We start from the raw sequence: 144179 nt of genomic DNA on the forward strand, positions 1-144179 counted from the left end.
TCCTCCCCTGGGGGCCAGTCCCTTCACTGACCATCCTTTCTGTGAAGAAATATGTTCTGATGTTGCACTTTTTAGCCTTGTTCTGGAGCTTGCTCACCACTTAAAAACAAGGCCATCCCTAGGTGCGCTAATGAAATGTACAGCCTTTAATATATATAAATATATATATACACATCCCCACTCTTATCACACCTGGTATGTCTCTCACCTGTTATCCTTTGATCTCAAGGTCCCACCCTTTCAACCTTTGTTTGCATCTGTCTTTTCATTCAAGGAAGTGTTTCTGAGCTGCAGCTTCTCTGCCTCTGGCAGCTGATTTGTTTGTTGGGAGCAGAATGAGAATCAGCTGAAGGCGGCAGCAGCATCAAGCATTGTGATTTGTAAGCCAGCATCCTGTTTCTTCAGTATGCAATGAACAAATCATGGTGTGATCTCATCTTGGGTATTGTGTTTAGTTCTGCTCACCACCTCTCAAGAAAGATATAGCAGAATTAGACAAGGTACAGAGAAGGGCAACCAAGCTGATAAAGGGGATAGAATAATTTCCCTATGAAGAAAGGCTAAAGAGGTTAGGACTCTTCAGCTTGGCTGAGGGGAGATATGATCGAGGTCTATAAAACAATGAGTGTAATGAGTAAACAGTTGTTTACTCTTTTGAAAAGTACAAAGACCAAGGGACACACAATGAAGTTAATGGGCAATACATTTTAAATTAAGAGAAAATATTATTTTACTCAATGCATAATTAAGATCTGGAATTCATTGCCAGAGGAGTGGTGATTCGGTGAAAGCTATTTCTATAGCTGTGTTTAAAAAATAGACTTGGACAAATTCCTGGAGGAAAGGTTCATTACCAATTAAGGGAGAGTTGCAGAAATCCACTGCTTATTCTTGGAAAAGGCAGCTTGGAATCTATCTACCCCTTGGGATACTGCCAGGCAGGTACTTGTAACCTGGCTTGGCCACTGTTGGAAACAGGATACTGGGCTTGATGGGCCCTTCGTCAGACCCAGTAGGGCATGTTCTTATGTTCTAACTGGCCACTGGCTAGGCAGCTTTAATGCCTTATGGAATAAGAGAGTACAAGGCTCAAGTACCTTATTTTCCCTTCCTATTGTACTACAACAAACTCTACATGATCTCTCATGTACCTTCATTTCCTTGCTACTAAGGATCGTATGTGCTTATCCCACACTTACTTGAACTCTGCTGCCGTTTTGATTCCACCACTTACATTGGGAGTCTATTCCATGCATCACCATCCATTTTGTGTTCCTCAACCTACCTTTCCACCTCATACCAAGACCCCCTTAGTCTAAAATGTCCTTCCCACTGAAAAGTATTTCCTTCCTGTGCATTTCTTAAGAACATAACTCATGTAGGAGGATACTACCACTCTATTGTACAACATAATTTGTCTGATTCAGTATTAGCAACTGTGATGATTTCTGCAGCTGAATCCTAATTAGTCATTACTTAAGAAAAAGCTGTATCCTCTGCAGACTGCTCCATGTTTACAAACAATTAGTGATACTTAATATTTTATTGCTGTATCATATTTTTAAATTATTCAAGCAGGTCCTTTTCAATCTCATATGCCACAAATTACTGATCTGAGAAACTTTCAGGCATATCATTCAAATCTAAGAGTACGTCTTTCTCTGCTAATCCATTAAGTTATCAAACCTCCAGAAATGCTAGTTTTCTATTTTTTGAAAGCTCCTCCCACTTAGTCACTATGAATTTGATAAAATGGGGGGAGGCTTTAATTTGGAGTTAGATAAGGGGTAAAATGTTAAGATTATAATACAGTTCAGTTATTTCAACAAGTCAATTCTAATTATGTGTATTTTGTTCCTAAGCCAAAAGGGATGAGTCTCTGTTCAGAACGAAGCAGTTGCCAATGATGCTTGGCTCAGTTAGTCATGTCTAGCAGCCTGTCACTGCTGGCTACCACTCTAGACCAGCTTTATCCCTCCCTTCTTATATTAATATAATTGCAGATTAGTCAGGAACGTCAGTACATAAGGGAAATCCATTTACAGACACCATATAGGAGTAGTCCAGGATATTTGCAAGCTCATCCATCTAATGATCTAGAAAGGGAAGTTGAGCATAGCCTACTCCAGAATAATTAGAAGGTATTTAGCCACAGAACCTCTTAGTTCTTCAAGCATGTTAATTCTCAGGAGAAGCAAGCTAGTCGTTCATTCCCCTCTCTCAGATAGGAGGATCCTTATAATGTAATTCAAGATTGTACACTTTTATACAGCAAATGGCAGCAAGGTGCCCTTCTCCCCTCAACAGGAAGCAAGCATATGCAGCTCTGATCTGGCCACTCTTCCCCTAGACTAGGAAGACACTTTTGAAAACAACCCCCTAGCTGCTGGAACGGATTTCTTTTAGCAATGGTAAAGGCACGACAAAGCAATGAGACCAAAAGAGGAAGCAGAAGAGCCAAGAATCAGGCAAGCTGTTACTTTGAGGAATCCAGGTAGTAGCACTGCTTTAAGGAGGTCCCATCCAGCAAAAAATGTATCTCCTAAAGATTATTTTTTTCTTTAGATTATACAATAGGCATTTGTTAAATGTTCTGAACCCTGTGCAGCCAGCTTTACAAGTAAACAAACTTTTAGATAACCCTGTGCAGCCAGCTTTACAAGTAAACAAACTTTTAGATAACCCTGTGAATTATATTTCTTTCAAATAAAAAGTGCATTTCTGAAAATTTAGCAGGTTAGCTCAATTCTAGAACATCTACACATGTTACAAATTTCAAGATCTGTACTTCAGAAGAAGAAATAATTTATAACGAAGTACCCACATTATGTTCTTAAAATCTGCTAGGATATCACCTGATGAAGTTACAGCTTTACTCAGAACATGATGTGTCATCCAAACATCAGCATTAAGATTGTACACAATGCTTTACATATATTGTATTCTCTTCAGTTTAAGTCAGATATTGGAAAAAACTGAAAATACTTGAAGATATACAATGAAAGTGATATATCGATTGTGGTGGGGCCATGGTCTCTGCCCCCTCTTCACAGAGGATAGTGTGCCACACAAAATATTTTTGTTAACACAAGTGTGCCTTGAGCTTCAAAAGATTGGCAAACACTGTTTGATGAAGTTGGAAATTGACAACAGCTTCTGGTTGAACGGAATTTTTTTTTTTATTCCACATGTTCCTCCTGCTCCTTTATACCTCCATCTCAATTGGAATGAGGACTGGGATCTGGCACCATGAGCCCCTGTCCCCCCATCTAGTCTGGTCATTGCAGTGATGGTTCTGGGTCAGGAGCCATGGACCAGGGCTGCTTCCAAAACTCTGCAATCATGGGCTCGGAATTCAGCCGTCAGATATCACCCGAAAGCAATGACCTGGACTGCCTCCAACCCTGGGGGCTATAAATGCTACCTCCACAGCATCCCGGGAAACAGAAGACCCAAGCCAGGGATCGAACCAGGGACCTTCTGCATGGCAGGGTACTGCACTTCTTTACAAGTCACTGGCTGGTTGCTGAGATTTGTTTTTAACACAACAAAACAGACTATGACATTTGTGCTCATCTTAGATTTCCATGCTCAAATGGTGGAAAAATAAAACAAAGCTGGCAAACATTCTGAACTCTCGTATACAACCATTATACAAGATAAGAAATACTTTGTATTGTGGACACTACCTGAAATCCATGCCATGCAGCGCTAGTTTTGTTTTGGTTTTTTTTTTTTTGGTCTGATCATTTTCTTTTGCTCTTTTGGGTTTCCAGTTCAGTTTTGAACCAGCCTCTACTGGGTTACAGTGCCATAAGCCTGGGCTTTTCCTGCTTCATTTCCCAGTTAACCCATTCCCTCTGCAGGTCAGTTATGGTGGTGATGGTCCCTGGCCAGTGGCCACAAACCATGGCTCCTCCCGCTGAAACCCTATATGCGTGCACACCGAGTCTAGACTAGGTACCGCTATGCAACGGGGCACTCTTCCTCTGATGGCTGTGAAAGGTATCTCTGCAGCATGCTGGGAATAATACCCGGGGATCCCCTGCCCAGCAGCACTGGCCCCTATGCTACAACTATGCATGGTTGTTCCTACTCAGACATGCTGTCATGGAGAGTCGCAGTAGTCTGAAAGGACTGTGGAGCTGACTAGTCTCCAGCAGTCACAAGGAAAGCATTAGCAGCTTCTGAACTAAGAAAGGGTAGAAGCAGCAGGAATTTTCTTCACAGGAAGGACTTTCAGCTCTCATATACTGCTACAGGATGCAAAGAAACAGCTAGAGAATTTTTCTGTATATTTTTCTTTTTTTAAGTTTAGAATGCGCTTTCTTTCTAGGTCAGTCCTACTAAAGTAGGGGGCTGCTCTCTTTCTACCCTTAAATAATAAGAAAAACACTTGTAATGAAATTAAGAAGTGCAACTAGGCAGCTCGAACCACTAACATGCAATCAAAAACGCCCCACTATACATTTATAAATAGACCTTAATTCTTAGATAAAGTATGAAGCATGGGTAACAGCAAGCCAGACGTGCGAGACTGAAAAACCACCTCCGGTCTGCTCACTCATGTACCCAGAGGTTAACTGTTGGTGATTTCACCATTTTTTCTCTTGCAAATAAAAATTTAAAGTCTCTAAAATATATATATATAAATATACAGTTCTTTGTAGCCAAAAATAGTGCTATAACCTGACATCAGCTGGTGTTTTGTTAATACACTGTTTCAGGGGTCAAATATGTACAAAAGCATCTCCAAAGCTAAGTATTTTTGTATCCCTGAAGCAGTTAGTATATTAATGAAATGCTAGGTGACACTGGGTTATAGCACTGTTTTTGGCTACAGAGAACTCTCTATTTTCTTTTTTAAGACTAAAGTTTTATTTGCATAAAAAAACGGTGAATAGACCAGTGGTTGGTTAACCACTGGTCTATTCACCGTTTTTTTTATGGTTTAGGGGGTTTTCAGTCTCACATGTCTGGCTTGCTGATACCCATTCTTCATACTTTATCTAAGACCTAAGGTGTATTTATACATTTTGACTGCATAAATTATCTAAAACATTTTTTCCCCCAGTTCTGTTGCTTTGAAGTTGAAATACTACAGTGCCTGTCGAGAAAGGGAAAAACCCCACAAAGGCTATGAAATCATTTTCACATGAATCACACATTCAGCTGACACAAGCATCAGAGCCAGAGTGTTTCATTACAAATTTACAAAAGTTCAAGTTCAATAGTTTGTTTATATTTATTGTTGAAAAATCGAAAGCCTATGATATAAAAAAAACTCTCAATGCACGCATTGTAGGATCCCATCACTTCTGTAAAATCAAGAAGTCCCTCAGCTTAAATGATCATTTCACGGATCTGAAAGGGGAAAAATGCAGCAGCCCTGTTAATAGTGTATTTCATTAGTACAGAAAACCAGACTAAGCATCCTGGCTTGCTGTAGTGAACCCAAAGTTATCCAACAGGTGGTCTTCTCCCCACGATCAATGCCATGCCGTTGTCACTCTTCCCAAACATCACCATACTTGTTTGTTTTCACTGGAAAAAAGAAAGAGCAGTCTCAGGGAAACATCAATATTATGTTTTGCCTTTTGTAAGGAAAATTCCTTCTTTACAGGAAGGCTTTAACCATAACTTTGGCAAAATATGGCTCAGATGACAAATTGAGAACTTCTGCGGGCTACCCCACCCTCCTCCCTATTACTACTATAGGAAATGCAGTTTCTGATACAGAAAATTTGTTGGTGGTAGGTCCTGGGCAAGTTATGCACTGGTAATCAGTAAACAGAGTACTCCCATACTATAAAAAGATTTCGATTTCTTTTTCATGAAGTAGTCTTAACAACAACATATGCTTAATGTGCTCCCCAATATTTCAAAATTAAAAATTTCACATAGCTAATGGTTCTAAATGCTCTCAACTGAGTAAAACTTAATGCAAAGTCATTTTTTTAAAATTCTTTAAGAAGCTCTGCTACAGTTCCCCTGAACTGTTGGGGCAAACTATCTAAAAGAACAATGCAACAAATAACCTCACCTTGGATAGGATCCAACTGGCTCATACAGTATATGTGATGTAGTCTGTGGCATAAAAGCTAGTACAAACCAATTGGATCCTGTGTAACTCTTTGCTAACATGGCTGCCTCTAGGGTACAAGGGAAGTACTTAAAGTAAAAAAAATAAATACATAAAAAAGATGGCTTACCAGCAATATTTTAATTATTACATGTTCGAAGGACAATGTAAATGTAATCACAACTAGAAAGCTACCTAGAAGACAATATATTCTATACCCAAACCAATTTGGTTTCAGAAAAGATCGCTCTACAGAAATCCTTCTCATTTCACTAACTGACCTTATACTTTAAGGGTTTGATAATGAGGAATCATACATCCTGATACTATTTATTTATTTATTTATTTAGCATTTTTATATACCGAAATTCATGTAGCAGAGTTACAAATCAATTCGGTTTACATATTAACATTAACTTGCATGTAAGAATGCTGTTACATATAACAAGGAGAATATAACTTGGAACCAATAAACTGGGAGGCTGTTATTACCATATAAATGAACAATAAAAACGTGTGGTATTTTGTGAAACCGGCAAGACAAATGTCCTTGAAACATCTAAACAAGCACAGATAGTGATCGGAAACTAGACAATCTGCAAGAGATCAGCTGCTAATGCTAATTGGAGAGACGGTGTTGGAGTATTCTGAGGAAGACATAATAACTAAGGAAGGCAAAGAGTGGTGGTAGATTATTGGCCTAGATTGAAAGCTTGCTCGAACAGCCAAGTTTTGAGTCTCTTTTTGAAGGTGATTGGGCATAGTTCCTGTCGGAGTGCAGCGGGTAACGAGTTCCATTGTTGTGGGCCTGCTTTGGACAGAGTTCGTTTATTTAAAGTGGATTTAATGGCTGGGGCAATGAGGGTATTCCTGTAAGCTGTTCTCACTGGTCTATTGGGAATAAGAATTCTAAGAGGGATGTTGAGTTCCAGTGGGATGAGCTTGTGGATATGTTTGTGAATGATGGTGAGTATTTTGTAAGAGATTCTGAACTTGATCGGGAGCCAGTGTAGATTTTTTAAAATGGGGGTAATATGGTCTCTTTTGTTGGTTTTTGTAAGTATCCTGGCTGTGGCGTTTTGGAGGATCTGTAGTGGTTTTAAAGTGTTAGCTGGGAGTCCGAGTAGCAGGGAGTTGCAGTAGTCTATTTTCGAGAAGATGATAGACTGTAGGACTGCACGATAGTCTTGGAAGTGTAGAAGCGGTCTGAGCCTTTTTAGGACTTGCAATTTGAAGAAACCTTCCTTTGTGGTATTATTAATAAATTTCTTGAGGTTGAGTTGATTGTCTATTATGACTCCAAGGTTTCTGACTTGAGAGGAGAAGGGTGTTTGTCTTGTAGTGGTGGTGTTAGTTATTGTCTGGTTGCCGTCTTGGGTGATAAGGAGTATTTCTGTTTTATTGGAATTGAGGATCAAATTGAGGCTCGTGAGTAGGTTGTTGATGGATTGTAAGCAGCTGTTCCAGAATTCTAGTGATTTTTGCAAGGATTCGGTCACCGGAATAAATATTTGTACATCATCTGCGTAGATGTAATGGGTTAGGTTTAGTTTGTAAAAGAGCTGACAGAGTGGTAGAAGATAAATGTTGAAGAGGGTTGGGGATAATGAGGATCCTTGCGGTACTCCCATGGACGCGTGGACGGGGTGTGATTCATTATTGTTGACTTTGACCTTGTAGGATCTGTTGAATAGAAATGACTTGAACCAGTTCAGAGCCGTGCCTTTGATTCCAATGTCAGATAGCCTATCCAGTAGTGTTAGGTGGTTGACGGTATCAAATGCAGCAGAAAGATCAAGGAGAATGAGTAGACCGGTTTGTTTTTTTTCAAGATTTAGTAGGATAGTGTCTGTTAAGGAGATTAGGAGAGATTCTGTACTACGAGCTTTTCGGAAGCCGAACTGATAGGCGGATAAAATATTGTTGTCTTCGAGGTACTCTGAAAGTAGTTTGTTAACTATTTTTTCTAAAATTTTGGAAATGAAGGGGAGATTAGCGATCGGACGATAGCTGGCAGGGTCATCTGGGGATAAGTTTGGCTTTTTTAGAAGTGGTTTCAGAATAGCGAGTTTCAGTGGATTGGGGACTAGTCCTTGCATTAGGGAGCAGTTTATGATGTTTGAGATAGGTCTGGCGATTAGTAGATTTGTAGGTATAGCATCTGAGGGGTGAGATGCCGGTTTGATTTTCTTAAGGATTGATTCGATCTCAAGTGAAGAAGTCAGTTCGAAGGATTCAAGACTAGTGTTCAGTTGAATATGTGTTGAATAGGATGACGGAGGAAGGGTGGCGTTGTTGGTGTTTAATGGTTTGATCAGATCGGTGATTTTTTTCTTGAAAAATGTGGCTAGTTCTGAGGCTTTGCTGGCAGCTTGATCATCCGGGATGGAAATGGGTGGAGATGAGACGATATTGAAAAGTGCTTTAGGGCCGAATATGAAATGGTGAATTTTTTGGGAGAAAAAGTCTCTTTTTGTTTGTAGAATGGATATTCTGTAACGTTGCATGAGTGATTTGAAAGCCCCCAGGGTTGGAAGCTGAAGGGTTTTTTCGCCATAAGCGTTCCAGCCATCTTAGTTCTTGTTTAAGGGTTTTAAGTTGTGGGGTGTACCAAGGTTTCCTGTTGTTCGATTTTGTATGGTTACTTTTGGAGGTTAGAGGGCACATGAGGTCTGCTAATTTCTTGGTTATTTTAGTCCAGGATGTTGTGGCAGAGGTAGCATCCGTGAAGTCTAGGTGTTCTAGAGCAGAAGAAAGATGCGGGCTAAGGGTTTCAGGATTGCATAATTTCCTGAATTGGTAAGTGGTTTTTTGTGATGGTTGGGAGTGCTTTAGAGTTGTGGATACCAGCATGTGGTCTGACCAGGGTACTGGGGAGCAAGTCGTAGATGATACAGGGGTAAAGCTTTCATTTATGAAAATTAAGTCCAGTATGTGGCCTGCTTTGTGAGTTGGGCCTTTAATAATTTGTTTGAAACCCATGTGATTAAGAGTGGTTAAGAAGGATTCACAACTGGAGGTTTGTGGAGTTTTATCCACATGGAGGTTGAAATCTCCCATTATTATAGCGGGTGCATCCGAGTTGATATGTTTGGCTAATAATTCAATGAGCGGTGATGGGTCCGATTCCAAGTTTCCTGGCGGGGCATAAATGAGGCCAATTTGGAGTAATTTAGATTTGAATATAGCTAGTTCAAGGGTGGTGGATGAGTTCAAGATCTTTAAAGAAAGCCCAAGTTGTTTTTTGGCTGCTAGTAGGAGACCGCCGCCTCTTTTTTTTGGTCTTGGAATGGAAAAGAAGTCGTATTCGTGTGAGAGGAGTTGGTTTATTAGTGCTGTGTCTTCGGGTTTCATCCATGTTTCGGTGATTGCAAAAATGTCTGGTTTTGAGTCTGTTAGGTAGTCATCAAGGAGATGTGTTTTTTTTGAGAGAGATTGCGCATTGATAAGAGTAAGGGATAAAAGTGTGAGGCCCAACAGTTGGTTTAATGGCGATGTCATGATAGGAATAATTCTTTTTTGGATGAGATTTGGTGTGGTAGGGTTTTTTATGAAGTGTCTCTTTTGGTTATAAATGATTGGAACAGTGAATGTGTACATGGTAACTAATTTGTTTGTATGAGAGTTTGTACTGATTGCTGGTGTGGTTTGAGTAGTGATATATACTAATTGACTTAACAGCAGCCTTCAACACTGTAGACCACATCCTTCTATGCCACCAGCTGAGAGAAATTGGAATACACAGAACTGTTATCAAATGGTTCTCATCCTTCCTAACAAACATCCTTCCAAGTAAAACTGGACAATCACATATCCAACACCTTCCCAATCGATAGAGGGATCCACCAGGGATCAGCACTATCGGCTACCCTATTTAACATTTGCATGTTACCACTATGCGCATTACTAGTGGAACCAGGAATCAAATCCTTCCTTTACGCAGATGACATACAATTCTACATCCCATTCAACAAATCATTTGAAAAAACTACCATGACAATGTCAACATACATGAAGGCAATACAACAAAGACTAACTCAGCTAAAAGTAACAATAAACACAAAAAAACTGAAATTGTATGGCTGAGGAGAAATTCCACAATAATCAAACCGCCAATCCTAGATCTAAGAAACTTTAACATTACTCCCTCAGATCAGGTACTAGACCCTAGGAATACAGATTGATGACAATTTGTCAATGAAAAAGCATATAAGCAAACTAATTAAAACAGGATACTCCAAGCTTTGAATATTACATCGACTGAAACCTTTACTAACAATACAGGACTTCTGCACTGTTCTACAAACACTAATATTTTCCAAATAGATTACTGCAACTCTCTATTACTAGGCCTACCCTCTGGACTAATAAAACCTTTAAACTACTACAAAATGCTTCAGCCAGACTGCTACTAGGCACAAGGAAATTTGACCACATCAGCCCCTTGCAGATAACACTGCACTGGCTTCCTGTACAATCCAGAATTCATTATAAAAGTATTAACTCTAATTTTTAATACCATCAGCATTAACCCATCCTATTAGGAGTGACTCTTCAACCCTACACACCGCAGAGAGCCCTATAATCGCAAGGCAAAAGACTTCTAAAACTGCCTACAAAACGGAGCACACACTTAATGCAAATAAGAGATTGAATGTTTCCATAGCGAGCCCCAAGCTATGGAACTCTCTCCCAGAGTCACTATGTCTGACAATAGAAAGAGTTTCAAACGAGAACTGAAAACAATATTAGTAAATTAGTAAAAAGAATCGAACGACATTAAGTGTAAAAGTCTACAGCATGAGCATGGCACATAGGATAATGAAATAAAATAGCACAGTAATTAACACATACTTGATAATGTGTTGACCTAGAATTATTATTTATAATTGTAATAAACTAGATAATGCATGAAATTAGATAATGTATGATTATGACCGACTGTGTATTAACTGTTTGTATTAAACCCAGAACATGAATGCTGGTCTAAAATGGGAACGTAGACCCAGAAACGGAACGATAACTTTGTAAACCGTTGTGATCTCATCTTGGAACGACCTAAATAAATAAATAAAATATTGGAGCTAGTTTTTACAAGTCTATTTAGCCGCATTAAGGGGCCAATGCAATAAGAGTTGTGTTAAAACGGGCGCTCGTATCGAGTGCCTGTTTTTCTAATGCATGCACAGCCGCATTCCCTGGGTGCCCGATGCAATATTAAAAAGAAATGCAGCATCAAAAAGGATGTGCAAGGGAAAAATTGTGCATCTCTTAGTGTTCAAATGCATCGAGTACCCAGAATTGCAACGGGCGCGTGTCTGTTTCATCCCGCTTCAGGCTGATTTTGCCGCTTGCTATTGTGCGTTCGTACGATTTTCTGCATCGGGGGTAATAGCTAATAGACTCGTCTACATGGAATTTACATGTTATAAGCGCTATTAGCTACACAGTTGTTTTGAATGCGCACATCTCCTTATTGCATCGGGTGATAGTCTAGTACGTTCAAAATGTGCATCCAACCACGCGTAAACCTGTGTGCACTTTATTGCTTCAACCCCTAAGTGAACTTAACACAGATAAAACCTGTTGACAATTCAAAAGCATATATTGTGGCAATTTTCAAAGGCTTTTGAAAATGTTTACAATATATGCTATTGAATTGTTAATAGGTTTTATCCACGTTAAGTTCACTTAATACGGGTAAATAGGCTTTTGAAAATTGCTATAATAGTATATTACATTTACATTGTCCTTTGAAAATTACCTCCTAAATGTCCAACCTGTGGCTGAACTTGGGCAGGGGAGTTTCCTGGAGTTGTTTGCTGTGAAGGATTTGAAAGAGGGACCATGTCTGGCCCTTTCAGGGATCTGAAATATTGGCCAAAGAGGGAGACAAGAGGCAGGGTTCCCAGGAGTGTAGCAGATAGTGTTAGTAAACATATTTCCAGATTTCTCCAAAGTTGGCAACCCTGCCACACCGCCAGCAACCTTGCCTGCTGCCCCCTGCCATTTCGAATATCTGTCTGCCGAAGGAAGTAGGGGGCAAAGAGGGTGTGTGTGTGTGTGTGTGTGTGTGTGTGTGAGATGCACGCTCACTCTCACCCCTCCGCCAATGCATTCTTGCTCCCTTCTCTACTTCCTTCCCCCAACTTCTCACTCCCTTATGTTGCAACATGCCAGATTTGTGGTATCAGCAAATACCCCTTCTGGAGGCCCTAGACCTGGGAGAGACAGGGTTATAATAATGAGGATTTCTGCACTCTGTGCTTCCAAAGCTTGCATCCTTAGAGGGCAATGTTCATGCCCCCTCCCCTCTGAAGAGATGGCAGCATGGCCGGGAGCTTCTGGAACTACCCTGACAGCCCTGGAAAACCCACGGCTCAGTACCACCAGTCTCTTCCTCACTCCACAGCATCCAAAACCTCCCCATGGCTGTGCTGAAGCCTCGCTCTCTGTCTTCAGCCTCAAATGGTTCCACTTGTGCAAGCAGCAATAACATCGGCAGTGCGTAATGCAGCCAGTCAATGGCATGCCCCAACCACACCGCTCTGATGTCCTGTCTCACGGGCATTTCCGACTTCACGTATCTGAGCTGTCGGCAGCCATGAATGCGCTCCTGCCACCGTCAATACAGGCCAGATCAAGCTCCTCCTGCCAGTGCAGTCAGAGGCCAGATGTAATTCAGCCCAGGCTCGCAGCTGGCCCTTGGGTCCATAGGTTGAGGACCCTGACCTAACTTCTACTGGACCAGGGATTTTAGAAGCAAATCTTCAGTGGAATGAAGATGATGTATAGGTCTGTAACAAGTTAATCAATCATACAAGTAAGATGGGGTTACCGAATTCAAAATTTAAAACACCAGAGAGAAAAAATCTTAAAGAAATCAATGGATCCTGTCTATTTATTATTTATCTATGTTTATTTAGCTCACACCTTTTTCATTGGTAGTTCAAGGTGAGTTACATTCCCATACTGTAGGCAATTTGCTGTCCCCAGAGGGCTTACAATGTAAGTGTGGACCTGAGGCAATGGCGAGTGAAGTGTCTTACCCAATGTCACAAGCACCATCAGCGGGATTTGAAGCCTGGCTTCCCTGGTTCTCAGCCACTGCTCTAACCACTAGGATGCTCATTCACTCTGATCAGCTTCAAGATTCCCTTGCAGTCGAATCTTCTAGGATTCCACAACTTCTTATTAGTGGGCACAATATATATTCTGTATAAAAAAAAGCTCTCAGAAAAAATGGCCCCCACAGCCCAGAAAGTATGTATATGTAGGCGGTTACTGTTTTCTCAAAACTGAGCACAAATCTGTCATTGTCAGCCTTTTCACAACATGTTTTTCTAGAAAACTGGTATTTTTCTTGTATGAAATTTCAAAGGATGTGCAATTGTTTGCAGAGAAATTACGGTTAACTACTGTGGAATTTTCATCGTGGACACAATAGAAAGGAAGGAAGAGACCCTCCAAGCCAGTGTAAACTATTTTTGTTTTCACACTGGAAAATAAACACTTTTCAGAAGAAAAAAAAAAAAAAGAAACAAAAGTTAAGAAACACATCATCCTGTCCTTAAGACCCAGAAACGTAGCACGCTAGCGAGAGGTTCTGTAGAAAGGAAAGTGATTTTCTGCTAATATATTGCTCTCTTCAGGAGCTGTGGATAGCACGCTGGCTTTGAAGGAAGCGCATCAGGGTTGGTTGCTGTAATTCAAGGACGGCTTAATGTTGAAGTACGTTGAAAGGGCTCTAAGTTACTACCAGGAATATTGAGAGGAAAAAAAAAAAAGGCAAATTTCTCAAGTTTCGCATTTTTTGTCCCGCGATGTTTTCTGCGGTCTTCTTCCTTTTTAAAATGTGTTTGGCAGGCGTATTTGGTCAGGCCAGAGCCTGCCTGTCCTCTTGAACAGAGAGCTGGTAGTTGAGGAGACCCTACCTATAACAAACAGTGAGCAGGAAGAAGGAAGCTTCTCTGCAGGGGGAAGGTCGTGACTACAAACCGCTGGAAATAAGGGCGGGCGGTAAAGCACCAAGGGCCCTATGCAGCAGTCAAGGGGAAAAGTCTGTGACAGATTTGCATATATTTTTACATTATTTCAGATACATAAAGAAAATGGTTATTGTAAGTCAATTCTGAAACCTTCTCCTTAAAAATAAGTGATCTGCTAATTTTGGGTGCCCCTGAATCATTTCTGCTCCCAGTTCTTCTCTCTTGATTAGGCCCTTCGTCCCTTCTCCTCTCCCTCTCCCCACCTTCTAGTCCAGAACTATTTCCTTCCTGCCCAACACTTTTCTATTGATAACAGAGGCCCTCTCTGAATACTTCTCCTGCCTCCTATCTGCTGATTTTGAGAAACGAATCTGCATTGCACACAGGAGCAGCAGCAGTTGGGTGGGTGAGAGCAGTAGGGTGTACACCTGAGGCAGAGAAGGCAGTGGGAGCATCAAGCTGGGAAGGTGGGTTGGGACAGAGAAAATGTTGGCTGAGTGGGAAGCAGTGACAGGGTAGGGGGAATGGTCTGTAGGCAGCGTAGTCGTGGCTTCCAGGTTTCTGTGACAAGAGGCTAATTCTGCAATAGTTATATTGGCATCACAAAAAAACAAATGCCCCGGAAAAACACGAGCACCTCATCCAACATCCCCCTGCAGGCTTCCAATTTGTTATACACAATATATATTTTGAAGGTTTCTGTTACCTTTAATACTTATGATGGAATACTGTTTAAAAACAACGTAGCACCTTTAGTGTCTTTCCATGCACCCAATATATGCACCCGTATTTTTTTTGTGTAATTACAATTAGGCAGATTTTGCTTATGTACCAAGGATATTCTCTTTACAGATCCAAGGAAATGGACCCCCTGGGTGGTTGACACTTAGCTGTGAGTGTACCAGGAGTCCTTTTAAATTAAACTGGACAATGTAAAAGTCTAAAAAAATTTTAAAAAAAGCTTTGAAATTCATATAGCAGGAGGAGGACGATCGTGGTGGGATTAGTGGCAATGCATGATTTTTGCTATACTATTTTTGATTTTAGCCTCAATCTGAGAACAGCATTCCAGCTACTTAAAAAAAAAAAAAAGAAAAAGTCTCTCTCCCAGTCCATCCATCTATAAATCCGTTCTCCTACTGATTATTTATTTATCAACATTTGATACTCTGCCTTTTCCCCAAGTTGGACTCAAAGCAGATTACAATAAATTTAAATGAAGAGAGGCATTAGAACAGCTTTCAGTCAAATCAGAATTTGCAATTAATGCTGCACTGGGATCCAGAGTAGGAAAACCCATTTGTGAACAGTTTTAAGATGCAGTTGTGTCCCTGTTGTGTGTAAGAGTCCCTTCTTGGGAAGTCAGGAAACTGGGCCGAAGATGTGGGTCTTAGGAGAAAGCCTGGTTCAAAAGCCAAGCCTTAGTTTTCTTCATGAACATGAGATAACATGGTTCCAGGTGGAAGGTTAGTGGTACTTTGTTCTTAAATTTTGGCAAGTAATAGCTGAAAGCACGAAGCTTCATACAGGATAATCTGACAGCAGAGAGCTGGAAAGAGCCATATCGGCAGACTGGAATTCCCTTAAGGGCCTGTAAGGACATAGAAGTTGAGAGCGGTATTCAGGGGCCTGTTTATTTAAACATTTGAAGACAAAGCAGACATTTTTAAATTGTATCCTGCTTTGTACTGGGAGTCAGTGAAATTAATGAAGAATAGGCTTGATATGATCAGTAGCTTTTGCACCTACCAAAATTCCCATGGCTTTACTTTGTAGGAGTTGGAGGCACTTCGAACTGTATCATGAGATGCCATTATATAGGGAATTGCAGTAATCAATTTGGCTAGTGATTAACGCATGATTACAGTAGCAAGATTGTGTTCATCAAGGAAATCACAGTTGGGGGATCTGACACAGATACATGAAGGAAGACCTTTCAACTTTTGAGATGTGGGGTTCCATCAAAAGGTTTTGGTCAAGTTGAACCCCTAGGCGGCTTTGAACTGACTCTTTAGGATGTAAGGTGTAACCTGCTAGTGAAGGAAGTGATTACAGGAGGTGACCTTGGCAGCTAAGCCAGAGGAGTTCCAATTTAGATACGTTTAGTATGAGTTAATGTTTGCTAAGACATTGGGCTACTGATATGAGACAGTTATCAAGACTGGTAATGGATGAAATTTGGTCAGATCCCATTTTGTTGGATGACATCTGCAAATAGATGGCACTTGATAATGAAGGACTAGATGAATCTGAGTATTGAGAGAGGACTGAGCACGGAGGTTCTCCACAGGTGAGCTCTCTATGGCAGGATGGTTTGTTGGCCCATGTAACCAATTGTATTCTGTTGGCAAAGAATAATTCAAATCACTTTAGGACAGTACCATTGATGCCGATGCCCTTTGGATTCGCAAACAATGCCTATCTCATGCATATTCATTGTGGATATCCTGAAAACCTGGCCTGTTTGTGGAACTTGAGGACTGGAGTTCACCATCACTGTTTAAGAACACCACCTTCATGGAATCTGGTTCAGGTAGGGCTGGATTTGAGAGGAGCTACAAGTCTCAGTCACTGTAAAGAATTCAACATTACATTGCTGGATTAGAAGTTCTGGTGGGACTGTGGTGGTAGTTGTTGTGGGTATGTTGATAAGATTGTAGTACAGGCTAGGTTCCTGGTGGGAGGTTTGGATGTAGGAGCACTGAGAATTTGATGAGAATGGGATGGTGGCCCAGACAAGTTTACAGTCTGAACAGGAAATGGTGACCACAGATATTGAGTTGGGGGTCAATCTTGGTGGTGGCAAATTAGAAAATTAAGTTGACAGTGTGCCCATGTCAGTGCGTAGGGACCTTGATTAGTTGGATGAAGCCAAAGTCATCTATGTTGTACTGGAAGCTGAAATCTCCTAAAACTAGGAGGATGTGGGTAGTGGTAGCAATGTAACTTAATAATTTAGATAGTTTAAGGAAGGAGTCAGAGTGGCGATCAGTTAAGTGGTATTTATATTACCCAAGGAAACTTCATATGAATTTGCAGACTACATGCTGCTCAGCCATTTCAGATCAGAGCATAATTTAAGTAAATGTGAGAAATACTCTCTACTTTAGATATTTACAGATTCATTCATCAAAATGTGTTATGGTGTTAAAGCACCATGGCACGAATGCAAATTTTTTTTGGAGGGGCGGGATCAGGGAGGGGTTTGGGTGGTATTTAGTTAAATGAGGGGCAATATCGCACTGTGCTATAGCATAACACATGCTATCACATGGTTTTAACAGCGGAAATAACTACACCTTTTTTCCTGGCATTAGGCTGTGTGATATGCCCGAAATGGCCATAACGCAATTCGTGATAAATTTTTTGAATTGCATTTTGGCCATTTCTGGGCTTGGGAGGGGAAAGAAGAGAGAGGAGGAGAAAGCACCTTTGGTCAGGGCCTCACTGTGGGCGCACCTATTTATATCTCAATAGAAGGGCCATCTAATAGGTCGAGGTGAGGTGTTGATGATGATTTAGGGGCCAGTTTTGCATGTAGAGTGAGACGTACGAACAGCACAGTACACCTTGGTGAAGATTTGACATCACTTGGAGTGAGAAAAGTCTCACAAAGATGAAATTTTGTACTATGTTACCTCACCCTACTAGGGTACATCTCACTCTACATGCAAAACTGGCACCTAAACCCTAAACCACCACCAACACCTCACCTTGAGCTATTAGATGCCCCTCCTATAGAGATATAAATACTTTACAACTATGAGGGCCTTGTAGATAGTGTGTGTCTCTCTCTCTCTGTCCCCTCAGCGCAAGATGCGAAAATTGGCATTATTGCAGGGTGCGCTAAGTTTACCACACCATGTGATACTACTGATGTGAAGCGGTAAGTTACCGCGTGGTGTGGTAATTTAAAAACTTCCATAAACACGCCCCTTTTTGTTATCGTGGGCATTATCAATACGTAAACACTTTTTGATGAATCTAGGGGTTAGATGGTTTAAAGTGCTACTCATAACCCACAAACTACTCAGTACTAGTTCCTCTTCATAGATACATTTTTTGCTACGAGTTTATCAACCAATACGAAAATATAGATCCCAGCAAAGAGGGATCCTTAAGATATCTTCAATCAGGGGCGGATTGTAGGAAAATATCAGCCCAGGGGATGTTTTTTAACCAGGTCCATGTGATTCAATGACTCTCAAAAGCACACCAAGCTGACCCTAGAGAGGTACATTATGTGGCCTGGAACACATCCGCCTGCGCTGTCAGACTTGAGCCAACACCAGGGCTGCTCGCCCCTTCTCCAATTTCACACTTACCTTCCCCCAATCCTCAAATTGCTGCTTTAATCCCCCACCCCACACCCCAGCTGTTTTTGTTTTTTTTTTTTGCAGGTAACCTTAACTTACCTACAGGCTACAACTGGTACATCCAGCTGCTGGGTTCCTAGGTACTTTGTTGTCCTGGTGAGATTGGGAGAGCTGCAATGTGATGGTCCCAGCCGGTCCCTCTCTCTTTCAGTTTTTTTTTTAAACTTTACTGGATTCACTGAGGCCAACCCCCCCCCTCAGTTTCTTGTCCCAGGGCAGTGCTGTTTTCAGTCACAGTGCTGCCTGCCAGTGCTTGCACAATCTTACTTTCCCTTCTTCCATCTCTGAGGCTACAGACAGTTTCAACCGGATGGAAACAGAGCTCTGTTACTGCAGGTCTGGCAATAGACTGCTTTTTTTTCTTCCTAAGAAGGACCCTGGGGCTGACAGCTCATCCAGTCAGTAAAAAATAAAATTAAAAAAAAAAGGAGGTGGGAGAGACAGGAAGGCGGGCTGGGGCCAGGACACTGCAGCTCCGACTGGAGCATCAAAGAGAGGCAGGCCAAAGGCAGGCAGTGCTCTGACTGGAAAACAGAGAAGCATTTAATTTTTTTGTCAAATATATGCAGCAGACAGGGGTCATCAAGGTGCTGGCTTACCTGCAACAAGTACCAGCCTGCCTTTGCCTTTGCTCCTTCCGAAACTGAAGCCCAGCGCACAAAGACAAGGAGCTAAGTGCTAGGGCAGCTGAGCCACAAAGAAAGCAGAGGAGTCTGAGAGGAAATGACACATGACAAACCTAACCAGCCCACCGGGGCATGCCCGATCCCCCGAAAGGCCAATCCGCCCCGGTCTTCAATGAAAGCAGCATGACTATCTGTAGCAAGAGACTACTTTCTCCATGGCTGCGCCCTCTATTGGGAACACAATACCCAAAGCCTTAAGACTGATGGAATGTACAAAAACTTTCAAAACGCTCCTGAAATCTTTCTTGTTGAGACTAGCCTTTTTGCCTGACCAGTGTGCTAAAACATCCTTGAGACTGCAGCATATTTGATCATGATTCTGGCGATGGTCAACCTTGCTTCAAATTGTAAATTGTAATAATTATATAATTTGGTCCTAAGTTTGACTTTTTGTAATAATTATGTATGTCATTATGTATATCGATTAGAGCCTAGGCATAAGCGATTAAGACATTTTAATAAATATAAATATATAATGGGCCCGATATTCATAACACATTCAGCGCTCGATGGCTGGATAAGTAGGACTTACCGGGCTATCTCTTTGCCGGTGAATGGGCAAATTGGGGTGGTGCTACATAACTGGATAAGTTATCTGGTTAACAGGTGATATTTAGTCTTAGCCAGATAACTTATTTGGCTAAGTTAGACCTGCCAATGAGCAGGATTAACTTAACCAGATATAACTTATCTGGCTAAGTAGCGGCTTATATGCAGATATTCAGTGGTAAAGCTGAGACGCTGAATATCCCTTGTAACTTGGCCAGATAAGTTATATCCAGCTAAATTACATATCCAGACAGATTTGCATATCGGGCCTTTTATTTATTTTTTTTATTTTTTTTAAGAATTATGGATGTATAGTATATGAAAGGTGCATGAATGAACAGTAGCCAGGGTTGAAGCCTTGACAATTGGAGCAGCTGCTCACAATGTTCAAACCTGTGCTAATTCAAGCCCTTTGTGCATTGCAACTTAGCTAAACTAAAACATCCTGTCACATGTGCAGTTTTAGTGAATCAAGCAAATGTTTTATAATTTCCTTTCCAGCCCAGGAGCAATTTGTGACTATCGTCCAGGCTTCAGCCCTAAAACTTCAGGCATGAAAAGGCACCAGATATGAATCTTTATAGATTTTATGCATGCCGACAAACAGAATCAGAATTTATGACAGGATACATGATAATATAAATTCTCTTTGACAAACTGAGGGGGTTATTTATGAAAGGTTTTCTCCCATTTTGTATATATGGGAAAAATGCTTAGTAAATAGGGCCCGAAGTTCTTAAAAAAAAAAAAAAAAAAAAATCCACATTAAAAAAAACAAACAAAAAAACATAAAATCTGAATTTTAAGAAAAATTCTTTACACATTTCCAATATCCTTGGGTCATAAAGAATCTTTATTTTTTTTTAACTCTTTATATAAAAATCTAGAAAATATTTTTTTTTACAGTGACTATCAATCTGCATCACGTAGGTGACATATAATTGACAGAATCCATTGCCAGGTACAAGTTAAGGACTAGCTCTGTGCAATTCCAGTACCTTAATGTAATCCACTTTGAAGCGCTGATAAAGTGCGAAAAGCGGAATATAAATCTAAATAAATAAAATAAAATAATAAATAATAAGGTATAAAGAAACCTTCAGTCGGCATCCTCCTTGGATGCCGACTGAAGGTAGCAAGCTCAGTACACATCAGCGATAAACCTAGCACACAGATTCAGATCCCTGATCATCTGCTCTCCCCTATCACTTTTTTATACCTTAGTGGTATCCCCTGCTAAGAGAAAGGAACTTTAGAATTACCTTCTTTCCTGGGTGCCCATTCTTGAGATGGCCTCATTGAGGTTTCTGCCTTTTGGGTCACAGCAACCTCATATGACTCCCTGTTCCTGCTTCTTAGTTCTTCATACGTGACTGGTTTCCTTTTAGGGCTGTCTTCCAGTAACGGGGTAGGTTCTGTGAACACAAACACAGGAATACTAGAAGGAGCAGTTTTTCCACCTAGTCCGTCACTGCAGCCTTAGAGGCCAGGATATATTAGTATATCCACCCCCAGCAACCATCACTGCTTGTATGACTGGAGTCATCTTAAAGCAACAAAGCCTCCCAAAAATATTTTCTAAAAAGTTGTTAAAATGGCAATCCCCATCCCCAGAAAATTTTTTCCATATTTCATTCCTCTGAATTCTACTTTTGATTTGCAAATTTAGAATTTTCCCTTCCCTGATCTGCCTGCTAAGGTGTGGAGCTGCAATGCTTCTTTCTCAGATTCTGTCCTGTTTGTATACCTCTCCGCTCTGCCTTCCTGTTCAGTTCCTAGGGACTCATTCTATAGTGCAATTTTCTATTAATAAAGAGACCTGTGGGAGTGATAGGATGGGTTGGATCTTTAGCTAGGAGTTAGAGATTCATTAAATACCTTACATCAGTTTGATCACAATTGCATGATAGGAGGTAGTGCTGCATTAAAACAGGTTGTTCCAGTTACATGACTGGCACAGCAACACACTCTCATTAGACCCAGAATCTGCAGTAGAAGTTTCTGAAGAAAATGTCCCTATAATGCTGAAGGTCAGCAATACCTTATGGGTCAAAATGGAGGCAAATCACACAGATGTGGGGAGCAGGGCTTGTTACAAAACATCTCAAATTATAAAACTGTAAATTCTAACCCAATAAATCACAGTCATTTCAGCACTCCTGGCCGCTGCTTTTAAGGGTAAAGGAGGGCTCATTTATGTCTGATTTAAGTAATCTACGACCTACTTCTCTCACCTGTTTGTGATGCCTTGCTGAAATGTATATACTTAGGCAGAATTTGTCTAATTCCAAGGTTCTCAAATTTGTGGGAGCAGGAAACGTATCCTTGGGGTTCAAGAGGAGAGCCTGAGGTAGCTCAAGGCAAAAGTCAGGAGTTGCTATGATGCAGTGATTGTTGCTGTGGTAGTGACAAGAGCCAGAGATGACTCACATTGGTCTGGAGAGAAAGCAGCAACAGGAAGAGAGGGGGAGGTGCAGAGCCAAGAGAATGGTCTGTCCACATCTGAGAGGGGGGTGGGGGTCACAACTGGTGTCTCACTTTGGATGAAGTCACTGACATTATAAAGCTTGAAATAGGGTTGCCAACTGCCCAGTTTTGGACTGGACAGCCAGGTTTTCAGCTGTGCTGTACCATGTCCAGTCAGAAGTACTGAAAATCCAGTTTTTGCAAGAGGCTCCTTGGTTACAAGGATAGACAGAGCTGAGAGCTGTGCTGTGACCCCGCCCTCTTGCCTCCTTTCCTGTGTTGTGATGGAGAGAGGAAGTGGGACACAGCCTAGTGGCTCTGTAGTAATGCCCTCTGGGTCCCTCCTCTCTCCTTTACTGAGTGCTGGGCCAAGACCTGAGATAGAGGCTGCAGCGAGCCAGCCAAGGGATATAGTCGCAGAGAAGGAGAAAGACAGTCAGAGTCACAGGGTGGGGAAAAGGAAGAGACAGAGAGGACACAGAGAAAAGGGGAGGGAAAAGAAGATAGACACATGGGGATCAAGGGAGGAAAGAGACTCAGAGGAGGTATGAAAGGAAGGAAGGTCACAGGGAAGGGGAGAGGCACAATGGGAACATGAGGAAAGGCAAAAGATAATTGGGGAAGGGAAGAAAGACAGAAGAGGCACAAAGGAAACAAAGGGACATAGGAGGAAATGAGATAAAGAGGAAGGCACAGGGAGGGGGAGGGAGAGAGACTAGCATGGGGAGGGAGAGGACTAGAGACAGGAGGGCAGCACAAGGGGGAGGGCATATTGAGAGACAGGGGGCACAAGGGAGACGGATGAAAGGTTGGGAAAATTTTAAGTAAAGGGAGAGTGAACCACTTGTATCGGAGAGAGGTGGCTGTGTGTTTAGGATGTGCATGTGTGTAGGAGATAGGAGTCTTGTGTGTTTGGGTGTGTGTATGAGAGAGGAGGTCGTGTGTTTGGGGTGTGCGTGTGTGTGGGAGATAGGAGTCTGTGTGTTTGGGAGTGTGTGTCAGAGAGGAGGCTGTGTTTGGGGTGTGCATGTATGTAGGAGATAGGAGTCTGTGTGTTTGGGAGTGTGTGTCTATGAGAGAGGAGGCTGTGTTTGGGGTGTGCATGTATGTAGGAGATAGGAGGTTGTGTGTTTGGGAGTGTGTGTGTATGAGAGAGGAGGCTGTGTTTGGTGTGTGCATGTATGTAGGAGATAGGAGGTTGTGTGTTTGGGAGTGTGTGTGTATGAGAGAGGAGGCTGTGTTTGGGGTGTGCATGTATGTAGGAGATAGGAGTCTGTGTGTTTGGGAGTGTGTGTCTATGAGAGAGGAGGCTGTGTTTGGGGTGTGCATGTATGTAGGAGATAGGAGGTTGTGTGTTTGGGAGTGTGTGTGTATGAGAGGGAAGGCTGTGTTTGGGGTGTGCATGCGTGTAAGATAGGAGGCTGTGTGTTTACGAGGAAGTATGGAGGTGAGTGTGTATTAGAAAGGCTTTAGTTGTGATAGACAGCAAAACTATATGAGAGGGGCTGCAGTTGATATGTTTATGAGGATAGTTGAAATTACATTTTATAAAACAAAGTATATTGAGGGGGTGCTTGAAAGCCAAGTAATGAATGGATCGACAACTGACAGTAGTCTGTAACCTTCCCCCCTCCCACCTCCCCTCCCAAAGCATGAAGTTTAGCGGGGTGTCCAGTTATGGTCCATGGAATAGCTGACCACCCTAGCTTGAAAACCTCTGGTCTGGGTCATACTCAATGTATACATTACCACCTTTTATTAAAGACACTATAGGAATAAATAAATAAGTTCTATTTTTCAAGGTATAAGACACAAACTTGGCATGATCTCTTCCTGAAGGATACCTTGGGCAGCATGATCTGTAATGCCCGTGGGAGTGGATTCACTGAGAGAAGCGCTGAATGGAGCGGCACGGTCTCCGAAACTGTGGTCATCTGAATACATGGAAGCAGAAGGGACTTCAGTGACAGATGCACTTTGACGAGGTGCTGCAGTATTCACATTCTCCGCATCAGCAAACTCCGTTCTTGCAGGATAGCTTGAAAATCAATCAATGCATTCTGCCATTAAGGATGGAAAGGCTTCATCAATATAAACACTGGAACTAAGAATAAAAAGGTTGAATAAGACTGGCATAAACCAAGTAGAGGAGGATGACGCATGTATTGTCTTATGGAAGTAACGGACTACATCTAACACACCTTCGACTCTACCTGGTTACTTTCTCTATTCCCCTATAATCTGATTCTATGATTACTGATGCAAAAGATCTGCTGCCTCCACACTCCCATCCCTGTTACCCTCAAACCCATTTTTCCTAATATGGTTAGTCAGGTGCACAGGGATAATTTAGTTCTTAAATGGTTACAAAGATTTTGACAAATTTGTTCTACAAAAACCACCAGGCATCAACATGGAGTTTCAGCCATCTATGGATTATTTGAAAAATGCACCTCTATGAAGCGTTCAGAGACACCTCACCTACTCATTGCTAGTGACAAATTTCTGTGAGCTCAGATGATACTCATGGTTTCACTCCAGGCTTGTAAATTAATTTTGCCAAAAGGCTATCCACCCCAGTCAGGGCAAAACTTGAGTATGTCCAACTGCAGCAAAGACACACAATGCAAGTTCGAGTTATGTTTTGGGGGGATTTAAAATTTGGCCAGCTGCAAAGTCTAACAGGGACTCTGATCTGCCATCAGCACCAACTTCCCGCTGCTGCCATGAGTTTCAACAGCACAGCTGTTTCCACATTTTTTGTATGAGCACTTATTCGAAACCGCTGTGTTGCCAGAGTTACCAACAGAGTAGAAAGAAGTTACTCCTGCTAGTGGCTTGGGAGCCTCTGTTGGGCTCTACGGTTTGCAGAACTAGAATCCATGAAAAACAAACCCCAATCTTAATGATCACTGATACACTTCAGGAACTTGGATCTGCTTTTGCCACAGGTCATGCCATCATGGCAAAAAAAAAAAAAAAAGAGAAATGTTAATAAGAACTGTTACAGATCCCAATCCAACCACTCTAGCTCCTCCAACACCAACTAAAGATATACTGGGGAGATGGATTTACAGAGTTGGTCATATTTGAGTACAGGTTTCCAGAGCAGAGAGATGTTGGATTTACAACACGGTAGTTGCACCTGACACAGGTCAGATTGTGAATTTGGCAATGAAGATTTAATGCAGACAAGAGTAGAGCTGTGCATTAGGCTGGAGCACAGAAACACAAAGGAGCAGTACATAATGAGATTAGAGTACTGATTTGCAGACAACTGAGGAGAAATCTCAGAGTGATTGAAGTTGAGGATCTCAAGATCACCAAATCGTGTGACAAGAATGCCAGAAGAATACAGCTCCACAAAGTGTCACCACAGAGAGCATAAATGCACCACAGCAGACTGTAGTTTCCATGCTAAAACTATACAAAATAAAAGATAAAGTTGTGGTGGGAGTGGGATCAGCATCCAGGCTGTCATGTATTTCTAGCCAAGTTAAAAAAAAAAAGGATTATTTGTATGTAAGCAATTTCCCATTAAAACTGAAGTTTCTTACAGATGCAACTGAGATCGGTGAAACACAGAATTAGCTGAGTTTAACCACAGGACAATACGTTTACTTGCTCTTGGTCAGGTTCCAGCTCCGATCCTGGAAGTCAGGCAATTACTGGTTTTTACTTAGTTTCTGGAGCAACATATTGCGACACAACAGTACAGTAAAGAAAACAGTGGGTTAAACCTATCCTCAAAAGGAAATATAGACCTGTGGTCACTCAGTCACATTATCTATAATACAGAAGGATAGAAGTTACTACACCAGGAGAACTAACCCTATACATTGAAAAGCCCGTAGGAGCATATGCAGCAACCTGTGCCAATTCAACCCCTGTGGGTGTGTGCACATTGAAAAGAAAAAAAAATTCACCAGCAAGTTCTTAATTTGTGCAAGATTAATCTACAATACTTAAAACACCAGAGAGGAAAACCACTTCCTGTAAAAACAGGAAACTAATTTTTAAAACCTGATTACTTTTTCATGCTTGAAAAGGACACTGACCTAAAGGCTGTAAAACATTAGAGCGGGGTCAGCTTTCCCCCAGTACCACTGCGAGCAGCCAGTGCCTCCCTTGGACAATCAGTTCTAATGGGCTCAGAGCTTTTGGCCCAAGGCTGATAACATTCCACGCCCTTCCTCACTCATCGCATGAAAACCAGACTTGGAGAGATTCCACCAAGTACAATTACTTTCTATTTCATTACAACTGGTCTAATCCACGAGGAGAAACATGACAAGAGAACATGAAAACATTTACAGATCTATCACTAACTGGGCCACCTACTAAAGCCAAATAAAATAACTAGCATAAAGTTTTATTATAGAAAGGCTATAAATATTTTAAATACAACAAAATAACTTGATATTTAAGAGAAGAAATTAGAGCATTATCCATGTGAAAGTTCATCAGCTTGGCTACTGGACAGGTGTCTTAACATCCAAAGAAAACAATGGGTTTACACGGGTTCACTGGAACCAGCTTGACTCAAGGAAGAAGTCTAGTAAAATGCTTTGAATATAAAGCCTGAGTCTCCTCCTCTGTTTCCTGAGGAGCCTTCTCGTCTACCCACACACCCTTCCTCGATGGGGTTTCCCAAGAACCTATCCTTAGCCCATTACTTCTTTCTTCCTTCTTGCCTTTGGGTGACTACTTTCCCATTTTAATCTCAGTCACTATTTTTCTTAAACTGAGGGCACTCTTGTTTTACTGAATGCTGCTGCCTTGTCCTGAGCAAGTGATCTCTTCAGTGTCGGTAGAGGACTTTGTTATTTCCCCATCTCATTTCAAGGGTTGTTATTATTGTAATCTAGGATTACGGTCAGATAGACCTAGCTAACAGAAAAACCCACAGGTTAAGAGTGGAGTTTATGATTGTGACTCATGCATAGTAACATATTAATGATGGCAGAAAAAGACCAAAATGGTCCATCTAGTCTGCCCAGCAAGCTTCCCAAGGTAGTAACTGCGGCTCCGTGCAGGTTACCTCCAAGCATTTTAATTTATTCCATCCTCTAACCTTTAGGGATCCACAGTGTTTATCCCATGCCCCTTTGAAATCCTTCACAGTTTTAGTCTTCACCACTTCCTCCGGAAAGGCATTCCAGGCATCCACCATCCTCTCTGTGAAGAAATACTTCCTGACATTGGTTCTAAGTCTTCCTCCCTGGAGTTTCAAATCGTGACCTCTAATTCTACTGATTTCTTTCCAATGGAAAGAAATCAGTGGAATTAGAAATCAATGGAAAAGGTTTGTTGACGACCATGGATCATTAAAACCTTTCAAGTATCTGAAGGTCTGTATCAACCTTGCTCCTCCTCTCCTCCAGAGTATACATATTCAGGTTCTTCAACCTCTCCTCATAAGTCATTCGATGGAGACCACCCACCATTTTGGTTGCCCTTCTCTGGACCGGCTGCATCCTGTCTCTGTCTCCTTTGAGATACGGTCTCCAGAACTGAACACAGTACTCCACGTGAGGCCTCACCAAGGACCTGTACAAGGGGATTATCACTTCTCTTTTCTTACTAGATATTCTTCTCTTTTTGTAGCCCAGCATTCTTCGGTCTTTGGCTATCGCTAAGTTACACTACTTTGTTGACTTCAGGTCATTAGACAGTATCACCCCAAGGTGTCTCTCCTGCTCCGTGCACATCAGCCCTTCACCCCCCAACACATACAGTTCTTTCGGATTGCCATACCCCAGATGCACGACTCTGCACTTCTTGGCACTGAATCCCACCTGCCATATCTTCAATACATCCAGTTTACAAACATTACAGAGTGTGGGTACTAATGGGTATTATTAGCCAATGTCCATTTACAAACAAATTTAACATGTATACGTTGCATGCATGTTGAATTTCTGATAGTAACGCTAATGCACATCTAACAAAAAAGAAAAACATAAAATGCCCTCATTAGGTGTTAATGCTGGGTGCCCAGTGTTAATACCACCCATATAATCGGGCCGATGCAATACTGTGCCTTTCAGGCAGTTCTTGGCTTGACACGCATCCATAACCCCCAATGCAAAACGGGGGTCAGCAAGTTCAAAACGTGCATCCAATCGTATGCGTAGCTAACAGCGCTCATCACATGTAAATTCATGTCGATAAGGCTATTAGCTATTCCTCCCGGCATACACATTTTTACTCTCCAAAATTAACGCCTGCCCCAGAGGGCTTTCCTAACCTGCTGACAGCCACCTCTCCTGGGCACCTGCTGCCAAGGAGGCACTAGGAGCGAACAATTTCCTCTAGTGCCTTCTTTTTACCGTGGCAGCCCATTTGCATATTGCATCGGGCGCCCACAGAGCGCATTGGTGTGCATTAGGAGAGTAGGCGCTCAATCATGAGCACCCGTTTTCCACATAAGAACATAAGAACATAAGAAAATGCCATACTGGGTCAGACCAAGGGTCCATCAAGCCCAGCATCCCGTCTCCAACAGTGGCCAATCCAGGCCACAAGAACCTGGCAAGTACCCAAAAACTAAGTCTATTCCATGTAACCATTGCTAATGGCAGTGGCTATTCTCTAAGTGAACTTAATAGCAGGTAATGGACTTCTCCTCCAAGAACCTATCCAATCCTTTTTTAAACACAGCTATACTAACTGCACGAACCACATTCTCTGGCAACAAATTCCAGAGTTTAATTGTGCGTTGAGTAAAAAAGAACTTTCTCCGATTAGTTTTAAATGTGCCCCATGCTAACTTCATGGAGTGCCCCCTAGTCTTTCTACTATCCGAAAGAGTAAATAACCGATTCACATCTACCCGTTCTAGACCTCTCATGATTTTAAACACCTCTATCATATCCCCCCTCAGTCGTCTCTTCTCCAAGCTGAAAAGTCCTAACCTCTTTAGTCTTTCCTCATAGGGGAGTTGTTCCATTCCCTTTATCATTTTGGTAGCCCTTCTCTGTACCTTCTCCATCGCAATTATATCTTTTTTGAGATGCGGCGACCAGAATTGTACACAGTATTCAAGGTGCGGTCTCACCATGGAGCGATACAGAGGCATTATGACATTTTCCGTTTTATTCATCATTCCTTTTCTGATAATTCCTAACATTCTGTTTGCTTTTTTGACTGCCGCAGCACACTGCACCGACGATTTCAATGTGTTATCCACTATGACACCTAGATCTCTTTCTTGGGTTGTAGCACCTAATATGGAACCCAACATTGTGTAATTATAGCATGGGTTATTTTTCCCTATATGCATACCGATATGCATACCTATATGCATACCGATACTGCTTCGGCCTGAATCTTGGAAAATTAATTACACCTCCTGAAGTGTAGTCAATGTTCCATCATGAGGTAGACTGTGTTAAGAGATGGCAAAGTAGCTTATGGGCCTAAACCCTCTCATTCCCTGAAGTAGTCAAAGGCTTCTGGGCTCCAACCCCTGTCCCCCCTTGAAATAGACAAGATTCTCTGGGTCAGAGCCACCCACTGTCAAAATAATGAAGGATCTTCAAGCCTAAACCCTTCCATCCCTAACCAGATCCCACTCGTCTTAAAGATCTTTTAGAAATCTTCACTGCAACCTTTCACGCTGGGCTAGTTTATGCAGGGAAATTTGAGGTGTCCAATATGACAGTGCGAGGGAGTGTACAGAAAACCTCCCCAGAACATCTTAAAAGACCGGTCCCAGGTATCTGGCCTAGTTCTCCTTAAAAAACGGCCTGGCAAGGGATTCTGGTCCAAAGGAGTCTCCTTTCACTAGGGAATAAGAAAGACAGGGCCCAAAAGGGTTAGAGAGGCTCCAGGGTGAAGTCAGAAGCCGAGCATATGCCAAAATAGTTTATGTTTAATCACTGTATGGACTGCGGAGGTAAGCAGCCTTTTCTTGTAATTTTTCTGTGTGTAAATAAAGAATTGTGTGGAGAACTGGCAAGGGTCCAGCCTCTTTGTCCTCCAGCCTCTCTCAAAAGCTACCACAGGTAGCATAACTTTTTAATATGGCCATGTTAATGCTGCTACTTTGTGCATCTCATTAGCTGGGTACATTAGGACTTAAGTTCCATCTTAATACTCATATTACCTGATGGCTTTCTCAAGGGTTAGTATATAGACCTCTCGGTCCTTTTTTCACAACCCCAGAAACAAACAAAGATATGATGGGATAAAACAAGTGCCCACAGCAGTACCACATCTTTGAATACAGAATTATTCAGTAATCATAAAATGATGACAAAAAAATTCACAAAAAAATTTCCATAGTTTGAGATTTAGTGATGAACAGGTAGCCAAAAAGGGGATATAGCTCTTCAGCCTAAAACCATGAGCAATACAAATATTAGCTATATACATCCATAGCATTCCAAATCTTTTAAATATCTATAAAGTATACAGGAATCATATTCATATATATAGCTTTATTTATCCACAGACAGACATGCACACATTATATATCTATATACAGTAGATATAGATATGAGAGAAAGAAACAGAGAATGTACATCTTTTTCAAGAAATAAATCATCATGCTCTGATAGTTTTTCAATTATTTGAACAAATAAAAGTGACTTTATAGTTGGTTGCCAGAAAGCTTAGCCACTGTCTAATTACTCTGCTTCTCCTTCCTAATCTTATCCTGATCATTTTCTGAATGGTGACCTAAGAAGAATCCTTGGACACAACGAATGAAAGGCGTTCTCATGCCTTCTGAGATAAACTAGCAGGAGGGAGGCAACAAAGTCAAATATTACAGCCAGCCTCCCTCCCTCCCTCCCCTTGCCATAGTGAATCAGATACATGCTCCACTATGCAGATACTCTGCAGCTGCAGCCCATGGACTTCAGCAAGTTACTGAACCAAACCTTTGGAGACTTACTGAGATGGCAAAGATCTATGGCCTTGTCGAAGAACTTCTCCGAGAGGGGAATTCTCCAGCCTCTTGAATTTTTCCTGGCAGGTCTTCATGTAGGAAATTTTGCCTGCCATGTATCCACATATGCCAGCAACTTAATGTTTAAGAGGGAAAAATAAGTAAAATTAAAAAAAAAATATATATATTACATACATATATACCAATGTCTTGCAGCACAGAGAAACACTATTACCACTGGCAGGCAAGGTGTCAAAAGAACGGAAAGAAGTCTTCTCCTAAGCAGTGCTTATGAAGCTAGTCAGTAAAAGGCCCGACAGAAAGAGAAATATTGAGTTAGCAGTGGATGCAGCATTTACAGCCGACTAGATTCTGGGTGCACCTGTACTGGGTTAGGGATAGCACTGTAATCTATGACCCTGGGCAAGGCTAGTCAATATAACAACTGGACTAGATGGGAAAGAGGGCTATAAAATAAAAATCGACAACCATCCAAATAAGGGCAGATGAAGGCTCATGGTGACACAGCACCAACTCGGCCCCATTCCAGTTGAGCTGGAATGTCAAAGAAGCTGGAGGAAGCTGCAGGGCATGTTTTTCGCTTTGTTAGTACATCCTAGAGGCGAGAGGCTTTTCCTCTAATCTGTCATACTGCCAGCATTTAAACTAAAAATGTAACTTAAGTCTACAGCAGTGAAAGTAAATGGCTGGATATAAATGAGTAATAAATCTGAAACTGCTCCATGTAATGCAATGGGGTTTCCTGCAGGCACCTACGGACTCTTCCAAAGCCACCCGGAACTATATTGGCCTGAACTAGTATTTGTTTAATATTTCCACCATTTCTTCATCTCTCTCCACACACATTGCTCCCTGTCACTTTTCAATCTCAATATACCACTTCGGACCTTCCTTCTTTCTCTGATACATCTGAAAACTGTTTTATCACCTCGCCTTACCTCTGGCAATCCTTTCTTCTGCCTGACCATTTGCTTTCCTGATTTCTTTCTTCATGGCACTCAGTTTCACCAGATATTCTTCCCCATGTTCCTCTTTTTGGGATCCTTTGCACTTCTTGAATTCTGTTTTTTGCCTTTATTTTGTCAGCTACCTCCTTTGAGAACCAAATTGGTTTCTTATTCCTCTTACTTTTGTTTACTTTCCTAACATATAAATTGATTGCCTTTGTAATCGCTCCTTTTAATCTGGCCCACTGTTGTTCCACCTCCCCAATTTTTTTGGTCTTCCAGTTCTTCCTCCAGGTTCATCCCCATTTTAAGAAGTCTATGTTTTTGAAATTCAAAACTTGGGTCTTTGTGTGACTTCTTTGTATCTTACTTGCAATATCAAACCATTCCGTCTGATGATCACTGATGCTCAGGTGGGCACCCACCCAGACATTAGAAACATTATCCCGATTAATGAGCACCAGCTCCCCTTAACAGGCATCCGCTCTCTCTCTATTTCTTGTAGATTCTACAGAAGTGATTTTCCAATCTACGTCCAGCAGATTAAGATCTCAATGGCCACCACTTCTCCCTTCTTTCTTTCCTTTCACATGTTTTCGACTAGATCTGTCCAGTTCTTCCATTTGAGTCAGAGTCCTGTAGACTACATCAGTAAAAATGGATGCATCATTTGTTTTTTTTAGTACGGCCCATAATGCTTCTTCTCAACCCCATGTCCCTTGCAGTTCAGTTGCTTGGATATTTTTGAAATAAAGAGCTTCTACTCCCTCTTTTCTGTCTTCTCTGTTCTTCCTTGACAAGTTATAGCCTGGAATGGCCATATCCCAAACATGAGAATCTGTGAACCAAGTCTCCATAACAGCAATAATGTCCAAGTCTGCCTCCACCATTAACCAGAGCCTGCAGGTCTGGGATTTTATTGCCCAAACTACAAGCATTTGTGGTCATAGCTTTCTAAATATTCCCCCTTGATTTGCTGCACTTCCTAGTCACCTTTTCTGCTTTTTTGATCTAATTGATCTTATTTTCTCCTCCCACTTCCTGTATTGCTTGTGGATGACATACCATTTTCATTGGCCACCTCCTGCTACCCACATTCTCTAGTTTAAATGTCTGATAATATATGATCTGAATGTCTCATCTTGCATCCTCCTTCCTGCTACAGACAAATGTAGTATTCACTATTCACTAACCAACCTCGTTTCCTTTGTGTAAACCAATCTTCAACCTCCAAACAACAAGGAAACCCCTTGGTATGTGGTTTTTTTGTACAGTAGCTATTGATCGACCAACCACTCTGTGGCTGGCCTGTTTCAATAGTTCCCATATTTTGTTTTATTTCTCATAAATTTCAGTAACTTCCATATTTTGTTATATTACCCACTTAGCGATGCCTAAATCACTGTACTTATATATCCCGATATGCGCGGTCTGAACCAACATTCACTTGTGCAAATCCTTAATTAGGTAGTTATCTCGTCTCTTAAATGCAAATTGCTGCCGCTGTTGATGGGTTCAGAAGGCGCCGCTCACATGAAGAAGTTACATATGTAGAAAAAATACAACAGCAGACATTTCCCTGAGGCCCCTGAAGCAGGCAGAGTGCTGCCGAAACATGGCCATTGTCGGGCGGGCGGTTCTGAACCCATCAACAGCGGCAGCAATTTTCTTCTCTAGATTTTGAAGATCTTTCTGTACTTCATGGACACCGTTTCTAGCAAGGTCACTGGTCCCCAGATGGATGACAACATTGATATCAAAGTTCCTACTTTCTTCTACAATGGCTTTGACTATCTGCTTAGCAATTTCTACGAGCTGTGAAAAAAACAATTCCACTTAGTTTGTAGTTGTCCCACACAGGAAGACCTAAATGGCTAAGTTCTGCTGCAAAATTCTAGTCTCCAGGCAAATCAATTCTAGGAAGAGCCCCTCCCCCTAGAGCCCCTCTGATGATAAAACTTATGGGACTTTTTTTTCCAAGCCACAATACATACGCTTGCCCTTTTGTTCACAGTAAAAGTACCCCTCCTTTTAAAGGCATAAAATAATACAACAGAGACTTGGGATACACTTATCCCAGGTATTATAAATAAGTAAGCAGTTCCTCTTAGCTTGTGCTTGCCTCACACAGGAAGACCTGCAAACAATGGCTAAGTTCTCAGCCTCTGAGAAAAAGCCATTGGGAGAGTTCATGCTGCAGGAATCCCCCGATGCAGGAATGATTCCGAAACGCAGTCCGTGTTGGGACTTTTTGGGAAAATTGCACCATGAAGAAAACATGATTTTGTAATTGTACTATGAAGAAAGCAACGGAGTTACCAAGATTATTATAATTGCTCATACTAGTAAAGTATGGCATGATGTTAATAAATGTATGGGTATTTCATATACTGCTTTTTCCTGTATGACTACCAAAGGGCTACCAAAATGATAAGGGGAATGGAACAACTCTCCTATGAGGAAAGACTAAAGAGGTTAGGACTTTTCAGCTTGGAGAAGAGACGGCTGAGGGGGGATATGATAGAGGTGTTTAAAATCATGAGAGGTCTAGAACGGGTAGATGTGAATCGGTTTTTTACTCTTTCGGATAATAGAAAGACTAGGGGGCACTCCAGGAAGTTAGCATGGGGTACATTTAAAACTAATCGGAGAAAGTTCTTTTTTACTCAACGCACAATTAAATTCTGGAATTTGTGGTTAGTGCAGTTAGTATAGCTGTGTTTAAAAAAGGATTGGATAAGTTCTTGGAGGAGAAGTCCATTACCTGCTATTAATTAAGTTGACTTAGAAAATAGCCACTATTACTAGCAATGGTAATCATGGAATAGACTTAGTTTTTGGGTACTTGCCAGGTTCTAATGGCCTGGATTGGCCACTGTTGGAAACAGGATGCTGGGCTTGATGGACCCTTGGTCTGACCCAGTATGGCATGTTCTTATGTTCTTATGACTTCATTGGTCACTTTTTCCCCAGATATGCAGATATTTGGGACATTTATTTCAAGGGCAACAATTTAACACCTTCACAGATCTCTTGGAGTTCGAGATTCCAAACCACTCTAAAATTTTGATAGTTATGAAGGGACATAGGGAAAATGCAGGAGTAGCTGGAGTGGAAGAAGAGTGTGAGGGCTTACAAGAACTGTTGTGCTGTGACAGCGGGGGTGGCCCCATGATAACTAAATTGTATTTATGTATTGGGAATTTGATCCATCTGAAGGGGACCTCACCTGGCCTTATTTCAGTCTGGAACGAGGATTTACAAACTGATCTAGATTGGAAGGGCTGGAGGCAAATTTGGAGAGCATCCCAGGCGATTTCCTTCTGCACAAAGCCTAGAGAACTGCTGTTTAAGCTAATACACTGCATGTACCATGCTCCTCTGTCCTTTGCTAAAATCAGTGCTAGTCATTTGTGCTGGAGGGGCTGCAGTCTATGGGGTGACTATTTGCATATGTGGTGGGGGTTACGCTGCTATAAACAACTTTTGGGAACAAATCCTGGACCTCATTGGCCAAACATGCGGCCAGACTCCCCCTAGAGACCTTGGTATATGCATTCTTGGATTTGAGGGGGGGGGGGGAGAAGGGGGTCAACATGAGGGGTTAAAGAAAATTAGCATTTAATCCATGCAGCCCATCTTGCTATAGCACATATGTGGAAGCAGACACCCACTGTGGAGTGCTGAGAGATTAAAATGATTAATATTGCAACTCTGGAACAAATGACTTACTCCCTTAGGGAAAAAAGCAATGTTTACAATGCCATCTGGTTGTCCTACTGGAATTGGCGTAGATGAAGGGCTGAATGTTTATATGCCTCCTATTATAGCTGTCTGTGCTGTATTGACATTGTTTGATGTTAAGTTCTTTGTTCATTTGAACTGTAATCCTATGCCTTATTAAATAAAAAGCTTATTTAAAAAAAAAACAAAACAAAACCCACTGAACTGCGAAAATCTAAATTATGTTGTCAACTTACATGCAACTTTTGGAAGAGAGCCAAACCTAGCAGATGCGGTGAGAGTACCTGAAGATAAAAGGAGAGATGATCAAATTGATGTTACAAAGTCACAGCAAAGCATAAATAAAAAATGACACATATGACATTCTAATTTTCAATATAAAAGTTTAGTGTTCCTCTCTTTTTAAAATATAAGTTATGCCTCCTTACAATCAAAAGCTGACAGGTGCATGAAACAGTGGCAGGGAGCCATTCACTGGACATGGTTAACAGCTATCACAAAGGTAGGCAACTCTGGTCCTTGAGTGCTGCAGGTCGAGCAAGTTTTCAGGATATCCCAATGAATATGCGATATTATTATTACTTAACATTTCTAAGTGCTACTCGATATACGCAGTGCTGTTCAAACAACACACAAGAGACATTCCCTGCTCAATAGAGCTTACAAACTAATCAAGACAAACATACAGGTCAACAGACTATTATTAAAATTAGTTAATGAGGCTGAAGATGAACCAACAGGCTTAAGATTTAAAAGCAGCCTCAAAAAGGTGGACTTTTAGATAGGATTTAAACAGGGTGAGAGAGGGAGCATGCCGCACCAGCTCAGGAAGTCTATTCCATACACAGGGGGCAGCCAGGTGGAAAGCACAGAGTCGAGAATTGAAGGTAAATATCTTGAAAACCTGAATGCTAAGGGGCACTCGAGGACTGGAGTTGCATACACCTGTATCCAAGAAGGCTTGCAAGCCACAGGTGATCTGTTATCCAGGAGATTTTGAAGGGTTTGGCTCCAAAGACAAGACTGAAGAAAAGATTTAGCAATTTCCCTTGAAACATGAAAGGATTTGGGGGAAATGCTGAAAACATCAAGCCAGACATAAAGAGGGTGTGAGAGTAAGAAAAGAGGCGGATGAAGTCAGAGGAAGGATTTAAGTGGGGTGTTGATAATCTGCACTGCATGATGGGTGGCTCAGGGACCAGTTCTTAGCCAGAACAGAGTATGAGGATATGAACTTCATTACGATCTATTGTAGAAATGGCACAGCCATAGTTCAGCCCTATTTTTTTTTTTTTATGGAAGCTGGCCACTGGACAGAGTTTCCAGTACAATACGGAAAAAGGATTCCAAAAGAAATGTTTCCCCCTTAGGATACAGATTTAACTGAAGCCACTTTTCCAATTAGACTGGGTGAGAAATACTGTGATTATTTTAATTATATCTTGCTCAGTGCGATGTACAAATTACAAATACAAAGTCATTCAACATTATTAATAAAAATGTATTTCTCGCACATTAAAACTTTTACAATTTAAAACAGCATAACAAAACAATGATTAACAGCAGAATATATAGACTGCAGCAACATAACAAGTAATCTTAAAATATAGCCATAGAAATCATATCAGCAGCAAGAAAATGAAATCTAAAATCCAAATATATCAGCAGTATCAATAATATAAAACCCAAAGCCTAAAAACAATCCCCATAACAGGACAGCAAATAACACCCCAAAAATTAAATAAAACCATTAAAGATGCTACTATGTCAAATGCTTGGCGAAACAGATAGGACTTAACCTTTTTATGAAAAACTAAATCATCACTTTGTGAACAATTAGTTAAGGATAAAGAATTCCATAGACATGGAATGGCAACAGTAATGACTAGTTCACAGTCCTTGCAAGTGAACCTCTGTGTTTAGGAAAGCAGAGGAGGTCTCTTTGGGAAGATCCTAACTTTTGCCCTTAGACATAAGGAGCTAGATTTTCTGCCAAGTAAACTGGGGTCAAACTGTGCTTAATTAAAATAAAAAAATGTACATTTTGAATTTGCACTAAAAGGTGATTGTTAACCAATGCAACTCCATTAAATTTGAGAAAATATTTGTGTTAGTATTTTGTAATAACTGCAACTTCCAAGTCAACATCAAAAAAAGACCCACACAAATTACAATAATCAATCCCAGAAAGAACCAAGGAATGGGTAATGGATAACTGACAAATCATTTATATAGAAACATAGAAACATAGAAATGACGGCAGAAGAAGACCAAATGGCCCATCTAGTCTGCCCAGCAAGCTTCATACATATTTTCTCTCATACTTATCTGTTTCTCTTAGCTCTTGGTTCTATTTCCCTTCCATCCCCACCTTTAATGTAGAGAGCAGTGATGGAGCTGCATCCAAGTGAAATATCTAGCTTGATTAGTTTGGGGTAGTAGCCGCCGCAATAAGCAAGCTGCACCCATGCTTATTTGTTTTACCCAGACTATGTTATTAGCCCTTATTGGTTGTTTTTTCTTCTCCCCTGCCGTTGAAGCAGGGAGCTATGCTGGATATGCGTGACGTATAAGTCTTCTCCCATGCCGTTGAAGCAGAGAGCCATGCTGGATGTGCATCGAAAGTGAAGTATCAGGCCCATTTGGTTTGGGGTAGTAACCGCCGTAACAAGCCAGCTACTCCCGCTTTGTGAGTGCAAACCCTCTTTTCTTCTCCCCTGCCGTTGAAGCAGAGAGCTCTGCTGGATGTGTGAAGTATCAGTTTTTCTTCTCCCCTGCCGTTGAATCAGAGAACTATGCTGTATATGCATTGAAAGTGAAGTATCAGGCTTATTTGATTTGGGGTAGTAACCGCCGTAACAAGCCAGCTACTCCCCTCTTTGTGAGTGTGAATCCTTTTTTCCACATTTCCTCTTGCTGTTGAAGCTTAGAGCGATGTTGGAGTCAAGCCTGTGTATGTTTATTTAATAAGGGTATTGACTCCAGGCAGTAGCCATCATTCTGGCGAGTCACCCACTCTTCATTGGCAGCCTCTTGACTTTATGGATCCACAGTGTTTATCCCACGCCCCTTTGAAGTCCTTCACAGTTCTGGTCTTCACCACATCCTCCGGAAGGGCATTCCAGGCATCCACCACCCTCTCCGTGAAGAAATACTTCCTGACATTGGTTCTGAATCTTCCTCCCTGGAGCTTCAAATCGTGACCCCTGGTTCTGCTGATTTTTTTCCTTAGGAAAAGGTTTGTCGTTGTCTTTTGATCATTAACACCTTTCAAGTATCTGAAAGTCTGTATCATATCACCTCTGCTCCTCCTTTCCTCCAGGGTGTACATATTTAGATTCTTCAATCTCTCCTCGTACGTCATCCGATGAAGATCCTCCACCTTCCTGGTCGCCCTTCTCTGTACCGCCTCCATCTTGTCTTTGTCTTTTTGAAGGTACGGTCTCCAGAACTGAACACAGTACTCCAGGTGAGGCCTCACCAAGGACCTGTACAAGGGAATAATCACTTCCCTTTTCTTACTCGATATTCCTCTCTCTATGCAGCCCAGAGAATCAAGAGTGGTCCTCATTACTAAAGAAACATGAGTACATATTGAGAGGTAGGGCCAACATTGTGATGGTAGTGTGTTTCGATTTGATTGCCTCTTCCGATATAGTCAACCACAGTATGTTGATTGACCATTTGAAGGAGAGAGGGCTGGGTGGAGAAGTTCTACAGGCATTTTATTCCTTTCTCTAAGGACAGTCACATCTAGTGTATGGGAATTGGCTCTGTTCAACATGATCTTAAATTATGGAGCAATATGAGTTTTGCCTATACACAGGACCTCCGTTTTTGTCACATACTGTTTCAATCTATGCTCTCTAAGCCAGATAGAGATTGCCTCTAAGCCTGTATTCAAAGCAGCCAAATCTCCAGATATCTCCTTAGATGCAGTCAGATAGATCTGGACATAATTAGCAAAGAAGTAATACCTAAGGTCTTCCCCCTAAGAAATTCATGAAACAGTCATATAGATATTGAAAAAAATAGGGTGACAGAAGAGAGCCCTGTGGAACACCATAGACCAGATTCCAGGTTTCTGACAAAAATTGGTCCATAGAAATTTTGACTGTCCTTAGAGAAAGGAATAAAACGCCTGTAGGACTTCTCCACCCAGCCCTCTCTCCTTCAAATGGTCAATCTACATACTGTGGTTGACTATATCGGAAGAGGCAATCAAATCGAAACACACTACCATCATAATGTTGGCCCTATTAATTTCTTGAAATAGATCTTCAAGGAGGCAAAGTAACAAAGACTCTATACCGAAAGAATCCCTAAATCCTGACTGGAACTTATCCAACAAAGATCTACAGTCAAAAAAAAACAACCAACTGGGCATCCACAACCTTTTCAATTACTTTCCTTGCAAGGGCATAGTTAGAAATAGATCTTTAGCTGTCTTTGATAGCAACATCCAAAGAAAGCCTTTTTTTTTAAATTAGAAGAGGCCTTACCAATATTCACTTATATTTATCAGGGAAAAGCCCCTCACATAGAGATGCCCTAATCAAATGCTGAAGACTTCCCACCAGACCCTCCCTGGAAACCTGTAATAAAGGTGTTGGACACAAGTCAAAGACACAAGATGAAGGCCTCAGTTTCTTCAAAACATCAAGAAGTTGTTCTTCTAACATTCTGGGGAAAAAAATCCCACATTCCCAAGTTTCTGTGATGAAACCAGCAGAGCATGCAACCTCTCAACCTCTCTGAGCAGGGGGTGGCACAACATGCTCCTGTATCTGGTACTGGCAGTTACAATCCTCACTATAACATACCTTGGGGGAGGGGGGCGTTCATATCCCCACCTTGCCCTTCTAGCTTCTTTTGAGAAACAGAACTTATTTTCTCTCTTTATTTTCTGTAATTGGCATGTAAAATGAACTTTTATGAGTAGGTCAGTTAAATTGCATCATCTCAAGATTCTTCAAGCAAACGTTTTGGTGATTCAGTCAAAGAAAATTGACAAGTTAGAGAACAATTTTCAAAACTTCTTACGCACGTCAATCAGCCTTCCTCAATAAGGCTGAAGTGCATGCACTGCTCCCACAACGTGTAGATTTTTCGCAGTATTTAGGGAAGGCGCTCCTAGGGAGTACTTGGGCAGCATTGGAAATCAGCACGGGGAAGATTTCTACTTTCAACTCTATGCATGTTATTTTCCAATGAAAAAAAAGTACCTGCACAAAAAGCAGGTGAAAATGTCTGTAGGCAAGCTTCATAGAAAAAGTATGTACTTTCTCTTCGAAAAAATGGTACAAAGTCCACAGATAGCTTTCAAATCACCCCCTCAATATCTACGAACAAGAGTAGAATTTTGTGTGGATGCTTTGTCAGAGCACTTCCTGTTGCCCTACACACATGGCTGAGGTGTCTTGAAAAGCATAAAATGCATAGCTATGAGAAAAACTGTGTAAAGAAAGAAGGGAGTGCATAAAAACAAAAATAAAAGCCTGTTTGGTGGTTTTTACAGCGGCGGTTGGAAAAATGGTCGCTTGCACTCAGACTCTTCTGTTATACGATCAGCACTGCTCCAGAAATCCTCTTCTTGGTTCCCAAGATATGAGAGAGAGTGAATGTGCATCCAGGGGAGCCATCTCCCAGGCCACAAGAGGAGAGGGATCGTGATCATGCGAGTTGGATTCCCCTCCTTGAGGCGAAAGAGCACAAAAAGCCTGAACAGGTAGAATTTTACCAAAAAAAAAAAAAAAATCACTTCCATTATTTTTTGCGGGTTTCTGCTTGCCAATATACTAATATATAAACTTACTGTTCCTATGGGAATAGGATCATTGAGTACTTCCTGTTGCCCTAGAATCTTAGTTCATGTTTCTTCTGAAAGAGCAAATGCTATAGTTTTGTCAAAAAATATGTCTTCCTTATTTTAAAACCCCAACATAAAATAGCATTTGCTGTGGCTGAAACAGTTGCCGCTCTAAGTACAGGTGCTGCAAGACTAATGATAACATGCAGTCATCTAGCAGTGGCCCACAGATCACCCTTCCCATTGCCTAGACAGGAACAAGGCAAAGACTAGGGCGAGGATAGGGCTCAGGGAATCCAGTCACGGACTTGGCCAGAAGTGGCACATGCAGACATTCCAAACCCACTCAAGCAGCCTGCTATGTCAAAACCACTGTAGAGGCGTTAAAAACAAAAACACTATAAGAAGGGCCAAATATAACAAGCTGTACACATCCACCAGTTGTTGCAGGTATCACACTAAGTCCTCTCACTTGTCTTCAGACTGTATACCTTGTACAAAGGATTGAGTAGCAGCAAGAGTTAAACAGCTGCATGGAATTACAGTACCAAATTTGAGGTTTAACAGGGTATAACAGTGCAAAACGAACTTGTTTCTGAACAAGCATGGAACATATTGAGACAAATTATTTCTGTCTGGCTGAAACTCAATTTGAGAAGTCTTGAGAAACCAATACTCACCAATTCTTGTAGTGTATTTCTTTATTTTATGGTAAGACTGAAGCAGAAGCATTTAGTGGGAATAATTAAATTCTGGGCTTTAACAACTCATGGTTTCTTATGCCCAGACACCCTGTTGCCAAGATGATGTGCGCGCTCGATCCTCATCTTATCTTGTAGTTCAGGCAGGCCCAGCTCTGTCAGCAGACTTGCCTCCAACATACTTTTCAGCTCCTGGTCAGTGATTGCTTCTGCTAGACGTACAAACCTCAAATTATTGCATCATGATCTGTTTTTTTGTAGGTCAACTAATTTTTCTTTGTGGTCTGCAATCACTTTTTCCAAAGTGTGAAGTTGGATTGTCAGAGCCAGTCTATCTTGCTCCACACCTCCTACCCAACCTTCCATGACTTCCATTTGAGTATTAAAATCTCCAATCAAGTTTTTAATATCAGCAAGGAGAGTGTGTCTATTTTTTCATTTAGCGTTTGAGTCAACGCCACTACTACCGCTGAGGAAAGCTCCATTACTGCTGCCTCATCGAATACATGTGGCACTGCATTTTCTTTGGCAGTGGCCATCTTGTTTCGGAGAGCCAGGGTCTGTTTTTCTCTCTTTCCCAGCTGTGCAGGCATTCTGGTGAACAATTTCTATAGGACACCACTCACTTAGTGCTTAGATGTCAAATATCCAAGTTCCAGCCGCACTGAATCTATATACAAAAGTCCGTTTTATATGGAGGAGCACGTGTCTGCCCAAGCTCAACATATCTCGTGACTCTTGTTTTTATCCTTTGTTTTATTGCTTTGTTAGTTTTTTTTTTGTTTGTCTTCTTTTTGTCTCTAGCTCTCTCCTGTGTGGGAAGGGAGCAGATTCAGGCCGCACTGGTTCCCATTGTGCCCGGGAATTTTCCACCCCTGTGAATGCTCATGCTAGATATCCTAGAAACATACCTACTCAGCAATTTCAAGGACCACATTTAAAAATCACTGCCGCTGCAAATGTAATTTGAACCCCAAAACTATGGGGTCAGTAATCAAAAGTTCTTACCCATGTTTATCCATATAAAAACAGGGTTTGATTACTGACATCTGTGAATGTGGCTAAAAATATGTATACTGGTTGACAGTGCACATACCTTTAGTCATGCCAAAAGTGGATGGTGCTGAGGGGCAGGGTTGAAGCAGGGACAGGAAAGTACTTGGAGGGATTTCATTCTGAAATGCCCGTTGTAAACTTTCGAGTGCTTAATTTGCAACTGCTTCAATGCAGGTGCAAAGTAAAGCAATCCTCTGTACTGTGGTGTCCACAGGTCCACAGGTATTTTGCATCTGTAGTTGTATGAGCTCACTGAAGAGCTCAATTACTGCCCTGCCCGTACATGTGATTTAAATTCATCTTGTCAGATTATCTGTGCTTTCTATCCTTTTAACAATAAAAAAAAGAGTCACAGTTTTAATATGCATATTTCTTAATATTACACAAGGAACTGAAAGCTGGGCCAAGTGCCTCAAAATAACAGGACTGCCAAGCTCTGCTCTCACAGAGGCTACTGGAAGGATGTGAACAATGATAGCACCACCATTAGCACCCAAAGGATGATCACTACAACAGATGCTGTTTGACAGCTCAGAGCCATGCTAATCAGGAAGGTCTCAACTCTGCTTCATACATGTCAGATCAAGAACATTTAAATCTCCTAAATATTTTTAAGTTCTTTAAGAACCTGAAAGATCATAAAAAGCAACACCACCCTGGTTATGTTTCAGTGCCAATTGCACCACCTAGGAAACAAATAACCATTTCCCAATAACTGTGAGTCAATAACTAGTAGCCAATATATTTCTATAGTGAAGTCCATTCAGTAACGTCTTATTTGCAGTCTCACATTCTCCCCATATCAGAACTGCATGTTCTAGCACTAAAGATATAATCAATTTACAATTTATTCATAATCATGTAAAATGCTGAGTAGGACTGCAAGTCAGCACATCAGCCACACTTAGGGTTGTGTTAATCATCATCATTCATGCTTTTATTTTTCAAAAAAGTATAAAAGACAAGAAAGGCAAACCAATAAATAACGTACTTGAGTTCGTCTTCGTTTTCTAGAGATTTGCCCAAGGTGAAGATTTCTTAACATCTGAAATGTCCATTATTTTTACATAACTACTAGATATGTAAAATAAACAATGCATTGAAGATGACAAGATAATTGGGCTCATCCCAGTGGCTGTCTCGCGGAAGATCTGGATTCCCCCCTTGGGACCGCAGAGAGCCAGCGTTCACAGCCCCTGAACAGGGAGGGAATCTCCACCCCTGCTCAAGTGACACCTAGTAACCAGACTTAGGATCCATGTTAGCTGCGTAACAGAGGGAGCTGCAGTATGTGGGTCCTGGTCAAGGCCTTTCACTGTGATGGCTGGGCCAAGTTTGTCTGAGAGTATAAAAATAGGAGGAAAAACCCACACAGAAAGTTCATGCCACCGTAGCCTGGTAAAGGCCAGTTCCAATTCAGCTGGAAGCCCAAAAGGAGCAAGAGGAAAATTGCCGCGACGAACAAAAAAAAAAAAAAAGAAATGCCAATGGCATACTCAAGCATTGCAGGTCAAAATAGGATCAAAGCAACGATGGCAGTGACATTTTCGGAGAGGAGGAGCTTGGCATCCTAATGTTTTTTTATAATTTTACTAACACTATTCTTTTTAGCCTGTTGTTTCTTTCCCCCACCCCCTATTATTTCTGATATCATTTTGAAGGCGTTGGAGCCTTGATGAGCTACAGGCCATTATATTCAGTGGAAGAGAAGCACGGCATGATCAACAATTACTATTGCTTTAAATCTGCCTATTTCTTCGTGTTGGCGGCAATGCTTTAATAAGGGGACATACATACATATGTGGTGGAGTTGCCCCACAATTCAATATTTTTGGAAACAATGTCAGGGGCTGGCAGAAGAGATCTTGGGATATGGAGATCTGGCTGCTAGGCATGCCGTATCTGGGCCTTGGTTATGTGAGACAATGTTTTTTTTGCATTCCTGGTAACGGCAGCCCGGATGGTGGTGGTAACGGCAGCCCGGATGGTGGTGGCTGCTAGGTTGAAGGAGGAGGCGGTACCAGGCAGACGTTAACTGCTATAAGGCGAGATAATATGCCTAAGTATTACAAACTATGGTCAGTATTGTCTAAGTATCGCCGCCAGACTTGCATATAACTGGAATTAACACCAACCATGGATGTCCTGATAGGTGCGTAGTATAATAAACGAAATAATGGCTCCTAGCCTACTCTTCATTCCACAGAGACAGGCTTGTCAAACTAAAAAAAAAAAAAAGGATAATAGGACATATAAGGGAAGGGATGGGGGCGGGTACGAGGGGTACTATTACTATAAAAACAGGGTAGAGTATAACAGGCAGTAGAGGATACTGTAAAGGTTCAGGAAATCATGTTAGCGAGCAAATAAATGTTGGTAATGTATCCTATGTGTGGATTATTGATTACTGTTTTACAGCCCTTAATAAAAATGTTAATTTAAAAAAAAAAAAAAAAATGCCTATTTCTGCTACTGCATCACAGTGGTAAGCAAGTATTGACCACTCATTTTACTGACCCCAGTAGCGCGACTGCAACATACTCAGCGAGTGCAACCCTTTTATCAACCAAAGTAAAAATAGCTCTTCACTAAGAACAACTGAACGACATTTAAAAACGTACCTCTTGAAATCAGCAGCTGCGTGACAAGCATGCTCACCGCAGAAATGGGAACGGCTGGAAGAAAAAGAACCACTGATTAGACAGTGCTGCACAAGGACTGGTGGAAAAGGTAAAAAAAAAAAAAAAAAAAAGCAGTGGCAATTAAAAATAAATAAATAACCAGAAAGGGTACTAGGCTGGGGCCGGCAGTGGTCTCTACCTTTCATTTCAGCAATCCGCTGTGGTTCTGAAAGGTTCCAGGCTGGTGGCCTGGCACAAAGTCAGCATTGCAAAGAAGGGCCCATTAGGATAATAAAGGGACAACTGACATCAGAAAAATGATGCCATGGTCTTAGTACTCCACACAAATATTTAAACGGACACACAGGGAACTTGTAGAAAATGTTTTCACTGAAACAGCTATAAACAAAACAAAAGGGCATTCTTGAAGATTAAAGGGTAACCGATTTCACCGCCTTCACAGGAATGAATTTGTTGACCAGAGAAGTAAAGTCCTGGAACATGCTGCCAGTAGAAGAAGTTACGGCTAAACTCGGAGGTAAACTGGACAAGTTTTGGAAGAAATAACCTCCCACACACATACAACTTACACACACATACAATCCCCCACCCACACATTTCCTACTAAAAGAAAACACACAGCCACATACCAATCAAAAACACACACCTCACACTATCTATATGCACATATCCCTGCCACAAACCCCCTCCCACACACATTCCTACACTAAACCCATACATCCATCCCCAAACACACCCCTCCACCCATCCATGCGCACACAATCCCACCTGACTCCCTTCTCATATACCCACACCCCTGCTACAAATCTATGTTGGAAAACATTCCCAGAGCCAAGCCCATTCACGTTCTCTCTACTTGTTTCCTTTACACAGGAAAATGTGTGCGCATACACTGGACGCAATGCTAGAGATTACATTAGCACCTGTCTGACAGAACCGACGATTGGGGATACTGTTCAGAAGTTTCAAATTGGTGCCAATTCAAGCCCTTTTTATGTCTTTTTGATATGGAAAGTATGGGTCAAGCAAAGAATCCACAGCGGCAAAAAAGTGAGGTGAAAGCCAGAGATCAAGGAGGGTGTCTGGTACTGCGGTAGGCAGAGAAAAAGGGGTAGGCCTGGAGTCTCATCTACTGTCATACTCTAGGTTTTACTAAGAGTCAAAGACCCTCTCTCGGCCCAGCTTCCATGTTAACTAACCTGTGATGTTCCCATCCATTAAGAAAGGATAAGCCAAAAAAAGCAATGGTGACATATGAAGGGTACTTCAGATCTATGAAAGTTTAATTACAGTTTTGAAATAAACCTAACTCATCGTGTTTAATTAGTAACAGACATTAAAGACCATATGTACCGTACTAAGCACTTTCCTCATAGCCAAGAAGTGGGTACATAATTCAGCACTGGACTAAAAGAATGATCTTCTGAAGCAGCATATGCGACTGGAGACAGCTGCCAGCTCCTCCCTGCTACTTTCAGAAGGCTGCAACTGAATCTGTCCTCCTCTAAGCTGGGGTGGAGGCAGCAGCTCTGCTGACAGACGACTTATATGGATAAGCTGGGTCAATGGGGCCGATGTAATAAAACCCGTGCTAAGATTGCAGTTACAGTTTTGCATAAGTTTTATTTAACATGCATGCTAAAAACAGGGGTCCCCGGGGGATGCAGTAAACTAATGGGATGCAAATCAGACAGGGAGTTTAAAATATGCGCTAAATGAAAGGGCCTTGCATGCAAGAATTTACTCTTTGGCGTGAGCACTTAACAGCTAAGTAAACAACGTGTAAGCTCCTTGGGGTGGGCATCTATAGTTGAACAGCAAACCAAAGTTAGCTGCACAATGCTAGTGTACTGTTCACCTGTAGATGCCCGCCCCGAGAGCACTGGAAATTAAACCCCTGGGTCTAAGGTGGAGTAAACTCCCATTTCTGGTGGCCAAACTGATTCTATTGATGTGGGAGAAGCAGCTGGACACTAGCGTACTGGGCACAGCAATAGTATAATATGTAAACCAAAATGTGAGTTAGGTTTTACCTCTGCTCTGGCTCAGGAGTTACATTTCCAGCATTAAGAAAATGTGCCTCAAGCTGTTTGCCCTGTAATGCACCTCCCTGCCTTGCTGAGGAATACCTAATGCCTTCTTTTACATGAACCTGGGCTAATCTTAGCGCAGGTTTCTACACCTGTTTTAGCATGTATTTTTTATTTAGGCGTTCAAACCCCTATTACATACCAGAGTTAGCTTACTCCAGAAAAATGTGCAGCAAAGCAGGAATAGAAACCTGTGCCAACAGTGGCAGCCCAGATAACACCGGCCCCAATGGAAGAAGCCATCTCCATTTTGTTTTCCTCTCTCTCATCCCTTCCAGTTTACACAGGTATGTGGCAACCAGCTGAACTCCAGCAGCCAGGGGGTAGGTAGGTTCACTACCGGATGATTTGATCATGCGCTATATTTTTGTTATTTCCCTTCCCTCACTGCTGTCCATAAACAGGCCAGCGCCGTTAATGTTTGATAATGTATTTTAGTACTGTACCATGCTTTGAGTATTTTAACGGCAACGTGTGTAATAAATAAAATGGATTGAAGCAGAATGCCAAAGTTGCAACCTGTGGGAACAGAAAAACAAGATTCATCTCCTTTACAGCCTAATTATTGGTTCTGGAAAACTGAGGCACAAGGAGATAAAGGTGACTTAAACCAAGGCCGCAGAGAGCAGCAAGTGCAAAGCTGGACTCCGCCTGACTTATAGGTCAGCTCTTTACCCGCTCGATCCCTCCTCCTCCTCTGCCCATGCCTCGTGGGATAACATTCCTATGGCACACAATGCAGTACATTCATGCTCTGTTATCCCCATATTACTTACTACAGCTCTACTGCCGGCATACACATACACAACAGGCATTTAGGGTCATGGAACTGAACTTCTATAGATCTATTAAAGCAGATGTAAATCAATGCTCAGACACGAAAGTAAGCAAGCTCATTTGTAAATCCTCAAAGAATTTCAATAGCAGTTTAAAATGTTATCACAATCCTGACCATGAATTTTCTTCCCCACCACCGCTCCCCCCCCCCCCCCTCAGGGAATACTGTGCTATGTGTGCACCCCTGCTGAACTTCCCTTTATTGTTCTGAGACTCACCAAGTAAAAGCTTTTACCAAATGCCTTCAGTTCCAAAATCCAGCTCAGCTCAGAGAAACAAAAACACATATTACGCATCCAGCAAAAAAAAACACACACAAAACACTGGATCTAAAGGGTATGAGATTCCATGCTCAGCTTCTTCCCTACAAACTAACCTTGGTCTCCACCAGTGCTGTAAGTTGCTTGGGCGCTACACTTAACACAGCCAAGGATAGCAGCAAAATCCTTTAGGCAACTCAGTGACTTTCCTTTAAATAGGCAACCTTGGTTGGACTCCAAATCATGATTCTTTTTTATTTATAGTTCACACCTGTTCATTGGTGGTTCAAGGCAAATTACATTCAGGTACAGTAGGTATGTCCCTGCCCTAGCGAGCTTACAATCAAAGTTTGTACCGGAAGCAATGGAGGGTGATGCGATTTGCCCAAGGTCACAAGGAGTGGCAGCAGGATTTGAATCCTGGCTTCCCCAATTCTCAGCCCGTTGCTCTAACCACTAGGCTACTCCTCCATTGCATGATGAAGGCACTGGTCAAGCAGGTACCTTCACTACCTTGTGTGAGAAATCCTTGTACTTCTGAAAACAGAGCCTCATGTCAGAGTGAAAAGACCACCATCACGTTGTTTCTAGGTACAGCAGATTTATGTCATTTTTACAGCAAACCTGTGGCTGGAAATGGCATTGTCTGCACTCATTCTTCTTTTGATGTCCCATGGTTTTAACATAACAAAAGTGATTGTGAGATCACTTTCCTTCCCACAGAAACATCCAATGGTACTTCATTAACATACCAAAGGCAGTAATGTGTTCTTATAATTATGGTAGCCACAGAGTGATCTTCTTTGTTAGCCCTTGTTGGCTGCTGTGACCAGGAATTGGGCAGTACAGGCACAGTTTGACACCTCATAAAACACTGAATGTGTAGGACTGTAGTGTCAACAAAGGAGTTCCATGACTGATTAATGCCTGTTCACTGGCTTGTATATTCCTTCACAAGAGGCACAAGAAACACTGAGAAATTCTAGAGATATTTCTTCCAAAAGGTCTCTAGAATTTTTCTCTTTTCTTCCGGACTAGAAATTGTTCTATAAACTTCAAAACTGTCTGTTCAGCTTGTGAAGACTGGAACTTTGATCCAATATGAAGAATGGGATACTTCCACCAAAAGAACATTATGCTAATAACCCCAGCTTCTGTAAACAAACCACTTAGCCCCCGGGGGAAGAGTCCTAGCCATCACCATCACACAATGGTGACCCTTAGTGGCCAGACACAAGGTCCATGTGTACCAGGATCCAGAAGGATTAGGATACACATGATGATTGAAGGTGATAGGAAACCGGTTACCATGGTTGTCAATAGCAGCAATAGATTTACATGTTTTGTTTTGTTTTTTTTAAGTTATGGGGAACAGGGAAAAATATTAATATGGAATGTTTGGATCAGCTGACTGAAGAATAGAATGTGACCCTAAAAATGTTTATAATAGGACTGATCTGGCAAAAATAGTGGTAAAGGGTTAACGTAAAAAGTGTGACATGGTATTCAGATTTTTTTTTTTTAATATACGACATTTGATCTTAATCGAGATATCACACCGGTTTACATTCAGGTACTGTAGGTATTTCTCTATCCCCAGAGGACTTACAATCTAACAGGTCGATACAGTAACGTTGAGTTAAAGATTCCCCGTCTGTAACGTGCTGGGAGCGCACAATACAGACGAGTAAGGCCATCCAGCGATACAGTCTCCAGTTTCACGCGTCCTTAGCGCTTCCTAAACCCTTTCCTAAACCCTTTCCGCACCCAGCATGTAAATGAATGAAAAAGCTGTATAATGAAGGAATTAGCTATTCCCCTGCGATACTGTAACGGGCGCTGATATTATCTCCTCCGTAACCCGCTGTTCTGCCGCGGCCTTAACCTGCTAGTTTACCGCCTCCCCCTAGTAGGAGTTAGTGTAGTGTAGTGTAGTGTAAAAACATTGCTTACCCGCCCTGGTCCCGTCCGGTCTCCTGCAGCCCCGTCCGGTCCCCTCCTCCCAAAGCAAAAAAAAACCAAACGAAAAAGTAGCAAGGCTCGGGCCTGCTACGGTAAGTGTAAAAAGTGTAAAAAGTGTAAAAAACAAAAAACCTGTGTGTTATATAAAAAAATAAAACAATTTTAAATACCTGTCGGAGGGCCGTGGGTCCAGGCGGCCGGTGGGCAGCCATCAGCGGCATCCGGTAGTCCCTTCTCCCGATTTCGCATGGGCATTCATCCAGGCAGAGGGAGCCGACGGCGAACAACCTCCGGCTCCCCCTGCCTGGATGAGCGCCAAAATCGCACAGGCGGGTCGGCAGCGGGGGGGCCGCAGCGGCAGCGGGGGGGGGCGACAGCAGGATCCGGGAGCGGTGGGTAGGCAGCAGCGGGGTCCGGGGGGCAGCGGCAGCAGGATCCAGGGGCGGCAGTGGCAGCGAGATCCGGGGGGCGAGTAGCGGCAGCGTGTTCGATCGGGCAGGTAGGTGGGAAAAAAAGATGGCCGCCTGCACGGGGGAAAGCTGCAATTGGCCGCTGAAGACGTGACGTCACACCCCGTGACGCCAAACGTCGTGACGTCACGTCTTCAGCGGCCAATTGCACGCTTTTCCCGTGCAGGCGGCCATCTTTTTTTTGCCACCTACCTGCCTGCCCGATCGAACACGCTGCCGCTACTCGCTCCCCGGATCTCGCTGCCCCCCCGGACCCCGCTGCCGCTGCCCCCCCAGACCCCGCTGCTGCCTACCCGCCGCTCCCGGATCCTGCTGCCGCCCCCCCCGCCCGTGCGAAATCGGGAGAAGGGACTACCGGATGCCGCTGATGGCTGCCCACCGGCCGCCTGGACCCACGGCCCTCCGACAGGTATTTAAAATCTTTTTATTTTTTTATATAACACACAGGTTTTTTGTTTTTTACACTTTTTACACTTTTTTACACTTCCTGGTGCCTGTCATTTCAAATGTCATTTCAAATGACAGGTACCAGCGCACCCAGGTTACTGTATAGGCGCTGTTACAGCGCCTATACAGTAAAATGGGTTGCGCGGGCATAACCCTTCCCTATCGCTTCACAGCCGCCGCATGCATTTGCATGCGATTAGAAGAGAGAATCAGGCGTTAGGTCAGGAGAACTGTGCGTGCGGGGAGGAAGGGTGCGCCTGACACTGCCGCACTGTTTTTACCGCGGCCTTACTGTATCGAGCCGTAAGTTTTTATACCTGAGGCAATGGAGGGTAAAGCGACTTGCCCAAGGTCACAAGGAGCAACAGCAGGACTTGAACCCTGGTCTCCTGGTTCATAGTCCACTGCTCTAACCACTAGGCTATTCCTCCTCCTCAGATAATTGTTGTATTTTAAGGAGAAAGATGCGAAAATTTGAAAGGTGTTGCAAAAAACTCAATTTGAAAGTGGTAACTTTCTATATACGAATGCCTTGGATTATTAGAAAACAGAAGTGGTTAATGCCAAGAAATATTATTTTTCTGGTTTAACTCTTTGAATTAGTGTTGTAAATCATCTTTTGAGTTGTGCTAAATTAATCAACGAAGAGAGACTTAGTAGTAAAAGCAATGGCAAGATTTTTTCAAGGAAAAGTTGTCAGTACAACGTTTATTACCAAGTATACAAGATGATGTCACATTAGAAGTCGCAGATAATTCCTAGTAAATGGGATCAATTTTATTACATAAATGTGAGAAGTTTATTGATTACTTTATCTCGACTAAACAGTAAATTTTGTGTTACATCCTTGTCAGTTATGGATAATAAAGAGTTTGCCCAAGGTGTCTGTAGAACAATTAGCTCAGTTTATAAATCTTTCATAACTGAGGGATAGCTCTAAAATCTCTGAAACAAGCAATTATTAGGCTGGTTCAAAAAGATTCTTCTGTTTCTCCAACTGTTGTCCGGCCACTGGCCGATTTCAAATCTTTGCATGTTGATCAAAATAACTGAAAAATGGATATTAAAGCAGTTAGATTATCTAGAGATAATAATCTTCTAGATGATAAATCAGTATGATTTTAGAAAAATCATGGAACAGAAATATCTTTTTTAAATAAGATATATAGGGGCCTTCCTGTTCAGTTTAAACTCATTTTTACCCATAAACTCCTGGATTTCTCCAAAAATGACAATCAGTTTAAACCGATTTTCATCCTAATTTTAGGATGGTTAAAGAGCAGCTCCAGAGCTGCAGATGCAGCTGCTGGAAGCCAGTGCAGGTCAACACACCGCCAGTATTTCAAGTCCTGCTCCCCCATCAACGAAAGTGCTGGCTCTCCATTGTTGCTGAAGTGGTATTTTCAAGTCCAGCTTTCCCCTCCTCCCAGCCGCCAAAGTGCCTGCTGCTTGGTGCCACCAGTGCTGCGTTTGAAGTGGGCCATGTCCACCAGAAGCACTTCCCAGCAGGCTCCCTGGCCCCACACCAAAGCAGAAATGCAGTGCTGCAGAGCACGGGAGCCTCAGTAAGTGTGCTGAAGGAGAGAGAAGCCCGGAGCCATCTGTAATAAGGATGACTGCTGCGGCAATAGGCTGGGGAGAAGAGGGAGAGGTTTAGGTGTGTGGTGAGAGAAAGGGACATGCTAGGCAAGGGATGGGGCTTGGGACAGAAATGCCGCTGAGTGGGAGAATCTGTTTAATATTGTTTTAGTGCCCTGGTTCCTATCTACCAAAATAAACTCCAATAATTACACAGAAAAATAAGTCACATTTTTCCTGTTTTTTGTTATTGACATAAACCTGATAAATCTCTGGGAAAAATATAAAAAATAAAACCAGAAAATGAAGGCCCCTAAAGATATAATATAGAGAAGAAAAAAATCTGGTATTGTGGTGCAACTGGACATTGCTGCATTGGACAGTTAGTCATGCACATTTACTGGCACTTTTGAAAGCCATCAGTATAGATGGTATTGTATTGAAATGGTTTCATTCCTACTTAGTGGGGAGATTTCACAGGGTTAGGCAGAACTGAGATTGTTCTGCTTGGCATGCAAACAGTGCTGTGTACCCCAAGGCTCAGCTTTGTCTGTAGCTCTTTTTCATATGCAGCATTCAGCAAAGTTAATGTCAAACTTCAGGCTAACTTTTAGAATCCATGCAGATAATGATCAGTTTTACTTCCTTCCAATGTTAGTGGTCAGATTCCAACAGGTACAATGTTAGGTTGTTTTGAAAAAAAAAAAATTGGTTTGCTACTAATGATTTGATGCTTAATTTAAATAACACATGATTATGTTGATAAGCTGACTAGGAGCTCCTGAAATAACGCCACTTATTAAGATAGGAAATGTTACGTTAGAGTTAAAGGAAGAAGCATCTTACATCAACGTGATCTTGATGTAATATTATTTATTTTATTAAATATTTTTTATATAACGACTTTTCATGCAAGCATATCAAATCGGTTTACAGTAGTTAGCAATTAATCATTTAAAATTATTTGCATTTCCAAAGAAGAAATAAATAAATACATTATTTCATAATATAATTAACATAGCAAACTAAATAGTATGCTAAATAATCAGAATTTAAACACTTACAGGCCGATACAGTAAAGCGCTGCCGCAGTTACCCCGTTTCTAACCCGCTGTTTACTCACAATTTCGCCGCGTAAGTCTAACCTGCGATTCACTATCTGTTTTTACCGATCCTTACCGCTTCTTTAACCCGACGCGTATCCCTTTCCGCACGCGCACACGCCGTGACCTCCGACGTCCAGCCGGTCACGGCGTGTGCGCATGCGCCTTTGCTGCCTTGAGCGTCCATATTGGACCTACAGAGGTGCACGTATTCATCTTCGCCGGCGGGGCTGCTGAAGGCGCTCTCTCTCGACGCCCTTCTACTGCTGCTGCTGGGGGCTTGCGTGGCCGCGGCCAGGGCAGGTGAGCGGGGGCTGGGGGAAAGTTTGGGACTGTGAAATTTCATCTCTCTCTGCTGGGGCTTGGATTGGGTTGGTTTGGGACTGGGCGGCTAAATTTCGTCTCTCTCAGCTGGGGCTTGGATTGGGTTGGGTTGGTTTGGGACTGTAGGAGAGCCATCCACTTCCTGGTACCTGTCATTTCAAACGTCATTTGAAATGACAGGTACCAGCGCACCCAGGATACTGTATAGGCGCTGTATAGCGCCTATACAGTAAAATGGATTGCGCTTCATGGTCGCACGTTGGACGCGGCTTGCATTTGCATGCCATTTAAATACAGTATCGAGCGGTAGATGATCCGAACTGTGCGTGCGGCAAACGCGGGTGCCCCGGGCACTAACGCACCTCTTTCTACCGCCCCTTACTGTATCGGCCCGTTAGAGAGGTAGTATAGTTAGGGTAGAGATAGTATAATAAAAATAAACATATACATTACCTTGGTATTAAATCAGAAGTGTAAGATAATTATGCTAATAGCTCTTGGTAGACTTGTTTAAAAAGCCAAGTTTTAATCCCCTTTTTAATAATTTGATGTCAGCTTCTAGTCGTAATTCCTGCGGGATGGAGTTCCATAGAATGGGTCCAGCAATAGAGATAGATCTTTCTCTTACATTATTTAGGTGGCCAATTTTGGGGGAAGGAATTGGTAGCATCCCTGTTCCGGTTGATCTGGTGGTTCTTGAGGGGGTGTGGAAGTGAAGAGGTTAGCCATTCAATTTTTTCATTGTAGAGGGTTTTGTGTATTAGTGATAAGATTTTATGCTGGGCCCTGTATTTGACCGGCAGCCAATGAAGTTCTTTTAATATTGGGGTGATATGTTCACTTCAGATCTTCTAGTACCTGTCAAGAGTCTATCTGCAGAGTTCTGCAGAAGTTGCAATGGTCTTGTTATATTTGTGGGAAGGCCTAAGAATAGTGAGTTACAGTAGTCTAATCTTGATAAGACAAGTGCCTGTAAGACAGTTCTAAAGTCTTTAGGGAATAGGAGGGGTTTTAATCTTTTGAGTATGTTTAATTTGAAGTAACCATCGCTTATGATTTTTTTTTGGATTTAAGGATGCATATAAGTTATGTTGCAAAGACAGCTTTTTATAAATTACGTGTAATCACACCATTAAAGAAGCTAATAGATCTCATGGATTTTTGTCTTATTGTTTAAGTTTTAGTTTCAAGTAAATTAAACTACCATAACTCTTTGTAACAATTGGCTCAACATGCAGCTGTATTTACTGTTTTTCATTTAAAGTCGAATTATATTTTTCCAAAAATTAAAATACTTCATTGGTTACCAATTTATGAGACAACACAGTTCAAAAACCTGACTACAATGCATAAGGTTGTTTATTTGGAAAAATATTGTTTATCATGGAATATAACTTTTTATATTCCAGTGCAAGTATTGCACTCATCTAGCAAGAATTATATTGATATGCCAACATTTTATCAATATTGCCTGCAAGAAACTAGAACCAGGGATTTCTTTTTTGCAAGATCTCAATTGTGGAACATCTTATCTGTAGCAATTCATGAAGAACAAGGATTATCTTACATTTAGGAAGAAAGTGAAAAATATTATTTGCCCAAATGTATCCACAGGAGCGGATTTTAAAAGGGTTACGTGCGTACCCCTTTAAAACCCGCTCCTGCGAGTGCCGAGCCTATTTTGCATAGGATTTAGGTAGGGCTGGAGACGGGTTAGATAGGGGAAGGGAGGGGAAGGGGGGCGCGAAAGGAAAGTTCCCTACAAGGCCGCTCCGATTACAGAGCGGTCTCGGAGGGAACGGGGAAAGCCATCGGGGCTCCCCTAGGGCTCGGCGCGCGCAAGGTGCACAAGTGTGCACCCCATTGCGCACACCGACCCTGGAATTTATAACATGCGTGCCGCTGCGCACATGTTATAAAGTCTACGCCCGCGCGTAGGTTCAAAAATCTGGCCCACAATGAATAGTATGATTTTAGAGGTTATTGGTTCATGCAGTAGTTAATTGATTTTATATATTTATATTATTAAAAATGTATGTTATTTTATTGTACTTATTGTCAAATTATGATTGTGATTGCAATCCATGTCAATCTATTGGAAATTGAAGATTATAAGAATAATCTGTGGGCCCTGATTGAGGACTGTCTGCAATGGCCAGGCTAAACAGGAGGTAGAGATTAGAAAGGGGGGGGAAAAAGGCTCATGGCACTGCAGCCCCAGTAAAAGTCAGTTTTGATTCAGCTAGAAGATCAAGGGAGCAGGACGAAAAACAATTAAACAAAGCAAGCTTATTGCAGGAATAAAGGGCAAATGCAAAAAAAAAAAAAAATGGAAGCGCCAGAAAAAGGAAAATTAGTTCTTACCTGTTAATTTTCGTTCCTGTAGTACCACGGATCAGTCTAGACCTTGGGTTGAGCCTCCTTTCCAGCAGGTGGAGACAGACTAAAACTGAACAGGTGCCCTATATGAGGGCAGAGCCCATCCTGTAACCCTTAACCATTGTCAAAGCAGAAAAACAACAAACCTAGAATAGGATCAAGCAAGTAATCATAAAGCTCAACTGAGCAACTTTAGAACAAGAAGAGAGCCAAGAGTGGAAACTTGTACGCGGAGAGAACTGAAGGAGAGGCCCTTGGAGAGACCCTCCCCACGTCCTGTGGGGCCTCGGGGCTTAAATCGGGGGGTAGCTCCAAAAAATTCGGCTCCCCAGCCCCAGGCAGCTCCGAAATGGGCCTGGCCATGCGTTGGGGATTCGATCCCCGGGCTAAATTTGCCTGCCCTGCCGAGGAGGGGACTTCCCCACCCGGCAGGCAGGCAGAGCAAAGACCCTCCCACGAAAAACGCAAAGAGGGCAGCCCACAAGCAAGGCAGGCTGCTGGCCACGGCATTGCAGAAGCCGCACTGAGAGAAAAAAAAAAAGTCTAAAAATAAAAATAATTGGCAGCCCGCCGGCAGGAGTGAAACAGGGGAGGAACCTGCTGACTCCTGCCTGTCTGGCTGCTGGTTCGAGCCCCGTGAACACCAAAAAATAAAATTATAAAAAATAATTTACAAGTGCTGGAAAAGTTTACAATTTAACTTTTAAAACTTTTTTTTTTTTTAAACTGAGCACAGCACTGGGCTCTAAGCCCCCTCGGCAGCCAGAGGAGGGGGATACGAGAACTGGACCACCAGTCTCTGTCACCACACCGGGAAGCACAGACGGACTTAGGCTATGCAGTGCAAAAGGGGCTAAGCCCCCCGAGTCTGGCAAGAGCTAGGAGATGGCACCGTCTCCTGTACAAGAAAAAGAATCCTAACGTATCTACTTTATTATTTCTATGAAAAGAAAAAACAGCTAAGAATTAAGTACTTGCTTGATCCAAAAAAGATAAGGATTGCCGGCTAAGAAGCCGAATCAGGAGACCGAAGGGTGAGCTGATCCACCTGCTGGGAGACAGACAAATACTGAAGGGTTACAGGATGGGCTCTGTCCTCATATAGGGCACCTTTTTAGTTTTAGTCTGTCTCCACCTGCTGGAAAGGAGGCTCAACCCAAGGTCTGGACTGATCTGGGTACGTACAGGGAACTACAGATAAGTTTGAAAATTATGCAGTAAGATATTTTCTTGTGATGGTACTTTTCTTGGGGCAGGTACTCAGAATTAAGCTTTAATGCTGGAATTAAACTGATCAGTCAGGGTACAATTACTCAATTACACGACCACTGCTAGTCACTTTCTTTTGTGCAACTGTGTGCCTCAAAGAAAACCTGAGGTGACAGGAAGAGTAGCCAGGGAAGAGGAGCAGGGCAAAAAATGAAGAGATACATAAGGGGCTGTGTAAGGAGAGAGAGGAAGTTAGCAAGTAGCACATTTAAGACTAATCGAAGAAAATTCTTTTTCACTCAATGCACAATAAAGCTCTGGAATTTGTTGCCAGAGGATGTGGTTAGTGCAGTTAGTGTAGCTGGGTTCAAAAAAGGTTTGGATAAGTTCTTGGAGGAGAAGTTCATTAATGGCTATTAATCAAGTTTACTTAGGGAATTGCCACTGCCATTAATTGCATCAGTAGCATGAGATCTTCTTAGTGTTTGGGTAATTGCCAGGTTCTTGTGGCCTGGTTTGGCCTCTGTTGGAAACAGGATGCTGGGCTTGATGGACCCTTGGTCTGACCTAGCATGGCAATTTCTTACGTTCTTATGTGAGCAAGGGAGGGGAGACAGGATAAAGGAAGAGGAGTAGGATGGATGAAAAGAAGAGAATGAGAGACAAAGGAAAGAGAAACCAGGAAATAAACACTCGATAAGGAAGGAAAAAAAGAAACCAAGAACAAAATAAGGGAAAGGAGACAGGCCTGAGACTGAGAGAACAGTCAAGCACAGAAAAGTTAAAAAAAACAAACAAAAAAACCCCCTAAAATTGTGAAGTAGCTCAGGGGCATTCAAACCGGTCCTTGGGGACCCTCCAGCCAAAATATGCAAATATTTCTCATTCATATTCATTAAGGATATCCTGAAAACCCGACTGGCTGGGGGGGCTTGCAAGGACCGGTTTGAGCACCTTTATAGCTGTCCGTTGTAAAACTGGCTGTTCATACAGCAAGAAGGCAGTTCATATCCTGCTGGAAACGATGTAGGATGTATAAGGTCAATAAGCAAGACACATTTACAAAAATAACATTTAATCAATCTCTGGCATTTTAAATTTGCAGCAAAATGATGAGCTACAATTCTTTCTGCTACATTTAAATCTTAGTCTAAGATGTTCCATAGTTGCCTGCCAAACCAATGGGGGCATCCACTTTAGAGGTAAAAAAATGTTTTATGACAGGCGCAATGAATTATGGGGATGAGAAGAGACTGAAAGATAAAGAATGGCAGTAAGGACATAACATGCTACAGAAAAAACTGTACTTACATCTGTACCAGAAGCTCTCCCGATTACATTCTTTGAAGGTCTTTCGCTCCTCCTCTGTAGGAACATACGCCATTCCTATAGGGCTCTAGTATCCAAGGGAAACGGAATATGCATTATACAACAGAAAGCAGAATGGTATTTCCACAGAATAGAAAACATTTTACAAACCGATATACGGTTGTGCTCATAAGTTTACATACCCCGGGCAGAATCTGTAAGATGTGTAGCATTTTAAGAAAATATGAGTCTGTAATTTTTAATGTGCTTCAAATTAAAACTATTATGCTTCACAGAATAGCACAATCATTAACAAACCACAGCGGTAAGGGAAATAATAAAATGGTCCTGTTCAAAAGTTTACATACCCTTGAATGTTTGGGCTGATAATATACACTCAAGTTGACACACACAGCTTGAGATGGCATTGAAGGGTAGGTATCCACACCTGTAAACCTGTTTGATTGTAATTAGTGTCTGTGTATAAATAGTCAGTGAGTTTCTTAGCTCTTGAGAAACTCTTACATATTTCATCTAGGGCTGCACTGACTTTGGTGGTTATTGAAGCATGGGGAAAGCACAGGATCTGCAAACAAAAAAAGGATATAAAAAAAGATATCCAGATTTGAAAATGCCAATTGGTACTGTTCAAACTCTGATCAAGAAATGGAAAATTATGGCTTCTGCTAATACCACGCAACAGTCAGGTAGACCAAGAAAGATTTCAGACACAGCTGCCAAGAAAATTTGTCAGGATGCACAGAATAACCCACAAGCAAGCTCTACTGAAATACAGGCTTCTCTGAAACAAAGTGGTGTGGGTGTTTCAGCACGAAAAATAAGGAGATATTGGGGGGGGAAAAAAGCCATTTCTGCACCAACGCCACAAAACAGCCAGTTTACAATACACCAAACAGCACCCAGAGCAGGCTTAAAACTTCAGGAACAAAATAATCTGGAGTAATGAGAGACAAATTGAACTTTATGGTCACAGCCATAAACACTATGAAGAGAAGCACACCATCCCTACCATAAAGCATGGAGGTGGATCTCTGCCCTTGGGGGGGGGGGGGGGTGAGCTACAGCAGCACAGTGAATTTAATCAAAATTGACAGCAGAATGAAAGCAGAAAATGTTGGAGAAGATATGCATTCATGGGGGCACTTGGACTTTCCAACATGACAAAGATCCGAAGCATAAGGCCAAGTTGACCCTTCAGTGGCTGCAGAAGAAAGTGAAGGTTGTGGCCATCACAGACTCCTGACCTCAACATCACTGAACCACTTTGGGGAGAACTCAACCATGCAGTTCATGCTAGACAGCCGAAGAATTTACAGGACCTGGTAGCTTTCTGCCAAGAGGAATGGGCAGCTTTACCACATAAGAAAATAAAGGGCCTCATTCACAGCTATCACAAAAGATTGCAAGCAGCCATTGATGCAAAAGTGTGTATTACACAATATTAAGAACTAAGGTTATGTCAACTTCTGAACAAGTCCATTTTATTATTTCTCTTATTGCTATGGTTTAATGATTGTGCTATTCTGTGATGCATAATAGTTTAATTTGAAACATTTGTCTGATCACTCATGTTTTCTCAAAATGCTGTATATTTTGCAAATTCTGCCAGGGGTATGAAAACTTATGAGGACAACTGTAAAATGCTCACATTCTAAGCAAATTAACAGCATCCATATCCAGAGAATCACAAACGTAGGAATCTGAGTGCTCATCCGAAAAGTGATAAGTGAGATTAACTTGCCAATGCTTCCCTCCAGCCACTACACCACAGCAATGGAGTTTATATGATGATACTGATTTACCAAGGGCTTTCTCCATAAGCAAAGTATAGAATACGCTCATTAAATCAAGCTCAACAAAAAGGGTATTAGAGTAAGGAAGACTGAGACAGCCTACATCCCTTGTTCAGATGGAGCCAATACGGTTACCAGAACTCTACATTAAATCAGGTCTTTTAATAGTTTCTCTCTAATCAATGCTGAGAGTCTGCATTGAGCCCTACAAGCAAAGAGCTGTAATGGGATTGCTTGGACAACATTTAACAAGCTTGGTTTAGGATGTATTCAGAAGGCAGGCTTCATTAGACTCCACATTCTTACCACTGACTCAATGTATTAGGACAGGTTTTGCAGAATTTTGGTGTGACAGCAAAGGGTTAAGTTCACTCCTTATAGAGATAAATACAGTTATAATGATATGATGCAGCTTTGTGCTTGCTTGAATTCACTGTAAAACCTATTTATATTAGGCAGTCTTCCCTTTGCAGTTATCTAAATGTATGCGATAGGGACAGATAGGCCCCATTTAGTGTAAGAGTATGACAAAATGGTGAAGTATGTTGTAAAATAGCAAATAAGGATGTTAGAGAGAAAGAACTTATACTCCATTATTATAGTGCAAGGTCAGCACAGAGCTTGCTTGGAAAAGTACTGAATATTCTGCAAGAAACAATAACATTGACAAAGTACTGCTTATATGCATGCACAATGCTGAAAGCATAAAGAAGAAATTGTAAGATTCTGGGCAGTAAGACGGCCCTCCTTTCACAGTACTCCCTTCTCCTCCTTTGACAGAAGCAGCCTGAAAACTTCAAGATCACGCACAGAGAAAATTAAAATATAAAATGGAGACAAGACCTAATTAGAGAATAAGAATACCACTTAGAGCCAGCTGGCAGTTAGGGAGTTAATCCTTGTCCTTGGTGCTCAGTGAAGTACAGAACTTACAGCTCTGAACTTGTAACAGCGAGAGCTGAAAAACACCTGGCAATTGCCCAGATTTAGTTTATAGATACAATATAAACTGGATATAAGATTTGTAGACCCTATGGATACAAGTGCACTTTTCGCTTTTGGGGTACTCACATTCTTATCTATTTTGGTACTGGTATTACAGTAGGGTTTGCCTCTGAAATAATAGTTATATGATTGCTTTTATTTACATGACACCGATACTACTGACAGATTTTATTATGATGATTCTGAGTGTCCAACAAAGATGTTTCATTTAGAGAAGTGCAGGGCTAATGGTTCTTCCATATGAGAGAGAATATGCCTGGACAAAATGGCAATTATAAGTAGTGGACAAAAGACAAGAACCCACCATTTCAGAGTTGTCCTGACACACATGGTATTTTTTTTTTTTTTTTATCATCGGTTAGTTTGGCAATACTTCAAGACAGCTAGTAAACAGAGAAAACTGTTCAGCTAACGTGACACTCACAAGACTTAAAATCCTAGCTCCCAGTGAGAGGGGTGGATTCTTGCCGAGAGCCGAGTTAGCACAACAAACTCTGCAACGGTGCAGAGTTCCCAGTGTCACCCCGTTTTCCCAAAGTTTTGCTGGCCACTATCTGAGGAGTCAGGGAAGAGGAAACTGGCTTGTATACGATTCATTACAAGGAAATGCAACATAACATTTTATATCATTGTCAAGTGGATAGACTATGCTTACTCAAAATTAAATTGGTAGATTCTGATGTATGACCTAAATGTAAAGATGCACCAGGTTCATACCTACCTATGTTTCTCCATTGCCCTACTGTTGTTCCATTCTGGCAAGAGATATTGAAATGGATATATACCTGTAGTGGGGTGGAATTGCCTTGTAAAGGGGATATTCTGATCCTAGGATATGAGACGGATCAAAGCTGTAACTAAGGTTGTATCTTTTGGACATCTGTTGTTTATTACCTTAGCTATTGATGGCGCGTAGATGTGTCCTTAAAGAATGGATGACTGATGCAAAGCCTATATTTGATGTGTGGCAAGAAAATAAGATCTTTTTAATGCAAATGGAAAGATAATTTTCCTAGGAAAATATTGGTAGAATACAAAAAGGTGTGGGCTAAGTTCATAATGCTCTGGCCCAGAGGGGATACTCTACAGCTTGGAAGGTAACAGAGCGCAAAGGATTCCTTCAAACTCTCAAGCTGTACCAGTGGGGATTGTACTTGTGAATGGAGGATGAATGAAGGGAGAGGGGAGTCAATTTGACTTAATAAAAAGAAAAAAATTGGTGGGCTGGCCTTGCTATTTCAATGCTGTTTGGGAGTTTCTCGGATTCTGATGTAGATGACGACTGTATTCAGTTTTTGATTACCTTGTGCTTCTTGTAATTTGCCATCCTGCAATAAACAAAGATTGAAAGAAAAAAAAAATGAACCTGAGAGACTCTTGTTTATTAGAGGTCAAGCTCCTCTGACCTGAATAGTCGAACTACAGCATCATCCAGATGAACCCTTAGGTCCTTTTCCTCTTGGAGCCTCCTTCATCTCTGAGAATACTTTCTCTCTCCACCAGGAAGCATTGCAGCTCTGAGAGTATCTTGTGCCTCTTCCTTAACAGTTCCCCTTCCCTGGGGGGAAAGCTCTGCTGGTGCTCCCTTCCTGCAGAGCTCTGCCTTTCATCTGACAATAGGCCTTGTGCACAGCCAATGCAAATTCAGCAAAATATTCCTCTTCACCCTCCTGTGGGGATTCTGGCTGCTACAGCCCTCTCTGGCTCATGACATGATTGAGAGTGCCTCGAGCATCTCTCCGCCACACTTTCCTACTCAGCAGGAAATGCTATGGGGAGGATGCACTGCCTCCCTTCATCCATCGTGACTCCCCTCTCGGTGCTTTCACAATTTTTACAAAATGACTCAGAGATGCTTGGGACTCATTGAGCTCTACATTTAAAGCACTTTCTCCCCCTCTCCATACCTTTACTCAAGAGGCACTCCAGGAGCGATAAGGGCCAGGTCCAAGGTTAAGGTCTTGCTTCCGCTTGCCTTTAGCACTTGCTTTCAATGAGGTTGGTGAAGTGATTGATTTTATCAAAAGATGGCATTTAGTGCAAGGTTTTGCTGGTTTGAATCAACTTTTCTATTTCTTGTTCTAAAGAATCCCATAATATTCGATATATGTTGGTTTCTTCAGACCTTCCACCGACCCCTTTGGATTCTAACATTTATTTATTTATTTAATTTATTTATTTTTAATTTTTATATACCGGAATTCCTGTATACAATACAAATCAGTCCGGTTTACATGAAACGAAAAGATTGCCCTGGTCTGGGAGGTCAGACCGGGGTTTTTTTTTACAAGGAACATTGAACAATAACATATAATACATTCATAACATGAACATTTTTTTTTACAAAGAACATTGAACAATAACAATAAATCCTTAAATATTTTCATAAATTAACTTAAAATTAGGCCAATTAGCATGTTGAACTTAAATTAAACGTAAGATTAAATTGAAATTTAATTTTGCATAAAATTGCATATTATTAACTGTAATACAGAGTATTCCCAAGTTCAATCAGGATAAGGCGCTTAGTTACATTCTGGAGATTGGAACGCTTGCCTGAAGAGCCAGGTTTTTAACTTTTTTTTTTTAACTCTGGTAGACTGGGTTCGAGGCGTAGGTCTGGGGGGAGAGCGTTCCAATGGTGTGGTCCTGCAGTTGAGAGTGCTCTTTTTCTTAGTAATGATGTTGCTGGAGGGGCGAACAGTGTGCCTTTGTAAGCGCTTCTGATGGGTCTGGAGGATAGGTGTGGACGAAGTTGAGTTTGGAGTGATATAGGTGCGATGTTGTGTATTGATTTATGAATAATGGTGAGGGTTTTAAAAAGGATTCTCTGTTTGATGGGTAGCCAGTGGAGGTTGCTCAGAATGGGGGAAATATGTTCTCTTTTATTGGTGTTTGTTAGGATTCTGGCAGCGGCGTTTTGTACCATCTGTAGAGGCTTGATACTGTTGGCGGGGAGGCCAAGTAGAATTGCGTTGCAGTAGTCGAGTTTTGAGAAAATAATGGATTGTAGGACGAGGCGAAAGTCATTGAAGTGAAGGAGTGGTTTTAACTTTTTGAGGACTTGTAGTTTATAGAAACAGTCCTTGGTGGTGGTATTTATAAATTTTTTTAAGTTAAGTTGATTGTCAAGCCATGCTCCTAGATCCCTCACGTTTGAGGAGAGATAAATGTTTAATGAGGAGGGTTGCGAAAGGCTGGGTGAGTAGATACGTGGGTCTTGTGAGATAAGTAGCATCTCTGTTTTGCTGGAATTTAAAATCAAGTTAAGGTTGGAGAGGAGTTGTTTAATTGGTTGTAAACAATCCTCCCAGAAGGAGCAGGATTTTTGAATAGATTCTGTGATGGGTATGAGGATCTGGATATAGTCTGCATAGAGGTAGTGCGTAAGCTTGAGATTTGATAGCAGATGGCAGAGGGGGAGGAGGTAAATGTTGAACAGGGTGGGTGAGAGAGATGAACCTTGTGGTACGCCTTGGTCTGATAGGATGGGTTCAGATTCCTTATTGTTTATTCTGACCTTGTAGAACCTGTTTGATAGGAACGATTTAAACCAACTGAGAGCAGTGCCTTTAATTCCTATGTTTGATAGTTGGTCTAAGAGTTGTGAGTGGTTTACCGTGTCGAAAGCTGAGGATAAATCTAGAAGAACCAGTAGGTATGATTGTTTTTTCTCCAGATTCAGAAGTAAGGTATCCGTGAGAGAAAGCAGTAGGGACTCTGTGCTTAATGATTTCCGAAAACCATATTGTGCAGGAGAGAGAATGTTGTGTTCCTCGAGATATTCGGAAAGTTGTTTATTGACAGCTTTTTCCATCAGTTTGGAAATCAATGGTAAGTTCGCAATGGGTCTGAAGTTTGCTGGGTCAGTGGGTGATGCGTTTGGTTTTTTCAGTAGTGGTTTAAGAATTGCTAGTTTTAACTGATTGGGTACTGTACCTTGGGCTAAGGAGGTATTAATGATTTCAGCAATGGGTTTTGCTACGGTGTTTGGGATGGAGGTGAGCAAGTTGGTTGGTAGAGGGTCTGAGGGATGTGCAGCTGGTTTGATTTTTTTGAGTATGTTTTCGATCTCCATGGCGGATGTGGGTTCGAATGCCTCTAGACTAGCATTCTGAGTGATTTGGTATGTACTCAGAGGTGTTAGTGGGGCGTTGTGGGTTGTAAGAGGTAGAGTAAGGTTGGAGATTTTTGTCTTAAAATAGGTGGCCAATTCATTGGCCTTGTTGAGTGCTTGTTGGTCTGTCTCCTGCTGGATATCATTGTTGGAATCGTTGCTCAGTATGTTCTTTATCTTTACATTTAACATCTTTTATATCTTCTGTGATTTATAGTGTTTGCTCCCCTTGCAATTTTTTTTATATGGGTAAAACTACAACAAAAGTTATCATTCCTATTATGGAACATTGTACCAAGATTCGAAGGGAGGGGGCAGTTATGTGGTAGTACCCCTAGTAGAGCACTAGATTTAGAAAAATCATTCTGTAGATAATCTTAGATTTATTTTGTCTTGCAACATGTTAGAAGTCAATGAGTTAGTGGTGAAAATACATTTCTGTTATGTATTGAGCAGTGCTTTGAACATTCTGATATATAAAATGTTGAGGTGAGTGCTGTATATAAGAGCATAAGATTGCCGTACTGGGTCAGACCAAAGGTCCATCATGTCTAGTATCCTGTTCCCAACAGTGGCCAATCCAGGTCACAAGTACCTAGCAGGATCCTAAAAGGTAAATAAATTCTAAGCAGCATATACCAAGGAAAGTAATGGATTTCTGCAAATGCCTCCTTAAATATAGTTTATGGACTTTTCCTCCACTAACATGTCCAAACCTTTTTTAAATACAGTTATACTAATAGTTTTCACCACATTCTCTGGCAATGAATTCCAGAGCTTAATTATGCATTGAGTAAAAAATATTTTCTCTTATTAACTTTAAATGTATACTTTGTAGCTTCCATTTCATGTCCCTAGTCTTTGTACTTTTTGAAAAGAGTAAACAACTGATTCATGATTACTCTTTCTACTCCACTCATTTTAGAGACATAACATCTATCATTTCTCCCTTCAAAATCACTTCTCCAAGCTGAAAAGTCCTTTAGCCTTTCCTCGTAGGGGAATTGTTCCATCCCCTTTATTCAGGCTGATGCAATACAGATACGCTAAAAACGAGCATCCAAACTTAATGCACTTTTTAACGCAAGCACAGGTTAAGAATCCTGTTCTAACAGACAGGATTAGAAAGAGTGGCATTAAAGTCCAAAACTGATTGGTTGATCTAAAGATCTTGTTTTCTAAATTGTGACAATAAGAGTACTTCCCCCATGAAGTAACAACAGCAATGGGATTTTAAAAAAAGGTATTATTTTGCATCAGGAATTAAAAAAGGTTTGGACAAGTCTTATGACTGCAAGGTACTTTTAAGTGACCAAGATTGGTCACTATCAGAAACAAGATGCTGGACTTCTTGACCCTAACAAATTAATCAGAACCCGAAGAGATGAATACAAACGAAAAACAACAGATTCACCTGATGTGAATCACTGACTCAAAAACAGACAAATATGTCTCCTGCTATAGGTGACATGACCTCATATAAAAGTGTTGGTACTCGATTCCTCATTACAAGAGATTCCACACTTCGCTTTTAAATGTGGACAGAATATCAGAGAACATATAGTATGAGCAGCACTTTCAACTACTGCATTCACAATTCAGCAAAAGATGGATCATTTTCAGTATTGTAGATGCAATATGTGCAGCAGTACGGTCCCTGTACCGAATGACACATCCCACTATTTAGAACAGGATTTCTCGCAAGTCCTACTCTGACTGTAATACTAAGAATGTAATATATGTGATCCAATGTCTTTGCCTGCTGATATATGTTGGGCGCACAAATTGCACTATATACGTATGTTTGACGGAGCACTGCAGTCACAGTAATGATCACGTGATGAGTGCCCAGCTAGTAAATCTTTGTGTAGAAAGACACCACATATTCACAGACCTTAATTGCTGTGAGCAGCATCACATCTTCAAATTAAATATAGTTAGTCCCCATGGGCTGAATGAGATCTTAAATGTTATAAGACACATGGTGGGAAGTTTTCTCCCTTTCACCATCTGTAAGAAGTGCAGGAGCACCAGCATCCCCTAGGTGCCATTTACTATTTTTAATGAACAATGTGGGAGTGTCAATGGATTCCCGCCTTCTGATCTTTAAAATGGCAGCTGCAAATGCATATCATCCCTGGATACCTGAACGCTGATGGACGGTAGAAGCTTTATGCTCAAGTAAGGACTGCTGTACTGCTTTATCTTTTCTTTTTAAAATTATACAGTAAGTTTTGACAGAGTATACATAATTACTGATAAGATGCAAAGACTACCAATACGTTCTCGATCACTTTATAAATTTGCTTCTCCTCATGCACATAATGCAGATTTATGGCTGTATACCGATCAGATGTCACTTTATTGCTTTTATAAACATAACTAGGCGTATACCCTGACACAGATTTCGAAACAGTGTCGGGCTGCTGCTGAAGAATCATTTGCTCAAGTTTTAAAAGATAAAGTTGTTTTATCTGCAAATTTAAAAAGATCTAAAAAAAAAAAAATGCTACCACAGACATGACTTATGATTATAAAAATCTGAAGTGATTACTTAAGGGGTTAGTCACTCGGACAAATGAGTGCAGTCAGTGTCTGTATATATGAGGTCATGTCACCAATAGTATGAAACATATTTGTCTGTTTTTGTCGCAGTGATTCACATCAGGTGCATTTGTTCTTTTTGGACTTCATGACCCAACATGGCATTTAGGACAGTAATTCTTTAAACCTTCCACATAATTAAGTATGCTGAATAATGATACAATGTATTCATAATCACTGTGGTGTTTTTTGTGTTTTGGTTTGTTTGGGTTTTTTTTTAACTTAGTTGCAATGTTCAAACTTTTCTATTAAATGAGTTTGCCAGCTTGGACTTAATTGCCACATTAATTTAAATTTTTGATTCATATTCCATCTTTGGTGACTGATCAGCTACTTCAAATACCAAAAGTATTTCACTATCCCCAGGCTTACAATCTAAAGGCCTCATTTATGAAGCATGGGGAAAAGGCCTTAGTAAATCAAGCCCAAAGTTTGTACTCAAAACAATGGAAAATTAAGTGACTTGCCCAAGGTCACAAGAAGCATCAAGTTTCCCTGGTTTACAGCCTGATGCTCTAACAACTAGGCTACACCTCTCCACTCCAAATGGTAAGGAGTATATGATTAAAGCACAGTATATTAAAAATTGCTACAACTGATTTTATACAGACATGTCTAGTATTTAGGCCAATAACAATAATTCTACATACTAAGGGAGTTTCCCATTTTGTGTTTAAGGGGCAATGCTTAGCACCCTTATATGCTATGATTGGACAGCATAGGAGGCATCAATTATTAACTTTTTAAATGATCTAATATAGTAGCTAAACAATTCGGCTTTTCTTTAAGCTAGGCTAGCAACAGGCAAAAATGTGCTATGCTTAATACTTATCAACTAATACAAGATGAAAACTATAGAGGGAGCATAGCTATGATGACTGGTTTGGAGCAGATCAAGCTGTCCGAGTGCTTAGAAAAAAAAGAAAACATCGAAGCAGCAAATCACCACCGAGACACGTTCTGCGGGAGCAGGGATAGGGACTAAGGCCCCCGGGCTCCTTCGCACGGGGCACGAAGGCTATTACCTGCTCCGCTCCCCGCTGCTGCATCTCGGTGTCCTCGGCGGACGCCATCAAAGAGCTAGCGACCAAGCAACCCAAAGAGAATATTGACCTCCGTCCGCGGGCGGACGCCGTGCCCGCTGACCCGGAAGTCGAAGCTCCACCGCCCCGGAAACACTGCAAGCCTCTCCCGGCCCCCGTAGCTCTTTTTTTTGCCAGCCGAGAAATGAATGGAGCTATGAGATATCTAAATGTCTGTTACGTATGTTTCTTTGTTTGACTGACTTTACTTGTCCTCGTGTATTTTCATGTTTTGTTATACAGGATGTGCATCTTGTATTATGATCTTAATATTTCATTTTGAAACGTCTCCTTCCTCAACTCCTCTCTTCAAAAGTTTGTACTTTTTTCAGCATTTGGCTATCCCAATACGATCCTTGAAGTTTAGATGAGAGTCAGCACAGCAGCTTCTATTAGAGAAATCGTCATAAACTCTATGACAATCTTTTCAGAGACTACTTAACATTCAGAAGGAAGAAGCGGATCTTAATGATTTTGCTTGTTTGTTAACTACACTATCAAAAAATATATTGAATAGCACTGCTATTTTTGTTTATTTTCTGTCCCAACAGTTTCTTCCTGCTCCCTGGAAACCAGTCTCTACTTGACTACAGCGCCCAGTAGTAAAGTATAAAAGATGCAACTGGTGGTCACTAATCAAGTGTTTACACTATTCGAGCTTGGAATTATATGGGGAAGGTCACCGGTGATTTTGTAAAAAAAATAAAAAAGTAGGAAAGTGCAGCTAGAACAGGGCTTCCCAAACCTGCTTTGGGGATCCCACAACCAGTTGATATCCTGAAAACTCTACTCGACTGACTGGCTGTGGGGTCCCCAGGCCAGGTTTGGGAAGCCCTGTGCTAGAAACATAATAGAAAGTTCTGATTCCCTTTTTCCCAGTGAGTGAAAGATGGTCTAGGGAATGGAAACTAGAAGTTGTCAGGCAAAGTCAAACCAAAATCACAGTTTCCAAATAACTTTAGTCTCAGAGCAGATTATAGGAAAATAGGCTGCAGGATTTTTTTTAGAATCAGCCCACCACGATAATCTGTCAAAACTTCCTTGTGTTCTTTCTGTGCAACATGTAGGCCTGGGGGAATTCTGCACCACTGCGGAGCGCAGAATTTGTGCAGAATGCCCTCCTGCACAGAATTGGCAGGCCCCGTGTGCTGTGAGCGGAAGCCATCCCGCTGCCAGCAAAAAGGAACAGGGCCTGATATGTCGCAAGCAGAGGCCGTCCCGCTCATGGTGAAGATGGAGCAGGCCCTTGTGAGAGTGAGTCTGTGCGTGTGTTAAGACTGTGAGCCTGGAGGGTGAGAAAGAGAGCATGTGTGAGGATGTGGGTGCCAGAGAGAGGGAGTCTATGTGAGGAGATTGTGAAGGAGTGTATATATGTGTGAGAGACTGGGAGCTAGTGTGTATGAACCAGGGATTGTGTGTATGAGAGGGTGATGGTTTGTAAGAAAGGGAGCCTGTGTAAGGGTGTGTGTATGTGTAGAAAAGAAAGCTGTGTGAAGGGGCTGTGTGTGTGTGAGAGAGAGCCTGTGAACAGATGTGTGTGTGTGAGAGAGAGCCTGTGTGAACGCACGGATCTGTGTGTGTGTGTGTGTGTGAGAGAGAGCCTGTGTGAACGCACGGATGTGTGGTGTGTGTGTGGAGAGAGAGAGCCTGTGTGAACGCACGGATGTGTGTGTGTGTGTGTGTGAGAGAGAGAGCCTATGTGAACGGATGTGTTTGTGTGTGAGAGAGAGAGAGCCTGTGTGAACGGATGTGTTTGTGTGAGAGAGAGCCTGTGTGAATGGATTTGTGTGTGTGAGAGAGCCTGTGTGAAGGGATGTGTGGGTGTGTGTGATAGAGCCTGTGTGAACGGATGTGTGTGTGTGAGAGAGAGAGAGAGCCTGTGTGAACGGATGTGTTTGTGTGAGAGAGAGCCTGTGTGAAGGGATGTGTGGGTGTGTGTGATAGAGCCTGTGTGAACGGATGTGTGTGTGTGTGAGAGAGAGAGAGAGAGAGAGAGCCCTGTGTGAAGGGATGTGTGGGTGTGTGTGTTAGAGAGAGCCTGTGTGAACAGGTGTGTGTGTGAGAGAGAGAGCCTGTGTGAATGGATATGTGTGAGAGAGAGAGAGCCTGTGTGAAGGGATGTGTGTGTGTGAGAGAGAGTCCGTGTGAAGGGATGTGTGTGAGAGAGAGAAGGAGCCTGTGTGAAGGGGTGTGTGTGTGAGAGAGAGAGAGAGCCTCTGTGAAGGGATGTGTGTGTGTGTGAGAGAGAGAGGGAGCCTGTGTGAAGGGATGTGTGTGTGAGAAGAGCCTGTGTGAATGGATGTCTGTGTGTGAGCGAGAGAGCCTGTGTGAAGGGATGGGTGTGAGAGAAAGAGAGCTTGTGTGAAGGGATATGTGTGAGAGATAGAGAGAGAGAGTCTGTGTGAAGGGATGTGTGTGTGAGAGAGAGAGAGCCTGTGTGAAGGGATGTGTGTGTGAGAGAGAGAGAGGGAGCCTGTGTGAAGGGATGTGTGTGTGTGTGAGAGAGAGAGAGGGAGCCTGTGTGAAGGGATGTGTGTGTGTGAGAGAGAGAGAGAGAGAGCCTGTGTGAAGGGGTGTGTGTGTGTGTGAGAGAGAGGGAACCTGTGTGAAGGGATGTGTGTGTGTGTGTGTGTGAGAGAGAGAGGGAACCTGTGTGAAGGGATGTGTGTGTGTGTGTGTGTGTGTGAGAGAGAGGGAACCTGTGTGAAGGGATGTGTGTGTGTGAGAGAGAGAGGGAGCCTGTGTGAAGGGATATGTGTGAAAGAGAGAGCCTGTGTGAAGGAATGTGTGTGTGAGGGAGAGGGAGCCTGTGTGCAGGAGTGTGTGAGAGAGAGACATAGGTAGCCTGTGTGAGGGTGTATATGTAAAAGGGAGCCTATGTAGGTGTGAGTGCAAGAGAGAGAGGGAGCTTATTAGGGGGTGTGTGTGTGCGCATGAGAAAGAGAGAGGGGCCTGTATGAGTGGATGTGCGCGGTGGCCTGTATGAGGGGGGGGGTGTAAGAGAGAGAGAGGGAGTCTGTATGATGGTGTGTGTGTGTGCAAGAGAGAGAGGGAGCCTGTATGAGGGGATATGTATGTGCACTAGAGAGAGGGAGCCTGTGTGTGTATGAGAGAGAAAGGGACAGGGAGCCTGTGTGAGGGGCAGTACTGAGAGAGGGGTCAAACTGAGGGAGTGGAGATAGAGTGGAAGGGGTTGAGTTTAGAGGGGGAAGGAGAGAGAGATAGTGGCAGGTGGAGAAGGTGGGACCTGAAGAGGGCAAAGTGAAAAGGAGACTGGCCAGGGGAGTAGGGAGAGAGGGTGGAAGAGACACTCTTAAGTGAACTTCTATGGAAATTCTTCTCAAAATATTAAAGCTTCGGCATCTTTACTTGATAATTTTTTTCTCTATTACATTTTTAATTAATTACTTAAGACTGTCATGTATATTGTGTCATTTTGACCAATATAAAATGTGCAGAATTTTAAATTTTTTGCACAGAATTCCCCCAGGAGTAAATGTGCTTCAGCAGCTCCCAAAAGCTTACCAAGTCAACCCTTGATAGATACATCATTAACATGAAGCCAAAATATCTCAAATGTAAATTTCTCATAGTTAGAATTAGAGTACACCCTAGACCAGGGATGAGCAAACTGAGGTGTAAATGGACCTCTCCCTAATTGCCTGATTCACTAAGGGGTAGATTTTCAAACAAGGCGCGTTGGCGTACTTTTGTTGGCGCTCCAGGCGCCAACAAAAGTACGCGGGATTTTAGTAGATACGCGCGGAGCCGCGCATATCTGCTAAAATCCTGGATCGGCGCGCGCAAGGCTATCAATTACGTATAGCCGGCGCGCGCCGAGCCGCGCAGCCTACCCCCGTTCCCTCCAAGGCCGCTCCGAAATCAGAGCGGCCTTGGAGGGAATCCTCTAACGCCCTCCCCTCACCTTCCCCTCCCTTCCCCTACCTAACCCACCCGCCCGGCCCTGTCTAAACCCCCCCTTACCTTTGTCGGGGGATTTACGCCTCCTGGAGGGAGACGTAAATCCCCACGCGCCAGCGGGCCGGTTGTGCGCCGGGACGCGACTCCTGGGGGCGGGTACGGACGGGCGCGGCCACGCCCTGGCCGTAACCATGCCCCCGGACCCGCCCCAAAACGCTGCCGACACGCCCCCTAAATGCCGCGACGACCGGGCCCGCTCCCCCCGACACGCCCCCCCTCGGAGAACCCCGGGACTTACGCGAGTCCCGGGGTCTGCGCGCGCCGGTGAGGCCTATGTAAAATAGGCTCACCGGCGCGCAGGGCCCTGCTCGCCTAAATCCGCCCGGATTTGGTGGATTTAGGCGAGCAGGGCTCTTAAAATACGCCCTAAGGGTTTTCTCCCATTCTGTGTTTATGGGGAAATACCTTGATGAATCAGGCCTGAAGTTGGTTAAATCTCTGATATATGTATCCTTTTCATTCCTGGCCTGGTGGTTAAGGTCTCTTGTCAACCAATCAGCTCTAACCAGTTGCCAATGAAGCAACCACCGGTTAACCAGTGACTCAGAACACGCACACATTCGCTATTGTGCTGCTGCTCAGGTGCTAGTGAGTTCCCCCTGCTCTAGCACTGCTGCATCATTATGTAAAATTCTTTGCTTGCTGCCAGCCCCCTCCCCTTTCTCATTTACATTTCTTCTCAGCACACCCCCACATTTATTGGCAAGAAAAGAGACTGATGATGATAGTGTTTCCTAGGGATGTGAATCGTTTTTTGACGATTTAAAAAATCTTCCGATATTTTTTAATCATCAAAAATCGTTAGAGTGCGCGATACAATAGAAATTCCCCGATTATCGTTGAAAAATCGTTAATGGGTTAGTGTCCACTAACGGGAGTTATTTGGGGGGGGGGGGGGGAAAAAACCGGCACACCAAAACAACCCCTAAACCCACCCCGACCCTTTAAAACTAAACCCTTACTTCCCCCACCCCTCCCGAACCCCCACAAAACCTTTTTACAAGTACCTGGTGGTCCAGTGGAAGCCCCGGGACCGATCTCCTGCTCTCGGGCCCACGGCGCCATTTTGGCTGCCACTAATAAAAATGGCTCCAATGGCCCGATAAAAAAAAAAAACACTGACCCTTTAAAAATGACCCCTTTGCTTCCCCCACCCTCCCGAACCCCCCCAAAACCGTTTTAAAATTACCTGGTGGTGCAGTGGGGGCACGGGGAGCGATCTCCCGCTCTCAGGCCGTCAGCTGCCCACTAATCAAAATGGCGCGATGGCCCTTTGCCCTTACCATGTGACAGGGTATCCGTGCCATTGGCCGGATCCTGTCACATGGTAGGAGCACTGGATGGCCGGCGAATACTGGCAGCCGATGGTCCGAGTGCAGGAGGTCGCTCCCAGACCCCCGCTGGACTTTTGGCAAGTCTTGTGGGGGTCAGGAGGGTCCCCCAAGACTTGCCAAAAGCCCCTGGTGGTCCAGCAGGGGTCCGGGAGCGACCTCCTGCACTCGGACCGTCGGCTGCCCACTATTCAAAATGGCATCGATAGCCTTTGCCCTTACTATGTCACAGGGGCTACCGGTGCCATTGGTCAGCCCCTGTCACATGGTAGGAGCACAAGATAGCACCGGCCATCCAGTGCTCCACCATGTGACAGGATCCGGCCAATGGCACGGATACCCTGTCACATGGTAAGGGCAAAGGGCCATCGGCGCCATTTTGATTAGTGGCAGCCGACAGCCCGGGAGCGAGAGGACGGCCCGGAGCGGGAGATCGCTCCCGGAACCCCCAATGGACCACCAGGTACCTGTAAAAAGTTTTTCGGGGGATCGTGAGGGTGGGGGAAGCTAAGGGGTTAGATTTAAAGGGTCGGGGTGGGTTTTTTGTTTATCGGCTGGGGCACAGCCGATAAACAAAACCGCGATCAGGCCCAATGGAAAAAAAAAACACATGTGAATCGGAACCGGAATCCGAACCGATTCCGGTTCCGATTCACATCTCTAGTGTTTCCCCACAGAGAGAAGGCTATTGAGGTGTAAGGATTGATGTTCTCTCATACTGTATATAGCAGAATCATAGTGAGTTATATCTTATGGCATTCATGGTGATCCTGTACATAAGGTTGTTGATTACTATGTGAACTTTTGATTCTAAACACCCTGAGATTGTTGAGGGTGGAAGGTGTGCAAAGTCTTTCTCCTCTCGCTTTGATATACACACATTCTCTAACACATACACATGTTCATTCTCACACACACTTTGACATGCTGACTCACATACAAATGCTGACTCACACACTCACTGACTTACACTCATAGGCACACAAACACACTCACACTTGCTCACTGACACACACACTCACGTATTCATGCACATGCTGACACATGGTTACACACATGCTCACAAACACACACTTTCACATGCTCACACATGTGCGTACATACACATTCACACACTTGCTCACACAATTTATTTTCTCCTCCTTCAGAATGCATATGTGACAGCACACTCCTGTGAATAACTAAAAAAAATTGTATTTACTTACATTGGTGGTTAGGGGGATCCAGGCAAAGTCCCAGGATAACAGGATCTTGGTGGCTTGCCATTTGCTCTGAGAGAAGGTGTCCCTTGCTGTGGGGAAGGGCGAGCTTCAAGGCCTCAGTACAGTTTTTTTGTCTGTGGCCCAAGTATGATGGGGATCCATAGCAGAGGAGGGGAGGCATGAGATATTGAGCCGGCAGAGAAGAGGTGAACATGAAGCATGAAGACAGTGGTGAGGCAGTCGTGGGAGCCTACTGGCTGCCTCCAGCCAGGAGAAGCATAGCCAGTGTTTCTTCACAGCTGAAGGTGATGGTGGGGGTCCGAGAGAGCAGGAAGAGGGCCAGGAAGCTGCCACCACTGCAGGAAAAATTAGAATGAAATTATGAGTGACTATGGGGGGGGGGGGGGGGGGAGGAGCATCAGAGGAGACTCTCGCTAAGTAAGAAACGTAGCTGGGGGCCTGCTGTTAGTTGCAGGACTCTGTAGTCATGGGGCTGCTGTGACCAAAACCAGCCACATGATTGGCCTGACCCAATAAGCCAATTCACCCTGTTTAGCCTTAATCCCCTGTGCTGATAAAGTTGGTGTCCCCTCAGGATCAGAAGAGCAGGAATTGGTGATGTCTCGCTCTGATCTGGGTGAAGGAGGAAACAGCCTCCCACTGGGCCAGAAAGAGAAGGAAGTGAGAGTAGCCTTCTTTCAGACTTGATAAAGGAGAAGTCCAGCTGACTCCAACCCAGGCTGATGAGAAGACAGCAGCCTCTTGTTGGCCCTGCAACATCACCAAGGACCTTGTAGCACACCATTGTGTCCTGACACACCTGCAGCCTTCTGCGACCCCCCCCAGTTAAGAATATGCAGGTTAAAACAGATTTTTACTTGGAATAAGACATTCAAAGTACAGTCTTTTGAGGTAAAAATATAACATACAACATGTATATTGTATTTATATATACTGATATGGTGCTTAACAGAAAACCCTGCAAAAAATTCCCTTGGAACTCATATGGCAAGCCTATTGTAATATGTATTGGGTGTGGGCTTGGCCACCAGAAAGCCACGAGTAAAGTGAATTACAATTACAATATAGTAAACCTCCCAAACCAATACAGCACTAACTGCCAGCATACAAACAGACAACACTGCAAATATTACCCCAGGCCCTAAAACACTTATACACCTTTTAGGAAAACAGAACAAGCCGGGCTGCTGTAGATTCCTACATAGAAATTACAAGCTTGCAGAATACCCTCAGCTTGGTCACACATGGAGAACATAGACAGATCCTCACCAAATACGGAAAAAAGTGACCATAAAGTATAAATAGAAACATGCAGCAGGAAACCGCAACAAGCTAGACTGTACATAATCAGGGACTTTCATTTTTTGTTTAAACCGATTTTTTACCCATAAATTCCCTATTTTTTACAAAGGTGAAAATCGATTTAAACCGATTTTATTCCTGATTGGTAGGCAACAGAAGTGTGTGGGGGGGGGGTGGGGGGGGCAACAAGAACAGCAAAAGTGAAGCTTTTTTCTGTACACTATCTTTCTCCCGTGGCAGCCGCTGCAGCAGCTCTGCCAAGATCCTGGTCATTCACTCTGCTGGTATGGAAGTGCCTTGGTCCTTCTTCTTGCTCTATGGCTGTCAGTGCCTGATGACATCAGCAGGCACCAACAGCTGCAGAGCAGAAAGAGACAGTCTTTGCAAGGCCGCAATTTTTTAGGAGGTGACCAAGTGGGTAAGTGACTGACTGATGGAAGATGGCATCACAGTAATGCCAGGGGACATTTATTTATTTAACATTTTTTTTTTTCTATACCGACCTTCATGGTTAAAAACCATATGGGGAAGGATTAGGAGAAAAGGATGTGGGTGAGGAGATTAAGATGGAGTCTGATGCTGATAGTATTAGGCTGCTCATTTGCACTCCTGCTATACTTCACCAGGCATGGCCAGCAGAGGATCAGCATTGAAGACAGGAGGACATGATGGATGATGATACTCCCTCTCCGCCACTAATCCATGAAACGCCTAAGACCACGTTCAATGCCACATATAAGGATAGACACATAAATTATTCTTAAACTAAGATACAAACTATAGACTGTTCAACTATTATGACGCAAAGATGTTTAGCTAATATGAATCAATCATTGTTTAACTAATATGATGTGAACTGTTCTGATGGCGAAACCGAAGGATGGTATATAAAACATATTAAATAAATAAATAAATGATAAAAGATAGACTTTGTGTGAGAGGGAGGGAGTGAAGGGATTGTGGGGGTGGGACTGAAGGTGGAGAGGAGGTCAATGTGAAGGAATAAGGGAATTGGGGTGTGAATGAGAGTGAGTGAGGGGGAAAGGAGGTGGGGCAAGGGGAGAGAACATGTTTGGGGAGTGGATGGAAAGGGAAGAAGAGAGCAAGTGGGTGAGGTTAGGGGGAGAGAGGAGGGGCTGAAGGGAGAGAGGGGATCCTGGAATAGGGCTGGTGACAAGAAGAAAGAGGCAGCACCAAGTTTAAGACCCTGTTAAACACTTGGCTGTCCACACAAGCATTTTATTAAGCCCACAGAAGGTTTCTGTATTTGTCCGCGATCTTCTGTCTGTTAATTCTGACTTGGCTGTGTACTTATTGCTGTGTTTGTTTTTATGTACATCGCCCAGGATAATAAATTCAATAAAAGATAAAGAGGAGGGAGCTGAGAAGAGAGGCCTGATCATCGTTTTTGTTGGGGGGAGGGGCTCTCTTCTACATCTCCTCTCCCTTCTGCACCCCTCCTCTTGCTCTCTTCTCTGTTCTGCCACCACTCCTATCTGTATCCATACCCCTGTCCTCCACAAGAAAAACAAAAAAAGGCTCAGTAGGCCCAACATAGTACTACTATTTATGTTGGGGCCACAGAGCCTTTATTGCTTTTCTTGGGACCAGACCTCTCTTCCTGGCCCCCAGAGCTCCTCTCTTTCTCTCTTTCTCTCCTGACTCCCCTTCAGATCCCTCCTCTTTCTCTTCAGCATCCCACCTCTATCCACATTCTCCTCTCTCTTTAAGCATTCCACCTTTCTCCCTACCCCCACTCTTTCTTGCTCTCTCCCCTTCTCCCCCTTCGGCAATTTTTCCCTGTCCTCACTGTCCTCACTTCTGAGTAATTTTTTCCACTAATTTTCTCCAGTTTTTATTCTTGTGAAAATAGACCCTAATAAATTCCCAGGAAAATAACAAAAATAAAAAACAAAATTGAAGGTCCCTATATATAGTGAAAGAACAGAAACAGCATAATTCCTCACAAAACAAACAATAAAACCAAGAAATATAAATCATCTTAACAGTAAAATAATATTTCAATATGGGTCAAAAAAGTTTCAATATGGTTCATAAATATTTCAAAAGAGCCAATGAATAGAACAACATCCAATTAATAACTCATACTCAAAATTAAAAAAAAAATTACCAAACAAATATTTCAAAAGAGCAGACTAATCAAAGACCATTAATTCAAACAAATAGGGGTAAAAAATATCCCCCACTCTCCATACCTGAGAACTTTTGATTTCCAGTCACCCTTAGATTTCATGGATTAGTGGCGGAGAGGGAGTATGCACATTTTATCCTCTCTCTCGTACATAAGCACACACACGTTCGTTCTTTCTTTCACAAATACACTCATGCACATTCCTTCTCTGCCACGCACAAACATACAGGCTCTCACGCAAAAATACTCTGGTCCTCACACACACAAAGGTTCTCTCACAATCATTGATGCTCTCTCCCTCATACACACACACACACACACACAGGCTCTCTCACACATACTGCTCCTCTCTCCCTCACACTCACAGGCTCTTCCTCTAAGCTCTCCCCCACTCACAGCCTCTTCCCACCTCCAAGGTCTCTCATTCACTGCCTCTTCCCCCTCCCCCCCAAGCTTTCTCACACTCACAGTCTCTTCCCCCCAGGCTCTCTCACACACAGGCTCGCTCCCTCTCCCCACAGCTCTCTCACTCACACAGGCTGTCTCCCCCTCCCCCCAGGCACTCTCTCACACAGGCTCTCTCACCCCCCCCCCAGGCTCTCTCACTAACACAAGCTCTCCCCCCCCCCCCCAGGCATTCTCACTCATACAGGTTCTCTTCCCTTCTCCCCAGGCTCTCTCATTCACACAGGTTCTCTCCCCCTCTCCCCAGGATCACTCCCCCTACCCGTACCTCTGATTCATCAGGCTCTCTCCCCCACCCCCAGGCTCTGTCACTCACACAGGCTCTTTTCCCCTCCCCCAGTCTCTCTCATTCACACAGGCTATCTCCCCCCCTGCTCTCATTCACAGAGGCTCTTTTCCCCAACCCCCAGGGCTCTCCACACAGGATCTCACCCTCCCCCAGGCTCTCACTCACACAGGCTCTCTCCCCCTCCCCCAGGCTCTCTCATACAGGCTATATTCCCCTCCCCCCCAGGCTGTTTCACCCACACATGCTCTATCCCCCTCCCTCAGTCTTGCTCATTCACACAGGCTCTCTCCCCACCCCCAGGCTCTTATTCACAAAGGCTCTCTCACCCTCCCCCAGGCTCTCTCACTCACACAGGCTCTCTACCCTCCCCCAGACTCTCTCATTCAGTCTCTATCCCCTCCCTCCAGGCTCTCTCAGTCACACAGGCTTTCTCCCCCTCCCCCCAGGCTCTTTCATTCACACAGACTCTCTCCCCCTCCCCGAGGCTCTTATTCACACAGGCTCTCTCCTTCACACAGGCTCTTCCCCCCCCCCCCCAGGCTCATTCACACATTGTGTCTCTCCTCCCACACTGGGTAGAGAGTTCCATAGTAGAGGGCCTGAAATGGAAAAAGCCCTTTCTCGGGTCTCAGATAAATGGGCAAATTCGCAAGATGGAATATCTATAATGTTTTGGCTGGACAATTGGAATGTGCAGAATAGTGTATAAATTTTGAGTATAGCAGTAATTCAAGTGGAGGGTACATTATTTAATCAGTTGTGAATCTGGACACCTATTTTGTATTGGATTTGCCAATAAATGGGAAGGCAAAGTAAAGACTGAAGAAAGGGGTGATGTGATCACACATGTTGGAGAACAGTCAGGTGCTTCACATTAAACATCCAGGTGATACTCCAGTTGTCATAGACTTTACCTCAGCAGATTAGTTATATGAACATTCTAATTCCTGAAAAATTTTGTATTTACAAAGAAAATCACTCACGATCTCCAAAATTGTTAAAGCACGAATCTTTCCTTTCTGGGAGCTTTGCCTTTCAGCTCTCCCTATCAGTCCCTTTGCCTTGCTTGCAAACATACAATGTTTTCTATTGTTAAACTCTCCTAAACATTGCTACTGCTTCCTGTTCTTGCAATCGCTCTTTTATAATTAATGTCATCATCTTCGCTGTGGTCAAGGAGAACTGAGTAAACACACGGCCTACCAATGACATCAGTGCTTCCTAAAATAACTAATACCACACCAAATTTATTTTGAGTGAGACAACTGCTAAAACAAACTAATATAAGGAATTTTGGATAGAATTACATAAATGGGAACAATGTCCTTAGGCACAACTCCCCAAAACATTCGATAGAAATTCACCAAATTTGGTACATGTGTTGCGCCCATCAGTCGCAGACGGCTGCAACCTTTTATGCTCTCCTCTTTTCTTGCTACTTCGTCAATTCTCAGAAGAGTGGCGGTCTCCGCCAGTGAACGCCGACCATCCTGGTGCCCCGGGACGGCGTGGGCGATGCCAACGCCATCTTTTTCCTGGAGTCACCTAGCACGCGCGCACGGGCCATCTTTAATACACGTCATGGCGGGAACCTCCAGGGCGTCCCCTCCGCATGATGTCACCGCTTCGTTGTATTTAATCTCACTGGCCCCACACTCAGATGAGTTAGAAAGGTGTTCTTCTCGTTGCTGAATCTGCTTCTCCTTGGACTTCCTGTTCCTGTCTCGGTGGGGAAAACTCTGAGTACCCGTTCCTCGGGGGCTCTTCCGTGTTCCTAGGCTATCCACTCCTCAGAGGGCCTTCCTACCTCGTCCATCTGGAACCAAGCCTTGTCAGTTCATCTCGCTCTTATCTGCCAAGCCTTTTCAGAAAATCAAAAAGACCTGTTCAATAGATCACTGGAATTGGGAGTGGCATCACAGGACTGAAGAAGCGTGATTATAGTCCTGCTTCACAAAAATGGTAGCAGGGAGGAGCCTGGAAACTACAGGCTGGTTAGCATCTCCTCTGTGGTGAGAAAATTAATGGAGATGCTTCCTAAGGAAAGGATAGTGAAGTATCTGCAATGCAGTGGATTGCATGATCCAAAGCAACATGGGTTTTGCCAGAGGAATATCATGTCAGAGGAATGTGATTGACTTTTTTGACTGGGTGACTAGAGAATTAGATCAAGGAAAAGCACTTGATGTGATTTATCTGGATTTCAGCAAAGCTTATGATACGGCCCTGCATAGGAGGCTCATTAACAAATTGAAAAGTATACATTGGAGGAATGGATCAGAAATTAGTTGACTGACAGATGACAGCAAGTAGTCATAAATAGAACCTACCCTGAGCAGTAAAGAGTGATAAATGGAATGCCTCAGGGATCAGTTCTGAAACCAGTTCTGTTCAATATCTTTGTGAGTAATATTGCAGAAGGGTTAGAAGGAAAAGTTTATCTTTTTGCAGATGACACTAAGATCTGCAACAGATAGGGTTGCCAACTGGTTCCAGATTTTTAGTTCAGGTTGATCCAGTCCTGCTTTTGCCCTACTGCATGCAGGGACTTGTAGTTCTGACTTCCCTATTGTCGGTCTTCAGAAAAGCAAGACTACAAATCCCTTCATGCAATGGGGTAAAAGCAAGCAGGACATTCCATGTCAAGTGGACCAATTTAGAAAATCATCCACGCTCGACCTCCTTCAAATTGAATACAATTTTGTGTGGATGTTTGCTAGGGCCTCAAATAAAACTATGCAACATTTTTCTGCTGGATCTTTATTGGTTCAAGAGCTAGATGTAGCTGAATGAAGGTTACTCTTAAGAGTACTGTGCTCTGTACAACACTAAATGGTCAATTTGTCCGGGCATTGCAGCCAAACAACCTCTATTAGGGGCCTGAAATTTTGTGGATTATTACAACCTCCCATGCTAAGTTCCTGTGTAAAGTTTGAAACCTAACATGAGCTTGCACCCTTTTTATGGGGCAGCACACTACGTGAAAAACTTTACAAAAGAAATTTAAGGCCTACTTTGACTCCTCATTGCTCCTGATGTATACTTCGATTCAAGCCATAAATGGATCAGTAGTCAAGGCCAATGACATACATCTAGGATTTGCACTAGGAGGCTTTGCAACCAACTGGAAGCAAAGATATATTTATTTAACAGACATTCAATCTCAATTGAGATATCACACTGGTTTACATTCAGGTACTGTAGGTATTTCTCTATCCCCAGAGGGCTTATAATCTAAGTTTTTGTACTTGAGGTAATGGAGGGTAAAGTGACTTGCCCAAGGTCACAAGGAGCAACAGTGGGACTTGAACACTGCTCTCCTCGTTCATAGTCCACTGCTCTAACCACTAGGCTATTCCTCCTCCCTTTACACAAAGTTATGTAACTTTACATAAAGCTACATAAAGACATGATGCCACCTTTATATGCAAATTTTCACCATTTATTTGGGTGCAAATATCTCTATGTGTAGTTTTTAATTTTTTTTTCTTTCTAATGTAATTTGAAAGATCACCTTTTTTGCTACAAAAGTCACCCTGTTTCATCTTGGATCCAGCTTTGCTTTGGTCAGAATTACAGTCCCAAAGACAAGCATCATTTGCATGTGTGAATGCACTATGTTAAAAGAGCCATCTGTGAAACATGCAAATAAGCTAGAGTTGTGAAATTTTACAATGCAGCTCAGTTTACTAAGCTCACCACACTTTTTGCTTCTGACACTTATTTGTTTAGACATATTTTCATAAATTAGTCATCAAAGTCAGTGCAAAACTTTCTATGCTGATTAGTTTGCATTGGTCAGTGGTGGCTGAGCCACTGCCAATTCAGCAAAATTGACAACCCCATCACCTAGGGGCCACTCCAGGCAGCCAGACAAGGTACCAGCCTCAGGTTTCCAAGCTTTAATTTAAACACGAAACAAGAAAAGGCAAGACACTACATATGAGAATTGCTTAAACTACAGATTTCACAAAATTCACTTAGTCTTTTTTCCTGCCTTGCACATGCTTTTGAATATCCCATCAATGCATGACAAAATGGATTGTGAATAAATATACTGCCTGCCTGATTAAATTGTTATGGGTGCATCATGGGTAGCAATAATGTGCTCTTCTGGAACCCAACAGGAGTCTCTACGGGGCAGCCAGTAAAATGACCTGGCAGGATCTTGGAGGTGCAAGAAATTGACCAAGACATCATGTTCCTCAGTTGAGACTTCGCATATATGGCCAGTCCACCAGGATTTATCATAGATACAAGCTAAATACTTACCAGGTTGGAAGCTGGATACCTGAAGGGCATGAAAATATTCACATTCATGTTCGAGAACACTTGCAGTGAGTGAGGTGACCTCATTTGAAATTTTGTTAATGCAAATTTTAGCTGCATCGATGGGCTTGAATTGATAATTGTCTCTTGTGCCAGCAACTGTATGACCTTTGCTAAACCTCCCATCCTGAACAGGTCTGATTGCTTCAATGACCTCCTTTGGCACAAAGGAAAATTTGATACGAGGGACACAAATAGCACAGGCCAGAGCAGCCACCCCCCACCCCCTCTTTTTCCCTTTCAGGTTGAGCGTTGATTTTTTCTATGCAGATTCTGCTTGCCTGTTTGACTCTCCTCTTCCTCTGCAACTTCCAGGAGGACAGCTGGAAGTAGCCACAAATGAGACACAGCTATGGGAGAGGCAGAGGAGGAGGAGAGTCAGGCCGAGCCCCGAATATAGGCAGGTGATTGGAGCGCTGCCAGGCTGCTACCGCGGATTGGCCCCTGGTCTTGCCTGACCGGATTAAGAAACTTACTAATACATGAAGGTTATTGAAACAGAACTTATGTATCACAAACTACTGTCTTAGCCCCTAATTAATATTTTTAAATGTTGTGTTGACCTAGAATATGAATGTTGATTTTGTAAACCATTGTAATCTACTATTCCATCGCCCATGTTTTTGCTCCCTGTTTAATGTAACTTTACCTTCTACTCAGTTGTTAATTGGTTTCCCCTGTTCTAATGTTAACCAGTACAATAAGACCTTGTCTTGAGTATCGGTATAGTAAAATAATTTAAATAAATAAAAATAAATATTGGAACAACAGTATATAAAATTCCTAAATAAATAAAATAATCCCTAAACCTGTGATATCACGTATGCCAATGAGAAAAGCAACCACTGAAACAAGGCCAGCCCAAATACTACAAGTAATAAAGCAGAGGAAGAACGAAGATATAGTACTTAAGCCTATTGCTGATTTGACAGTTTCTTCTGAAGTTAAACTGCCATGAGAAATAAACAATTTGTTTGGAAGCCTGTAGTAAGTTCATAGAAACACAGAAATGACGGCAGAAAAGGACCAAACGGTCCATCCAGCCTGCCCAGCAAGCTTATGGTAGTATCTGCTGTGCTATACAATTCACCCCCATACTTATCAGTTTTCCAGACCATCAAGCCAGGGGTCTTGTTGGTTGCTGTTTGAGTCCATTTCTCCATCACCTCTTGCTCTTGAAGCAGAAAGAAATGTTGGAGTTGCATCAAAATTTTCAGGGTAGTAACAGCCACATCAGCAAGTTACCCCCAAACTTATTTGTTTTCCCAGATCATAAAATTCAATGTCCTTGTTGGTTGCAACAACAGTATGAAGGCTTATTCAGTCTTTGTACCAGTGGTGCCCTGCATGGGCAATCTCATGATAGTTGGATGGAAGGAAGGGGGGTTGCTGTTGTAGCCATGGCTGAAGTTGCAAGAGCAGGAAGGACACAGGAGAGGCTCAAAGCTCTCACAAAAGAACTCTCTGCAATCAAGTATTTATTTAACAACATAAAAAAAAAAAAAAAAAAATCATAATAAAAGCAACCAGGACTCTTGGCCCCACTCACCTCACTCCCTTTACAAAAATAGACCCAAACTCTGAACAAATACAACAAACAACTAATTGGAATGCCAAAAGGTCTGCAGCTTTATTAATATAACGCTAATTCGCCAGAGCTGCCAAATTCAAATACAATAATCCCCAAAGGTACATCTGCCTCGCCCCAGCAAGATGTTCCCTCCACAGGCCACCTGGCCTGTAAACCACCAGCAGCATCCCGCCACTCACCGGGACCCCACCTCAGTCCAGCAAGGAGTCCACTCCATGTGACTGAACCCAATCACATGCATATACTCAGGGTACACAGCGTCAAAGTAACCCGCCACCTAGCGGATTCTTTGATATTACCCCAAAAATAAACCTGAAGTATAAATCAAATTATAAAATGCAAGATCCTCAAAACAACTCACTAATACGTGAAAATCATAACTTCGTATCTTCATTATCTGAACTTTATGGGGTAGATTTTTAAAAAATATGTGTGTGCGTTCATGTGCGTGCGCTACCCAGCGCGCACACATGGACGTGCAATTTTATAACATGCACCGGCGCACTCAAGGGAGGGTCGATTTGTTCAACATTCACGTGGCGACGCATCGGGGCCTTCCCCAGTTCCCCCCCAGTCCGCTCCAATTTAGGAGGAGATGTGGAAGGCATTGTGGATTCGCAATGATGGAGGTAACTGTAGGCTGTAGGTGACTGGACCCAGGCAGCAGCGGCGGATAGCAAAAGGCCCGATGTACCTCGGTGCAAATCGAGCGGAGGGCAGTTTGAGGCGGATGAAGCAGGTACTAAGTCATACCTTGTCTCCAGGTTGAAACTGTGGAGCCGCTCGATGGTGTACATCATAGAATTTCTTGGCCTTTTGTCCAGCCTTTTGTAGAAGGTCCTTGGTGTGTTGCCAGAGTTGATGCAGTTCCTGTGCTGACGCCTGGGCTGCGGGAGACGATACTGACAATGGCACTGGTAGAGGTGGTAGAGGTTGACGTCCATAGATGAGTTGAAAGGGTGAAGACCCTGTGGAAGCTGATGGATGAGAATTTAATGCAAACTCAGCCCATGGTAATAATTCAACCCAATCGCTTTGCCTTGAGTTAATATAGGCACGGAAGAATTGTTTTAGCATGCTATTCGTCCTTTCAGTTTGTCCGTTCGCCTGAGGATGGTAAGCGCTGGTGAAATCCAAAGAGATGTCGAATTTTTTGCACAAAGCTTTCCAAAGCTTTGCAGTGAACTGAACCCCCTCTGTCAGAGAGGATATGTCTAGGCAAGCAATGGAGGCAGAAGACATGTCGGATAAAGAGCTTTAAAAAACAACAAAGTAGGCAATCTAGAAAAGCTGTGAGGAACAAAGAGCTTTGCCATTTCTGGAGCTAAAGGTAGGCCGGGTAGTGCCTCGAAATGGGACATTTTAGAAAAACGGTCAATTGTGACCCAGATGGTGTTATTACCATCAGATTTAGGTAGGTCAATGATGAAGTCCATTGCTATATGTGTCCATGGCTCACTTGGAGCGGGTAGTGGCTGAAGAAGTTCCCACGAACGACCAGTTGGTGGTTTCTTTTGCGCACAAGTAGGACACGAGTCCACATAGGCCCGAACGTCTTTTTTCATAGAGGGCCACCAGTAATACTTTTATAAAGTGGCAAAGGTGCAGGACTGTCCAGGATGACTGGCAAGCAGAGAGTCGTAGGCCCACCGGAGTAACTTCTTCCGGAGTGTCTGTGGAATCACTGTTTTTCCGGCTGGAACTGTTTGGGTAGCAGAGAGTGTTGCGGCTTCGTCCCACTTGCCTCACCTCAATATTCGCTTTCTCCACCAGCCTCGGGAAAATGGCGACCGCCGCGTCTGCTTGCCGCATTCTCCAGTATCCCCGGAACGGCTATGGCAAGACATTCCGCTATGATTCACCTGAGGGCCTCCTAGGGTGCGCGCGCGCACGCTACCGTCTTTATTCCAACGTTGGCGTGAACCTCGGGGACGTCCCCCTTGAGTGACATCACTCTTTTTTTAGTTCTCGAATACGCCTTGACTATGGGGGCCCCCCATGGCCTTATACACAATGACCCATATCCCAGATGGGTTTATAGGATGGTGTGCGGTTTGCACTAATTTTCTAGTTCTTTTCACATTTTTTCTACCGAATTTTTTGTCCCTTCTGAGTTTTGCTAAGATCGATAGGAGGGAGGGGGGTGGGGAAGAGGGGTGTCTATTCTTTTGGTGCTGCTTAGTACTACTTATTTATTACTATGTTTGTCACTGAAAGGTGATCAGCTATAGTCAAATGTTTTGGGTTCATTACCAACCTATTGGAGCCTCTTGGGAGGGAGACCTAGGCTGGGAGGTCTCTTTTCCTTTGTGTTAATCCTGTGTACTTTTTTCATTATTCTCTACAATTTTTTATTTTGGGTAAAGAATTGAAATATATATCTTGGAATGTTTGTGGCATAGGCTCTGTAGTGAAATGATATAAACTATTGCCGGCCTTGAGCTGTATGCATGCGGATATTGAAATGCTGCAGGAAACACATCTTATAGATTTTGAGCACAACAAATTAAAGAAGAACTGGGTGGACAATGTTTTCTATGCCTCTGCTACCTCCCATAGAGCAGGGGTTGCTATTCTCCTCCATAAGTCCTTATTTGGGAGGAAACTTACTGGGTAGTGTTTATGACCCTAATAGCTATTCCAAAAAATGTTTTTGCTAAAATTATTGAAATTGTCTCTCAGTATTCCCATGTCCCAATTCTGTTGGGGGGAGATTTCAGTGTGGTAGCGGATCCTTCCATAGATCGGATACTGGCTAAGCCACAGACGTGTCAGGATTTGAGGCAGAGCATACCTTATTTGTGTGACCAGCTCTCTTTGGTGGACGTCTGGAGATTTCTTCATTCCCTTGATTTAGATTTCACTCACTTTTCTAGAGCACATCATACTAAATTCTGGATAGACTATCTGCTTCTATCTGCAACATTCTCCTCTAAAGTTGTAAATTCTTCTCTAAAGTTATAAGTCTGTTTGAAATTTCTGATCATGCCCTCGTGTGGCTCCAGCTGGAGGGCTTACAGGACACTAACACACCTGGTTCTTGGAAATTACCATCCTATTTGTATCATGATTCGGAATTTCAAATTTATTTGATACAGAAATGGAAGGAGTTTGAATGCTTTAATGAAGCACACAAACAAGACCCATTATTATTTTGGGAAACAACGAAAGCCGTACTATGGGGCGAAATTATTGCCTATACCATCTGGCGAAAGTTAAGATCTAGGGAGATCCTTGGTTTGGAAAAACAAGTACAGATTGATAGGAGATGGTTCACCTCTGATCCCACTCCTGACAAATTGAGGTTCCTCAACACACAAGCTGCTTTGAACATCAGCAAACAAAAAAAAGTCTGTTATATTACAAATATACATTTTTCCTTTATAGCAATAAAGCTGGGAAAATGTTAGCCAATGCAGTATGACAGTGGCATGGTAAAACCTACATAGTAGCTCTGAGAACGAGGATTGGAGGTATCATTAGGTATAATACACAGATTGGGAATCTGTAAAATTTTGCAAGACTCTCTATGCTCGGGAGCCCAATAATGTTTTTGTATCTATTAAGAAAGCTGAGCATTGGATGGGAGGAGCAATCTGAATGAATGACTCCTAAGAAGGAGGAGTCAACTACCTTGTAGTGTCTCAGATACTGTTATATATTCCGCTATGCTGGGAGATAGCAATCTGTTATGAATCTGAGATAGTAGTGGTGAATCCCTGAGCTGGTGGCAGATGACCATGCCCCCAGGAGGATATCCTGAGAGGGACCACTGGCTAGGCTTGAGTATGGAGACAGACACACATTATTTCTTTTATTAGACAGGTTTTTGGAAACCACCAGAGGTGGCAGTAGTGAGCTGATATGCCCAGCAGACTGTAGTCCCTCAGGCACTGGAACCGCGATCCAGGATGGCTAAGCTGTTGAGAAACTGTAGAAAGTGAATAGGTAGAGTAGACAAGGTTCATGAACAGAACTAGATGACAAAACTCACATAAGGTCTCAAGGAAGCTCAGGAGCTGGAAAGGTTTAGGCCCTCGAGGAGCGAGTACCTGGTTCCAGGGAAAGCTCTGAGAGAGCGATGGTAACTCACAATTGTTTGTAGCAGCAATAGCTTCCAGGCAGAAGAGAATCTTCAGAGTGTCTAGGAACATGGGCCCTCGAGGAGCGAGTACCGGTTCCTATCTGTAATCTGAAAGTAAAGAAAAAGAGCGAGGCTCCAGAGGAGTGGGTACCTCTGGTAAGTCTGAGGAGGCACAGTAGCTTGGAGGAAACATAGCCGAATCCGTATCTGAATCCTCTCCTTGCTAACTCAGTTAGATAGTGAATTAGAGACCTTTAAATATTGGAAGCGGATGACGTCATCACAGGGGAACGCCCCAGAGGTTCGTGCCCTTGCTGGTACTTCAATCACAGCGCGCGCGTGCCCTAGGTCATCAGGCAACATGGTGGATCTGCAACGTCGAGCCGGTCCGGGGACGCCGGAGGGAGACGGCATGGAGACGCCGCGGCAGCCAGCCGTCCATCAGACCCGGAGGGAGTCGCCACAGAGGTAAAGAGGGTGGAGTGAGGGCATCGAGCAGCAACGGACGTAACAAATGTGCATGAAGTTAGCAAATATTTAGTGGATATTCTACTCCCCCAACTTCAGGAGCAAGATCTAAATTCCCTGAATGCCCCTCTTTCTCTGACAGAGCTACACTTCCTAATTTCGAGTTCACCGTTACACAAGGCTCCTGGTCTCGATGGTATGACTAATTAATTTTATAAACTTCTGGTTGATCAGGTTTGTCTTCCCTTGGGAAACATTTTGATGCTCTGTTGGAAACAGGACAGTTTTATCAAGGGACTAACCTAGCTAACACTGTGATTGCCTAGTTCATACAGGCCAATCTCTTTATTAAATTTTGATGTAAAGTTGCTAGCTAAGATCTTGGCTGATCAACTGGCCAAAATACTGCCCATTTTGGTATCCCCAGAACAAGTTGGCTTCATTAAAGGGCGGTATGCATCTACCAATTTTTGGAAGGTGTTGGCTTCCATGGAGCATTCTATACACCATTCCATGAACTTCCTTCTCATTAGTTCTGATGCCATAAAGGCATTCGATAGGGTCAACTGGGAATATCGCTTTGCAGTTCTGCAGACATATGGCTTTCAAAGTCCATTTTTATGGTATATCCAAATATTGTACACCAATCCCAGCGCGAGAATTTTGGTTAATGGGGGATCCATGGAGAATTTTAGTTTACACTGAGTTACTGTTATAATTAGTGAGGTTTGGTGGACCCTTGGACACTGTGGCAGCTGACCACGCCCACAGGGGGAAGTCCCGTGAGGGGCCACAGGTCAGGCTCAGCTTAGGACACACAAACACAGAGATTGATCTTTTATTAGACAATGTGATGAAGCCACCAGAGGTGGCAGTAGTGAGCAGCAGAAGTAGCCAGCCTGGGCTAGTATCCCTCAGGCGCTGGAACAGCGACTCCTCTGGTAGCAGTGCTGTAGTGGAAAGAACTGAGAATAATGAGTACAGTGCAATATGCACAAAGCCCCAGTATGGAGAACCCCAGGATAGAGAGAGCAGGCCCTCGAGGAGCGAGAACCTGATCCCTGAGAGCTGAGAGGCTTGAAGATAATGTACTCACACAGCGGTTCCACATAGGAGATGGCACTAGGGCTGGAACGGAGGCAGGCCCTCGAGGAGCGAGTACCTGGTTCCAGGGAACAACTCTGAGGTGAAGATGGTAGTACTCACTTGTGTTGAAGATAGCGAATCCTTCCAGGCAGAAGAGAAGGTAGGAGGAGGCAGAGAGTCAGGGAATATGGGCCCTCGAGGAGCGAGTACCGGTTTCCTGATAGCGACCTGAAAAGCAAGTGAGGCCCCCGAGGAGCGGGTACCCCGTTAGCGTTAAGAGTCCAATGGAAAATTGGAGAGGCAGAGTAGCTGGGTACGGAGAGCGAATCCCATCCGTAAGATTCCCCTTGCTAACTCAAAGGCTAGCAAACATCGTAAGCTTTAAATATCCGGGCAGCGTGATGTCATCACAGGGGGATGCCCCTGAGGTTCGCGCCAAGTAGGAAATAAGAGTGAGGGCCACGCAGCGTGCACGCCCTAAGGTACCAGCAGAGCATGGCTGGAGGCAGCGCCCAAGCCGGTCCGGGGACGCCGGAGAGGACGGCAGGCAGACGCCGCGGCAGCCAGGCGTCCATCCATAGCGAGAGGAGGTGCAAAGAAAGAAAGGTAGGCGGAGTGAAGCCGTCGGGAAGGGACGGTTGCAACAGGTACCCAGCAACGTTGTCCCCTTATCTCCCCTACTATTTGTGTTGTCATTGGACCCCTTTATAAGAAAGATTTTGCGAGATGACCGAATTGAGGGTATTAGCATTGGGAAGCACACCTTTAAAGTTCCTGCTTTTTCTTCCTTGTTCACATAGCTAGACCACAAATCACTTTGTCTGTTTTGTTATCTGAACCGGCTCTTTTTTTTTTTTAATAGTTTAATGTATATTAAACATGACAAATAAACTACAGCACTGGGTAAACATACAGTTCCGTGACAATAAATCATGCTGCAACACATTGTTATTAACATGCTACCATGAAATAAACTTTCATACAACTGCTGCTGACTTTTCATAATTATACCCCCACCCTGTTATGTTTAAGGAAGGATGTGAACCCTGGGCTGAGATGAGAGTTGTCACTGCTCACAGGGAGGAGCCCTGTGAGCCTCTCTGTCAGCAGGCACAGTCTCAGTGGCATGGGACACAGCTAGAAGTGAAGACTTTATTATATTGGAAGGAAAAAGTAATGTCCACAGAATGGAGATAAAGTAGTACAGACCTGGGCAATGGGAATTCCTCAGAGTGAGTCACAGTTGAGAAGATCCGGTAGTGACCCGTGGAGCGGGGTACACCGTGAATCTCCTCTCATGAGTGTAGGCACCTTCAGGAGTACAGATCCGGTAGTGGCCCGCGGAGCGGGGTATGCCAAGGATGTCTGTACAGTAGATGTTGAAGAACTGGTAGCAATGCTGGAACCCGGAAGTGGCTCCTGTGGATGACGTATAGGTATTCTGTAGAGCAGGAAAGCTGAATGACTTCCACTGAAGAAATGCGGTAGTGGCCCGAGGGTCGGGGTACACCGTGTGGAATCCACAATGCAGTCTGTAAAATAGAAGTCTGTAGAGGTACTCACATTAGATGGTTCCTGGAGAGAGATAGGGATCTGAGAAGCAGATCCAGCAGCAGTCAGGCAGGAAGGCCCTCCGAGGAGTGGATAGCCGGGAACGCAGGGGAGCCCCCAAGGAGCGGGTACTCAGAGCACCCGGATGCCAAGACCGAATCAGGAATAGGATGTCCTTGAGAGTGGAGAGATCAGCAAGACGGAACTCCTTGCTAACTCGAGGAAGGAAAGGGCAGGTCAGATTAAATACACTAGCGGGTTGACGTCATCGGGCGGGGACGCCCCAGAGGTTCCCGCCATGACGTGTTCAAATGAGGCCCTTGCGTGCACACGTCTAGGTAACTATGGATCCAAGATGGCGGTCGGCAGCACCCACACTGTCCCGGGAACGCCGGCGGGGGTAAAAGCAGAGGCACCCAAGGAAACAATATTATACCACCCTCAATCCCCCCATCAATCCTGACTTAGAAATCCCAGGAAATACTAACGCCAAAGTGAACATTCATGTGTACACCTTAAACTTCCATTGTATATAGGGGCACCACATTTTCTCAAATCTGGTCACCCTATCATTACATATAGCAGTTAACTTTGCCATATAAAATACCCTATCTAATCTGGCTCACACACGTAGCATAGAAACAACCTCTCTGAATTCTCTGTGCTTACATATGGTTGAAATCACTAAATCTTGATATATTTTCACCTTGTGGCCCTTCCACATTATGGACCCAGACTTCCGGGCTGCTACAGCAATGTCCTCTTTCAAAGAGAGAAACTGTGGCTGGTTATTGCCCATAACCCTCAGCACATGGTGCGCTCTCTCCAATTTCACCAGAGGATCACCGATGTTTCTGCACATGATCCCAGAGCTTGCTCGCATATGCCAGCAACTACTTTCTTGCAGTCAGCAAATTTAGGGCTCTCTGGTATCGAAACCTTAGATTTGCTCTCCTGGACCTATTTTCCAGGTCCTCAATATGATTCAGTAATTTCAGATTTGTTTGCAAAAACTTATCTTGGGTTATCTTACAGCCAGCGAACTCTGAGGCCTGATCTTCCAGGTGGACCTCCGTATCCTCAACCCGCCTCCCCAGCTGTGTGATGTCAGATTTTATCTCGGTGAGCAGGCCTTGAATCTCAGTTTTCAGGCCCACCATATCCTTTCACAATGTTGCGTCGGAGGTGAACCCTTGGGCCGAGGTGGGGTTGACACTACCCATAGGTAAGGACCTATGAGTTCCCACCGTCGGCAGGTAGAGTGGGCTAATAGGCAGAGGCCGCTGGAGCTTCACCTATACCAGCCCTCGTTCCCCACGGGTTGAGCCTTTGGGTGCTGGGGCTGGCAGGACTTAGGTGGGCAACTGTGTGTAGTTGCAGTTGGAATGGTTCAGCCCAGAGACAGCAGGTCGTGTCTACATACTGTATCGAGACTGCCAGCACTACGGCGCTCTTCGGGGCTGTGCATGCGTCACCAGTAGAGTTTTGGCTTGGCCTTCCCTGTTCCATGGGTTGGCCTAAGGCACTGCATCATTATCCTCTACGCTGCACAGCTCCTCCCCCTCGGGATTGCCTCTCTGGGAGTACCTCCTGCACGGCCAGTCTAGCGGCCTCCCGCTCTGCGGGCCTGGCTGGCGCCTCTCCCTTCGGGGTCCCTGCCCAGGTACTGCCTCTAGCTGCTTCTCTACTGGGGTATTCTCCTGGTACCTCGGGACCTCTCCATAACCTTCACCCAGAGCTCCCCGCTGTGTTGACCTTGCCTCCCAATGGTGCAGACCTGTGGGGCCCTCCCCCACAGGTGGTAACAACTCACATCTCGGGCCAAGGGACCACATACCCACAAACCATAACACACATATGGAATTTCTACCCATATAGATTCTACTGAGCATTTAGTCTCTTGTATGATCTTTATCCTGTTGGACTCAATACCCCTCCCAGACATAAGTGCTACATCTCCACCAAGTTGATCCTCCCTATCATTGCGGTATAATTTGTACCCTGATATAGTGCTGTCCCATTAGTTATACTCCTTCTACCAGGTCTCTGAGATGCCAGTTATATCTATCTCATTATTTACTGCTATACATTCTAACTTTCCCATCTTCTTATACTTTTGGCATTGGCGTACAGACATTTCAAAGTGCGTTTTTTGTTTTGTATTAACAACCTTCTTTTCAGTTGATATGGATAATTGGAATTCTTTTTTTTTTTTAATTTTTTCTTTATGCATTTAACAAAACAATCACAAGATAAATTCTTGTAGGAAATTACAGAGAATATGGATATATGATTAAAGAAAATGACAATATTCTGCATAATTGTATACATATTCTCTTAAATAAGTCCTCCGAATTGAGGGGTTAGGATTACACTACCTGAAATATAATTACTTACTGAAGAAATCATACACAGTTTCAGAGAACCTATTAATTTTGTGAGGGAGTTAACACAGTACTGTTACCTGCGGGCGTCAGCGGAGCTTTCCCTATAAGAAATTGTGTAAGCTGTGGGGGATCAAAAAACATATAAGTATTATTTGCATATTTTATAATACATTTACACGGGTACTTGAGGTAAAAGGACCCCCCTATTAACAACACTTGTGGTTCAAGAGAAGGAACGCCTTCTTCTCTTCTGAGTATCCTTAGATACATCTGGAAACATCCTTATTCTACAACCTAAAAAAAACTACATTCCTTTGTCTTAAACATAATCTCAACAGCCAGTTCTTATCTGGCTCTAAGGCCAGAGTGATGAGTAAAGTGGCGGGAGTAGCTTGTTCAGTATCCGATACCTCTAATAATGCAGAGATATCTATTGGTACATCAGCTCTCAGATTTTCTTGATCCGCAAGATCTCGTTCTCCAGGTTGATCTTTAACTTTTGGCAAATAGAATATTCTCGAAAGAGGTGGAATAGCAGACTCTTCTACTTGAAGCACTTCCCGAAGATATCACCTAAAAGTCTCTCTAGGAGATACCTGAAGCAATTGCTGGAATTCTTTAGCTTAGATGATTTTTTACTTATAGGTACATGGGCTACTTTGCATTTATTGGAACCTCTCTGTTGGGTTGCCCTAACTCTCCTGTTTCATTAGTATCCTTCTAAGATACATTCCTCCGAACCAAGCACTGCTGAGTGACTGTCGGCTTTCCCCCTTGTTTTAGTTTAAAAGCTGCTCTATCTCCTTTTTGAAAATTAGCGCCAGCAGCCTGGTTCCATTTTGGTTAAGGTGGAGCCTGGCTTTCGGAAAATTCTCCTTTCCCAAAAGGTTGCCCAGTTCCTTACAAAACTGAATCCCTCTTCCCTGCACCGTCTCATCCAGCATTGAGAATCTGAGCTCTGCCTACCTCTAGGGACCTGCACGTGGAACAGGGAGCATTTCAGAGAATGCCACCCTGGAGGTCCTGGATTTCAGCTTTCTACCTAAAATCCTAAATTTGCCTTCCAGAACTTCCCTCCTACATTTACCTATGTCGTTGGTGCCCACATGTATCACAACAGCCAGCTCCACCCCAGCACTGTCTATAATCCTATGGTATCTAGGTGACGTGTGAGGTTCGCCACCTTCGCACCAAGCAGGCAAGTTACCAGGCGGTCCTCATCTTCACCACCCATCCAGCTATCTGCATTTCTAATAATTGAATCACTAACTATGATGGTCGACCTAATCCTTCCCTCCTGGGCATTAGCCCTTGGAGCCTTGTCCTCAATGCGAGAGGACAACGCATCACCTGGAGAGCAGGTCCTTGCTAAAGTATCACTTCCTGCTATATCAGGGTAATGCTCTCCAAATGGGAGACCTTTCTGATCCAAGGCAGCACCGGGGCTGCCAGACTGGATTTGGGACTTGGCTACTATATTCCTGAAGGTCTCATCAGTTTGCTTCTCTGTCTGCCTCAGTTCCTCCAGGTCTGTGTTAGGATCCCTGGCCGCAGCCGCCCGCGGCCAGGTCCCCTTACCTATGTTGGGAGGCAGCCAGCCCTGGCTCTTCTCCCTTGCCGCAGCCAATGCCGACCTCCGCCGATGTGGCCTGCCCTCGTTGTACGATATGCTGCCGGCTTGGCCTCTGTGCCCGCCTCTCTAGGCGCGCGCACGCCGTCGCCTGCAATTTAAAGGGCCCGTGATGGGAAAGTTCCCCGCAGCCCGGGAAGATGACAGCAGTCAGGGTGGGTATATTTACCCGGCCCTGACTTCAGGACTTGCTCAATAATGGGTCCTGCTCTGCTTCAAAGTGTGTTGTCTCCTGATCCTGTATTCCAGCCTTGCCTACTGCTCCTGTGTTCTAGTCCTGATCCTGATCCTGCGTTCCTGCCTTTGCTCCCTGCTTCCTGCTCCTAGGCCTGCGGACTGACTTCCTGGTTTTGGACCTGCCTGGTACACAGACTCTGCCTGACCTCCGCCAGCCTGACCTCTGTCTGGTAATCTGACTCTGCTTGACCTCCGCCTGCCCTGACCTACAGCTGTTTCTACGTATTCGCCTGTCTGTCACCCGTCCTGACCTTTGGCCTGCTTCTGATTTCATCTGTCTGCAGCCTCCCTCGACTTCTGCCTGCCCGATGCCGCTTCAGCCTCCTCCTCTGGTTTCACGCAGTGAGAGAACCACACCTAAGTCCTGCTGGCCCCGGTACCCAAGGGCTCAACCTGCGGGGAATGAGGGCTGGTAAAAGTGAAGCTCCAGTTGGGTCTTCTCAGCCTGCACCGCCTCCTGACGATGAGGACCAACAGGGGCCCTCTCCTGGTGATAGCACCAACCTCGTCTCAGCTCAAGGGTCCACATTTTCAACGGTCTGCCACTCTAGCCTCTACAGATCGGACTTGTTCCCTGAGAGCCAGGAGCTCTTTGCACAGAGTGCACTCATATGATCTCTCACCTTCGGGTAAAAAATCATACATGTGACACTCGATGCAAAAGACTGGAAAGCCCCCCTCTTGCTGCCTTCATTTTAATTTTGTTAAGTTCCTAGTTAAGTTTAAGTTCTAAGGGAATTGGAATTAGAGTACTTTAAAGTTATAGGTGTATTCACTAATTAATCTGCTAGTGACCTACAAGGGGATGATTAAACTCTCAGTAAGGGCTTGTGCAATAGTATGATTTAGAAATTAGCCTGACTGATTTTTACTGAGAAAGTGTCTCTTGCCTGGGTGGATGGGAGAGAAAGACAGACACTAGAATTAACTCCCTCTGACTTGCTTATTATCTCAGAAACACATAAACTCTAAAGAATATATCCCACTATTAAACCTCTCTCCAAACTTTTTTAAGTCCTAAGAATTTCCAAAGCTATACTTATCAATCCTCTTCAACAACCATTAAGTTGATCTTCCAGTCCTCTTTTACTTCAAAGGGTGCAGGACCTCTGGAAGCTGGGGCTGTGGAATTCGAACATGGATTGCTTGCTGTGACCTCTGGAGTCCTCTCCCGGGGGATGCTGGGAGCAGTATGCAGATGAGCCTTCTGGTCCTCTTGTTCTGACTTATGTTTGAAATGTAAGGTGAAGGTTGGCACATTGGGTCACTCTTTTTGGTCCTGTTTAAATATTCAGAAGATTTGGGAACAAGTGTATCATTATGTTGAACATGTCCTTTCTGTTAACATAGTTTATTCTGCCCCAGTCTTTGGACTTTTTAACCTGGGAGACCAACACACGGCAGTACAAAAACGGTGGGTTTCCAAGGTTTTCCTACTGGCCAGATCTGCTATTCTTGATCACTGGAGAGAAGAATCTGATCCCCCTATTATTTTCTGGAGAATCTCTACACATCAATTAATGTTGATGGAATTGATGACTGGAAAATGGAGCCTTCCAAAAGCAAAACAAAAACAATTGGACATTTGGCTATCATATATTGACTCTTTGCCTTCACGTGCTTGGAGTATGATCTTGAATACTTATTAGTCCATAGCTGGTTCTCGTCTTTGCAACTTGTTCACAATTTTGGGGTGAATGGGTGGAATGGGGGTGTGTGGGGTGGGGGTGCATTCTATGTTTACTCTTTGATGTTCCATGTGCATATTTTTATTTTTTTATTTATTTAGATTTATATTCCGCTTTTCGCACTTTTTTCAGCATTTCAAAGTGGATTACATTCAGGTACTGTAGGTATTTCCCTATCCCCAGAGGGCTTACAATCTAAGTTTGTACCTGCATATGCCTTGGGTACTCAGGAACCCGTACCCAGGTGTTCTGTTACTAAGCTTTACTGTTCAATAAACAGATTAAAATTAAAGAACTACACAGTAGAGATATTTGCACCTGAAAATTTGCAAAAATTTGCATTAAAAAGTGACACTGTGTCTTTATGTAATTATATCTTTGCTTACAGTTGACTGTAAAGCTTCTCAGTACAAATCTTATACATATATGCCATGGGCCATGACTACTGGTACAGTCAGGGCCTGAATCAAAGTATAGGTCAGGAGCAATGAGGAGGCCTTATATTTCTTTTGTAACATTTTTGACATACTTTGCTGACCCACAAAAAGGGAGGCAAGCTATTTTATGTTCCAAACTTTGCACTGGGACTTACCATCAGGAATTGTACTAATCCATAAAATTTCAGGCCCCTGAGAGGTGTTGTCAGGCTGTAGCACCTGGACAAAATGACTATTTTAGGTTGCACGGAACATGGTACTCAGAGGTGACCTCCATTCAACTGCCTCTAGCTCTCTAACCAATAGATATCCAAGTAAAAAATTTAGTACAGTTTTGTTTGAGACCTTAGAGAACATCCGTGCAAAAGTTTGTTCGATTTGGAGGAGGTTGAGCATGGACCCCTGGTCCACCTGATATGGAATGATCAAGGACTGGATCAACCTGTTCTGAAAATCTGGAGCCAGTTATCAAACCTAGCAACAGAGTAGATATGCCTGAAGGAATAGAGAAAATGAAAAGCAATTTAAGAAAACTTGAGGAATGGTCGAAGGTTTGGCAGCTGGGATTCAATGATAAGAAGTGTAGAGTCATGCATTTGGGATGCAGAAATCCAAAGGAGCTGTACATGGTGAGAGGCAAAAGTCAGATATGCATGGATTGGGATAGAGTCCTCAGGGTGATAGTTTCCAACGATTTGAAGGCGGTGAAGAAATGTGACAAAGTGGTGGCTAAGGCCAGAGGGATGCTGGGCCGCATAGAGAGGAAAAAGGACTGTTTCTCATAAAGGATAAACACAGGATTGAAGCAGTCCAGAGAAAGGTGACTAAAATGGTGGGGAACTCATAACCAAGATTTATGAGATGAGACTGAAGGACCTAAATATGTATACACTACAGGAGAGGAGAGACAAGAGTGATATGAATATCTGAAAGGTATTAATGGAATTTTTCAATGGAAAGAAAAGTATAGAACAAGGGGGTCATAAAATGAAGTTCCAAAGGGATTGAGTCAGGACCAACATCAGGACGTATTTCCTAATGGAAAGGCTAGTGAATGTGTGGATTGCCCTCCCAGTAGAGGTAGTAAGGACAAGGACAGTAAGGACAGTAAAACAACATGGGATAAGCACAGTGGATAAATGATGAAGACGAAGAAAAAGGTAACCTGTGTTGATGTTGAAGTAATTTTGTGTTACTTTTGCTGAGGATGTATTTAGAGGTTAGGCTGTATGGATTCAGAGTTCTCACCCAGACACAGACTAGTTTAAAGGCCACAGGCCAACCTCTGCGTGAGCTCCTATTTACTGTTTTGCACTGTGAAATGTTTACGAACAGGCAAAAGTCTGTTTATTTTAGTTATTCCAGTAGGTCTATGATGAGAAAGTAAGCAATTAACTTATACTAAAGCCTGAGAGTGAAGGCCACACCGCTGCATCTGAGATTGATAAGCACTTAGAGGGAGGGAACATCACTGCTTTTTCCAAGCATTTTAGTGTATATGGAGTAATAACAGCGAGAGAGAGACGGAGAGCGGGCCTCCAGACGTGATAGCACAGGCTGATCCTCTGGAAACATGTAAGCTTTTTATATATATTTAGCAATTGTGATTATCTACCATTACTTCTTCTGTAGGATCTGATTTTTATTTGTTCTATCCTTGTATTGCTCAAATAAACATACTTTCCTAAGTACCTGAAACCGTATGTACTGAATCAAATGAGGCCCTGAGATAAAAACAGGCAAAAGGAGCACTAGGGACACTAGCGCGTCCCTAGCACCTCTTTTTGGACCAGAGCGGCGGCTCTCAGCGGGTTTGACAGCCGACACTCAATTTTGCCGGCGTCGGTTCTCGAGCCCGCCGACTGCCACGGGCTCGGAAACCGGATGCCGGCAAAATTGAGTGTCCGGTTTACTGCTTTTCTGTGCACTTTCCTGGTGCCTGAAGAAATTAGCGCCTACCTTTGGGTAGGCACTAATTTCTGAAAGCAAAATGTGCGGCTTGGCTGCACATTTTGTTTTCTGAATCGCGCGGGAATACCTAATAGGGCCATCAACATGCATTTGCATGTTGCGGGCGCTACTAGGTTCAGTGGGTTGGATGCATGTTTTCAGCCCCTTACTGAATAAGGGGTAACGCTAGCGCGTCGAAAACACGCGTCCAATGGCGGGTTAACAGTGCGCTCTGTCGGAGCGCACTGTACTGTATTGGCCCTTGTGTGTGGCTATTTGTGTAGGGAATAAGCTCCTGGGTTCAAGCCCCCAGGTATAAACCCAGTAATTGTGTGTGGCTATTTGTGTAGGGAATAAGCTCCTGGGTTCAAGCCCCCAGGTATAATCCCAGTAATTGTGTGTGGCTATTTGTGTAGGAAATAAGCTCCTGGGTTCAAGCCCCCAGGTAATTGTGTGTGTATACCGGGTAAGCCCCCGAGGTAGTCCTGTGTGCATGCAGGCGTTAAGCCCCCCAGGTAAACCCCAGTGTAGACCTCAGTGAGATTAGCCCCCCAGGTCAGAACCCCTGGGCAGAATTCCAGTGTGCACGGTCTGAACCTGGAACAGTTGACTAGGGGTAACCTGCACAGAGCAACAATAACCTTATGAATAAACAAAAACAGCTTGCTGGGAAGACTAGATGGACCCTCGAGTCTTTTTCTGCTAACATATACAATGTAACTGTGGATGTATGCAGTGTAGAACAATGGTGATAAAAGAATTCAGGTATAATTTATCTTTGATTTAAAGCATTTACAATCTCAACTGCGTACCCGAGGCAACGGAAGTTAATGTAATTTGCCCAAGGTCATGAGGTATATAAACGGGAAGAAGTCAGGTTGAACCCTAAGTTTCCCATCATCCAGGCAGACCAATCCGCCCAGCGCCAGCAGCGGTCCAGATGTCCAAGACAGTCACATTAACAGGCAACATTAACAGCTATTGAGGGCTGTTTTTTTTTATTTTACAGGCATTTTTTTCTGCAAAGGGTTTTTAACCAAGCTGCCGCCGACAATTCGTCACCACACTTTTCCTCCTTACTTCTACATTCATCTCTCATCAATACCGTAGAAATGCAAGACAAGATTAGAAGGGGGCGGGACGTTGTTGTTGCTGCGCGCATGGGCACCAGCAGAGAAACGTCACAAGCCGCCTGCCGGTGAGAACCTCCTGGAATCTAACGGCCCCTTCCGGTCTGGCGGGTGCCTACTAATGCTGCGCATGCGCTTTGTGGCGGCCGCTGCTCCTATCTGAGGCACGGTGAACTGTAGTCTTTTCTAGCTGTGGACTGCAAGCGCGATTTGTGTTTAGGAGCAACATTGAGCTCGCAGAAAATAATTGCTTGGTGGTAAGAAATTTAACTATTTTATTGCAGATAATAGATTTAAAAAAATCGTGACTATTATGTGCCATGCTATGAATGTGCGCATCGTGCTGCCGGAACGCTGTTGGGGAGGGAAAGGGGTGGGTGGGGTGCGGCAGCTGACTGAGGCTGGTCGGAGATGGAAGGCCTGAGGCGTTGGTGAAGGATAAGGCACGTAGAAATTATTGTGAGAGCAGCGGGCTCGGAAGCTGCTCTGAGCGATGGGTCCTGGGGTTGAACCGAGGCTCGGTTCTTGAGCTCACGGTGATGGGATGTAACTGGTGGCCTGGGGTTGCCATGGAAACATGAAGCCCGAGGATGGCGTCGTGGTTCTGTGGGTCCAGAGGTACTGAAGCTTAGATGTAGTTTTTTTTTTGTTTTTAGGGGGGGCGGTGTCTTCCCCCCCCCCCCCCCCCCCCCCCAATGCTTCAGGTGCTTGTACTAACTTGGCCGTCCGTTGATTCTTCCCTTCCCCACCTGTATGCCCTTCTTTACCCGTTGCATCTGCATCTCCCTCTCCCTCCAAATACGCTTATGCACTCCAACTCCCTTGATAAAGTTATTGCGTGTCTCAGAGTTTGGGTATTGCCAGTGAAGCTGGTTTCACTTGCTGAACCTTTCTTAACCCATTATCTCCCAGTGTCCTTTTTTTTAGAGGATAGCTTCTTAAAAAACTGGGGGCATAATAGTTTAAAATAAGCAGGTGCATGCTGGAATGCAGTAACTTTAGCTTTTTTTTTTTTTTTAGAATTGGAGGCCCCTAGATCTTGTGTAAGTTTGGAGATATGCCCATGCATTTGAAAGGTAGAATAATAGTATTAGAGTTTTGAAGGAAAACAAGTTCTTGACGGGCAGTTGTAGCTTGATTATTGGGAGAATTGGGTGACTGTTTTGTCCATAAGATAACATCTGCTGAAAAGGATATTTTATTAATCACCGATTCAAAATGAATTACTTGGTCATATAGGTTGCTTTGTGGTAGAAAAGCTAGGAGCAACACTTAAAACCCAATGTGAGACTTTAAATCAACTTTATCATTCATGTCTCTTAGTTCAGGTCATGGTTTCCTTCGTGTTTTAATACATAGGTGTCACCTAAACTGAATGGTATTGTGATTGCTTTATTAGTCCATGAGAATATGTAATAAGGGTTAACAAACAAGTTGTAAGTGATACTTTTATTGGACTAATTTAAACTAGTAACAGATGTATTGTTAGTCCAATAAAAAGGTATCACAACTTATTTGTTGACCCTACTTGAATTGCACAGAATGTATTTTCACTACCTGTAATTTACATCTTTGAGGCAGGCTGGTTGAAAGTGCTAGCTGTAAATAGGTAAATCCTTGAATCTGAGATTCCATCTACCAGGCCCCTTTTCTTTCTCAGATATCACAGGGAGATAATTTTTATAGAATAATTAGTTCTCTTTATTGTTAGGAGCTTGTCAGTTACAGCCCATGTTTACAGAAAGAAAGGCTAGATGGCAGAAACAGAGATGCAGAAAAGCACGGGAAGCAAAAGAAAAGGTGGGGACACTACCCTGTCTTTATTTTATACACAGGAACAAATAACAAGTTTACATAGTCTCCTCATTATTAAAAGTTTTCCGTACATGCTAATAAGTTTTGCTATGATCATATCTGATGACATCTCGATATTGATTAAAAATTGCTCAACAAATTTTTCTGTTTGGTGTTCACTGAGGAAAGGTAAGAGCAGGACCACAGAAATTGAGCACAAATAGCACATAGGATTAGAAGTGAGGTAAATCTCAAAACAGTTTTCAGGAAAATGTTTTTAAGGAGTTTACTAAGTAAAGTGATAAAGCCGGATGGGATACCTACCAGGGTTTTAAGGGATCTTAGAGAAGTTCTGGCAGCACTGCTGGCTGACCTTTTCAGTGCTTTAAATTTTTATTTTTTATATTCTACATTTTTTGTGATACTTCAAAGCAAATTACATTCAGGTATTATATTTCCTTATCCCTGGAGGGCTTACAGTCCAAGGGCCTTATTTACTAATGGGCCGATACAGTAAAGTCTGCAGGAGAACGGGGGAACGCCTGCTCTCCCAGTGCGCGCACAGGCCACTCTCCTATGCGCGCAATTCTCTATTCAAATGAGGCCCGGTGGTAAAAACAGGAAAAGGAGGCGGCTGTCAGCGGGTTTGAGTGTCCGGTTTTTGACCCGACAGCCGCGGGCTGACTTCAAAAATTTTTTTTTTTTTACTTTTCGAAACTTTCGGGACCTCCAACTTAATATCGCCATGATATTAAGTTGGAGGGTGCACAGAACATCAGTTTTTACTGCTTTTCTGTGCACTTTCCCGGTGCCCGAAGAAATTAGCGCCTACCTTTGGGTAGGCGCTAATTTCTGAAAGCAAAATGTGCGGCTTTGCTGCACATTTTGTTTTCTGAATTGTGCGGGAATACGTAATAGGGCCATCAACATGCATTTGCATGTTGCGGGCGCTATTAGGTTCGGCGGGTTGGACGTGCGTTTTCGGCCCCTTACTGAATAAGGGGGTAACGCTAGCGCATGAAACGCGCGTCCAATGGCGGGTTAACAGTGCGCTCCGTCAGAGCGCACTGTACTGTATCGGCCCGTAAGTCTTTTTCACATAGGCCTTAGTAAATCAGGCTCTAAGTTTGCTTCTGAGGCAATAAAGATTGAAGAGACTTGCTCAAGGACACAAGGAATGTCACTGGGCTTCTCTGGTTCGCAGCCAGCTTTAAAACCACTAAGCTTCTATTCCACTCCATTCTACTTTTTTAGAATTGGGAATAGTTCCGGAGGTCTGGAGACAGGTGGATGTGGTTCCTTGTCACAAAAGTGGGCATAAGATAGAGGATGGGAACTACACAAGCTAAGTAGTTTGAACTTTGTGATAAATAAATTAATGGAATTGCTGTTTAAAAAAAAAAAAAGACTCCATTGGATTAAAAGATCTGAGGCAGCATGGTTTTTCCAGAGGTAGCTCTTGTCAGATAAATTTGATCAATATTTTTGACTAGGTGACTAGAGTTAAATCAGGGGAGAGTGTTTAGATGTAGTGTACTTGGATTTTAATAAGGCCTTTAACATGGTTCCACATAAGTGACTTATAAATAATCTGAGTACCCTTGGTATGGACCCTAAATTAACTGACTGGGTTAGAAATTGGTTGAATGGGAGGTAACAAAGGGTAGTGGTAAACAGATTTCTCTTCATGGAGACAGATGTTAGTGGTGTGCTGCAGGGATCAGTGGACTCTTTTAGCAACATTTTTGTAAGTGATAGTTCTTCTGCAATATTGGGAAAGGTTATCTCTTTTTTTGCAGATGATACCAAAATCTTCAGCAGGGTAGACTGCTAGTAAGGTACGGAAAGCTTGAGGAATGGTAATTTGGCAGCTTAATATTTAATGCTGGAAAATGCAGAGTTGTGCATTTGGCTGTAAAAACCCAAGGGAGCAGTACAGTTTATGTGGCAAAATTCTTGCATGCACAAATTGAAAGCAAGATTTGAGTGTGATCATATCTGATTATCTTAAGGTGATGACAAAAGACAGAAAGATGCATGAGTGCATAGGGAGAGGAATGGTCAGCAGAAAAAGGTGATATTGCCCCTCAAGTTCTTGATGAGATCCTATTTGAAATACAGTGTACCAGATCTGGAGATTGCACCTTCAAAAGGATGTAAACAGGGTTGAGTCAGTCCAGAGGGTGGCTATTAAAATGGTCAGAGATCTTCGATTGTAAAGCATATGGCGAGAGACTTAAAGTTCTAAACATGTATACCCTGAGATATACAGAGGAAAGACAAGATAGGGGAGATATGCTAGAAACATTTAAATACCTTAGAGGTATCAAAGCACAGGAGGTGCTTCTCTTTCAATGGAAAGGAGAGGCTGGAGCAAGGGCTCATGGGTTAAGGGTAGACTCTGCAGTAATATAATGAAGTATTTTCGCTTAGAATGGGTGGTGAATGGATAGAACAGCCTCCCTAGTAGAGGTATGTAGGCAAGGACACTATCTGAATTCAAGAAAGCATGGGACAAGCACAGGAGATCTGAGGGAGTGGTAGGAGTTGTAGAACTGAGCACTTGCATGGATGGACAGGCTAGATAGATCATATGGTCTTTTTCTGCCCAAAGTTTCTATAGTCATCTCAAAATTACTTAGTCTATGGTGCCATCTAATGGATGAAAACTTGGCACAAATCCAAAAGTTATTGCATTTTTTTTCCTGACTTTGCCTATATCTTACCGTTAACACAGTGGAATTATTGTTTTGTTATATCTGTATGTATAGTCCCTCTGTTTTGTCCCATGTTTATGTAACCCTTTCTTCTCAGCTGAGGCTCTGCAGGTGAAAAGAGGTAGAGGAGAGAAAAAAGGACCGGTTTATTAATAGCACCCTTCTCACTTTTACCAGGGTTCTTCATGATGGAATTTTGGCTGTAGATTTCTGTGTTTTTCAACAGGAGAACTAATCCAATTATATATCTCCTTTGTATGCTTATTACTTCTGTGCATGCAGTGATCAGGGCACTTGGCAACAATACAAATAAATCAGTAAAAATTGCAGTAGATGGGTTATTTTCGCATTAGTATACGTATGCATGGATTAACACAACTATTTACACAAAATATGATGTAGAACTCTCTACTAGCGTTGGATTATTTAAACTTGAAATTGTGTAATGTTGCTAAGCTCCATTTCTTGGTTCTGTAGGTGACTTTCTGATCAGTATGTGTGCAAGTTTTGCAAATGCAGTTCTGTGTTCAAGTTGAATAGTTTCCTGTAGGGGTGAAACTTCAAACAGCAGTGGGATTGAGCAACTCCTTCTTACAGCTTGCAAGATCCCTCCACAGGTTTTTATCCAGAGTTCTCTCCATTAGCTCTAGAAATGAGGTCTGCTGCAGTTGTCTGATTATAGTAACAAAGTCTCAGGCACGCGAGACCCTAGTGATGACTGCAAGTTTTGTAGAAGTTTTAAAGGGATTTGCTGCTGCTTCTGTTTCTATAATGCTACTTGATATACACAGTGCTGTACAAAATCTTAAGAGACAGTTCCTGCTGAGTAGGTTACAATCTAATCAAGGCAAACATACAGGGAAAAAGAAACTGGGGGAATTTAATTTAAGAAAATTTCCTCTTACAGCTTTTAATGTTTAACCAGTTGGGTTAAAATTTAAAAGCAGCTGCAAAAAGGTGGGTTTTCAGATGGGATTTAAATAAGGCAAGAGAGGCAGCATGATGAACCATCTTAAGTCTATTCTAAGCGTATGGTGCAGCCAGGTGGAAAGCATTGAGTTGGGAATTGGTGATAAAGAGAAAAGCATAGATAGGAGTGACTTGCTTGAGCGGAGTGCACAAGGATGTGTGTTGAGAGATAAGAGAGGAGAGGTAGTGGTAGTGAGGAGGTGAAGGCTCTCTTAGGTGAGTAAGAAGAGCTTGAACTGTATGTGAGAGTGGATAGGAGCCAATGTAATGACTCAGAGGGGTTATGTGGGTGTAGCAATTTTGGTGAAAGATAAGTTATGCAGCTGAATTTTGGGTAGTTGTAGTGGAGAGAGATGGCTTATTAGGAGTCCTGTGAGGAGCAGGTTGCAATTGTCTGTGAGAGGTGATGAGAGAGTGGCTAAGGGTTCTTTCTCAGAAAACATCGCTAGCATTTTCTCAAGAATGACCTACAGGTTTTAAGATAATGTTTTTCAAAATAGTGAGGGGATGAGGTGGAGGAGTGGCTATTATAACTAGGGGAGAGGAAATTACCCAACGTCTGGGGCTACTTGATCTTCTCAATTGTGAATATCTATCTGTGGGAAAGATAAAAACCAGTGGGATTATTGTTAGTGTATTCACTACAGAGTCCTCCTGTAGATAGGATAATGGATTTGATAAGAGTTCATTGGGGAGGTAGTTCTGCATTTTGTATTGGGAGATTTTAATCTCCATGCTGATGATCAAACGTGCAGTAAAGCATCAGCTTTTTTAGAAGCCGTGTGTGTGTGTGTGTGTGTGTGTGTGTGTGTGTGTGTGTGTGTGTGTGTGTGTGTGTGTGTGTGTGTGTGTAGATGGTTTGCTCATTAGGAAGGGACCCAGTAACAGCTACAGGAGAGTTTAAAAGTTGTCAGGTGGATAGTCGCTAATCCCTGATTTTTAATGAGAGAAAGTCAGAATGGATGTTTATGACTAAGGAGATACCTGTACTGTTGAAGTAAATAATATTTCTGTTTTAAATGTATCTGTTATAAGAAATTTTGGGCTACAGTATGACAGTAAGTTATCCTTTTGAAGCACAGGTTTCTTTGATGGTGAGGAGGATGTTTCTGAAGCTATGTCAGTTGAAGAAAATCCAGGGCCTGCTGAATTTTCAAGTGTTATGCACAGTGGTTCAAGCATTGGTGATGCTGGTATTAGATTATTGCAATGGGATTTTGATGGATTATTTTTTTTTTTTTTTTTTTTACTGAAACTCCTAACATCATACTACGTGGCGCATGGCAATAAGCTCATGAGTGGGGCCTAGCCCAAAAAGACTGCTCAAACCACAAGGCTGCCCACATCCTCTAAAGTCCCTCAAAGGTGGGAATGAATGTCTGATTGGCATGCTGAGCATGGAGACCAGAGGAAGGAGGAATACCTACAAAAAACCTTCCTTCTGTTTGTGGGGTTTTTTCCCTTTATCTCAGCCCATCCTGGCTAAGTACAGAATCTGTCTCCGGCTGCAGGCGGAGAGGGCATATGCCATCAATGCAGCACTCTGCATCCCTATACGTACAAGGATCAGTCCAGAGGAGTGGGTTGTGTATCCCTACCAGCAGGTGGAGTCAGAACAATTAGAACTTTGGGCACTGCTACATAATGAGTGCCACCTGCAGTCTCTCAGTATTTCTCTGACTCCAGCAGCTGGAAGACAGGCACCTGCAGTCTTAGTTAATTTTTCAGTTTAGTTAGATTTTTTTCCTCCGGGTTTTTTTCTTCAGGATTGCTTCCTGAGGTGTTAGGCACCTTCATGGGCCATCCCTCAGTCGAAGCCGGACGTGCGGGCAGGGGGGGGGGGGGTTGGTTACCTCCGTCTGGGTTTCGTCCGTCACCACTCGGAGTGTGAAGACCAGGGGCTCCTGGTTACTCACCTCCATGGCTGCTCCTTCGACCCTCTCTGCTCTACAGGACTTGGTAAAGTTTAAAAAAAAAAAAAAAGTAAAACTGAGTGAGACTTCCTCTGTGGTTTCGAGTTGAGGTGAGGAGTCTGGTTGGGACAGCCAGCCTTGCAGGCACTCCGGGGTGTTTGGCAGCCCTTTGGCCCCCTTTCCCTCTACTCCCGGGGCTCCGGGCTGCTCTGAAGGGACGGGGTGTTTTCTTCGCCGGCCAATTTTTGGCAAGGCTCACTGCGCTCGGCAGCGTAACCTGTTGCAACGGGCCTGTTGGCATTTTTTTCTATTTTTTCCATTCCTCCCCTCAGCTCCTGGGCCACGTGGCTGCGCGGTTTTTTTCAAGGGGCCCTCGCTTTCTCTCTGCGCTCTGTCAGGCGTGTGGGCGCGAAGGCAGAATTTAGTTTTGTTTTTTTCCCTCCCTTATCCTTTCTAGGGATGGAGAGTTCGTCGGGCCCTGAGCCCTTCCCCTGGGATGGGGGGGGGGGGGTCTTCAAGTCGAGGCTCAAGGGAGGAGGGATCCCTTCCAGTCTTAGCCCTTGTGGCGGAGGACAGCGCTGGGGGACTGGGTGAACCGGCTCCTCAGGATCCCATTCCGGCAGATGGAGACCCGGAGGGGTTTTCGCCGGAGTTTGTATTGTTAATGCAACAGGCTTTCCTGGCCAGAAAGCAGGAGGGCTTCAGGAGGCAAATTCAGTCAGTGGGTCTTTCCGAGCCACCATTCAAAAAGGGTCGACTCTAGGAACAGCAGGCCCGCGGGGGAAGTGATGGCCGCAGACCCCTCCCCCACCCTCCGGAGTTCCGGATCCGGGTTTGGCGCAGGTTCCGGATTTGGTTCCTGATGTTGGGGGACCCTGATCAAGATGCTGCAGATGATGATGATTTGCCACCCACAGAAGGGGATGATCCCAGCGTGGTCCGCTGTTTTAAGCGGGAGTAACTACGATCCCTTATTCCCCAGGTGTTGGAAGTTCTGGGGCTTAAGATCTCCCAGGAAGAATCAGATAGTGATGGGGTTAATCCGGTTCTTGACTGAATATGGGGGCCCACTTCGTCCTTTCCACTGCCTAAAAAGGTTCGCAAGCTGGTAACCTGTGAGTGGGACGCACCAGACGCAGGGCTCAAGGTGGGCAGAGCTATGGCCAAGCTCTATCCTCTTTCAACAGATGTCTTGGATCTTCTGAAAATTCCGAAGGTGGATGCGGTGGTTTTGGCTGTGACAAAGATGACCACTATTCTGGTAGCGGGTGCTGCCGCTTTAAAAGATATGCAGGACCGTAAGCTGGAGATCCAGTTGAAGCGAGTCTTTGAAGTGGCTGCATTGCGTCTTCGGGCCACGATCTGCGCCAGCCTCATGCAGAGGGCATGTTTGTGCTGGGTTCAGGCCTCTAACACCACTACAGGAGCTGGCAGTGGTGCCGCCTTGGGGGGCGCTCGTTTGGAGGCTGGCATCGCATATGTAGCAGATGCGCATTACGACCTAGTGCGAACTTTAGTGCGCAGCATAGTTTCTGTAGTGACTGCACGCCGACTGCTATGGCTGCGCAATTTTTCAGCGGATTTGTCTTCAAAATCTCAGCTGTGTAACCTCCTGTTTAAGGGTAAGCTCCTGTTCGGTGAGGAACTGGAGCAGCTGGTAAAGCTACTTGGAGAATCTAAGGGGCATAAGTTGCCAGAAGATAAAAGGCCCACCAGAAAGGTGTTTCCTTCGCGGTCGCGTTTTCGGGATTCACGCCAATTTCGTTCCAGCAGGTATTCCTCGCTTTCCACGTCTAAGCAGATCTCAGGACGGTAACAGTCCTTTCGAGGGGGTCGTCGTCCTGGCTGGGATTCTGGACACCTCTGGACAAGAGGTAGTAAACCCTCCCAATGAAGCCATGAGTCCCCATTCTGTCGTCGAAGCTGTCGGGGGCAGATTGTCCAGCTTTTACATGGAATGGGCAAGGATCACCTCAGACCGTTGGGTTCTAGAGGTGATCAATGAAGGCTACGCTCTAGAGTTTTCACGTCCCGTGCAGGAGGTGTTCGTGGAGTCCCGTGTGGCCTCGCGCAGGAAGCGGTACGCGAGACCCTGCAGCACCTGATCCGGCTACAGGCCATTGTTCCGGAGGCAGAAGAGGGTCGGGGACATTACTCGGTTTACTTTGTGGTCCCCAAAAAGGAGGGCACGTTTCGTCCCATCCTAGATCTACAGAAGGTGAACCATTGTCCGAATCTCTCGCTTTCGCATGGAAACCCTGCGGACTGTACTGGCTGCTGTTCAGATGGGGGAGTTCAGTGCGTCCCTGGATCTTATGGAAGCTTATCTGCATATTCCTTTATGGCTATGTCACCAGAGGTTTCTACGCTTCAGGGTCTTGGGACAACACTTCCAGTTTCAGGCACTTCCATTTGGTCTGGCGACGGCTCCTTGAACTTTCACCAAAGTCGTGGTGGTAGCAGCCTTCCTTCGCAAGCAGGGGATCCTGGTCCATCCATACCTGGATGACTGACTGATTTGCGCCAAGACCAGGGAGGACTGTGAAAGATCGGTTCGCATGGTGATGTTCACCTTGAGATCGCTCGGATGGGTCATCAATCTTCAGAAGAGTCACCTGGAACCCACCCAAGAGCTGACCTATTTGGGAGCCCATTTCGATACCTTGCGAGGCAGAGTCTTTCTGGCGTCGGACCCGGTAGCCGGGTTGCAGAGCCAGATACAGGCACTTCTTCTCAGATAAACACCCACTATGTGGCATCATCTGAAAGTGCTGGGATCCATGGCGTCCACCTTAGACTTGGTTCCGTGGGCGTTCGCCCACTTACGTCCACTACAGCATGCGCTGTTGTCATGGTGGAGTCTGGTGTCGGAGCAGTTCCACCTACCCTTGTCTCTGCTTCCAGAGTCCAAAGCCAGTCTGTCATGGTGGCTTTTGTGTGACAATCTGGAGAAGGGGGTGGATTTGAACCCACCGAATTGGCTGAGAGTCTCCACCAATGCGAGTCTGTCAGGTTGGGGAGCTGTGTGCGACACCAGATCCACCCAAGGGCTTTGGCCTCCAACAGAGGGCTCGTGGTCCATCAATCGTCTCGAGACGAGCGGTAAGTCTTGCCCTACAAGCATTTCTACCCTGGATTTAGGGATGCATGGTTTGAGTGTTCTCTGACAATGCGGCGATGACCTACATCAACTGACAGGGTGGGACGAGAAGTCCCGCGGTGGCGCTCGAAGCATGCTTTGTTCGCTTGGGCGGAGCGTCATCTCGGGGGAATTGCCGCGTTGCATGTCGCAGGCTTGGACAACGTGCAGGCGGATTTTCTCAGCAGGCGACAACTCGACCTGGGAGTGTGGGAACTGTCTCCCGAACCATGGAACCGCATTTGTGCCAGATGGGGGGGGGGTCCCACAGTTGGATCTGATGGCAACGCAAGTGAATGCGAAGGCAGAACGCTTCTTCAGCCGTCGCAAAGAACAAGGCTCAGTCTGTCTCGACTCTCTGGTGTGCCCCTGGCCAATGGGGATTCTGTTCTATGCCTTTCCCCCCTGGCCTCTCATCGGTCGGCTTCTCTGTCGCATAGAACTCCACCCCGGAAGGGTGGTGCTGGTGGCTCCAGAGTGGCCACACTGCCCATGGTTCGCGGATCTGATTCGCTTGACCCTAGAGGGTCCTTTGCAGCTGGCTCATCTACCGCATCTACTTCGTCAAGGTCCCATCTTTTCGAGGATAGCTTCTCTCTCGTGGCTTGGCTTTTGAGAGGCGACGATTACGATTGAGTGGTTATTCTGAACAAGTTATTTCCATTCTGTTGCAGGCAAGACATCCTTCCACTTCCCTGGCCTATGTGAGGGTATGGAGGCTCTTTGAGATCTGGTGTCATCAGCGCTCTTGCGATCCTTTAACGGTCGAGGTCTCTCTGGTACTGGTTTTTCTGCAACAGTGGCTTAAGAAGGATTTGGTGTTCAATTTTCTTTGGGTCCAGGTAGCGGCCTTGGGAGCCTTGCGGGGAAAGTTTGCTGGTGGTTCGCTTGCAGCATACCCTGACATTGTTCGATTTCTCAAGGGGGGTCAAACATTTATGACCTCCCATCCATGCGGTGTGTCCAGATTGGAGTTTAAATCTTGTATTGCGTGTGCTCTGTGGTGCTCCTTTCGAACCTCTACGCACCGCTTCCCTGAAAGATCTAACCATGAAGACTGTGTTCTTGGTGGCCATTTGCTCGGCACGTCGGATTTCTGAATTGCAGGCCCTATCATGCCGTGACCCTTTTTTGCGGATTCACGACGATAGGGTGACGTTTCGCACAGTTCCTTCCTTGGTTCCTAAGGTGGTTTCGGCCTTTCATGTTAACCATACAGTGGAACTTCCAGGGTTCCCGCAGGGTTCTAGGGGGTCGCCTCAGGGCAAGGATCTTCTTTTTTTGGATGTGCGTCGGGTCTTATTGCGTTATCTAAAGGTTACCAATGACTTCAGTCGCTCCGATCATTTGTTCATTCTTTTTGGGGGTGCAAAGAAAGGGGACAAGGTGTCTAAAGCAACCATTTCTCGATGGATTAAAGAGACTATTACTTCAGCATACTTGGTCTGTGGCCACCAAGTGCCTTTGGGTCTCCAAGCTCATTCCACCAGGGCTCAGGCTACTTCCTGGGCGGAGTGTCAGTTGCTATCACCTCAGGAGATCTGTTGGGCTGCGGTGTGGTCCTCTTTGCACACATTTTTCTAAGCATTATCGCTTGGACGTTAAGGCCTCTGAGGCGTCCTTCGGTGCAAGTGCTCTACGTGTGGGTCTTTCGGGTTCCCGCCCAGTGTAGGGTGGCTTGGGTACATCCCACTTCTCTGGACTGATCCTTGTACGTATAGGGAAAAGAAAATTGGTTCTTACCTGCTAATTTTCATTCCTATAGTACTAAGGATCAGTCCAGAGGCCCACCCCTTACTTCAGTTACCGAAAGACTGTGTTGGCTACAATTTGCCTAGTTTTTCATAGAGCTCCTTTTTTCCAGATTACTGTTGTTGGAGCAGTTTTTTTTTCTAACGGTTTATTTACTCATGTTGTTTCCTTGGGGTGAAGAGGGGGACAGTGGTTTTTGGTCACCCCTTTGCCCGTTTTAGTATTGGTTGTTTGGCTTGGGTACAGGTCAATACTGAGGGACTGCAGGTGGCACTCTCGTTTATGTAGCAGTGCCCAAAGTTCTAATTTGTTCTCTGACTCCAACTGCTGGTAGGGATACACAACCCATTCCTCTGGACTGATCCTTGGTACTATAGGAACGAAAATTAGCAGGTAAGAACCAATTTTCTTTTCCTGCACACACTTGCCTTTCAGCTGTCTTTTACAGCTAAGTCCACAACGGCTGAAAACCAGCTATCAGACCAAGGCACTCAGCTGAGGGAAAATCCAATATATATTACCTCAGGAATTCTCAGCTGAGGGAGGGACTATATGGTATCACCACAGGAAAGCGGAGTGAATTAATTTTCTTTTCTCCTTCTGAGAACTTTAAGCAATCCCCAGTAGGGAGATGCACGTCCACCATCTGCTGGAGACAGAATACTGGTGGGTTGATGACGCTGCAGGCGATGTCAGCTTTGCTTAGTCTCCATCTGCTGGTAGAGGTGCATAACCCACTTGTTCTGGATCTACCTGTCTATACTAAAGAAAAGGAAATTATCAGGTAAGTAGTAGTTTCTCATTAGCATCTGGAAGAGAAAATATAATGGAGTCATAGAAAATAGAACGGTCTGCATCCTTCTTCTCAATACCTGGCTAGCTGCTTGAGGAGCAGCTCAGGCCCAAAGAGGGTTGTGGTAACTTCCGGAGTCGACCACAGAGGCAGCTGGAAGAAATTTGCAGATGGGCTGCAATATCCCCAGTACCTTGCATTTTATTAGTATGTCAGATAGGAATTCACAATAAGGGTTACACTTACATAAGGGCTGATATAATAAGGTGCATTCTGGAGAGCACACAGGTTTATCCACAGTTGTACATGCATTTTGTGTGCAAACTTTATAGCTGATGCAGGAAGGAATTTTGTAAATTTAATGGTAATGAAGACATTAGCTATTACCCTAGAAGTGTGGTGGCTTAACCCCAGTTTTTGATGCATAAAATGTGATTTAGGAGTATATATTTTTTTATATATGCCAAAACTTATGTGCTATGCAGAATTTTATGCTTTATTTTTATATTCTGCTTTTCAGCACTATTTATTGTTTTTTATTTTGCTTTCAGCACTTCTAAGTGGATTACATTCAGGTACTATAGCTATTTCCCTGTGCCCAGAGGGCTCATAATCTAAGGGGCCGATGCAGGATTAAGCATGAAAACGTGCGTCCAAACTGGGCCCAAGTTCTTACAACATGTGCACATTCCCCTCTCCTGGGCGCCCGATACAATAGGCAAATGAGGTGCCACGCTAAAAAGGACGCATTAGGGATAAATTGTGCGTCCATGGCATCGGGCGCCCAGGAGATGTGGCTTTGTGCCCAGCAGCTGACCTAGCCAGATCTTTCCCCACACCTGGCAGGGCTGTTCCCGATTGGTTCCTTTTCACTGACATTGGTGAAAAGGACCAATCTCATTGAATAGTGAATGGACCAATCTGCGCTGTGAAGGAGTGAATAAATTAACTTGTAAGTTTTGGCACCTTCCCTCTGTGAGTCATCGGAGCTACCAAATGCTGCCCAAGTCCACTACCCCAGGCTGGCCAGAGGGTAGTGCTCGCCTCTCTGAGCAGCATAGCGGCCACCGAGCTGTCCAGCCCACCAGACACCGTGCCCAGAAACTTTTTTTTTTTTTAAATTTTGCATGATGCTTTCTGTGGTTCTTCCTGCTTAGTATCACGACGATACTAATAGGAGGAACCACAGAAAGCAGGATTTTTGTTTTGGTGGTTGAGCCCTTGAGCACAGCATGCCTTAACACCAGCTCCTGGACTGGCATAAAACTTGCTGTATTACAGTGGGCGTGCTGGCTGCATGGGATTTTTTTGAATTGCAGGGTAATAGCTAATAGCCTCATCTACATGCAGTTTACATTTGAGCGCTATTAACTATGTGCTGGTTTGGTCGCGCTAATCCCCTTATTGCATTGGGAGTTGTTAGTGCCTCCAGAACGAGAGTCCAATTGCATGTTAAGGACTCTGCTAGCCCTAGCACACGGTATTGCATCACCCTGTCAGTTTGTACCTGAGGCAATTGAGGATGAAATGACTTGGCCGAGGTGACAAAGAGCGGCAGTGACAATTGCTAGAATTTGTGTTTTTTAGATACTCGTTTTGAGTTCAAAACTGGTAAAAAAAATAAATAAATTGACAGTTACAGGCCTTTCTAGTCAGAGAGAGATACCAATGCTCTAACCTCAAAAGCTGGGGACAAAGAAACAAGCAGGGGAGTATCTTGATATAAGATAAGGATATCTGAGCTATACTTCTCTCATTCCGACCGATGCAGTAAAGTGCGCTCAGGCTGAACGTACTGCTAACCCCCGTTTGGCCGCGCATTTTCGACGCAATATTTTTACCCCTTATACAGTAAGGGGTAGTAGCACATGGAAAACGCGCGGCCAACCCCTCTGAAACTAATAGCGCCTGCAACATGCAAATGCATGTTGATGGGCCTATTAGTCATTCCCACATGATACAGAAAATAAAATGTGCAGCGAAGCCGCACATTTTACTTTCAAAAATTTACGCCTGCCAAAGGCAGGTGTTAATTTCAGCCAGCACCGGGAAAGTGTACAGAAAAGCAGCAAAAACTGCTTTTCTGTACACCCTCCAATTTAATATCATAGCAATATTAAGTCGGAGGTCCCCCCCCCAAAAAAATAAATTTTAAATCTGCCTGCGGGTTGGAAGACAGGCGCTCAATTTAGCCGGTGTCCGTTTTCCGAACTCATGGCTGTTAGCGGGTTTGAAAACAAATGCCTGTAAAATTGAGCATCAGCTATCAAACCCACTGACAGCCACCGCTTCTGTCAAAAAGTAGGTGCTAGGGACGCGCTAGTGTCTCTAGCGCCTCCTTTTACTGTGGGCCCTCATTTGCATATGGGCCGGTACTGAATCACATGCCCAGGAGAGTGGCCTGGGCGCACGCCGGCTCTCCCGTGGGTTTTTCTGTATTGGCCCGATTATGGGGCTGCTATAATAATCTGTGCGTAAAAATCTGTGTGCTGAATTAATGCACTTGTTAAAACAATTTTTAACTTCCAATGCAGTAAACTAAAGTATGCTAATACATTGTGAATTTATTAAAAAAAAAACCCCAAAAAAACAAACACACTAATTGTAAAAGGTGCATAAAAATGCTCCTGAAACCTTATGCTTGTAACAAGACTTCTCATTACAGTTCAAATAAGGTAAAAAGACTGAAAATGTAACTTTTACCTTTTTTAAATAATAATTTAGGTATAATGTGTTAGCTTTGGTTTGATTGCTTGAAGTGCTTCTGTAAATTGTTAGGAAGCAGCCATATTTAGAGCATGGCTGTGCTTAAGAGGCTTCAGAATTAGTTGTTGGAAGATGTATAATCATTGAAGCAGTGCAGCATGCCCATGAGGGTGCACCATACGAGCTTTTGTTGTTTTGAGGTGCTGGACAGTAAACACTGAATGTAGTTTTCTTTTGGTTGCATAAGGTTGGCTAACAGTCTGTGTGTGCTGTAGCTGGTAGGGCGTTTGATTCTCCTCAGTCTCTGTGTTGTCCCCTACCTTTTTCTTGTACGTTTTTAAGCACATGACATTGGAAACTCTTCTGCTCTTGAATCTTCTAAAAGTGAGTGTTAACCCTCATTTATTTATGAGGTATTCTTTAAATAGCCCACAATGCTTGAAGTCCTGCATACATGTTTTCAAAGGGAAATCCTCTGAGGGTAATGGTGCTGCACTTTGAGCACGCTCATTTGTACCTGCTTTGAATGTACCCACATAGACTTTCTGTCCTCACTGCCTGCTCCCCCTCCAACCTTATCCTGCCACTTTCTTGACATGGGTAAAAGTACCCATGCTATGACCAGTGTAGGTACTTTTATCCACACTCAGGGGAGGACAGATTTTACTGGAAGCATTTCATGTGGGTAAACAGCTGTTTATCCACACCAAGTTTGAATATTTCCCCTCGTTTTTTCTTGTTTATTGTTAGAGTAATTCATTCTTTGCACTGACATCTGATTAACTTTGAAAAGCATGCCAGATCTTCTTTGTGGTGAGCATAAAGAGGCTATAATGCATGGCCTCTGGCAGTTTTTCTAGTTTCTCTAATACTCATCTATTTCATATGCAAGTTGAATATTATTGCAACTTCCTCTGGCTTGAAGAGCAAACTGGTGATCCCTCATAGACTTATTGATTAGCTCCTTGATTGACCAACAAGATTTGTTATCAGAGTATTTGCTGGCTTTCCTTTGCGCAGGGATTGTGAGTGCACCCAAAGAGCTTAATCCAGGAATCCATTTTGAGTTTCTTATTCACAGCTCGGACAATTAGCCATTGGGCTACCTATTTTTTTTTTTTTTATATTACTAGAGTACTCCAATCCTGCCCTCTTCTATTTCTAGGTTTTTATTCTGAATTGCTTTGTGGAACCAGTATGTGCTTGACTGGAACTTAATGGAATCAGGAAGTACGTATGAAATGAGCAAGTGTGAGACACTTTGTAGAAGTCTGGGGTCTCTGAATGGAAGTCCATCTACTCTACAGTGAATCTGTGAATTTATAAAGAGCTGATTTGCAGGCTGCTACACCTGCCATTTGAACTACAGATAGTACAGCTGAAACATTTCAGATTTGGGTGTTTGCAGTCCAAATCCCATGTGCATAGTGTGATTTGATTTCATTCCCCAGCCCACTTGCCAATTTTTCAAGTAAGACAAAGAAGCAAACCTCACACCTGATCTGAGTAAAGAGATGTAAAGGATACAAAGTAACTATAATACTGAACTCCTCTATCAAGTAGAGAAAAGTTACACTTATCTCTGATTATTTGAGAAGTTTTGTAAATTACGATAAATGCCCTATGCTTTCCTTTAGTCCTGGGTTTATTACATCCTGAAACAGTCTTCGTGCTCAGACTACTACTAGCTTCATTGTGTCTGTACTTTTTTTGACTATCTGAAATGAAAGTATTGAAAACATGAATACTGCAACCTTTGGAGGCTTTAGTTAGGCAGTAGCTTGCAGCTAGTTGAGTCTCTGATCTTGATTTCTATTCTCTTGTTCTTGAAGTATACTAGCTCGTCATGTAGCCCAATGGATTAAAGAGTAAAAGACCTAAACTCTTGTCTTCTACAGTGCGTATCTCTGTTTGACATCACAACCTGCATCTGCTCTAAATGTGAACTAGTCTTTAGTTTCAAGAAAATGCGGACTTTTAGATGCTCCACATGTGCATGTTCCTGCCATTTTTTCAAATTATTTTTCTAGTTTGTAATCATTTTTCTTTGAGCTGGCATTGCTTCTTAGTTTGTTTCAGCAGGGGCTAGTGCTCCTTGCTGAGTGTGAAGCAATGCACTGATCAAAAAAAAAAAAAAGAGATCTGTTTTTCTATTTGAAATATTTGGCAAGTTCTGGGCTAGGTTCGAAGTGACTTGAGTATAAATTTAGCTGGCAACAATGTCCTCTGCTGCAAACCTGTTCCCATATTGAGGATGTCCCAGAAAGCTTTGCTACACCAGGACTACCTCTTCCCTCTTCCCCAAATTCCAATAGAGGTAGCTACTGCAGCAGCAGAGCACAGTCTACCCTCCCATGAGGAGATATGTGGGAGAACAGTTTAAAGGCCATCTTGTTGGCCAATCAGAACGATGACATAACATGACATTGGCCTCTGTTCTGCCTTCTACTCCCTCATGCAGTTGGAGGTGAGGCCTGAATAGTTCCTCATATTTCTAGGAACTGTAGCCATTGGTTGGGAGGGAGGGTCACTGGAGTTTCAATCAGAAACTTGAACAGTAATGCGTTGACCAATAAGAATGCAAGTGTAGAACTAATTTTGGCGAACAGCTCCTCGCACAGTGAGTGGGGGTGACGAGAGAGAGCACAAATACAAACAAAAGAACAAATGTAAAACAAGAAGAAGGTAGAGCCAGTATTCCCCAGGCTGAGGAAGTGAGAAGGGTTACAGACAGCTAATTTGACCAGTCAGCTGTTGAAAGTATTCTGTCCCGCAATTGAAGATATGGGGGGGGGAGGGGGGGCGCAGTTGTGGAGGCAGGAACAAGAGCTGAATGTCGAGTTATTGCAAAGAGAGTGGAAAAGAGAAGTGAGAGAGGCTGAGACTACCTGAAGGAAGAAGTGAAACTGAGGCAGGTGGAGACTTGGAGAGAGGGGGGGGGGGGGGGGGGCAGATCCAAAGTGGTGCTGCTGCGGTGTCCACATTTCTGGAAGTGGTGGTAAAATGGTGCTGGGATGTCTGCTGCAGTAAATACAGAGCAGCACTTGTTACTGTTCGTGTATTCCCCCCCATTTTGGAGCAGAACTCGGCACCTGAGAGCTTGTATAGTGTTTGTTTTGCTTATGTGTGCATTATGTATATGATATGGCCACATTCCACCTTCAGAATCCACACCCAGGATATAGTATGCATGTGTGTGCATATATATAATGCCTTGTATACCGAGTGCAGCTTGTATTTGTGGGTAGTGCGCTCTGTGTCTGGGTTAGTGGGCATACTCTGAGATCTCTGGCCATGGCAGCCTTGGTGCTGTGGGTTGATGGTGAGAAGCTTCTGTTTTGCTGCTGGATTGGACACAGAGGTGAGGTTTTCTTGCACAGCTGAAGAAAGACCAGTTGCTGGCAGCTCCTGGTTGCAGGCAGAACAGGAAGTTATCTTTGGCTGGGGCTTTGTTACCCCCCTTATATGAAATAGTTTTATAATTTGATGGGATGTTAAAAGTTTTAGTGGACCTGAAGGTGCTGACATGATGCTGGCTGCCTGTAGGTCTTCTACCTTGGGTTTTAATCTGAGAATTACCAAAAAGAGTTGGGGCTTTTTTTGTTGGCAGTCCTCCAGTCTCTCTCTCTCTCTTGCTCTGTGCTTTGATGCATAACATAGGAGGGGGGTGGGGCAGCTTTTTGCTGTTAGAAACTATAGTTTCTTCAACTCTGGACAAAGTGGCGATGTTTGTCTTACACTGATATTTTTTCATAAACTCCTCTGTCTCACTGCTCTGACTAACAGTTCTGTTGTGTGTGGGGTTTATTCAACTTTATTTGTAAACAAAAAACAAACCAGACTAGGGCAGTCATACAGTAAGGCAATCAATTAGTATTTCTAATGCATATTTATAATATTTCTCAAAACATAAAAAAGGGAGCATTAATATTTCAGGCACAAGGAAATAGCCTAAATCCAACATTTTCGAAGATTACCACAGGAAGGTTCATTGGTTCCAATTATTTCCTTTGGTGACATGATCAAGGATATGAGTGCAGTATTATTTTGAACATAGAATATTTTGCTTTTTGTTCCCAATAGAGCTGTTGTAGCTATTGTAAAAATGTAGCATTGCCATGCTGTTTTGAGGCAATAGAAACTATTTTGCTAAAACATGTGCCATGTATTATTAAAGTATAAACACTTTAGATCGCTGCATTGTTGCATTTAAACAGTATTCACTTTTGGTATCGGAAAATCTGAAGACAACAGCAACTAATAAAATACAGTAGTAGGTTCTGTGGTAGTTATACTGGAACATTTCATGCAGGTAGTGCTTCTGGATGTTATCTGGTATTATAAAATGGCTGCTTTTACTGTAGTTAAAAATAGAACACATGTTCTAGCAAGGTACAGTAGTCATTTATTTTTTTCTGTTTATTTTCTCTTACAAAATGTGTGAGAAATAGCCTTGTGTAAATCCCTTTTTTTTTTTTTTTTTAATGACTGATGGAAATTAGACAGTAAAGTAGAAAGAGAGGTGTATGTTCCTATGCTTGGTCACAGTGGCTTTCTGATCAGGTTTTCATTGTAATCAAAATATGTAAATTAAGCACTTTTGTAGGCAAAATATATGTTTCATTAAAACTTATGACGGTATCCATAGCAGATCTCAGTGATAACCTTGAAGACTGTTTGTCAACCACAGGCTTATTTCTGCTCCTATTTAAATGACAGATGACTCAGATGATAACTTTTGGTTAAAAGAGTGATAGATGGTTGATGTTGAATGCAGATGCTTGTAGGAAACTGAAGGAATTGCTTCTGTGATTACAGCTGTCGGAGAGCAACAATTTGGAAGCTGCTTCAATCAGGCTTTTGGAAAGTTTTAAGAACTGAACTTGCACACTACTGTAAGAATAATCTTATAGTTTACTATGCCTTTTTTTAAGTTGCAGTTTAATTTTATTATTTATTTATTTTTTAGTTAAAATTTACCAGCTGTTAGAAGGTGTGAACTAGACAAATAGATAGGCAGGAAGGAATAATCCCCAGTGCCTAAGAACTGGCACTCTCCCACCTGCACCCAAGGGGAGCTGTGGTGATATCCCTGCTTGCCCAAAGTAGGGAATGGAAAGGGGGCCAGGAGAGGCTAGCAGGGTGCAAATGAGAAAAGAATTGGCAAAACAAAAAATAATACCCAAGTTAAAAAAAAAAATTTAAAAGAAGCTCCAAATCAATATGCAGAATTATTCTGTCTCAGGGAGGTAGGGGAAGGGGATGGGATTGGGGGACTATTGAATGAAAGGTACTCCTGAAGTTTAGTAAGTGAGATACAGAATCTAATGAGGTGCTGTACCTAAGGAACACAGATATTGGTGCCCTGAAAGCATAGAATTTGAGGTCTCAGGATGGAGGTGCAAGATAGTGGAAGTGAGTTGGGGTAACCTTAGTTTTCCAATGTATTCATTCCTGCAAGAATGGTTTATTTGCACTGTTACTATGTTTAACTTTTTTCCTTATGTACTATGTTTGTCACTTTTGGAGTATGGAAATAGAACTTTCTCATAAAAAAATAAAAAGCAGGGAGAATAAAATCTCAGAATCCCAGCAGAAAAACAAAACCTGAAAGAGCAAAAAAAGCTACAAGGAAAATTTTTTTTTTTTTTTTGCTTGCCTCCTAAAATTTGTGGCTGGCACTCACGTTTTCAAAATTTTTTTCTTTCAGTACATTTTTATAATCAGATACAAGAAACTTATATAAACAAAGTTACATGCCATTAATGTGGGCAAGAAGTGATACCTGTATAAAGCAGCTGTCTGGAAATTGCCCTCCCTCTGTGCTGCTACAGGTACATGTGGACTCCCAGCCACATTGAGAGACGGCATATCTAGGTCTGGAGAAGAAAAGTATGTATGTAAATTGCATTTTTATATCTACATATGTACTTTTTCCAGCAAAATTTTACCTGCAGAAAAAGCAAGTGCAAGTGTCTGTGGTTGCTTTGTACCTGTGGGAAATTGCAAAGCAAAAGTACACGCACAATTTCATTTTGCAACTTAAGGCAAAGTCAACAGATAAAAAGTACTTATGGACTTTGTTCCAAAGTGCATGGTTTGAAAACTACCCCCATGATTTGTTTAACTTATTTTGTATTTTTGTTTCTCAGTTGCTGCATCTTTATGCTGGTAACGAAGCTTATACACTTCTTGCTACTTTTATTAAACTGAAATATTTTGTGACCAAAATGAGTGAGCTTGAGAATCTCCAGCACTCTCAATAGGTGTAAGTAAATTTAAAATGACTTTTGGGATGGAACACTCATTCCCTCCCCCTCCCCCCCCCCAAAACAATGGCATGACCAAGATCATTGAATGTTGCATCACTCACTACATGGAGCTTTAAATAAAGAATTGTCCCCAGTGTTTGACTGCAGCATCCTTTGTGCAAAGCTTCCAGTGTTCCTTCCTCTGTGCTAGTGCCAGGGGTTGGGTGTATTTAGGGTCCCATAGATTTTAATATTCTGGTTTGATTTGATTTTCTTTTTAGTGCTTTAATTTTCATGAAATTATTTTGACATTCTGTATATAATTCCCATTGCAGGTGCAAGATATCCCTCAGTCATAGTTTTCTGTTCGTGCCTAGCGCAAAGGTCCTGACACCCCTAAAAGTGAAATTTGCTCAGAGGTGTCATATCAGCTGTCATGTCCTTGAAGAAAAAGTTTAATGCTTGCTTGACCAACCAATAAGGCTAAGTAAAGGAGATATTGTTTAATCTATAATGTTTTACCTTCCTCCATTAAGGGCCCTGTCTGTGAGTTCCTATACCAAGCAATTGTCCCCTCCAAGATGAAATGCATAGATAATTTTGTCTCTGAGGAGTCAGGGCTCTTTATTCCACCTTTTAGTGGGAGTGTTCTAGAGGGAAGGAATTTTTGGTAGATGGTTCAATTAGTGATAGATGGAGAAAGTAACGATTTGTAACTCCTGGAGCCAGCCATCTTCCTTATTTTGACCTGATATTCCACTCTTGAAGAACAACCCTCAAGAATGCCACTTAAGTATAATTGGTATTCTTGAATAGTGAGCATGATTCCGGTTGCCCTTACCCCACAATGCATTCCTCGAATATACCGCTTGGTTGTTCTGTACACCAATCCCTGGAATGGATTTGGCACAAGCTTGCACTGTGTGCTGCTGTAAATTAGTGCAAGTTCACAGGCCCCACGGGCAGCACCACCGCATTGTCCATATTTTCTGTTTGGCAAAGAATTCTTAGAGGAGGGGGCAGGGCTGCTATGGGGACTATAAGCATGCACCAGTTTTCAGTTCTTTGTCCAGTACAACCATGCTGATTCTGTTCTGCAGAGCAGTGCCCTACACACTTCTGCTTGTGATGAGGGAGGAGGGCATGCAAGTTGGGTTTTCATCTAATTCTCAAAGGTTGTGAAGTTCCACCGTAGTTTATGGAATATTATGCTACAACTGAGATTGTCTTGGCAAAAGTGTGAAATAGAACTAACATCCTGATTTGTTGTTTGGAAGCTTATAACATTTTGTTTTCTTTTTTTGCTTCTTCTCTTTTTATTTTTAATCTGTGTTCTCCTGGTTTCTTGAACCTTCTACCCTGTCCTCCCTGTACCTCTAGTAGAGAGCCTAGCCAGAGTCTGCTCTATTCTGCAGTGGCATCTCTGGCTTGGCAGCAGTATCTTCTGCCAGGCATTAATATCACCAGGACTTAGTCTTTGCAGCAGGTGCAATGTGCTGGTCAGGTGTCTGGACATATTTCAGGACTGGAAAATGTATAATCTAAAACTTTTTAGGTGATGTATGGGAATTTCCTGATTGGTTGCTTTTTATAGAGGCATTTTTATGTTTGGATTAAATATAATGGGGCAGAGCATGTTATAAAATCCAGGGTCGGCGTGCGCAAGGGGGTGCACAATTGTGCAACTTGCGTGCGCCGAGCATCCTTCCTCCGGTCCTCCGCCCCCTATCTAACTCGCCCCCCCAGCCCTATCTAAAACCCCCTCTTTATAGTGAGGGTAGAATGGATGTCACACGGGGCTGTGTCAGGGGTTATAGTGAGGGTAGAATGGATGTCACACGGGGCTGTGTCAGGGGATATAGTGAGGGTAGAATGGAGGTCACACGGGGCTGTGTCAGGGGTTATAGTGAGGGTAGAATGGAGGTCACACGGGGCTGTGTCAGGGGTTATAGTGAGGGTAGAATGGATGTCACACGGGGCTGTGTCAGGGGCAGGCGTAACTTGCGCGTGCAGACTGGCTGCCGGTGCCCTGCCCCGGAACACCCCTTTTTTCAAAGCCCCGGGACATATGCGCGTCCCGGGGCTTGCGTGCGCCGCCGAGCCTATGCAAGATAGGCTCAGCGCGCGCAGGGGGGGCAGCTTTTCGGGGGTTAAGCGCGTATGTTATGCGCGTAACCCTTTGAAAATCTGCCCCAATATAAGTCACTTTGACAATATGTGCTTTTCATTATGATTATATCATGTTTTATATCCTGGAAATGTTTGGAGAAAAGTCACTTCTGTCATTCTTAAGCCTTAGTTGGGGGAAAAAGTATCATTCTCATCTCTCTTGGCTGCTTCATTGTATGTCTTTGCTGGAATTAGCATTTGAGGCATGAAGTGTAGGAATGCCAAAGTTCTAGCTGAACATAGCTGACAGAGCTCAAATATGTTATGTTCTCTCCTTTTGAAGCAGCCTTGCTTGGGGGAATCTCTTTTTGTTGGGCTTAAGCTGCTCCCAAATCTTATAAATAGAACACCAGGATTCAGACGATTTACCTCTCTGTGAGTGTGTTTGCTGTTTTTGATGCAGTTCCCCTTGGTTATGTAGATGAAGTCGGATATGGTGTTGGCCATGATGCTTTCTTTTACAGTACCACTTAGCCAAAATGGTAAACAATGGGTACCAGTTTGTGTTAGTCAGGAGCCAGCCCTTTGATGTACATGGGTTGATTCATGCCAGCTCTAAAGTTAGTATGTCTTTGACTGTCTTCTATTTCTAGGCAGCCTGAGACCTCTCCTGATGAAAGGATAGAGGACCGTTCAAAGTGACCTGTTTCTCCCAGCTTCTTTACCCATTCTTCTATTTGCTTTCTGTACATGGAACTTGATGCAAGTTCTGAATAGGATGCATCCCAGTGGGGAATTTCTGAGGTGTACCCTTATACAGCCTTCTGAACATTGGCAGTATGATAAAATAAGATAATTATATAAGATGTTATTACCCTGCAAGAAATCATTGTAAGCTGTGTTCTGATGATATATGGCCACTTATGCCACCTCATTCTTTTGCCTTTTCATGAAATGCCACATGGCCAAAGGAAGATATGCTTTTTATAATGCCTGGACCAGTGGCAGCAAAATCCTATAAAAAAAAACTACAATAGGTGTATAAAATATAACATTTATTTAAACATTTTATATATAGTTCCATATTAAGAGCACAGTGGTTTACAAAAGTAACATTCATAACTATAAATCAACAAATATTGATGGTTTACAGAGAGAGTATTCATAGACAGGAATTAACATATATGAAATGCTCCATTACATATTACATGTAGTACAGTAAATTAATTACACATGTCACATAATAGTACTTTGTATTGAAATTATTTCAACATTGTTATTTTATTTCTCATCCTTCTTGTTATTGTAGTTCTTACATTCTGATATTTTTAAGCTAGGTGTTATGCATTTTTGGATAGCCATGTTTTTAGATCACATTTAAATTTCTTTCTATCTGGTATCAAATGTAACATCTTGGGAAGAGAATTCTAAAGCTTTGGACCCACTATGGAAAACACACTATCTCTTACTTGAGTCAGATGTGTACTTCGTATTGTAGAAAGTCAAAAATCCTTAAATTTTGGGATCTTGGTTTTGGTCTGATCAGCATAATGCTATGCTGATCAGACCAGTGTTATTGGAATGAATGATATTGAATATTAATGATAATACATTTGTAATAGATTTGGGATTGTACTGGCATCCAGTGCAGTGAAATCAATGTGGGTGTTATGTGATCAAATTTCCTAGTTCCTAATAAGAGTGTAGCTCAGGCATTTTGTAATAATTGTAATGGTTTTAAAACACATGTGGGAAGACCGAGTAATAGAGTTGCAGTAGTCTAGGTTTGAGGAAATGAGCTTGCAATCCAGAATGGAAGTCTTTGAAATTTAATAATGGTTTCAACTGATGTAATATATGCAACTTGGCATAACCTGTATTAATTAATTTTTTGATGTGGTTTTTCATAGTAAGGCTTTCATTTAAATGGATACCTAAATCCCATACTTGATTTGAGGGAGTGATTTGAAAAGTTCTCAAGTCTAGAACTGGAGGTTTAACTATTGAAGAATTTCTGCTTAACCACATTATTTCAGTCTTTTGGGGGTTTAATGTGAAGGTGCCAAACAGTGTATTGTTTGCTATGTTCCATGTCATAGGTTCTTGCTGTATTGCTTTCATATAGGTTGATAGTGTTGATATTGTGAGGGCTTAGAATGCCCTTCCGGAAGAGGTGGTCAAGAAATAATTCCTCTCTGTGCAGAGTCATTCTCCGTGAAGTTTCATAGCGTGACCCCTAGTTTTATAGTTTGCTTTCCTATAGAAAAGGTTGGAGGAACATGCATCATTAAAACTTTTCAGGTATTTCAAGGCCTGCATCATATTTCCTCTGCACCTCTTCTCTTCCAGGGTAGAAGTATTCAGACTTTTCAGCCTCTCCTCATAAGTCTTCTGAATCAAACCCCAGACCAAATCCCAACTTACAACGTGCTTTTCAGGAAAAAAGTGCTTATATGAATTACCCTGCATTGAAGCTATTTGACTGTATAATAATAGGAAATGACTACTGAAACTAAAGACTGAATTTAGCTTAAACTGGTTTCCAGTGAATAGGTTACAACTCCTTTTGGACTATATAGATCAGATATTTATTAATCATCTCAAACCTGAACTATTGACCATATAGGCTGTCAGGTGGTAGGATATCCACCAGGAGTAATGCATGAAGTATATTTATATATATTTAAGACCTGGTATATGCAAACTTATTTCATGTATATTCATTGTGGATATCTTTTAAATGTGACTGTGGGGTCAGTAGGAAAGGTTTAGGAACCACTATATTAAGTCACCTCTATGTCCTTGATTTGGCTTCTGTTTTGCTTTTAATATCTCAAAACATTTGCATAGTTTTGGCACCTGCTCTTTAATTTTTTGAAACACTTTGCTCTTGAAATAGGACATCTTTTTTTCTTCATACTATTTTGTGCTTATAACAGTTGTAGTTGTAAGCTAAGAAAATAAAGGAGTAGTTAAATTGTGGTTTTTCATAAATTTTGGAATTTTAACTAACTTTTAATTGCTGTATTAATAAATTCTTTGAATAGATGTTAGTTCTGCCAAATTCTATAGACTTCGGAGGAAAGCTTTGTTTTCCAGAGGGTTATTTTACTTTGTACATCACTTTTATCACAAATTTCAGTTACTGTCCTATTGCTAAAGTTGTTTGGACTCGGTACAAAGGCATGTTTTGCAGTTTTTGGAGACTGTTGAGAAAGTTCAAGATGACATTACATGGATCTCTATCCTGTTACATTTAGGAAGGAAGCAGATTTTGTTTAGAAAACTACATTGTCTTTGAATAATCTCCAGTGCTTCTATTTTTTAAAATTTAAAAACACTGTCTTTAGTTTGTGTTTTAGAAAGATGACTGTAATCCCTTGATGGGTTTTGAAGAGCAGAGCCACACTGTTGAATTGTGTTACTATTTAATGCCAATACTCATTTTTAGGAAACTTTATTGGGTATTTAGCTAAGGTATTGTGTTTTATAATGAAAATTCTGGTTTTAAAGGTGTCCCGATAATAGGTTAGTTAATGTGGTTGAAATGTTTCTTAGCATACTATTGCTTCTACTTATTATCTGCTTTCAAAAAGCTGGCACACAAAGTAAGGTAAAACTTTTTTTTTTTTTAACTTTTTCTGGGCTATATGTGTGAAGTTTATGTAGAAATACAGAGAACTATAAAACTATTTGAGGTAGAGAAACCCTTACCTTCTTCTTTGATCCTAAAAATATCTAGTTAAGAGGGCAATTCATGGTTAGTTTGCGAAAGTGTTACACTATAGCTTGTCGCCAGAAAGACATGGGCTATTTTAACAGGAAACCTGGTTTCTTGCATTGTTGGATCCTTCATGGAAAGAACTATAAGTTGTAAAAACACTTTAATTTATTTATATATTTATATACGGTCTTCAGCTGACTGAACAAGCCAAGAGGAATATGAGATTTGCAGTTTCTTGCTATCTAATTATTTTCTTTAGATCTTGTCTTTCTTGCGCAGAGATGCGGCAGTTTCTATTCAATAGTACTATGTATACAAATTACCATTGCTAATAAATATACTACTGTTAAACTGTTTTTTTATTCTGTAACTGGTTTTTGAAGACCAGCTGCTGCAAGCAGCTGGTATTTTGTCTTTTCCATCTTCATTGTGAGGGTCTAGCTAAAACAGATAAACCTTCCCATCAAAAAGCTTGCTCATTCCTTTGTTGAAAGCAGTGCTTTTTGAGCATGTGATCCAGTCTCTTGGTGAAAAAGGATAATTGTTTACTGCACGTATTGATGACATAATCAGTTGATATGATAATGATTCTCAGATGACACTTAACAATTTGGTAGCAAAAGATAAAAATCCAAATTGCATCCCTGGGGTTGGTCTTTTCTCTCTTTTTAGAATTGGTAAAGTAGGATGCTGTGATACATTTGTGTTATGTTAACTACCTACTCATTAAAATGAGGGAAGAAGTTGCTTTTTCTTCTGGTACAGGCTCCCTGCAACTTTATTTTAATGGTTAGCTGTTATTACTAAATATTACTTGTCTGCTTGTGGTTGGATGATCAAGGACAGCTCTTTCAAAGGAGTTGATATACCAGTACATACTTCTTTGCTGGAATCCATTAGATTTATAGATCTGAATGTTATCAAAAGGAGAAGTGCTGTTAGTTGGGGACTTTCAGTCTGTCAGATGTGGTTGGAGAGTGCCAGCTGCAGGATTACCGTATTTTTCGCTCCATAAGACACACCTTTTTTCCCCCAAAAGTGGGGGGAAAATGTATATGCGTCTTATGGAGCGAATATAAAAAAAAACAAACGAAAATCTAACAACCCCCCCCCTCCTGACTCCCCCAAGACCTGCCGACTTAATTTACTGCAACCCCCCCAAGACCTGCCAAACGTCCCTGGTGGTCCAGCGGGGGTCCAGGAGCGGTCCGGGAACGATCTCCTGGGCTTCAGCCGTCGGCTGCCAGTAAACAAAATGGCGCCGACGGCCCTTTGCCCTCACTATGTCACTGAGACCGACCAATAGCAGCGGTCGGTCCCAGTGACATAGTGAGGGCAAAGGGCTGTCGGCGCCATTTTGATTACTGGCAGGTGACGGCCCACGCCCAGGAGATCGTTCCCGGACCGCTCCTGGACCCCCGCTGGACCACCAGGGACGTTTGGCAGGTCTTGGGGGGGGTCAGGAGGGTGGGGGTTGTTAATTTAAAGGGTTGGGATGGGGTTTTTTTGGGGAGGGGTTCCCAGAGAAAGAAACGTTTTCTGATCTGGGGAGTGGACCGAAATGGCCCTCCCCAGACCCGAAAACAAAATGGGGAGAAAAAAAAAAGCTATGCACTCCCCTAATTTGCTCCATAAGACGCCCAGACGCAGAGCCGGTTTAGCACAATTTTTTATTTTTTTTTTATTTTCCCCCTCTGAATCTTAGGTGCGTCTTATGGTCAGGTGCGTCTTATGGAGCGAAAAATACGGTAATTAGAAATAGGAAACAACTGAAATTCTTGCACGAGGTATTTCTCGAGCAAATTAGTGTTATAGCTCACTCATGGTGAGGTGACACTAGACCTGGACATGTTACTGACAGAGACTGTATTACTGAGGTAAGGGTATGGAACAACCTGGGGTCCAGTGATCACTATACCATGGCTTAATGTAAACAGCGGATCAGAACCAAACTGTTCTAAAATACAGGTTTTAAACTTCAGAAGGGCTGACTTTTTTTAAGAAGATGAAGGGGCAATTTTCAAATTACCTGTGTTGATATAAAGCATGCAAGTTATTTGAAATCCTTTTCCCCAGTTTTCAAAAGGAGAGTGTGCAAGGACTTTCAATGTGAAAACTGTTATGGGTGCAGAGTATCTGTAAACACTACCTTTATATGTAGGCATGCTTTTTTTGCTTGAAAAATATGCATGTAGATTGATTATCTGTGCCTTCCAGTAGTCCATCTTAGAGGAGGAAGACTGGTGTCTGTGCTTCCTGGAGCCCATGTTGCAGGCCTCAGCACCCGTGCAGGAGCAGTACTTCCAGATAAACTTCCTGGAGCTATGGTCGATCTGTTATGCCCTGAGGGCATTCTGGGAGCACTTGATCAAGTAGTCCTGGTTTGATCAGACAGTCAAGTAGCGATGTGGTATTTGAACAAGCAAGGGGGATGGGATCGTACCTCCTCTGTCAAGCGGCAGTACAGATTTGGTCCTGGGCTCTCGCGAGGGGCATCTTCCTCCAAACTGTGTAGATGGACAACATCCTGGTAGACTCATTGAGTCGGACCTTCCGACCCCATGAATGGTCCCTGAAACAGGAGATCGCAAACCGCATCTTCCGCCTGTGGGGGACCCCGGACATAGACCTGTTCGCTTCCCTAGAGATCAAGAAAGTGGATTGATTCTGCTCTCTGGACTGAGTTGGCAGGGAATCGGTGTCAGGTGACTTTTCAAGTCACTGGGGTGCCAGTCTCCTGTACGCTTATCCTCTCCTGCCTTTGGAACTTGACCATATATGGACTATGAAAATGTTTTTCTGAGCTGAAAATAAAAATTTTCTTGGCCAACACCTGGCATCGTTTCCTGATGTTGCTAAGTCAACCCAGTTGAGATGGAAGGCCCTTTTGGCCAAGGAACAGCAATTGATAGATCTAGGGGCATTGTTTCTTTTACAATTTCATCTAAGTGTATTCTAAAAATAGGTACAAACATATATTTCTTTGATCCTGACCAACTGGAAGGGTTTCCTCAAAATCATGAAAGACCCTTGCCTGTTCTCCCTTAATGGATCATTTTCATTGTGTTAGTAATACTGCAAGATGCATATGATTATAGTGCTTTTCTTTTTCCTTTATTAATTTCCTGTTATTTAAGGTCCCTAATAATGTGGTTTTATGTGGATATGTTTTGTTTTCCTCAAATATGATTGCCTTATTGTATCCGCAAATTTCTATAATGGTCTTTAGTGACTTCTATAAATTTTGAAAATTTGAAAAATAAAAGGTTTATAAATTAAGTCTCAGGCCCGAAAAAGAGCCAGATCCCAAGAACTCCTCCTCCAGCACAGCCAGGGAGCCCACCCAGTTACTAAGGTGTATTATTTCATATATCCGCGAAAGCTGCAATTTTAAATGCCTGACTGCCCATGTGAATGCCAGCTATATTTTTATTCAGTTGAATAGATCTTAAAAGCGGCTCCAAAGACAGGATGAACAAGTGGAGAAAGAGGGCACCCCTGATGTACCCCGTTGCAATAAGAACTCAGCTGTGAGCAAGCCATTAATCAAAATCTGAGCTCTCTGGTCCGAATATAAAAGCTGGACCACTTTCAACCAGTTACCACAAAAAACCAACAATCCAATACAATGAAAAGTTAGACCCAGTCAATATGGTAGAATGACTTTTCGGCATTGAAGGTAACCTTTAATGAGGGAATTGATTGTGACGTACTTCAAGCAATAGAGACCAGGACCCTCTGGACATTAAGGACTGAATGCCACCCACTAACAAAACCTGATGGTTCTCTACCAAATTGGGAATGACTGTGGCCAAAAGTCTGCAAAAAGTTTAGCCAATAGTTTGAAGTCAAAATTCAGCAAAGAGATCTATATGATGTGGGTGAAAGAGGGTCCTTGTCCTTAGGTATAAGAGTGATTTAACGCTTTGTTGGTATTATAAGGAAAATGCTGCAGTTTGAGGTGTTCATATGTAAGAAACAGGGGTGGGGTTATTTTATCCAGCAAAAGTTTGTAAAATTTGGCTTAGTAACAGTCTGGTTCGGGCGCCCAATATCTCTTCCTCATTACAATGTCCCCAGATTATTTAGAATAGAGCTGATGGAAATAATCCAAGAATCTTTTGCAACCCCTCCTGAGTATTAATTATATTATGCTGTTCATCTTGTGCAGCAGCTATGTATTTGGCCCCCAGTTTACGCTTAGCCAAAGAGGTTAACAGTTTCCCTGTCTTGTTCCCATGTTAAAGAGCTGAAATTTATAATAAAACATGGATTTTATGTTCCGCTGTTCCCTGTACGTACCAGGATCAGTCCAGACGGTGGGTTATGTTCCCCGTCCAGCAGATGGAGTCAGAATAAAAACTCGAGAGGGGGCACTATATAAGCCCCTCCCCTTTCCTCAATCTTCAGTATTCTTCTGACTCCAGCAGATGTGAGCAGGGGACTCTGCGGTCCCCAGTGCAGGAGATTAGGTTTTCTAGTTTTCTGTTTTCTTTTGCTTTTTTCTCATAAAGGGATCAAGTAAATAAGTAAAAGGTATAATTTTGAAACCATTTTATTTTTTCTGAGGAGACTCGGCAGGTTTCTGCCTTTTGAGTCATGAGGTGCTTGCTGCCAGGTCTGTACCTCGTTTCTTTTATCCCCCCCCCTCCCCCCCTCCGTTTTTTCAGGGCACCCTTCTTTGGGTATTGGGGGAGTGTTGGGGAATTTTTTTGTGTTAAAAAAATAAATAAATAAAATTTTTCCTCAGGTTTTCTTGTTGTACTGTCTGTATTCGGGCCGGACCCGGGGTGCGTACTAGTGGTGCTAGTCACTCCCCCTCCCTCCCCCGTTATTTTAAATTAGTTTCAGCCGCTACCGACCCATGGTTCGCGAATCCTTCTCCCGGGACCATCGGACGCCGGGAGGTTTAGTCCTTCGGCGCTCTCTCTGGGTCGGTGGGGGAGGGGTGGTCTGTGTGCCCGCAGCGTTTCTGCAGTGCGAATCGCGCGCTCTTTTTCCTGTCAGTCCTTTCAAAAAAAAAAAAAGCCGAACAGACCATGCCACGCTCCTCTGAGTGTTCTGCTTGCAGCAGGCAGGCTGGTCGGCTCTCACGGGAGGGTCTCTGTGACTCCTGCATTTTTGAGGGTGAAGTCACCGAAGGACAGGAGGACGAGTCCGCGGGTCCTCGCTGTGAGGACCGCGTGTCTCGAAAGCGGCAGGCCCCGTTCCTTCTGAGCGCGGGAACTGTGGCCATTTTGTTTTCGGAAGGGGAGGAAGATACTGAAGGCCCGACTCCGGTGTTGCCCTCTGGCTCTGCGCCACTCCCTGGCCCGGAACCTGGTGGTTGTGGAGGGGAGCACCAGGATAGTTTTCCTCAGGGACCTCTGGAGTTTTCGCCCGAGTTCATGCTTCTTATGCACCGGGCTTTCTTACAGTGCTAGTCTCAGCCCTTGGAGACTCCTGGGGGACTCCCTCCTCCCAAACGGGCGCGTCTGGGATCGTCCCTGGAGGGGTCTTCTTCCCAGGATAGGGCGTTACCTCAAGCAGGAGACCCAGGACCCTCGCGGGCCCCAGTGGGTGGCCCCAGCAACCCCCGACAGGGGACCCACTCCCGGATGCAGAGGATGACCCCACTTTCACTTCTCAGGTGGAAGGGGATGACCCAAGGGACCTACGAATTTTTCAGTATGATGAGCTGGATGATCTAATTCCTCATATACTCCAGGAAATGGATATTGATGCTCCCCCAGAACCGGTAGCAGCCTCTTGTCAGGGCAGAAAGGGGGACCCTTTGCTGGCAGGCCTTCGTCCTCTGTCGAAGGCGTTTCCAACTCATCCCACCTTTTTGCAACTGATCTCTAGAGAATGGGATTCACCGAAGGCCTCTCTCTCAAGGTCAGTAGAGCAATGAACAAACTTTATCCTCTGCCAGAAGATTTTTTGGAGCTCCTCAAAGTTCCTGCTGTGGATTCCGCAGTTTCGGCTGTAACTAAGAGCACTACCATCCCGGTCACGGGCGGTACAGCGCTCAAGGATCTCCAGGACAGGAAGTTGGAGGTTTATCTCAAAAGAATCTTTGAGGTTTCAGCATTGGGCCTCCGAGCGACCATCTGCAGTTCTCTTGCACAAAGAGCGGGACTCCGATGGGTTCAACAATTGCTCACCTCCCAGGTTCTTCCGGATGCTGAAGCTCAGCAGGCGGATCATTTAGAATCCGTGCTCGCCTATGGAGCAGATGCCTTCTATGACCTCCTTCGGGTCCAGGCCCGATCGATGGTTGCTGCGGTCTCGGCCCGTCTGCTTCTGTGGTTGCGAAACTGGTCAGCGGATGCCTCTTCCAAAACACGCTTAGGCTCACTTCCTTTTAAAGGTAAGTTTCTCTTTGGAGAGGACTTGGACCAGATCATCAAGTCCCTCAACGAGAATGCGATTTACAAGCTTCCGGAGGACAGGCCGTGGACATCTAGGTCCTTCAGCTCCACCAGGTATCGCTCCCGTACTGAACGACGATACCGTCCTCCCAGACAGCAGCAACAGCAGCATCAACAGTCTCGGACTTCTCCTTTTCGTTCGCAGACCTGGAACCGGTCCTTTCGGGGCCGCATGCGCGGCAAGGGAGGACAGCCCCAGAGTTCTTCCTCTAAACCCCAATGATGCCAGGCTGACCTGTGATCCGATTCCCAGACTGGGGGTCGCATTGCCCGCTTCTACGGGGAATGGGCCCGAATCACGTCGGATCAGTGGGTCCTGGATATCTTAAGACACGGCTATGCCTTGGATTTTGTCCGCCCGCCCAGAGACAGGTTTCTTTTCTCCCCCTGTGGCTCTCTTCTCAAGAGACAAGCAGTCCGGAAAACTCTCGACAGTCTTCTCTCTTTGGGGCAATTACCCCAGAATCTGCTGCTAAACTGGGTCGGGGTCATTATTCCATTTATTTTGTGGTGCCCAAGAAAGAGGGCAATTTTCGGTCCATCCTGGACCTCAAGACTGTCAACCAGTACCTCCGGGTCCCACGTTTCCGCATGGAAACTCTACGCTCAGTGCTGGCGGCGGTCCACCCAGGGGAATTCCTCGCATCCTTGGATATAACGGAAGTTTACCTGCATATCCCGATTCACAGGGCGCACCACCGCTATCTTCGTTTCAAAATTCTAGGACAGCATTTTCAGTTTCAAGCACTCCACGGGTTTTTACAAAGATTATGGTGGTTGTGGCCGCAGCCCTGCGCCGAGATGGGGTTCTGGTGCACCCTTACCTGGACGACTGGCTTATCCGGGCAAAACCTCGCACCGAGGGCGTCCAAGCGGTCAGCAAGGTGGTGCGATTACTTCGGTCCCTAGGGTGGATCATCAACTTTCCCAAGAGCAGTCTCTCTCCATCCCAGTCATTGAATTTTCTGGGTGCGCGCTTCGATACCAATCTGGGACAGGTGTTTCTAAGCGAGGACTGGGCACATGCCTTGCGCGAACAGATCCTCCAGTTCCAATCTCTCCAGGCACCCACAGCATGGAACTACCTACAGGTACTGGGGTCCATGGCCTTCACCATAGATCTAGTCCCGTGGGCGTTTGCGCATCTGCGTCCTCTTCAGTGGGCCTTGTTATCCCGTTGGAAGCCAGTGTCGCGGGAATTTCAGGAGGTTCTCCCAGTACCTACTGTTGCAAGGCTCAGTCTCCGCTGGTGGCTGGTTCCTCACCACCTAGCACGAGGGGTCTCCCTGGAGGTCCCAGACTGGGTGGTCGTCACCACGGACGCAAGTTTTTATTCTGACTCCATCTGCTGGACGGGGAACATAACCCACCGTCTGGACTGATCCATGGTACTACAGGAACGAAAATTATCAGGTGAGGAATAATTTTCTTATGTATCAGCAAATTCAGAGCAGTCAGATGATAAATAAGCTGCCCTTAAATGCTCAGACTGCTGACTAGCCCATTTTGATTCTATCCCTATGTTTTTCAAGTTACAATAATTTGGCATCCAGAGCCCTTTGTCTGTGAGCTACAAAGGCAATAATCTCACCCCAAAGCACCACTTTTACCGTTTCCCAAAAAAGAATGGCTTTGCCAACATGCTCTTTATTATTTTCTTGATAATCAAGCCATTTTTGATTTAAAAAAATCCTGGAACTTTTGATCAGTAGCTAAATAAACTGGAAAATACCAGGGATGATACCACACAATTAGCCACCACCTCTGCTGTGGGATTCGTGTACAAAGCACTTATTCATGAAAGAAATTCCTGGAGTATCCGAAACTGCTTCGGCGCCACAAACTTATAGGACCAGGAAACCCTGTCAAATGCTTTATCAGCATCCATGGAAAATGCTTCTCTTGTTACCACCTTTTGTTTGACCCAGTGAATTTGACCCTCCATATTATTTGTATAGATTCTCCCTTTAATAAATCCTGTTTTGATCTGAATGGACTAGCATAGGCAAAACCTCTTCTAAGGGGGCTTGTAAGATTTTTGCTAATTTTTTTGCCTGCATTTATGTGAGATTTGGTTGATAAGATGAACATTCCAGTGGATCCCTAGTAGCTGTGCATTTGAATTATTACTGCACGCAGCCTACTTTCAGGTGCCGGAGGAGTTGCAAATGTTCAGTGAGCCCTCTCAGTTTTCATGCGGCCTTTCTGAGTCTCCAGACCCTAAACCTCCGGCAGCCATTTTGAAAAGAAGGCCACTGGATCTATTTCCTCTGTTTTCAGGTAGACCGATGTACCCTAATATTTTTCTGCCTACCTCTATTTTCAGTATCATGTACCTTCTCCAAAATATCCACCTTGGATTATGCGTGAGTTAATGATATCTCCACCTCCTTGACCCTGGTCATGGTCTCACTGATTCGTGCTGAGTTGTCCTGCAGCAATGAAACGAAGGCTGCCACTTTCTTCACCACCTTTACTAATTTAGTATTAATTTTTCACAACTGAGACAATATTATCAAACATTTTTTGCAGAGATGCTGTTCTGTGCTGAGGCAGGAAGCACAGGCCAGTCCTCCTCCGATCCGGAATCAGATGGGCTTTTTCTCTGCTGCTGGTTTCTGCAACGTCTGCTGGCTTTTAGATGTTTTTTTTCAGCCCACATCACAGGTATAGACTTCTTAGACATCACACCCAAGGAGCCACAACAGTAAAACACAAGAGAGAATATAGTAAACATACATATTTGTTGTAAGCCGGTAGCCACCACATGTCTCTCAGCAGAGCATCATGTGACTCCCAGACCATTGCTTTTTAACATATTTATAAATGACCTAAAGATGGGAATGAGTGAGGTAATCAAATTTGCTGATGAAACAAAATTATTCAAAGTTGTTAAATTGCAAGAAGACTTTAAGAGAACTGGGAATTTAAGCATCCAAATAGCAGTTCACATTTAATGTGAACAAGTGCAAAGTGATGCACATAGGGAAGAGCAACCCAAATTATAGCTATATAATGCAAGCTTCCACATTAGGAGTCGGCACACAGAAAAAGGATCTAGGAATCATCATGGATAATATGTTGAAATCCTCTGCTTAGTGCGTTGTGGTCAAGAATGCAAATAGAATGCTAGGAATCATTAGACAAGGAATGGAGAATAAAACAACTGCACCTAAAGTAGTGCAGTTCTGGTCATCGCATCTCAAAAAAGATATAGCAGAACTAGAAAAGGCACAGAAAAGGTTGACCAAAATGATAAAGGATATGGAACAATTCCTTTTTGAGAAAAGGCTAAAGTGGTTAGGGCTCTTCAGTTTAGAGAAGAGATAGCTGAGGGAGAGAAGAGGTCTATAAAATGAGTGGCAGGGAACAGGTAAACCTGAATTGTTTACTCTTTCAGAAAGTATGAAGCCTGGGGGGGGGGAGGGGGGGGGGGTGTGCACAATGAAGTTACTGGATAATACATTTAAGACAAATGGGAGTAAATATATATATTTTTTTTACTTAGTGCATAATTAAACTCTGGAATTTGTTCTGGAGGATGTGGTAACATCTTAGTGTAACTGATTTTAAAACAGGTTTGGAGAAATTCCTGGGAAAAAAGTTCATAGTTTGTTATTAAGGTGGTCTTGAGGAAATCCACTGCTTATCCCTGGGATAAGCAACATAGAATATTGATCTTTTGGGATTTTGCCAGGTACTTGTGATCTGGATTGGCTTCTGTTGGAAACAGGATACTGGGCTCGAAGGACCAGTATAGTAAATATGTTCTTATGATCTGGCCAAAGTTGAAGGAGGGATAATTGCATTAGTGGAGCAACTTGGCCTGGGGTGAATGAGGCAGGGGTAAGGGGTATCACAAGTAGAACGAATAGTTTGCTACATTTTTCATGGAAAAAATCCAAAGTCTTCAGCTGTGTGGTCATCAGTGGTGGCAGGTGTTTAGGCTTTGGGCCTGGAGAGTTTCTGTACCAGTTCGAACATTTTGCCTAGATTAGTATGTTTTTCCTCTTATTTTGCTAATTTTTCTCTGAGGACAGCAGGATGTTAGGCCTCAAACATGGGTGACATCAGATGGAGCTCGATGCAGAAAACTTATGTCAAAGTGTCTAGAAACTTTTGTCTAGGCACACTGAGCATGCCTAGCAGGCCCTATACCATGCGTCCTTGCGGGGTCCCTCTTCAGTCTTTTTTTTTTTTTTTTTTCCTATAGAGCTTTGAACATCACGGTTTGAGCTTTAAAAACTCTGCTTTTGCTATGTGAAAAAGTTTTTTGTTTTTGTGGTTTTTTTTTCTCTGCGATCTTTTCTCCAGATCTGTTGCTGGGGCCCTCTGTGCTTCCCTGTAGTGAGTTTTCAGCATTTCAAGTAAGTTTCTTTTTGCGGTTGCCCCCCCCCCCCCCCCCCCCCTCTGTGGTGGCAGTGCCTTGGAGCCCGCCAGCCATTGCTGCCAGCTGCCATCATTCTGTCTTTTTCCCCTTTTGGTTTTGCCCCATCCTGGCCACGTCCAGTTTGTCTATACCCCCAGTGCCCAAGGACCACATTGATCAATGATCCTCATGATGTCTGCATCCCTTGCCTGGGGACATCGCATGATAGCCAGGGTTGCCGCTTGTGCACCCAGATGACCCCGGAGGGACGTCACTTCAATGCGACAAGATGGATTAGCTCTTCAGGAAAAAGAAGTCTGAGCCATTGACATCCATGGATCTCAGAGCTGCACAAATGGACTCCACGCCATCGGCAGAAATGTCTGTTCCACTCAGACCACTGTCAATCTCCTCTGGTCCAAGGATGCTGGATTAGCCATCCTCGACTTGGCACTGGGGAAGTACCGGGCCAAGCATCGAGGAAAGCCTAAGAAATGTTGCCACTGGTCCCCTTTGATGCATGGTGCCAGGCACTGGGTTGCACCGGCTTTTGTTGTGATGCTCCCGAAGCGACTGCATGGTGATGAGCGCCCTTCTTCCATCGATGCCTGGGTCCACGACAATTTCCACGGATCCTGGTGCAAGTTGTATATCCCCCTCGTGGGTCCGAGGAAGATCTGGCCACCCCTCCTTCCTCCCAGTTGAGCTTTGCATTATAAACATTCTAAGAGGAGCTGGAGCATAGAGTCCAGTTGGCGGAGGAGCAGGCAATGTAGGGCTTTGGTCCTGTGACACTGACAGCACCGGAGCCGGTGCTGCCTGGCCTTGTACTGCTTCTGGAGAAGCTCAATGTGCTTATCAGTGCATTTCCAACCCAGCTGGTGTCTGTTCCTGGGATGGCACCAGTGCCTGGTGGGTCACAGAGGCCCCCCCACTACCGATACGGTGGTCATTTGTAGGTTCCTCTGAGGAGGAAGCTCCACTGACAGCAGCGGAGATGACAAGGCCTGTAGTGTCGTCCCCCCCCCCCCCCCCCAATCCAGTTCCATTGGTGCCTGTACCTCTGGACATAGGCCGAGCACTTAAGGCCCCATCCCCTGTGGCATACAGTGAGGATGAGGGTCTGTATGACCCCGGGTGTGTGTGAAGAAATGGAGTCTTCCTCCAAAGACTTTTATGGTGTCCCATCAGCCCCTACTCCTCCAGAAGAGTAAAGGAAGTCGCCGCCTGAGGACTTAACCTTCGCAGGCTTCGTGAAGGTGGTGGCAGAGGCCATCCTGTTCCAGCTTTTGACTGAGGAGGATACCAAACACAAAATGCTCAAGATCCTTCAGTTTGTGGAGCCTCCTAAAGAGATCATGGTGGTCCCAGTGCACGAGATCCTTAAGGAGCTGCTGCTGAGGATTTGGGAACACCCCCTCACAGTGCCTCCTGTTAATAAGGTGGATGGGGTTTTCCTCATCCAGAAGGCTGCTGGATTCAATAAGTGTTATCTGCCTCACCAATCTGATCGAATCCGTCCTCAAGAGGGCCAAGTGTTTTCGGACCCATTCCTTGGCACCCCCGGGGAAGGACCACAGAGTGATGGACACTCTTGGGAGGAAGGTGTTCCAAGGCGCTATGCTTATTGCACGCATCACTGCTTACCAGCTCTACATGAGCTAGTA

At 43.4% G+C, this 144179-nt stretch overlaps 2 protein-coding genes across 5 annotated transcripts in view; one reads left to right on the plus strand and one right to left on the minus strand.

Annotated features, from left to right (window-relative positions):
• Positions 1–5226: 5226 nt before the first annotated feature.
• On the minus strand, positions 5227–70665 carry OCIAD1 (OCIA domain containing 1). 2 transcript variants are annotated; one of them, XM_029587933.1, is made up of 8 exons: positions 70496–70664; positions 59934–60018; positions 45943–45996; positions 35992–36039; positions 31050–31179; positions 23992–24185; positions 20944–21096; positions 5227–5544 (listed from the first exon to the last, which is right to left on the minus strand). In XM_029587933.1, exons 1-8 carry the CDS (start codon positions 70541–70543, stop codon positions 5507–5509), a joined length of 750 nt encoding a protein of 249 aa, XP_029443793.1. In that variant the 5' UTR covers positions 70544–70664; the 3' UTR covers positions 5227–5506. The 2 variants fall into 2 exon arrangements, with proteins under 2 accessions (XP_029443793.1, XP_029443802.1); XM_029587942.1 differs by lacking the exon at positions 45943–45996 and having other exon boundaries at positions 70496–70665.
• A 33283-nt stretch (positions 70666–103948) lies between these two features.
• Positions 103949–144179, plus strand: part of FRYL (FRY like transcription coactivator) — a 978233-nt gene continuing 938002 nt past the window's right edge. For 2 of the 3 annotated variants that reach the window (XM_029588013.1, XM_029587996.1), the window contains exon 1: positions 103949–104120. The gene's annotated coding sequence lies outside the window, so the exon portion shown is untranslated. Of the gene's footprint in view, positions 104121–124464; positions 124542–144179 lie in introns of all 3 variants that reach the window. The other variant, XM_029588005.1, reaches the window with a different exon arrangement.

Source organism: Rhinatrema bivittatum, chromosome 1, assembly GCF_901001135.1.
Source record: "Rhinatrema bivittatum chromosome 1, aRhiBiv1.1, whole genome shotgun sequence".
NCBI classification, from domain to species: Eukaryota; Metazoa; Chordata; class Amphibia; order Gymnophiona; family Rhinatrematidae; genus Rhinatrema; species Rhinatrema bivittatum.

Coding starts and splice junctions, on each gene's coding strand:
- OCIAD1 (XM_029587933.1), bottom strand. CDS start 70,543: ATGGCGTCCGCCGAGGACACCGAGATGCAGCAGCGGGGAGCGGAGCAG. Junction 60,019..70,495: donor AGCAGCGGGGAGCGGAGCAG/GTAATAGCCTTC, acceptor CTTGGATACTAG/AGCCCTATAGGAATGGCGTA. Junction 45,997..59,933: donor GGAGAGCTTCTGGTACAGAT/GTAAGTACAGTT, acceptor TTTTTCTTCCAG/CCGTTCCCATTTCTGCGGTG.